At 43.5% G+C, this 142,576-nt stretch overlaps 4 protein-coding genes across 4 annotated transcripts; 2 read left to right on the forward strand and 2 right to left on the reverse strand.

The window, feature by feature from the left end:
• Positions 1 to 2,317: 2,317 nt before the first annotated feature.
• CHP1 (calcineurin like EF-hand protein 1) lies at positions 2,318 to 21,510 on the reverse strand. The gene is made up of 7 exons (XM_084263079.1): positions 21,247 to 21,510; positions 15,721 to 15,793; positions 8,746 to 8,826; positions 7,732 to 7,859; positions 6,770 to 6,831; positions 5,567 to 5,689; positions 2,318 to 4,277 (listed from the first exon to the last, which is right to left on the reverse strand). The coding sequence occupies exons 1-7, from the start codon at positions 21,311 to 21,313 to the stop codon at positions 4,224 to 4,226; spliced, it is 588 nt and encodes a 195-aa protein (XP_084119205.1). The 5' UTR covers positions 21,314 to 21,510; the 3' UTR covers positions 2,318 to 4,223.
• Positions 21,511 to 21,809: 299 nt separating this feature from the next.
• Positions 21,810 to 42,001, forward strand: EXD1 (exonuclease 3'-5' domain containing 1; the record flags this gene model as incomplete). The annotated part of the gene is given in 14 exon segments (XM_084263142.1): positions 21,810 to 21,948; positions 22,447 to 22,515; positions 24,012 to 24,063; positions 25,531 to 25,658; positions 26,772 to 26,836; positions 28,195 to 28,281; positions 29,374 to 29,478; positions 29,600 to 29,680; positions 31,742 to 31,885; positions 34,593 to 34,784; positions 41,529 to 41,662; positions 41,664 to 41,700; positions 41,702 to 41,781; positions 41,783 to 42,001. Coding segments are annotated over 14 exon segments (1,389 nt in total). The 3' UTR covers positions 41,859 to 42,001.
• Positions 42,002 to 44,518: 2,517 nt separating this feature from the next.
• INO80 (INO80 complex ATPase subunit) lies at positions 44,519 to 112,247 on the forward strand. Its single transcript, XM_084262825.1, has 36 exons — positions 44,519 to 44,797; positions 53,135 to 53,317; positions 54,144 to 54,310; positions 54,399 to 54,466; positions 56,613 to 56,774; positions 58,469 to 58,589; positions 59,878 to 60,092; positions 61,126 to 61,179; positions 62,721 to 62,924; positions 64,067 to 64,262; positions 64,451 to 64,518; positions 64,824 to 65,033; positions 65,595 to 65,675; positions 67,411 to 67,506; positions 70,876 to 70,935; positions 71,479 to 71,621; positions 72,701 to 72,785; positions 73,296 to 73,413; positions 74,389 to 74,474; positions 75,409 to 75,576; positions 76,037 to 76,170; positions 76,990 to 77,057; positions 78,480 to 78,573; positions 79,437 to 79,614; positions 85,023 to 85,163; positions 89,891 to 90,116; positions 95,739 to 95,866; positions 100,108 to 100,202; positions 104,482 to 104,554; positions 106,342 to 106,500; positions 107,561 to 107,663; positions 108,227 to 108,315; positions 109,035 to 109,190; positions 110,228 to 110,387; positions 111,172 to 111,390; positions 112,010 to 112,247. Exons 2-36 carry the CDS (start codon positions 53,175 to 53,177, stop codon positions 112,225 to 112,227), a joined length of 4,686 nt encoding a protein of 1,561 aa, XP_084118951.1. The 5' UTR covers positions 44,519 to 44,797; positions 53,135 to 53,174; the 3' UTR covers positions 112,228 to 112,247.
• A 16,361-nt stretch (positions 112,248 to 128,608) lies between these two features.
• Positions 128,609 to 131,078, reverse strand: CHAC1 (ChaC glutathione specific gamma-glutamylcyclotransferase 1). The gene is made up of 3 exons (XM_084263432.1): positions 130,750 to 131,078; positions 130,619 to 130,654; positions 128,609 to 130,408 (listed from the first exon to the last, which is right to left on the reverse strand). Exons 1-3 carry the CDS (start codon positions 131,008 to 131,010, stop codon positions 129,932 to 129,934), a joined length of 774 nt encoding a protein of 257 aa, XP_084119558.1. The 5' UTR covers positions 131,011 to 131,078; the 3' UTR covers positions 128,609 to 129,931.
• Positions 131,079 to 142,576: the final 11,498 nt, after the last annotated feature.

Genomic DNA, 142,576 nt, shown 5'->3' on the forward strand with positions numbered 1-142,576 from the left:
GCCGAGGCCGCAGGGCCGCGGCGGGCCCCAGCCTCCCCGCCTCTTCCTCTCACTCCGCCATCTTCCCCTCCTTACCTCGGCCACCCGGCGAGGGGCTAGCAGCGCCCGGCGACGCCAGGCCCGCCCACTCGGCCGCAAGCCTATTGGGCACAGCTCACATGCATCTGCCGTCCATTTTTGGCGCTGATTGGTCTTCAGCACCTTCCATCTAGCAGTCTGCTCTCCCGCCTCCTAGATTTTCGTTTCTGATTGGCCGCGGGGGGAGGGGAGGGCAGATGCCTGGGAAAGGATTGGCTCAAGCCGCGCGAGTGGGGCTGGCCTGGGGCGAATCCTCCGGTGACCTCCACAAGCAGTTAAAGGAGCCGCTCGCGGAGGTGGGTGCGGCAGCGCCGAGCGCCTGTCCCCGCCACGGGGGGGCGCCCGCCCGCAGGGTGAGGCACCGCGGGCTGAGGCCTCGGCGGGGCGGTGGGTGGCCCGTACCGGCCTGCACGCGCCTCGAGCTACGGGCGCGGCCGCAGCCCGTCCTGCCGCCGCCGCGCAGGCCGCGCCTGAGGCTCGCGTCCCAGGCTGCGCGGCCCCCGGTTACCCCCTTCTCCTTCCTGCCTCCGCATCCGGCGCTCAGCTCCCTCCGAAGAGCGCTCGACGCGACCGTCGCCTCGCCGGCCGCTCGGGGGGGTGCCCCCCCCACCCCGCCTGCAGCAGCCGGCGGGCCGCCTGTGCGAAACGGCGTCCGAAGCAGCCCAGCCGCCGGGTCGCGGCGGTTCCCGAGCGATGGGATGCGGCGCGGCCCGCCCCGAGTCGGCGCCTTCCCCGGCGCCGCCAGCTTTCGTTCCTCTGGCATTTTCGGCAGCGGCGGCGATCCCGCGGTGCGCGCTGGCGGGCGGGTGCGCCGAGTAGCGCGGAGAGGAGTACGTACCCATTCAGAAAAGCCTGGAGAAACACCCCCGCGTCCCCGTGATTCATCGCAGGCGACTACTACGAGCCGGTTCAGCTGAAAGCTCAATGCGCTCGGCGCAGGCTTTCCTTACTAGGCGGCTTCGTTGCAGATCGCCGGCTTCAGTGAAGCTCTTCTGCTGACAGAAATGCTGCACGAGTCTGGGTGTTTGGAACCAAAGCTGTGCTTTCAGAGAAACAAGAGCAGACTTTTGAAGTCGTTTTCCATTGTGAAGTTAGGGGAACTACCAATTTTTACTCCCGTGCTTTGCAGGTCAAAGCCCACATTCAGATTCCTTCCTTTTGCTCAGACTTGACGCCAAGCTAACAGGCCTGTTGCTATTCAAGTCAACTCATTTGCCAGCTTTCATAGTTAATTAGCCATCATACCACTTTCTACTTCATCTAATCTTCCTAATAAATAAATGCAGACTAAACATAACCATCGGTTTCTGTAGCCAACCACCCAGAAATTCTCAGTGTAACAAACTTCATCTAGAGCCCACAGATTTGGAGACAGACTGCTCCCTATTCACCAGTAGACTGGGAAATGGTTCATCTGTATGTAAATATTAATCTCTGATAAGGCTTTTTCAAAAGACAAGGAGGAAATATTATCTAGTTACGCTTTTGAGCTGATAATCTTATCCCTCTTCCAGACTTTAACCTTCACAGATGACCTTTGATCACAAGAAGATTTAAGGTAATTTCTACAAGCAGTTAGATATGCTAAAAATACTATTTTTGTGGAAACCTGCTTGTATGTGTACAGCTTAGTTTAAACTGAAATTGGTCATAACAAATTTTTCAGCTCTCAAAAATTGCTTTTTACCAGCTACAGCCTTTTAAGTTACCATGAAAAGTGGGTTTCAGAACACTGATTAAGGCACTCAGAGGCTTCTGTGTGATTTAGACTGCTAATATAGCAATGTTAAATTCAGAGGTTGGTTGGTTGGGGTTTTTCGTTTATTGCAGGAGGGTTAATTCCTCTTTGCTTCAGCTGTGGGTTTTCATTGCTGTGCACCTACTAGAGTACTTGTGTTCATCTTAAAGCATGGTACCAAAAATACCTGATGTCTAAAGTGGGGGCTTAAAAAACCATGACATCTCAAGCTAACTTTATCATGTGTTCTTGAATTAGAATGATGATAGCACCCAAGGGTGGGGGTGGGGCTAATTTGGAACTAGGAGGGCTGTAAAGCTCATGTTATGGTATCCACAGTGCACTATGAGTGTCCTCTTCCAGAGCTCGTATTTTGCCCCATTTTCCTCTGAATAAAGAAATGCTGATAGCCTGAAAACCAGCTCAGATCACAGCAAGGCCTGCTAGCAGCATTCTACTGGCATTTAAAGGAAGCCAGTTACCATACACGAATAGTTTAGTGTTTTCTTTTTACAGTGGAAGGTTTATTTATGGATCGATAAATACAATATCCAGTCTCACTGGGACAATAAGGCACAACTGTAGGTTACAACTATATAGCCAGAAAAGAACAACACCTACATTTTGAAGCAAATCACAAAGCCTACAGACACTTTTAACTTTCAATCTTTAAACATTGTTACATTCCTATTTTACATGACATGGTCTTAAAACCCTAGTGTTTCTTTCTCATACAGAGCAGAGGTTTTTAATTTATATTTCTTTCTGGAATCGTGCTGCACTCTGCAAAACAACAAAGTGAAACATTTCACTTTGCAATTCATTAATTTAAAAATAAAACAAAAAAAACAAAACAAAAATCACAACTCCTTCAGAGACTTGCATGTTATTCTTCAACACAAGTGACGATTAAAGGAACTGAGAAAAAAGGAAATGCACGTTTGGAAGTAGTTTGAGACTGGCAAGTATTTATAGAAATGTTAACACATGACATAGAGAAGCATTTATAACACTGACTCTTCATTGAAGAAGCTCCCAGGGTTTTTTTGGTTTTATTGGACGGACCTCCCGAACTGTAGGATGCTCCAGCTGAACTAGATGAGATCATTTGCCAGTCTAGCCACAGAAAATCACGTTACTATCAAACCTTCAGTCATTTTGATTTCTTGAATTTATCGGCATTTTACTAACAGTATTAATCATCTTACACTTGCAATGAGATTTGCATAGAAATATATTCTGAAATACTTTGGATAATCTGTACTTCCCCAAATTATATCCTTATGCCAGAGCTTTCATAAATACAGCTACCACCCTCAACACAAGTCTAACAGACCAGGATTCCCATACTAAAAAACATTAATAACTACTGATATCCAGGCCACTCTGAGGGGAAAAAAAAAAAAAGATCGGTACTATATTTCATGACACTATTACCTGGGGACAGCAACAGAACTGCTAATCCAGATTTTGGCATGACTAGTTTCCTTGCATTGTGTACACTGGTAAACAAGTTTACACTCTGAGAGGCAAAACCCACCCTGGATGAGATGAGGGATCCTACCCCAAAGCAACCTGGAGAGAGCACTTCATGGTCCACCGGCTGTCAACCCTGCAAGCTACTCAGTGGAAAACAAACAAGTTTCTCCACCTGCTACTGGAAGATTTTAAGTGACTTAGTGCAGAATTCCTGTTACTTTTGAGGACACCATAGCCCCTCTCCACCACAGATTCTCCTATTGTCCCTGTGATTTCCTCCCACAAAGAATAAAATCTATTCACAGTACTTAAAAGCACTCTGGGCTATCATGCATTCAGTGCTAGTTGTACAATGAAGCCATAGAAATTGAGAAATCCTCAAGTAAAAGGCAGATTTGGAAGCAGCCAAGAAACCCAATCTGCATGTGAAGAGCCAAATGGGGACAAAAAAAAGGAAAAAGGCAGCCATAATGTGCTGTTGCTACTGGAAGCAAGTGAATCGTTATCACTGCACCTAGTATTTGAGTAGATGCTTGTGTCCAAAGTGTTTCAGTGGGTGCTTCTGTGGTTGTTCCCATTTTTCCATTCTCAGTTTCATAGTTCAGAAGAATCAGTTTGTAGATAAACACCGGTACATCAGGAGAGACATTTTTGCTGAAATAGTAGTGCCTAAGGAGACTAGGGACAAAGGGTTAAAAAACAAAAAAAAAGGAAAGTATTTTTTAAAATGCTCCTTTCCACGTTGCATGGCAGCCATTTCCCTTTGTTCCTGATGCACAGGGAATGTTCACATTGGTAGAACAAATCAGGGAGGGGTCGGAGATGTATTGTATACAGATGTAGCAATGCTCTGGGGGAAGGTGCTAAGGAGAAAATGAAGTTCTATTCATTATACAGTAGGGGTAGAAAGGAGTCGGTTCTCCATCCATCAGTGAAGAAAGCGAATGCTCATTTTCTGCTCTACATCCACCTTCTCCAAAACCTGCAATAAAATTCAGAAACAGCTACTTAAGTTACTGTACATACATCTTTCCCATGAGGTTTCTTACTCTAGTATAGAGGAAGTGGGCAGGAACAGGAGATGTCTTCAGTTTGGCATGGCAGTCTTTCATCTATAGACTGCTATTTTTTCCATTCTGGACTAAGGTCCTTCCAAGGAAAGGAACTTCAGTTATTAAAGCTGGAAGAAGGCTGTCAACCAAAATGCAACTAATGTGGTTTCAGTCTGCCAAGAGCCCAGAAAGGCTTGGATTCCTAAAATTAGACTGCATGGGAATGTACAGTCAGGAAACAGAAGGGAGAAAAAAAGTTTAAGAAGGGGCACAAGAGAGCTAAAATCAAGACCACAGCATCAGCACTGGGGTAGCAACTTCAGTCACTGAATTGCTAATAGCCCTGAGGTACAAAGATATTAGTCTGCTCCAGGATGTTTCAGTCAGTAAGCTTTGGTGTTCCAAGATAAGAGTAATTTAAGTTTGAAGAGACCTCTGGAGGTCTTTTAGTCCAACTCCCTCAACTCCTGCTGAAGCCAGGCCAGCTAGATCAGGGCTTCATCCAGTTATGTTTTAAATATCTCCAAGGAGGGAGGTTCTACACCTTGAGCAGCTATGACCAGCAGCTGTGACCATCCTCTTGGTAAAAGATTTTCCTTACAGCTAACCCCATTTCCCCATGCTGAAACTTGTTTCTGTTCTCTCTTGCTTTGCCCACCTGCAAGATGAGTCTGGTTTCTCTCAATAATACCAATCCCACTTAAGTAGCTGAAATTGTTCTGCTATAGGTCAGTTTTCTCTACTGACTATATAATAGCTCCCTAGTATTACCTATTTCCAACTAATAAGATGTAATTCAAAGGACTGGAGCTAAAAACTTCAATACTGATGTTAGTTGTGTGGTTAATGGGTAAAAATCTCCAAAAACTGATCAGCACAATCAGAGCAGAATAATTACTCTCTTTAAGTGTACTAGTCAGGCTACCTGTATAGAAAGAAGTAGCTGCAAAAGAAAAAAAGCAAAAGTCCTGCAGTATATTCAGTGCTTTTACATAAGCCAGAGTATGAAGACCATATGGACTAATTACTAGTATCCTGGCAGTATTAAAAAAAAAAATCCTTCTGATGAAGAAAAGAAGAGCTAGCAGAAGGCTTGCTTTGCCCAAACACAGGCAGGCCAGCCTATTTGAATTACATCCTCTGTTTGCATTTAAGTCTGAATTACTTGCCTATTAGTAAGCAGTTTCATTTAGTCATTACAAATGTGGTTTTTACCAACCTTTACAAACTCTGCAAAGGAGATGGCACTATCTCCATCTTGATCAGCTTCCTGGATTGTCCTGTCAGCAATGCTGCCCAGTTGCTCATCCGAAATGTTTACACCAACCATCATCCGTAATACCTGTAACATACACAAGTCCCCAGATTTTATTATTATTTTTTTTAAATAAGAAAAAAAACCCACAAATACTGATATGGGGAAAGACGTTTTCTTAGTGCTGTTTCATCTATACTGTCAAAATGACACCATGTAAGAACATCCCTAGAGATTTTCTTTGGAAGTAATTTCTAGACAGACTTCTGTAAGTCCTTTGTACATCAAGGCTTTTAGGAAAGACAGCTTCCCTTTGTGGTCACCTTTGACGAAGAATCCAGCTTTTTCACTGGGCAGCAGGAAGCAGCAGAAGTATGAGAAAGCTTTTGGAACTAGGAATGACTAATTTTGTTTCATGGCTTTTATCTATTCCCCCCCCCCCCAAAAAAAAAAAAAACCAAAAACAACATAGCAACATTTGCTTGAATATTCACTCAGCTGCCTACAGGAATCTTGTTAAGGGTATGGTCAAATGGTAACTGCTATTACTCCACAGTTAGTAAAGCATTTTCTGTGCAGATAGAAGAGGGCAGTTTCAGTCAAAACCAAATCCTTGTCCTACATCAGGAACCACAAATTACCATGTCTGCTTCCCAGGATTAGTAGTATGTAATTACTCCTAGCTAAGCCTAGTTTCATATATATGCAGCACTCATGAACTTTGATTACCTTTGCTGCAATTTCAACAAGTTTTGCTCTACTGAGAGGATGCACAGAGGATCAGGAAGACAACCTAATCCTCCTCACAGCTTGTCCTGTGAAGTCTCATTAAAAGCACCTTTGCAAGTTACAGAAAGTAGTTCTTAAGGGCTTGGTGTATTTGTTGGATATTTAGGTACAATTACCAATAGGATCTGCTTAGCCTATCACTCTGGTTTAAATCTGAATCTAGCACTCCCAGTCTGATAGGACAACCTGGACTACCAGATGAGATTAATGTCTTAGACCATATCTAAAGCTTTAAGCCAGAGATAAGCAATTAGCCACCAAATTCCTTCAGTCATTCTTTTGAGATGACTGTTTTAACTCCTGTCTTCATTCTAAATGGGTGTGAAGTCACAGAGAATGTCATGATAGAGTCATTCAAAGAAGCTCTGTGCTATTTACCTGAAGAAGCTCATCCCTGGAAATCTTGTCATCTTTATCTAGATCATATAACCGAAAAGCAACTACAGGGAAGAAAAGAATGAGCAGTTGAATTCAAGTGCCATTGTTTTTCTTCATAACAAGACACTTACCTAATACAAAAGAGCAAGTATTCATACATCATTTCAAAAAGCATTAGCTTAGAATTTTAATTTGCCATAAAATTCATGTTCCATTCCATAAAGTGTTATTACTGCACACAGGAATAACATTATTGCCAAGAAATGAAAAATCTTACTTAAGTAGTCTGTATGAGTACTTTCAGAAGCACTCTGCTTGCAGAGGTATTTCTTCAAAACCCTGAGTCATAGAAGTATAATTACCACCAAGATACATTCAATCCTTTAACTTCTGAGCCAACCATTTTTAAATTACCATTTGCTCTGGCTGTATTCTGGAGGAGATATGACAGAAATTTTAAGAGCTCTGAGGACTGTTGCCAATTTTGATTAGCAAGCAAGAGCATTCTCCTCACATACTGTACTGTATGTCCAAATACTCAAGAAAGCACTCAGCTGCAGGTGAGTTAAAAACACTGTATTATATGAAAGACTGGAGAAGGAAGCAGAAAAACTCATTCAAACATGGGATGTGGTTTCTAAATGTGAAATAACTTTAGATGTAAACAATTTTTAAATACTCATGTTACAAGATATTTAGAAAAGCACATGCATTACTCAAGACTCAACCAATTCCACCAAATTCTAATACAAGAATGGGCCAGTTGTAAGCTTACCTGTTCAGAATGTCAACAAGTTCACTTAAAAAAAAATCCAAACAAACCAACAGATATTAGAGGATATTGTCCCACAGGGAATGACTCTACAGAAGACCCTAAACTACTTTAGTCCCTTCCCAAAAAAAACCAAAACCAAACCCAATGAAACAAGAATTGCTTCTATAGGAAGGTTAATATTTCTTACAGTGGAGCTTGTTACTTCGGCTGTTCAGTGGTTCTGGTCCATTCTGGTCTTTGCTCTTTTCATTATCTTCTATGGGTCTGAAGTGGGCTAGTGTCCTCATGAATCCACGGAAATTCACCTGGTCCTCTCTGCATAAGCATTTCAGCAGGTCAGTTTTAGCATAGCTTATACACAGATTCTTTTTTATTTCAGTAAAGAGTATGAATGTCTAAAGCATCAAGACTCTTCCACTCCCACCTCCCCAGCAGGGTTTGGCTGCCTATGCTCAAACCCAGCTCTAGTACAGTGCAGTTGCAACCTAGAGTCATGCAGCTGTGAAGTATGTTGTGTAACAAAACAAAACAAACACACCCACAAAAAACCACCAAAACACCACACACACGCACAAAAAAAAGCTGAGAGAAGTCTGGCTGAGGGCTTCCCTCCCCTTGCCTGCAAGCTCTTATTTAAGCTCAAGCCCTCACACTCAGCCCTTGCCTGAGCTGTCCTGCAGCTATGCATCTCCCTAATCCGGACCCCATACCCTGGACTGACCAAGCCAAGACTTGCTTCACCACAGTTAACTTGTTTGGCAACCACTGGACTTCTGGCTGATGTGAAAACAGTCACTGGGACTGCTCTGTTTTTCTTGTTCAGGGGCTACCCCCTTTGTTAGTGACCAGATCGCCCCTGCCAGTGTTCCTGTCACCCTTTGCTCGCTGCTCTCTGACAAACAGCAGAGCTCCAGAGGTTCTGTGGGAACCAGCTACGTAAGTGCTTTCCAGGACCCCTGCTTTCTAGTTAGGAAGCCCTGGCCTGGTATGAGCTGATAGCATGACTTCATTAGACATTTCTCAGTACAGAATGAAAACATGCTGAGGAAACAGCGTACACACAATTTCATGACAAGTTTGAGGTGTTCAGTTATTAGTAAATTCAAACTCTGTTCTTTAATTATCAGCATTTCACTCCTATCAGAACTTCTGACAAACCAAATTTTGTGCCTGCTGGTAAATTCAGTGCACTGGAACTCACCCTTCTGGAAAGAAGGCGTTGATAATTCTGTCTCCCAGTGGATTGATGGCAAGCTCTGGAATCCGCTGGAAGTCTTCACGGCTAAGCAAAGCGAGAACAGAAGAAGTCTGCATGAAGTTGAAGTTAGAGGAGAAAAAGTTGCTCAAGAAGAATTCATAGCAAAGCATCTGTTGGGTTCTATTTCTGCAGCAAGACACTTGGTGGTTTTTAAATGTAACTCTTTAAATCATGTTTTCTCTATGACTAATGGCACAAAGCAAGGGAAAAGAAAATGCCAAGCCTGTATTACATTTCAGACTAGCAGTGGTCATTCATCCTGTCAACAGCACTTCTCTGATACTAACACTGTCTGTGCTAGAAACCTTTGTGTAATAATACGGACTGGTTTGCAATTTAAAGAAAGGAAAGCTTCTGAATTGGCTTTTAGAAGAAAAATATAGCTTCAAAATAAAACCAATCTTTTTTTTTTTTAATTAATATTTTGGCACTGAATCATTTGAATTGGCATGATTTTTCCAGACTACCTCATTCCAGATTCTGAGACAATATCACACTCCTCCAAACATGTCACAGGTGATCTACATAAGGTTTTTTTTTTTGTTTATGCAACTTTATATAAAAATGCCACAGTTCAGATTATTTAAGTTTCAACCAAGCAGCACTCCTATTTTAAAGCTGTGAATTTCATAAATTGGGCTTGCACACCAGATCTGACTTTATCAGTACACTGGAAACACTCACTGCTTTTGCCAGCTACTCTCCTTCCTGCTCATCATTGTATGTACACGGTACAGTATAACCATACCTATAGCTGTTCCTGTTCTGGAAGACATCAGGAGCTGTACACATAGGGTTTATTCTATTATTTAATGATCATTTTTATTTTCTTTCAACCTAACATAATGTGACTGACAGCAAAGTGGGATAATTTTGGTGTGACCAAGGCAGACAGACCAGTCTTAGTGGATACTTCAGTAAACAGGTTTGCTTCTGGGGTTTTCTGGTTTGTTTTATATCCCTGTCTGCCCCCATCCCTGCCCTCAACTACAATTGGAATTAGTTAACCTTGCTTTACCTGAGAAAGGCGCAGAAACAAGCTGTTCAAGTTTTAAATGCATTCAAAAGCATTCCTTGCACTTTAGTCACACCACAGCACTGTTAAGAGCCCATGTTATATTAGTTACAACATGGTTAAACTGTTTGACCTTGTAAGAGTGACTTGACGAGATTTTAAGCTACCCCAGGAAACTTCTGCTCTGACCAGGTCTGAAATTTTAATAGGCTAAGTTAACAACTGTATAACATAACCAACGTGTCACCAGACCCTTCAGGACTGCTGCGTTTTGAGCTATAGCTGAAGGGTAGAGTAGGCATTAATGATTTCGGCAGGAGATGCAGTGATGTGGAAAACCTGTCCTAGTAACAATATTTTAACAACAGGACTTCAGTGTCAATGCTAACATTTACAAGATGAAAGCAGAAACTGCCTTCCATTTAGAGCAAAATCCTAATGATTCAGAATTTTTTTCCTTGTGTATCACTATTTCTTAGTATAGAGGCTCAATTTACACTTGTTATTTCAGCCTCCAGTTGCTCTGCTTTCAAACAGGAGATTAACAATTAACCACAAGTAACTCCCCAGGTTTCAAATCTATTTGTCCTGTCATTATCAGCATTGCAGTAGACCATTTTTGCTTATTAAGAGCACATTACTGAGCGAACATTATAATTGAAATAGCTCTAACAGCCATAAAAGTAAATGAATGCAAGAGGCAAGTTATTCTCTACTTTATAAGCTAAAGCTTCCTGCAGTCATTAGGGACCAACTTCACCTGGCTGAAGCTGGAGCTTATAGGAAATTTGATGCCCTCCCCTTGTTCTGTGTTCACGTGCCACAGAAACACGGTTCTTCTATTGTTCCAGAAACCTGGCTTCTATTAGAGTCTTGCTTAAACAAAACACAGAAAGCAACCTTTAACTGCATGTCATCATTATGCAGGCTGTCTATTTAGTCTATGTGCCAGCACATTCACACTTAGACATACTCTGCAGTAAGACATTTGTACATTTCAAGACAGTATTTCTAAGCATGAGTATACCCTCCAAGGCACAGAGCAGATGCCCAGTGCAAAGGTGGCTCTGCCTTATCCCAAAGAATGCAAGAAACCTACTGGAGCTATTTTTTTTTTCTTCCATTGTTTTTGGTTGTTCATAATTCTTTTACTTCTAGATAGCAGCAGAGCACTGTTCCCTCAACAGGTATGAAGAAAGCTTGAAGTAAAACAATTGAAAAAACACAAATCATATGCAAAACAGAAGTGGTGAAGGAAAAGCATCTAGAGCATGTAGGTAAGAAGTTTCTTGAAAAAGGGAAATAGTTAAAAAATAAGCTGCATCATGCAAGATGGTCGAAGAGATTTAACAGGTTACTACTGCAGAGATTTCACTGCTCCCTTCCCCTGCCAATGTTACTTTGTCATTTATAAAACCTTTTGGTGGTCTGATGTATCTCACTAACCCCACAAAAACCTCCTTACCTTCCTCCTCTCCATTCTCCCAATTACCTTTCTGTTGAATTAGCAGCTTGAAACAGTTAAAAATAACTTTAAAAAATCTGAACAGCTCTGTGGCTGACAAAGAAGCACTGTGAGCTTAGAGAAATGATAGGGAAGGGGGATAGTTGTGCCAGACATCTCATCTACCTTCATCCCTATACGCATTCTACACGAATTTAAATACTTGCTTAACTATCAGAGCAGTAATTGGTTTATAAACATTAGGCCAAGAAGTATGCTAGAAGCAAAGGTGATAATTAGATGAGATATGGGGTGGGAAGAAGCAGTATGAATAAAGCATAGCTGAGGATGGAAGTATAGATTATTCTAGTACCTTGTCATTTTCTGACCCAAACCCATATCCTGCCAGTCTTGTCTGTTTCATATAAATCATTTTCTCAAGCAAAGGTAAAGAATCCCACCCACAGAGAGCTGGCTTTTATGTTCTACTTTGACATTTTGCAATATCAGCTTGAACTGGTAAGAACAAGCCTTACACCTTTCCAGACTGAGATGATTCAATTCACTGACAAAGATCAAGGAATGGCCTATCTCCTTACCCTTCACTCAGGACCAGAGGTTTTCTGAAGTTCTCCAGGAGATACCATCTTATGAACAGCTTTCATAAGCATGAGATATACATAAACAGCTCAGTATGTCTGATCTCCTCATGTATCACCTTTCTGGGTATTTTCCCCACCTTCCTTCTTCCACACTCACCACGCTGCACCAATTGGTGTAGAGTAAAAAGTACTTTTGAGGTGCCTCACCTGTCATTTCTGCAGGGCAGAAGAAACTATTACAAGTGGGAGGCTCCACACAGAAGTGGCAGTTCAGACAAGCATTTTCCTTCTTATAGTTCTAGAACATGCCTGTCTAGAGCTACTTACTAGTGGGTAAACTTTGGAGCAGATGTATTCATGTGTGATGTACACTTCTGTACCAACCCAACAAGGAGACTCAATGAAGCAAACACATACTTATCCTGGTCCTATGTTTCAATTTCCTCATCTTGGAAACCAGAATGTGAAGAAGAAAACATGCAGACTGGTTTCTTCCTGGCTTATAGTTAGGATGTAGGCAGAGTAAGTTATGTTTCAGATGTCACAACTGCTATGGACCGCCAAGGGTATCAGCCTTTTGCTTTGGCAACTTGGCATTTCACAATATTGAAACCAAATGTGACAACAGAACTTCCAAAGGAACAGTTTTGTCTTGGCTTGCACCTTCTGAATGAAACCAGGTTGTGAAAGTCTGATGAAGTTTTCTCATTTTGTTTAAGAAAAGTGAAGTTAAAGAAAAATATAACATTTTTCTGGACTTTTAAAGGATAAGAGTTAATCAGTAACCATGACTGTAGTAATTCAAAGCATAAGTAAGAGAGGGGAAATAAAAGCTCAATCAAGGCATATGAAGTTTTTTTCTCCATCAATGCCCTTCTCACATAGCATTTATCTGAATGTAAAAAGTGCCTTGAAACTGTGCACAGATACACTGGATAGAAACATCTGTCTAGGAAAGATTTCAGCTTTTGATTACAGTTCCAGAATGACCCACCTGCCTTCTCTAACCACAAGGATTAATCATCATCGATCAGATCTTCTGTATAAAATGCTCTTTACCTTGCACATGTTTAATACATAGATAAGGCCAGCACAGCTTTGTCCCTCCTTCAGAAGAATGGTAGGTATTTAAAGATTTATTTCATGCTATAAAGAACTGCCTAACGCTTCTTTTCCTGATCACAGCAACATGACTCATTGCTGTCCTGTCTGACTTCTAAGTCAAAGGTGCAAGTCATCCTTACAGAAACAACTGCTCTTGCTCACAGTAAACAAACAGAAGACATGCCATCTAAACAATTAAGTGGCAATAAGCAAGTGATAACTTCATCTTGCTTGTCTCAAAGTAGCAAGTTCTCTTGGATCAGCATTTCAGAAACCAACATTAGCAGCTTCTGTGCTGCAGTTCTTACGCTTCCCTCACTATTTTCAGGAAATTGTTTTCCATGACTTAAACTTAATGGTTTCCATGTATTGTGGGTGCCAGGGCAGGTTTCAAAATTTGAATGCTACTCAAGATGCATTTGGGAGCAGGCTACACTTAGAGGCCAAGATGGCAAGTTAAGGGATCACAGTTGGCACAGCTGCTGGGATTTTTCAAACAAACATCACTTCCTGAGTACCACGTGATTAGGGACAATGAACATCTACCGCCTCCCGATACACAACACCATGAAACTAAGCATTGTGCAACAGACATTCATAGCATATTTAATTAATTACTCCTCCTACGCAAACTGAGTACTATCAATCACTTTTTGGACTCAATAGATGAATTCAAAGTTGGAGCAAAGAGGTCAGGAAGGAAGAACACATACTAAGTTCAAACTGTGCTGGACTCGTCTGGCAGACATCACATTTATTCATCAGTGAAGACTAAACCCACAGGCAAAAAAAAAACCAAAACAAAGAGGCTACTAGTGTTGTTCTTTTTTCACGTAATTTAGTTCCGAGACATAAGTAGTATTAACCTTACCTACAATATCATCAGCTGATATGGGTACTGGCTTTGGTGATAAGAGTGGATTTAAGAGGTTTCCCGCCCATCCCAAGCCAATTGTTTCCACACCCACAATCCATTTTGTCATCCCTTTAGCTATGCAAGTCCAGATCTTTACAGTACAGCCACACTGGAGTGAGCTCAAAAAAATCCACAAGCCAAAGAGGAGGAAGAGTATTTTTAACCAAAAATAATCACTCAGTAGTCCTGTTTACAGTACAACCCCACACCAAATTACTTAAATATTAACTGAGAAGTCAGCAATTTGTGGCATCAGAAGGAACTGCATCTTTCCTTCAGGAAAGGAAACTGCAGTACGCTGGCAGTACTGCCAAGGACAGCCTACCTTACAATGTGCTACCTTTGACTTGTATGCAGCAATTCTAGCTTTACAGTTAGGTTGGCCTATAGATAGTTCTCACTGTTACAGGTTCAAAGAGCATCCTACAATTGCATTTTGCAAGATTACAGACAAAATCACAGATGATCCCTGTATCTGTGCTTACTGGGTTTAACTGGGACACAGTTGCTATGAAACGTTAGCTCCATCCCAGCCAGGCCCTGCACACTATGCTACAAGGTGCCTGTCCTGCACTCTCATGCATTCACTCCAGCTTCCTTGTGCACTGGTTCTGGCAAACACAGCTATACAGCGAATGGGAAACAAAATCTACCTGAACACTGATCAGATTCCTTTTTGCGTTGTTCTACTTGGCAAGTTTTCAAAGCTGTATGTCAGCTGCCAAAGATGAGCCTTGAGTACCAACATCAACACAGATAAGCAAGACTTTCAGTGGCAGTATGGTCTTAGACCAACTATGCTGGTTGCAAAACTGTACAACTGGTGCAATCATGGACAGCTCTTATTTGTCATGTGTTTCCATAATATTATTGCACTCTGTGAGCAACATCAAAAGAGAAGTTTAATAAGCCATTTAATGCAATGAGAATTCAGCATTAGTTCAGTAAATAAAGAGCAAACCCATACCAATGTGCAATACAATAACCAGAGTGGGGAAGGCTAGAGAACAAAGACAGGAGGCACAGGCATATTTTAACAGGAAATCATCCCACTAGAATTTACCTTTCAGCTGAGAATACTCTTTCTGGCAGACAAGAGTCGAAAGTGAAAAATATTTTACAGATAAAATTTAAGCCTCATCTTTATTAAATTAAGCTGTAATAAACTGATTCGCTTCTGTGGTTTTCAAACTGTAGACAGAAGACAAGCACTTTAAAGGTTTTGGAATATCCTGTGCTACTACCTTTAACAAACAAAATGTGTATTTGTTTAGTCACAGGGACTTGGCTCCAGCTCTTTCTTTTAATTTTTTGAACATGCTAATAGAAACGGGTGTTCAACAAGAGGTGCAATCTTAAGAATAGTAAAGGGCCTGCAGATCTAAGTAGTGTTAAATGACACTGGGTACCCAAAACAATCAGCCCATGCTCCCTAAGATACAATGATCTTTTTGTTACAGAAGTCAGGATGAAGAAGACACTAGTAAAACCATTCTTGTAATAATTATTAGAAGCAACATATAAAGAAAGGTAAGAAATAATCTAAAAACATCGTTTAACATTTGTTGTAAGACCTTGAATACCAAATCTGAGCTTTATTGTATTAACTGCTACAACCCTTCAGCACTACAGTAAAGACAACTGGCATTCAGAGCACTTTGCCAATCAGATTTCTCCTGACCTTTCATAAAACTTGAATGTCCATGTGGACAGTAGGTAAGAACCTGTTATAATAGCCTCACTGATTCGCCATGAGAAAAACAGGGAGGCATCCAGGCGAGCCACCACTGCAGATAGGTGTCAGTGTAAGGGCAGCCAAATTAGTGGTGATACTCACCTCAGGGTGCCATTTTCTCCTTTGTCTAGGCTGGTGAAGCGACTGTACAAGCGGGTGATTTGACTGTGGGAGACTGAAGAAAAAGAAGAAACATGAATTAGCATGTCAGTATGTCAGTGATTCCTCATAGGAACAGACCTCATTACACTCAGCTATGCTTCTGCCAGAAGCCTTGCTAAAACAAACAAATTACACAAAACATTAGAAGCACATAGTCATCATAGTCATCAGCAGTGACTTCTTGGGCTGTAAACTGCATCTTAATATTCAAGAACACACAAATAAGGCTATTATTTAAAAAACTGTCTAACTCTGTCTTCTAGCTACTTATATTTTTGGTCTCTAACATTCTATTGTTATCCAATACAGTAAATCGTAGACTTGTGGAATGCTTTGGGTTGGAAGGGACCTCAAATATAATCTAGTTCCACCCTCCCTGCCATGGGGCAGGGGCACCTTCCACTAGATCAGGTTGCCCAAAGCCTCATCCAACCTTACTGTGAACACTTAAAAGAATGGGGCAAATAAAGTGTATGATTCACAGTTCCTCTGTATTTCCTTTAACTCCTTTATGGCTAGAAATAATCTGGACACAGCCTCCACTGATGACCCATACATCATTCATGACACTGCAAAGCTCTTCTGTATTATCTTTCCTTCTGGTTTACTTCTCTCTACTCCTGCTAGAGTTTTCCATCTAAAGATGGAAAGTATACTCAGTTTCTCTTCATCTGGAAAGTGGTCAAAAAGGCTTTACACCTGATTGTTTTTCTTCCTTTATAGGACTGCCTAAATCAGTTTGTTCATTCTGGGGTTCCAGGCCTTTAGGACATTGAATTGGAAATTAAAAAGCCTTTTTCTAACAAAGTTCTGGAAGCAGCTGGGACACAAATCAATCAGAAAGTTATTACAGACTTTTTAAATCTCCAGTTTGAAACAAATTCCATAGCCAGTATGAAGTTAAGCATCATAACGTCAACATTATCAAGGTATCAGACAACCCGAGATACCAGACATCTAGATCTTTAGATTAGCCTGTGATGGGAATGGGTTAAATCTGTCTAGAATAGCAATTCCTTTAACACTGAAAGAATGCCCTAGAGAACATCTTGGCTTTTCAGAGCCTCTTCAGATGAAGTTAATACCTTAAATAAGACTGAATTGAATTTTAGTGTTTACTCAGTAAAGGTGTGATTTTCTACAATGTTAAACCAGTACTTAGTGTCATTTTCACATTCAATTGTTTTAAGAACCTTCAATATGACATGTACGATGCTTCTATTACTTGTTAAAACTTATTTGGGAACAGGTTGCACAGCAGTTGTCTGATCTGGGACAACTGAGGCAATTTATTTTTTTCAGGTTTGTTCCTTCTCTGGGCTATTTGTTTAGGTTCAACTGTTCCCTCCTTTAGGATGACCTGCCAGAAACTTTTCTTTTTTTTCCCCTCCTTTCCTTGTCTCCTCGGCAACTTACTTTCTTTGCATAAGGTTGGGCAATTTGCTCAGTTCCACTGAAGGCAACTTCTCTACAGCCAGACTGGGCTGCTTGCTCAATTTCAAGTTGAGCAACACACACCCAGAAAGCAGCCACCAGTACTTCAATGACTTTAAATTTCTGTGCTTCTGATTTAGTGTTTTAGATATGATATACGATAACAAGAACTGATGATGAAAAAAAGAACAGCCTGGAGTTACATCTCTGATAAGAAGCCCTGGAAAGAAAATGGAGAATTGTACTCAGCTACCATTTCCAAACTCATGTCAGCAAATCCATTTTTGGAAGACCTCCATAACAGCTAGTACGTGAGGAATAATATGGAGCTATGGACAGGTGAAAAGGGTTTGTGACTGTCACACTAGTCAAAACGTGTGTACCACAGCTATATGAGAAAGGAAGGTGGTTCAGGTCCACCACTATATTCTTGGCTATCATTCCTCATGAAAACTCCATCACTACATGAGCTTTCTCAGGCAAAACAAAGATTTTGACATTCCTTGCTGACCCCAGGAGAGCCAGAAGCACGATCAGCAATTTTTGATGGCTTGTTAAAATCAAGGCTTAAAGCTTTAAGGGTCTTCAGCTTTCATGTTATGTTTAAGCTAGCTGAAACGTGATTTTAGCTACACTGCTATGCCACTAAGACCCTCCTACAAATTTAAGTCAAGACCTCTAGAATACGAGCTATACCCTCTATTTTGCTCCTGTTAAACCATGAGAAATTTTTTTGTAATCAGACACTCTGAAATTCTTGTCTAAAGCATCAGCATAAACTCATCTACATTTATTTAAATATTTGGAAAATATATAAATATCCATCAGAAAAATCCATCACCTGTTACCACTACTAAAATATTTTTTCCCCTGAGCTCTGATATGAGCATTAGTTTATTATTAAACCTTAGGTAGGCTGCTTCAAAGAATGGGAACAAAGGGTGTGAACCAAATAGTTTGACTACTGTTACATTCCAATGGTTTTCCAAAAGCTTGCAACAGAATGCAGACAAGCAACATCTTGGTCCTCTAATCTGGTTTTTATAGCTGTTACTGAAATACAAAAGCAGTTAGGACCACTTGAAGGCTTTTTTAAACTCAAATTTCAAAACACTTGTATGCAAAGCATACAATTTCTGTACAACACCGCGTATTATTTAGGACTGTCAACTTCAGGCTTAGCACCTGTTACTGAGAACCTGATGGAGATTTTCTGTCACTAAGTAGCGGTTTTAGTGGAGACGTTAGTCCCTAGTTCTTGGAAACATCACCTTTGCAGACATTTGTGAATGTATTACACTATGAAGCGCTTTTCACCACAATAAAAAGTACAGAAATTTAATTCACACAGATTTAATTCAAGATATTAACTGTCATGGTGAGGCTTTTGAAAGACTACGCTTCAAGTCCACTAAAAAAGTATCTTTTTGATCTGTTCAGCTAAAGAATATCAGCATATGGCTTATCACTCATGTTAGTACCACTAGCTATACAGTTTTGTGCTACATAAAATTGAACAGGAAAAAAGTTGCATCACCAATTTGAGTTCAACTTTGGAGTTAGTGTTCTGTTCAGTGCTTCATATTTATCCCAGATGAACTGAAGAAGTCATGTTTAACAGTAAGGAGGGGGGAAAAAAAATCCTTAGGAGCACTTGCCAGAACATCGGTAAAGATGGACATGTAGGACTGCCAAATTGTTTCATACCTAGTCCCTTTCTCAAACACTTTAGTAGGTGAAGTATCATCAACTCATTGCTAACAAACCACAGGATACTCAGTAACGCTAACTCGGTATTCTCCTAGTGAACTTTGCTCCAGTAAACCAGTGTCCCCCAGTTTAGGTTTTTTCCCCACCTGGTACCTTCCATAAATATTTGCACCTATACAAAGTATATAAGAGTGCTAAAAGTTTAGTGGAATTTTCCATCTAGCTAGAGAAGTGTAAAAGGCAGAAGGAAATCATATTCCTAGACTGTGGTTACAGGCAGGGGGAAAAAAAAAATTGATAAAGCCAACGAGACACACTGTGATGACTTACAAGCAAGTATGAGTCAGAGATAAGTAATGCCTGATCAGCAAAGCAGTATTACCTAGAAAAGTGAATAGCGAAAACACAGGAAAATGAGCCAAACTTCAGGCCACAAAGCTTAAACCCACTGATCACAATCTTAGGCTCCCCACTTTGAAGATAAAAGAAAAGATTTAGAGGCTAACAAGAGCCAAATGTTTTCATTGTTTAGAATGTACATATAGCCATCTTAACAGTATTTTATGTAACGATCGTGTGAGTAAAATTTTAGGAATACAACCCCACTGACAACATACCGAGTATCAGCACAAGGGAAAAAGCAAAACCTTTTAGAAGGTTTGGATGGCAGATTTGGAGTTTGTCTTTCAAAGCATCTTTATAAATAAGGTGGGTCTACCTTTGTGATTAAAGAGAAAAAACTAACAGTGAATTCTCACTTGATAAGCAGACACTGGCATTCCTGCTTGTTTACCATAGCCTTCCTGTAGAAGGTTCACTGACAGATGGAAAAAGGATCATGGAAAGTATGTTAACTCACTCAGCTGTCCATTACGCTAGCCAGTACTGTCTTAATTTTCTTCCACTCCTTCTCTGTAGCCACTCATTTCCCTGACACAAATAAACTATCACCTAACTTGAACATATGCTATAATTTTTATTGGAAAAAAAAAAACCCAGAGGGAAGTATTGTCATGTATCAAGGATGGATCAAGCAAGCACAAGGAGAGAAAAAATGTGATCTGTGAAGACCTTGTTCACCTGGGGGTGGGGAAAAGGAGAAAACAGCAAAGTAATGTTATGACCTCCTCCTTCTAAGAAGTTAGCATGGTACCCTGCATTTACTATCATTCCCTATTTGGTAGAATTCTCAGGTAGGCAACCATTCCATCAGCCACATTAACACTGAGGTTTACCTTTCCTAAGATAAATGTACTTTAGACTTATAGAGAAAAACTTCATTAAGTACTACAGGGTGAAGTAGCTATACACTACAGTCCAGCTTTAATAGTGCTCTCCCAACTGCTGGCTATTGCCAGAATTTTCACCTTTTTTGTATTTAACCATACCCAACTGTCACAAGTTATGTTACCTTCTTTATGTATAAACCACTCTGCATTCATTCTGAATACCATAAAGACAGCTTTACCCATAGATTATGACACAAATAACATTTGGGAAAATTTACTGTATAATAAGAGCTATTTTGGAGCTAAAACAGCTGCTGGGGAGAAAATCCAGCACCAGAAACAGAGGCAGTCAAGTCTCCAGAATCACCTGAGCACAGTACTGCGAATACCAAGAGCACCACTTCTCTCCCTTCCCACTCAGATCTCGCTGCCGGTCTGCAGCCGATCTTCACCTCCTTAAGCCACAGTAATGGCTCCCACGCGAGGGCTCCCCCGCAACCCCTGCCGAGCCAAGAGCCGAAGGGACTCGCAGACCCAGGAGGGATAAACGACGAGTTTCGCTTTCTAGTACCGAAGCAAACTCCAGCCCCCGCAACTGCCTCTGTTGCGTTCAGGCCGGCACAAGGAGTTGCCAGCAGCTGCTGTTACAGCCGGCGGCTGTTGCTCGCACCAAGCGAGCAACAACTCGGCCGAGTACCGTGGGAGACGCGGTGCCCGCGGGTTTCCTGCCAATTCCGGGCCCCGTCCCCGGGGCCGAACCAAAAGGCGCTTCATAGGTTTCTACAGGCCTGCGAGATGCGCCCGGCCCTAGTCACTGGGGACAGTGGGGTCCCGACCCGCGGCCGGCCGGCCAGACAGCCAGCTGAGACCGGGCATCGCCCAACCCGGAACGCTGCGACCGCGCTCGCCTCTCCCCCACCGGGCAGAGCAGGGCCAGCCGCCCCAGGCAGCGCTCGGCACGCAACCGCGAGGTGACAGACAGCGGCACAACCGGCCGAGGGGCCTCCCCGGCTCAAGGGACGGGGTGCTGCCCCGCTGCAGGCGCCCAGCCCCCGGCCGCACCTCCCGGCCCGTCTCGCCGTGCCGCACTTACAGCCCGTCTCCTTCTTGATCTCCTCGATCTCCTCGTCTCGCAGCAGTGTGGACGCCCGGGAACCCATCGCCGCCGCTGCGCCTGAGGGGGAGGGAGGGAAAGGCCACGCTCCGCACCGGGAGGAGGTACGCGGACTAACAGCGATGACGGCACCACAGCCACTGCGCGACGCGGGCCCGACCGCAACCACCCAGCTGGACTAAGGCGGAAGGCGAAGCCACACCGAGTCTTATAACGCCGCCCGCCGCGTACGACCGGGCTCGGCCCTCGCCTCCCGCCCCTCAGCCGCCCGGCGGCCGCCGACCGACACCTAGGCGCATGCGCGTAGCGAGCCCTGCCCAGGCGCATGCGTGATCCCTGGCGGCTGTTAAAACCGAGGCGGAGGCAGGCTGCTGCTTCTATCGGGCGGTGCGGGGCGGCCTCGCGGCGAGTCTCCCCGCTGTGATTGGCTGCGTGTTGAGAGCCCCGCCCCGCAGTGTAACCTGGACGTGCCGCCGCTTCAGTTCGTCCGCGCTGCCGGTGGCCCGCGGGGGGAGTCTTGTCCCGGGCGTTCTGTTGCCGCAATGAGCTGCCCGACGGCGCTCAGCAGCGAGTTCTTAAGCGCCCTTCTGGGTAGAACCGTCAAAGTCACCTTAAAACGCGGCGTCTTCCAGGGGGTGCTGCAGCACGTGAACCCCGGCCGGAGCCTCCTCCTGCGGACAGGTCGGGTCCCGCCGCCGCGGCGGGTAGGGCCGCGCCTCGCCTCAGCGCGTGTGTATGTGCGAGGGGAGCGGTGGGGGCGCAGGCCAGCCCAGCGCTCCGGGCGGGAGGGGGCTGGAGGACGGGGGCTGTGGCGGCCGCTGTGTTCCGAGCGGCGCGGGCAGCTTCCCGCTCCCAGCGCGCCCGCTGCGCCTCAGGAGCCGTAACGGGCGCTGGGGTGGATAAAGCGTGTGCGTAGAGCGAGGGTCAGCTGTGCCTCGCTGCGCTCACGGCCCGCCAGGCCGTGCGGGTGCAGTGGGGGCGCAGGCGGCGCAAGGCAGCGCTCTGCCGTAGAGCTCACAAGCCGTCACTTCAGGCAGCCCCTTCGTTGGCTCTCTTTCTGCTTAACTCGAGCTGCCCGGTGCTATCGTCGGTCTTTGCGCCGCAAGCGAAGAGCTTTTACCCCGAACAGTGGCGCTCAATGCGTGTCTGTCTTTTTTTCTCCTCTCTCCCTCGTTTCAGTGAAGAACTTGGAAACTGGCAGAAGCGTTCCAGGAGTGAACATGTTTTTTGGCTGTGAAATACTTAACGGTGAGGCTTTCCTTACGGTATCGTGGGGCATGGGGGCCGTGGCTGCCCTTGGTTCAGCATTTAAAACCCGTTATGGGTCGCTGCTAAACTCTTCAGTTGCACATCTTTCTTCTAAAACTACCGGGAATTAGAACGTTATGTAAATCACACAAATCTTGCTCCACAGTTATCTGTAGGTGGAGTGATAGTTCCCCACTTCGTAAAGGTCTTGGGGCTGTTCTGCATTAAAGCTTGTCAGCTACATAACAAATAAGGTCTAATTAAACCACTAAAGAAAGTAACAGCTCTGAAGGTAATCAGTTGAGATAAGCATGCCCCTGTGGTGAACAGTGACGAGCAACACGCAATTCAATATGAATTTTAGGTGAAGCTGTGTACTGGGTGAAATCACACAGATTATATACATTTCTTACTGCAAACGTGGCAAGCTAAATAACTGCTAACGGGTTACACACAGTGTTCACACCACACTGATTGGTTAGTAGTTACAACGAGTTCTTATAAGCATATATTATAGCTAAATATTGTTAGTTTACCTTTGATGCCTAAAAGCACCTGCACACCTACTGTTTTGACCACCTTATTATGGCTGGTTCTTAACATGTTCTGTTACTCCCAAGTACCTTCTCATAACTACTTCTTAGTTTAGAGTAGCCTGTACCCCTATCATCAAGGCTGCTGGGATTTGATTAAGATCCTCTCAGCAAGAGTAACTCTTTCTGTCTTATGGGAACAGAAGATATTGTCAGAGCCTCAATCTTGGGAGACGAGAGCTAGGCTGCTAGCAGGCCTGCTGTCTTCCCCAACATGCCCCCTGGTTATGTCTGGAAGGCAGGTTACGTTTGTTGTATTTGTTATGTGTGCAAGACTCTGCTAGAAGTTAAATTCCTTAAAGTTTTAGTTAACTTGTTTTTGTTTTTACTCACAAAGGCATCTCTGTTAAATGGTCTCCAACGAGTCACTAGTAATAAGAATGAAGAAAAACTTTCCTGGAATACTAACAGAAAGAAAAACTTTACTGGTATATTAACAGCACTGTGCATTTCTATTGGCATCTCCTTTGTTTTGGAGACAAGGAGCCCTTTGCTTCTTGCTCAGGGCGAAAATGGCTGGAAGGCAGCTATTTGATTTAACAACTGGTTAATTGACTCTATTCTGCCTTTATCCTTCCACCTGCTTTATTGTATATGAAATAGTTTGTAAAGTAATTAGTTGTAGCCCAACACTGACTTTAGTTTTGGTGGGGTGCTAAGCCACTAGTCTTATTTAAATGCTGGAGTTCTGAATTACGCTTTATCTAGGCTTCATACAGATTTGTACATCAGAGTGAATTTTAAATTATTTTATAGTTACAGTTCAATTTTGGTTTTTTTGTACTTGTGTCCACCTCATGTGGCAGTTAGTGTCAGTTATGGTTCTTCTTTTTTTCAGAGAGAACCAGGTGTCAAAAAGTCACTTGTCAGCACTGGAGTATAAATGCTTTGTTTCTATTGCAGTGGAATCGTTGGATAAACCAGATTCAGGGGAAGGAGCAGCAATAATCTCAGAGTATGTTGAAATGTTTCCTTCCTTTTGTGGTAGGAGGAGGGGTGGGATGTACTCAACTGGGGAGCCACCACTTGTATAATACTCAGACTCAGCTATGCCAAGTTTGTATTTCTCTCTTCTGAAGAGGTAAACTAGGTGGTGGGTGGAAGACTTCCACTGTGTAAAAGGTTCTTTCAAGCTACTGCCTACAATTCTCTCTTGACTTTTTCTTTTTTCTTCCTTTTTTTTTCTTTCCCACTAGTGTTCTGAGGTAGAGGAATTTGCTTGGTTTGTTTCCTTGACAGCTTGTGGCTTCAGGGAGGATTTCCCTTGAGCATTTCAATTCCAAGGCAGTTTACAGGGAAGATTAGGTTTACACAGATGTACTCAAAACATACATAAATATGACTTTGGGAAGCTGGTAAAAATATGTTTCAAACTCCTGCAGACCTGTGCTCCTAAATGTCTTTGTTGAGTCTTCTCACAAGACCAAATTTCAATAGTTCATTTCTTTTACCACTGAAGTGGTGTCTACTGAGTGGGCAAAATGCAGTTAAGAAGCACGTAGAACTGTGATTAGCAGCAGTTGTCTTGCTGCTGTCTTGTCATCTTTACCCCTGTTCACACGTACTTGAATACACTCACCTTGGTAGCAGTCCTGTGCTAATCCTGTAAATAGACAGTTTTAGACACAATATTCTTCAGCCATGTGTAAAGGCTCATCAGAAGGGGAGGTTATGCTTATTCTGTTGTGATGGATATGTACATAATTGGAGCTGTATGATCATAATGAGCTGCTTTTATATCAATGTAAGGAAATGTATACCAATAAGTTAGATTTCCCAGTGAAGTATTCTTGACCTTAGGCTGTCCTGGTGTAGAAATTAAGCATCTTATCTGTGACAGCTTTCAGTCAGGTGAATGTTGACTACCACTGTATTTTTAGTCCTGAGATGCTAACATTCTATATTATTTAATAGCTTCCCTTTGATTGCAGTAAAGTCATATACACCTAAACTGTGTCATGTATTGTTGAACTTGTAAAATCACTGTCTAATTACAGTAGCTAACTAATGGATGAGATATATTTGATGCGGTCTAAAGACTTACAGGTATTGAACTTGTGTGGTTCTTGGGCTCAGATCAGGTACTTTATTCTTTCTACTTTGAACTCTTTCTTCCCTTGAAACTATTGCTGACCTTTGCAGTGAACATCTGTTCAGGGTCTGCTTTCACCTTTTACTTTCAGAATACATGTGACATATCTGAAATAAAGGCCTTTTGTGCAAAATAAACCTCTTGGGTAGCTTCAAGATCGGTCTTCTTTAAGAACCATGCACACTGGATTAGGCAGGTGCTTCACATGCAGTTCATTGTCTGGATGCATGTAGATGGCATTGGATAAAATAATTTTCTTAAGGTGTCTATGCAGGTAGAATGTGTAACGCGTTGACTTCTGTGCAATGTGTGGTTGCTTCGCTTATGCAGGTGCACTTCAGCTGTTGAAGGGAACAAACAAGCAGACAGAGGACCAGCAGATTGTGGCCCGTGGAGCTCTTGCATTCCCCAAGAGAGGCAGCTCAGACCCCCAAATAACTTAAAATACTTCTTTTCAGGTAATGTGGATATTAGTCTTTGTCCAACAGCATTTTCCTGGGGACCCCAATGTCTTGGTTTGCCAATATCAGAACAGGATGTGTTGTGAAAAAACAATGGTCCTGTAGCTCTCATCAACTGTAGAAGTGCTTGAGCAGCACAGCTTATCTTTTTGAGAAATCAAAGTGCTTCAGCCAGTGAGTATTTCTCTCTGGTGTTTGTTTTAATCTTATACTTGTTCCTGAAATGTGTGTGGTATGATGGGTAATGCTAAGCTCAGTAACATATGTTGCTCTTTGGTCCTGTGCTGTCTGTTACTGCTTGCATTGATTTGGTTCTGTGGTTCTTGCTGTGTACACATACACAGGTACAGATCTGAAATGTGGTCAGCTCGTTCTGTTGTCATAGAGCTGTGACAAGAATGCAAGACCTGTACAGGCTGAAGGAAGGTTGGCTGCATTTATCTGGGCAGTGGAGGAGAAAATAAGCAAGGGTTGATGTGATCAGGGAGAGCCTTTAAAAGTTTGTTCTTATGATCTTTCAGTTGGCTGTTATTCTTGACTTTTAGATTTCCCTTGTGTTGTCATGGATGCATATTATTAGCATTTGTATCTTACCTAAAGAGAAGGGAGAGTTTTTGAAGGGCTTCTTTGCCTGTTCATTAAACACTGTTAAGCAGCTGTTAAAAAATTAAAATCTGGTTTAAATTCTCTTTGCTTTGATCACTTAGCTGTCTGTGTTTTGCAGTGTTACTGATTTCTTTGTTAGAGCTTTTTTCCTTCCCTGGAAAAGCCTAGGAATTAGGGTGCTTTTTTTAATGGGTGTACTTCTCTTTCAACTGAATTTTTTAACCTGAAACCTTTTTGTTTCCTTTATGCCTCATACAGGTAGAAAGTTAATGCTGTATCTTGCTTTTAAACAGCCATTTTTCTGTCAGAAAAATGGAATTTTGGGTCATGGTCTAGTCTGTGCACGTCTGAATGCACAGTTCAGTAACCTGGGTGTGTTCAGGAATTAGAGAGGGAAGAACTGAACAGCTAAACCAGTAAGAGTGATTGTACCACTAAACTGCATACCTTGTGCAAAGTTTATTCAAGTAAAGTAAGTGTCTATTGATTTTTTTTTTTTCTTAGAGACAAAAGAAGAGAACGTGGAATACACGGTTGTTGATTGTTTCCAGGAGAAGTTTGGCCCAGCAGTAAGTACTAATGAATCTCTTGGCATATATGACTTCTAAGCCTGTCCAGTTCTAATTGGCAGTAGATGTGTTAGGTGGCAGGACTGTGAGCTCTGTTTCATTTTATACTGCACATCACTTTTGCAGGAGGTAGTAAAATTTGAGTAATGGGTAGTAATTGGCTTTTCCAATTGGATACCATTCAAGTAGGAATGGTATCCCTGGTGGTATCAAATTGCACAGGGAGCGTGCAGAGCATGTGAATCTGCATCACTGTGTTGGTTACTGTTTTAGGACTCTTACCACCAGTTACTGAGGTGAAGAGTCAGTATTGCTATTTATGACCAGTGATTTTTGTTTGAGTGGAACATGAAGTTTGTTGGCATTTGGAGAAGGAATGGATTGTGTTGGTTTTGTAGGTATTTAAAACTCCAGACATGCCTGGACTGTTTTCTCTTAAACAGTGTTGGATAACATAAGGAGCCTTTCTAGGCTTTGTTTAAGAATTGTAGAAGGGCATGGGTTGGAAGGGACCCCCAAGGATCATAGAGCGCCAACCCCCACTTCAGAACGCTGAGCCAATGATAGACTATTGATCTAGTGAAGATGTCCCTGCTTACTGCAGGGGTGTTGGACTAGATGACCTTTAAAAGTCCCTTCCAACCTAACATGTTCTATGATTCTGTGATTACTATTAAATTTAATATGGTTGTTTAGGTCCTGAGTTAGACCAGCAGTATTATAGGTCCTCTGTGCTGGTTTTGTCTTGAAGTAACATCAGTTGGAATTTGGGCTCTTGTAGTAAATCTGTCGTACATACAGAGGAAAAAACTCTTCCAACAGGAAAGGATTTCCCTGTTTAGAGAGGAATCTAACTTACTTGAAAAAAAATACTGGCTTTTTCATTTCTGTTTATGCCTTTTACTCTTGTGTTGCATGTGTTTTATCTTAATTCTCTGCAACCTTTTTGTCTGTGAGAGTAGTAAATTTTTTTTATACCTTAGAAAATGAAAGCGTTTTTTATACCTTAGAAAATAAGTTTTCCATTTTATCTGAAGGGAATTGTGATCTTAGAAGTCCCTAAAACTAACTTAGGAGAATTTCTTGGAAGGAGATCAGGGGAGTCTATATTGTTTAGTTACCCAGAGTCCATGCTAAACCTATCACTGATGTTTCCACTTGCAGATTTTCTAGCAGTCTATCTGTAACTGGACTCATATTGTGTCTGTTTCTCTTGGATCACTATATATCTGAGATTCATTGTGGTTTTGATCTGAAGTTGCCTTTTTTAACATGGATCATGACCAGAAAAATCAGTTTACTATTTGTCCCCCTGCCTATAATTTTTGGGTGCTATTTATTTAGTGCCTTTTTTTTAGGTGCTGCACCTAAAACAGCAGTGTGCTGTCAGTGTAGCAGGAGGCGGTATTAATTTGTGTCGTCATGGAAAACTCTCATGGCTTGAGGTAAGAGGCATACTTGATCCTGTTTAGTGACATATTTTGAGAAATAACTGATAAGCATTTTAGTATTAGCCTGAGTTTGACTTATTCATATAACTCTTTTTATAAGGGACGTGTCTGATGTTCTTCAAGACAGATCAGGTATTTTATGAAAGATCTCTTATGGAAAGAATGATGCCATTATAAGGTGATATAATAATTACTAAACTTGTATGTAATATATACAAATGCATATAACAATATAACTTTTAATTGCTATCTTTAGGTATCTGTATACAAGTAAAGCTATTACACTAGCACAGCTGTTCATCTTGAAAAATTGCAGGAAAAGTATCACAATGCCAGCATAACTGAAGGAGTAAAATCTATCCAAAGGTGATACAGTAACTTAATTAGCTGTAATATTATGAACAGTTGAAAAGGAAGGAACAGGATGGAGAATAGCTTAATATTCTTGCTCAGAACGTCATATATTACTTTTAAATAGGTTTAAAAGTGAAAGTGTTTATCCAGTTTGGGATAAACAAGTGGGAGTTCTTGCTTCAGACTTAACTCATTTATGCAGAGCTAAGTTTCCACAGTATGTTTGCTTTGGTGTGGCTAAATTGCTTTAAAATAACAGCTCTTGTTAAACCATTATGAATTTGAACATAGGGAAAACCTAAATTTTATATCCTGCTTGGATTGCTAGGATGGAAAACCATGTCCTTTATTTTATTGTTAGTGGTCTTTGACAATGACAGGAATGTCACAGGCACAAGAGTTTTGTTGGAAGTGGTTCTTTAAAATTGTTACCATAAGAGGTGTAGGAGTATATTTTAAGTATTATGCTCTTGATAGCTCTCAACAATGCTGTATTTAACTGTGTGTGGTAGACTACAGGGTCATTCTCTAATTATTATGAGAGTCTCTGAGCATCTCTGGAAAAAACAAGACTTGTTTATGAATGGGCATTAAGGAAACTAAGCCTACTCTCTCTGACATAAGCCTGTACGAAGGAGTGTCTGGCTTGTGGGTGACAGTGTACTCTCTGCTACTCTCAGGTCCTTTCTTCCGTCCCTTGCTTATTTTTCTCTGCAACTGAATTTCTTCTAGATAGCAACAAAGAGCTGTATTTTTCTGTTTGATATCTTCCTTCTGGGACCTCAGGCTTTCAAAAATGGTTTACAGATGGTGCTGGAAGATAAGAGCATCTTGAAGGTAAGGGTACAGGGTGTGTGAGGACATCTGTGATAGCAGAGGTCATAGACACTTAGAATGATCTACCTGCACCAAAAAAGTTGCAGTTGGACACAAGTTTGACAGCTCTTTCTGACTTCAGGTCATGCATGATTGTCGCTGGATCTCAGACTGCCTCTTTCACCAGTACGGTGTTGTTCTCTGCAATGTCTTTGATACACAGGTACCCTTGAAATATTCTGGATGGGGGGGGAACAAACTCTTCAACAAGAGAAAATTCATCCTTGTTCAGGTCATTTTCTCAAGAGAATGTTTACTATAATTAGAATGTGAGAGTAGTTGAACTTTTTCTCCCAGGTAGTCCACTAGCAGCCCCACTAACCTTGGGGCTCAGGGTGTTCCTAGCCAAGGGAACAGTCCTAACAGTGCCTGACATCATTTTCAGGATCTTCCGTCCGTGTAAATGTAGTGGGTTTGATCTAGCTAGAAGAAACTGGCAGGCAAGGTCGATAGTGTTACTTAGCCTTGTGTAGACCTACTTTAAAAGGTAGTTCATATCTAATAATAGCAGCAAGTGTAATGGTGGGGTTTTTTTCAATATGTAACAACTGGTTTTGATCCAACTTGGCACAACCTGAGGCTACTGTAACTTCAGCAGGAGCCAGGTCAGCTTGTGCTTCTTTTGTTACTCTTTCTGGCCCTTCCATGAGTGTAGAAGTAGATTTAGGCTACAGGTATCCAGCACTGGGAAGCACCTGCTAATAAAAGCAGTGGTGGAAGTGACAGAACAGGACAGGTTACCATAAAAACCTGGTTTTGCTGGTGCTGGCCCTGGTAGTTATGGTAGTTAATGTTATGTGACTGACAGGAGAATTAGCACCTTTCTGGAGAGAGAAGAAAATAACGTAATGGCTGTGATCTTTCATAAGGGGCATGGATATGTTAAGCATAGTTATATATGACTTGTCCTTGCCTATATACTGACTTTTCATGTCATACATATGACTGCCTTTAGTACTCAAAGCCTTAATCTGGACTGTGTAGTAAGGTTTCTACAGCAGAGATTTATCTCAGTCCCCCATTGATGTTAGTTTGATCTTTTGCCCCTAAAAAATATGTTATTTTATTACTGATCAAGTATCAGGCAGCACTGCATGAAAATGCAGGCAAGGTGATTCCCACCGGTGCTCCCAACTGTACTGGCTAGAACATGTAACTGATATATTGGAAATATCTAACCAGAACTTTCCACCCTGATGTCTGAAGTACACAGTATTGCACTCCTTGTTCTGTTGTCTTGGTAGGAGCTGACATGCATGCTTTTTGTGCACTGATAGATCTCTAGGCTTAGATTCAATTACTCTGATTCCTTGGCCTGAATCCTATGTCTAAGGTAAGCAAGATATTGAAGTAGTCTGGCTTTGGCTACTTTTGTGGTCTACCTGATACTGTGGGGAATTAAGCTGTCTTGTCTTCTACTCTGTACTACTGGAACAAATAACAAGGAGGTACTTCTGAGCCATCTCTCATAGATGCTTTTTGGGGTGCATTTCTTAGTGTTGGTTCTCAGTGTTGCTGTGAAGCAGTTTCTCTGTGTTGGTTGTTAAAATTGGAACAGGCTGCGGGCACAAGTGAGACTCTGCTTGAAAAAACCCACAGCAATGGAATGAAGAGCTCTGGTTTAGATGGGATCCTGCCTGCGTAATTTGGAATGTGTTTAACCCTGGTTTTTGTCAGTGGCTGCAACTTTTTATTCCATGCAATAAGTAACTTAATTATATTAACATGTGTAGAGGATTGTAGTGAGAGGTTTCTGATGTTCACTTTGATCCCCACAGGTGTTCTTATACTACTTAACCATCACCTGTTGAACTACCTTTCACTGATAATGCTTGAGTGAGTCTGCCAGTTATTTCATGCTTTTGTCATGTTTTCTTTACATGGCAGAACTATTGGAGGTTTTGGATAAAAGGCAAAACCATAAGGATCCTAGGAAAGTTTACTCTTCTGTTACTGTTCCTAACTATCTGCAGCTTGGAGACCAGAGTACAGGGCTAGATGGAGCCTTAGACAAATACAATATAACTTTTAAAAAAGTAATTCTTAAAGCTTAACTTACCCTAGGAGTCAGATTGCTAGCTCTGCAACTCTGTGCAGTCAAAATGAGGATTGATTTGTTTGCAGTGTACTTTACTTCTAATGTGCATCCCCACTGTCACACCTCCATGCTCTTTGCCCTGGGCTAGCAGATGCTGGCCATGGCACATGGATCACTTCACCACAGGTGGCTGATGCTCTGCAGTTCTCCGTGGCAACAGGTGGCTTCCTTCCGCACCGCGTCTGCACCTTACAGGAGTGTTTGATGCAGCACTTGGAGATACCTTCCAAACGGGGTGATATCATGAAGCGTGGGCAGCAGATGGCATCAGTGAGTAATTGAGTGAGGCTCCTTCTGAAGACTCAATTGTGAGCTGTACTTTGCCCATATCAAGATATTTCTGTCATCTTTTTTTTTAAGAGCATGGCACTATGCAGTGGTCAAACTGCTGTAGCTACGGACCTTTTGTAACACTGACTTGGGAGACAGATGCAAGTTTTAGTTGGCATCAGTGCTTCTGCTGGTATTTCCTAATAGCTCATTTGAAATTGAGGTTTTGAAGAATCACAAAGATTGTATAATAGTGGATATATAGAACTTGGGGGAAAAAAGTGTTCCAGATAGGTTAATATATTTGACTAATTCTGAAACCTAGTTCAAACAGAACTTGTTGGTTAAAATTAATCTGGAGTCAAGTAGGGAAAGAGGAAGCTTTTATTGCCAAGACTATTACAATGAAAAAAATGAAAGCAGCTGTTTTTCTTGTGTTTGCAGTTCAGCAGCATTTGCCAAATCATCATTCTCTTTTGTCTAGTTTTGTTTATCTCGCAGATAGAGACAAGCAAAGGAAAGCTTAAGGGGCCAGAAGCTCCTAAGATTTTGGTAATTAGAATAGAATTGACTATTTTAGCTGGAAGGGACGTACAATGACCATCAAGTCCAACTTGCCTGACCAATTCAGGGATGAACAAAAGTAAAAGTATGTTGTTAACGACATTGTCCAAATGTCTCTTAAACACTGACAGGCTTGGGGCATTGACCATCTCTCCAGGAAGCCTATTCCAGTGTCTGACCACCCTCTCAGTACAGAAATTCTTTGTCATGTCCAGTTTAAGCCTCCCCTGGCACAGCTTTGAACCATTCCCCCACATCTTATCACTGGGTACCAGGGAGAAGAGCTCATGACCTCCTTCCTCACTTCCTCAGGAAGCTGTAGAGAGCAATGAGGTTGCCCCTTAGTCTCCCTTTCTCCAAACAAGACAAGCCCAAAGTCCTTGGCTGCTCCTCACAGGACACACCTTCGAGCCCTTGGACCAGCTTTGTTCCCTCTTCTGGATGTGTTCAAGGACCTTCACATCCTGTGCCCTGTGCACGGTGCTCAGGGTGAGGCTGCACCAACGCTGAACACAGCGGGATAATCACCTCTCTTGACCATCAGGTTACACTGTGCTTGTCGTACCCCGGGATGTGGTTTGTCCCCTTGGCTGCCCGGGCATGCTGCTGACTCCTACTGATCTGCTGAAGACCAGCACCCCCAGATCCCTTCCTGCAGGGCTGCTCCAGGCACTTCTCTCTCAGTTTATACTGGTGCCAGAGTTACTTTTTTTAGGTGCAGAATCTGGCATGTGGACTTGTTAAGTGTCATCCCGTTAATCAGAGCCCAGTGCTGCAAATCCCTCTGCAAGGCCTCCTGTCCCTCAAGAGAGTCAACAGCACCTCCCAGGTCTGTACCATAAGCAAAGGTGTTAATGGTGCATTTGGCTCCTGCATCCAGATTGTTGGTAAATACATGGAACAGAACTGACCAGAATGGCACTGGTGACAGTTTGCCATTCGTGAAGAACCTTCAGCCAGTTCTTCACCCAATGCACCATGAACCTGCTTATCCCACAGTTGGACAACTGGTCCAGAGGGATGCTATGAGGGACAGTATCAAAAGCCTTACTAAAATGCAGGAGAAATTACATCCACCACCTTCCTATCCACTAGCTGAGTGACCTTATCATAGAAGGATATAAAATTAGTTAAATAGTATATAAATATGCTAATGCTGCTTGTGCCATCTTTTTGCTGGGTTTTTAATCATCTGGCCTTGCTTTTTCTTGGGGGGAACATTTCTAAATAAGCTATTAAATATGGAAACTAGATACTTTGAGATGTTTCTATAAGCAGGATTTCTTCACTAAGAATATCCTCCCTAACAGAGTGGTTCTCCCTTCTTACTGGTCTTGTAACTTCCTGAGTAAATCTGAGTGGTTTTGCACTGCCTGTTTGTAGATTTAAACTTTGCTGAAAGCCTGGATTAGCTGTTATTTGATACTGCTATAATAGCTACTCAGTGAAACCTCTAATTTGAACACAGCTTTATTTTTATATAAGCTTTGTAATCCTAATGGTTTCTCTCAAAACTTCCATTTAGAGAATTCCGTATGGCAAATCTAAGCTGAATTGCAGCATGCCTTCTTTAGCTTGCCAGACCAAATCCTCCTATTGGTCTCAAGAGTAAAAGTGGAAAATGGCTGGTAATAGTAAGTATACCAGTACAAGCCACTCTGTAGTGACAGTTTTGCTCAGGGTATCATGGACATGCTGCTGAACTCAGCTGTAGTTTCATGTTCTTTTGGTTCCAGTTGCAATAATTGAAGACATTGCTATCCCCAGCTGTTTCCCCAGCTCCCTGGATGGGAGGACTTTCTCCCTTTAGATCTTTCAGCTCAGTTTCAGCATAGTTTCAGCTCAGAATCCAGCATAGTTTGGGATGAGTGCGAGAGAGCCTAGCTTTAAATGCTGAAATAGGTGCTTGTTAGTTTCAATCTATTTATGTTTCTGAAAAAGCAGTCTCTCCTCCCAAACTCCCTCTTCTCTAACATCCACAGGCTTGTCACAGATGGTCTTAGAACCTGCAAACATTCAGTAGCACTGAAAATAGAAGTTGACATGGGGACATATGTTGTAAACTGCAGAATAATGTGTTGAAAAGCTTTGTTACAATTTTTGCTGCTTAAATAACTGTATTCATTTGCATTGGGATACACAGGAGAATCCTGACATATGGTTCTTGAGACCCTTTCCAGCTGTTCTACTTAAAGCACTTGCTCTGGAGGCGATGTACCTTCTGCAGCTCCACTCATCTCTAATGGATAACTTGATGTCGGACCTAAGGGCTGTAGTACATGACTATTTAAATGCTTATCGGACAGGGTCTGAAGATCACCTTGGGAGCACAAAGGTAGGTATACCTTTACTTGTTTCTCTGGTTAGTTATTTGATCTAAGGCTTTGGATAAACCCTGGAGGACTTGGCTACCACAGCTTTCTTTTCTGCAACCATATATCCTACTTTATGCCACAGTTTTCTGTTTGGAACAGCAGAAGTGATGGTATCTGTGTCTACCTGGCTGCATTTCATGTGAGCTCATTAGCACAAATCCACCTTGAGTTTGATATCATGGATTGTGAACTGTAGCTGTGAAGGCATGGGCACAGGTACATGTGCCTTCTGTTCACCCTAATGAGACTGAGAGCCTCAGTAAGGGCTCTGTATGTGTGAGGGCATGAAGAGGGACAGGCAGTTGTGAAGTGTTGGTACCTGGAGCTGCCAGAATTGCTTCATTTTGGTAAGAGCACTTCGTCTCCAACTCCTGTTCTATTTCTCCTGTTTGTCATCTCTACTGGTGAGTTGTTCTGCATATACTGGCTGTTTCTGTGAAATGCAGTATCTTGTTGGCCAAATCTGATTTCTGTAAAATCTGATTTGAGTTACTTTGTATTCCTAATTTATCCTCACACATGTTATCTAAAAGAAAAAAAATAACACTTTTCATCTTTGGCTCCATAGAACCTGTAGTATTGCATACCCAGAGAGCTTGGAGTGGCTTTTGTGTGGTGGCCACTTCTGTAATCACCTGTTAATTTTTAAAGTTGAGGGAAATGAGATTTTTGGTTAAGGAGCTTGACTTCCTGCACTAAAAACTAAAGAAGCAGCGATATTGACTTGGTCTTTTTATGTCTTCTCAATGAAGTAATCTTTGAGCTTGCAATAACTGTGTAAGTGATTGCTGAAATTACGGTCAGGTGAGAAGTGAATGGTTAAACATCCTCATTTATCAGAAAGGCACTGAACTAATATGATTAAATTCTGTTATGGCTTCATTTTTGCAGTTGTAAATGTTATGAAATATTTATTAGGAAAAGAGAATGCAGGTCAATCTTTGTGGAAGAAAGTGTTGCTGTCTTTGCTCAAGCACAGACTCGAATCCTTTGGGAATTACTTAAAGGCTCAGAGCAGTAAATCCCATTATTGAGGATTTAGGAGGAGATTAGTGTAGATAACCACAAGAGGTCATAGTTGCTTCACAAATGGAAGATAAGAGGTCATATCTGGAAAGCTTTTTAGAGGAGAGCTGCCAAAAAACCAATGTTGTTCATAGAAAAAATGAGCTTGAGATGTGAATTTCCAGTGTGAAATGCATACAAAAGTAGGCATGACACAAGGGGAAAGAATAGTCTGAAGAGAAAAGATTACATATTCTGTTTGTATCAGGGTATTTGTAGCATTTTAAGTGCTACTCAGGTTGCTGAAGCCAATCCTTTTGTAAATCCATTTATTCCATAAGATTAGCTAAGGAATTAATTTGATCCTGAGCATTTCAAATGGCATTTGGAAGATCTGTTTAATATCACATCTGATAATCATAATTCTTCCAGTTGCTTTAGAAATTTTGTGTATGGGTAGTAAAGTAGCCATTTTCACCATTGTTTCATTGATAATAGTTTTTGTTTGTTTATCTTATGAGTTCACACAGATACAAGTTTCTTCTTGATTTAAAAGATGCCGAAAACACGTATTTAAACTTAAAGTTTGGTTAAAGTTAGTTTGTTACTTCACTAAGTGTCTTGGCTTTGGCTGGGATAGAGTTAAACTTTCTTACAAGCAGCTGGTATAGTCTTGTGTTTTGGATTCAGGATGAGAATAATGTTGAGAACACACTGATGGTTTTGTTGTTGCCAAGGAGTCAAGGACTTTCTAGCTTCTCATACTGGCCTGCTGGAGCCAGGGGTTAGCAGCAAGCAGCAGTAAGGGAAAACAGCCCCCCATAGCTGACCTAAACTGGCAAAAGGGATGTTCTGTACCATGTGACATCATGCTCTGTATATAACTGGGGCAGTTGGCCAGGAGGTGGCACAGCTCAAGAGCTAGCTGAGCATAGGTTCCAGGTGGTGACCAATTCTGCTGTGCATCACTTGGTTTGTATGTTGTTACTGTTGTTTTCTGTCCTATTAAACTGTCTTTACCTCAGAGTACAAGTTTTACCTTTTTAATTTTCAGTTCTCTTTCCCCATCGCACTGGGTGGTTTTAGCTGCCTGCTGGGTTACCACAAGACTAAACAAAAATTAAGGGAAGCCTTTTGGAAGGTAATGAGTTCAGCAGTCTGTTTTAACAAAGAAACCTTTGTACATCTTCTGGGTTTTCTGGCTAAGTCTGTATTAATTCCCTGAATCTCAGAATGAAGAGTCAAGATACTTATCTTCACCATCACTATTTATTCTAATGCTTTTCCATGGATATTTAGAAGTAACTTTTATCCACCACTAAGGTCTGTGTTATGCTTTCTGTGCACTTTTTGGAGCCACAGTTGAAAATTACCTGGAAAATACTTAGACCTCAAGAGTTGAAGTGATAACTCATCTCCAAGTGGAGACTAGTGATGAGTGGGGTTCATGAGGGCCTGTTAAACCAGCACTGTTTAATATCTTTGTCAGAGACATAGACAGTGGGTTCAAGTGCACCCTCAGCAAGTTTCCTGACAACACCAAGCTGTGTGGTCAATGTGCTGGAGGAAAGGGATGCCTGACAGGCTGGAGAGGTGGGCCCCTGCATGGAGTTCAGCAAGGCTGAGTGCAAGGTCCTGCACATGGGTCAGGGCAATCCCAAGCACAACTACAGGCTGGTGGAGAATGGATTGAGAGCAGCCCTGAGGAGAAGGATGTGGGAGTGCCGGTGGATGAGAAGCTCAACATGAGCCAGCAATGTGTGCTTGCAGCTGGGTTGAATCCAAACAGTGTGACCAGCAGGTCGAGGGAGGTGATTCAGCCCCTCTGAGCCTGTGGAAGAGAAGGCTCTGAGGAGACCTTATTGCAGCCATGTTCAGAATTTGCATGCCAATAGCTTTTGTGTGTAACAGCACATGTGACAAGATACACTTGGTGAAGAAGATGCTTTGGCTTTCCAAGCTGAGGTTACCTGTGAATTGAATAATGCTGAGGAATGACCCACTGTGGTGATCAATGACTACAGGGGCAACTACCCACACTGGGTCAAACCAAGCAGCTGAGCCACAGGGAGCAGGTCTGGACTGGGCCCTGGTTTTTCTCCTCTTGGAAACAGCAGCAGTAAAAAGTTAATATGCATAATCTCAAAGTGAAAGCCCAACTTGTTCACTTGTGCTTATGGCTCACTGCATCCACTGAGAGTTGAGGAAAGACATGTAAATAAGGCTGCTGAATCTAGTCATCACCACCCTTCCTTGGGCTCTCTCCCTGGTCTTTGCAGTCAGTTTTCCACATGAATCTCTTCTTCCTCAGTAAAAAGTGTCTGTATGCTCTAACAGGCCCCCATTGGTGGTGGAATACAGGAATCATTTGCTGGCTAAATGCACAGCTGTTACTAGGGTCAGATCAACCTTGTGGCCTTTAATATATTCAGGAGTGCTTGATTTCAGGTATATGTATGACTGCATGTATCTGTTTTATTTTTGCCTTGTTTCTTGAACAGTGACTATTGGGGGTTTGCTTTGTTCCAGCTTGTTTCAACAGAAGCTTCCACTTTCCCTTAAGACAAGTTTTCATAAATAATTTAATGGGAACAAAGTTCTAGGTTGCTGGAGGCCATGTATAAACTGGTAGAAATGGAGATTAATGACAGTTTATTGCTGCAGAAGCAATAAACTGGTAAGAGCAGAGCAAGCAGCAGTTATGTATTTTGTGCAAATAACATGCTTGGGTCTTTGGCTGTCATAATTCTCGTGAGCAATTGCATCAGACCCTGGTGACAGTGCTGCGCTCACCTGAGTTTTCAGGCATCTTCCCCTTGATCTTTCAGGAGTTTTGGAAATGGCAAAGAAACAGAGTCCTTGTGGGCAGCCAGTGGGCAGCTCTTCCAGCAAGACTGACATCTTGCATTTGGACAGCCAAACATTTTGTCATTTGGTAGTTGTTTCAGCAGTAACTGAAGACATACTGAGGAGCTGGCTGATGGGCTGGTATGCCAGGAGGAAGACATGCTGTCAGGGTGGCAAGGTGCAGTTCCATGGATTAGAGGTGCTTTCAGGAAAGGGTTGCAGAGATGATGGGTGTCATGCTTACTAGCAGCTGGTAGTGAAGTGTTGCTGGTGGTCCACAGCAGACAAAACCACTAATGCAATACCTGTGTTGATGTACTGGGAGAAGAGAAGAGGAAAAAACTAGAAAAGAAAAAAGGGGGGTGTGAAATAAAGAAAAGCACCTCATTGATCCTGACAATTTCGGAAATGTATGTTGACACTTCCTGTGGTTTCCTTTCTTAACACCTGCAAGTTGTAGTTGAGGCTGGAATAGTGGACACTCTCCCTTGTAAGCAACTGACCTTTTACCCACAAACCATATGCAAAGCAGTAACCTTTGATCCCCACCACTTTGCTATTAAAACCCTCAGCTTCCCTCTTCAGCATCTTTCTTAACCTGGCATTCTTCCTTACTGCTGAGGGGAGAGCTCAACACAAATTCCCCACCCTGAACATTGCTGCCATTTCCTGTCTGCCAGGAGTAAATTGCTCCTGTGCATGCAGACACCAGGTAGAGTGGGGTTCTCTGCAGCTCTGTTGCTAGGAAAGCACTAGTACAGGAGCAATGTGTGCCAAGCTTCTAACTCTGTGTGTGCTCGTATTGTGTGGTGTTATGTACTCGGAAATGCAGCTGCATTTTCAGGCTTAGGACTTAAATTCAAAGAAGCAGTTGCAGCCTGGGAACCCAGCAGTGTAAAGAAGCAAATCTTCTTCCAGAAGAAGTCCCACCACTGTCAGTGGTGATAGCACACAAGCAGAGCTGTGCACCCCTGTGCAGCAGAACTGATTTCCCAGCACACTTCAGGTGCAATACATAATGCCAGGTAACATGTTCATCACACACAATGGCATAAATTCTGTTGTCTAAATATAATTGCTTGCCTGAGCCAGAAGACTTCCTAAATTGGCAGGTGAGTTGGGATTGTACACAATGATACTAATCATTATGAACTTAGCCTGAATTTTGTGCAATGTAACCAGCTGGTTTAGGGTGTGGATGACCTCTCGTTACTTGGGTACTGTAGCCATTAGGAAGCTGGATGCACAGTCTTCTGGTTAAACAGAACTGAAGGTGGAGCCTTTTCATTAAGGGCTTGCACTGCTTTCTTCTGTAATTCTGTCCAAATTATTTAGCTTTCCTCTGGATCTGTGCAAACTTCTAGAAGTAAGGTTTGTAAGGCATGGCTTCTCTTTACAAGTACTGGGATTGCTCTTCCAGTGCATCACATCTGTATATCCACTCACTCTGTTCTTGGTTTTTCTTACTAGTAAGCTCTGACTTAGGAGCATTTTGCATCCTGCATCCTTCCTGGGACCTTCTTAAGACAACTGACCATCTCCCAATCCCTGGGTACCAATGAAGGTTTTAAGCAAGATGCTACGGTTACTAGTTCAGCTTTTCCATCTTCCACTGTTAAGGAATTCCAGGTGAAATCCACCTTACTGCTTGTATTTCTGGGTATTGGGGACAATCCATAACAGATTCTGGCTATCTAATGAATGCTTTTGATATGGGGCATCTCCACTTTTCTACATTCATCATAAAAAAAAAAAGAGAAATAATGTAGGTATTCTTTTGTATTCTGATTGTCACCTGGCCCTGCAGTGTGGCTGATGTTTTGTGCTCCTCTCATGTTTAAAGAGCTTATTTTATTAGTTCTATTTCTGTTCAGTATACATACAACTATTTTGATCTGTTCTTTCTGTAACTTCATCCTTACCATTTTCTTCATTTGGATGTGGCTTTGCTTTCCTGAAGGATGCTTACATCACAGTCTCCACCCCCCTACCCTGTAGTCCTGCCAGTTTCCTTTCACTCTTTCTCTGGTCTTTGCTGTTAGGTAATATTTATGCAACTCGTGTGCGGTCTTGAACTTGACTCTGTGCTACCTGCTAGGGTTGAAATTACTTGGCTGCCTCTTAATTACTTCTTATCAAGCTTCCTTATTGGTGTAATCCCCCTTTCTGTAGCTGAACTGTGGATTTTCTTTGTTGCTCCTACAAAGATGGTGAGCATTGCAGTCCCTGGTAAGTAGCAGAATGTAGAATTTTGAAGTGTCCTGTGTACTGCTCAGGACCAAATCAAGGAGTGTTACCTCTTTTCACATACTTCCTAAGCAGCTGTTTCATTGATTTGTTACATGCATTGGCTTTTTCCCCTCCAAGGATTCTTTTTTTTTTTTTACCCATAGGATAAATACCATGGTTTTAAATGAAAAGCCAAGAACACTGTCTTTGCAGTGGCTCCTAAAAGCAAACCTAAATTTGGTTATGCCTCTCTTGGAGAGAAGAACAAGAAGTTCATAGTGTGGAAGGTTTCTCAGGAGACCTCAAAATCCCATCTGTGAAGTGTCACTTGAATCCTGAGTATCTTCATAATAGAAGAGTAAATAATAAATGCAAGTCTAGTATTTTTCCCTTGGGGTTGCCTTTAAAAGAAAGTGGTTGTTGGGGGAACCTACAGGTTTTTCCCCAAGGTGTTGTTTGTGTAAGCAGGTAGTTGATACATTCCACAGATCTAATGAGAGAAGATTGTTCTATTCCATTGGCTAATTACAGAGGGTGCTCTTATCTGGTACTAACAAGTAGAGCATGTGTATGCATATGTGTTTATTTCATTTCTAGTCTGTTTCTTTTGCTTCCCTCAACAGCCCACTTGCATGGAGCTGCCGAAGGAGCTGCGTCAGCTGGTAGACATCCGGGAGCTGCGAAGGGAGAAAGCAATAAAAGACTACAGAATGAGTGAGGAGGGTCTCTTGATCAGGACAGTCACGGAATTCCAAGATAAATGATCCACAGAAGGATGGGAACCACAGAGATGATGGGGAATCAGTTTCCCACAGCTCAAGCGGAGCCTCACATCGCGTCCTTGTACAACCAGGATACACTTCGTCAAGAAAAGGTTAAATCAAAATTCCGTGCTAAATCTGTGGAAGCATCTTAAAACAAACTTAGGCTGGCTGTGTGAATCTAATTTCTGATACAGGTGATTTGGTAAGCATAGAACTGGGTATTTGAAGGCATCGTAGTGGGAAAAGGGGCTATTTTGCCCTGTGCAAAAGCACCAAACAAAAGCCTTTTTCTTTACTGTGACAGGTAAACCCACTGTTGAATGGAAATCGTTATGGCCTTTGTTTCAAAGGAAATCCCTTCTGTGTCTGTTCTCCTGTTTTTGAGATCTGTCTTTTGCAAGAGCTGGTTTTTTAGTTTTGAAACAGCAACTTGTTTTTCTTATGTTGTTATCAGACTAATGTCTTGAATTGTATTGGTTCTTTTGTTACCTGTTACAGGCATGTAAAACTCCTCCAATCCAGCTGTGTAAACAGGAGGGTTTATAAGATGCCTTGTTCATTGAGGTCACACCTAATGATCCTCTATGCTGACAAAACCAGCAGAGTGGGGTGGTAAAAAAAAAAAACCAAACTTTTCTGCCAAGTTGAAGTTATTTTAGGCTTAGAAAAACTTCCTCCTAATGTTGGACACCACTTGTTTATCATCACTGCTGTATCAAAGTTGTGTAGAGAAGGCTGTTACACCAGTGGGGCATATCTGTAGACAAGGGTGTGTAAAGAGGGGGGGGGAAACTGTTAAATGTATTTAAAATATGTATAGCATTCCTACGCAAGCAAAATAGGAAATAAAGGTAAAACCAGTTTATTTCCAGTGTAAAAAGTAAAGTTCTTCCAACAGATAGTGTGGTTCTATATGACATCACAAAATGAATGCAGGCTCTGCCTGAGTCTTCAAATGCTTCTTTGGTGCTTCACTATTTGACTTGCAAGCACAGGACCACTGAAAACTCTTTTTGTCTGAATCTATAGACATTTATGTGTTTAAATGCATTAAAAAAAATCCTGTGTATTTCTGGTATTCAGGTGCTTGAGTGTAAAGAAGGCTTTCCTCTCACTCAGACTGAGTATTGGTGAATGCTGACAAACAATGTGAAATAGGGAAGAATGGAAGAGGTAACAGTCATGGTCCCACCCAGGCTGGTTTCCAAGAGCTGTCTGGGATTCAAGCTCCAAATGGCCAAGGTGCAATGGATACATTTGTGTGTGTACCAATACCTGTTGGAGCTCGCTTTCTTTGGATGTAAACTGGTGTGATGAGGTGCTGAGGGTGTATCTGTGCACTTCTCTTGAATATTGTTAGGGGAAATGTGTGTTGTGTGTTTTTTCTCTCCACAGGGGTGCTAGACCAGCAGTATTTGACTAGGCCTCCTAGGAACTATAGCTAGGACTCGCTCACCTCTGGGAGTGGCAGGAAAGTCAGCAGGAAAAACTTCCAAGGTTTGCTCTTTGTCAGTACACTTTCTACATTTTTAAGCCCTTAACAGTATTCTGTAACTAAACTGTATAGTTCCTTCAGAAAAATAAAGCCAGGTTTGAAGTCTTACACCTTTGTGTTTGGAAATTGTTTCATTTGGCCTGCCAGGACAGGTGCTGGCAGTGGACTGGACTCCTTTGCAGCACTGGAGGTAGTGTCATTCCTCTGGAGCAAGGTTCTTCTAAGCAGTGATGTGTTACCATGTGTCAGTGAGATAGGATGTGGAACTCAGAGGCTCCTCTGAGCCAGGGACAGCTCAAGAGCTGTAGCTTTCCTCTTATTCTCTTTTGGAAATGGCATAAAGGGAATAGCCATTACTCTTTGGACAAGACCAACACTCTTTCCTTAGATGGGGAAAAGAACTTTCTTAAATGATCTGTAGGGCCTTGTGCTGTGGCTCAGTGCTGGCACTGGTAGTGACATGTGACAAGCCCATGTGTGCTTCCTGAGCAGTGTCATAGCTGCTTGAGGTTCAGTAGGGTAACTAGTTAAAGGCTACTCTTACAGGCAGTGGCAGTAGTTCTGCTTCCTCATAGCTGTGGTACCTACTGCCTGCTCGGATGCTGTAGGGCTTAGCCCTAACGCTGGGCAGTAAGTGACCTGAGCTAATGATGTCCTACTCAGCAGAGGGTGACACCCCTTCTCCCCCACCGGCGGCCCCACCGTGCCGGTGTCACAGAGCCTCCTTCCCCTGGGTTAACCCTGTTTCGGCCGGAGCTCTGGCGCTGCCCTCCCCCGGGCACGGCGGAGGGGGCGTGGGACCGCCGCCCTCCCGCGCTGCCTGACCACCAGCGCTCCCCTCGGGCGCGGGGCAGCCTGGCCGTGCTCCCGGCCGGGAAGGCTCCAAGGGCAGCTCCCCGCGGAGGGGGGAGGCCTGGCGGCGCTCGGCCCTGAGCTCGCCCGGTGCGACAGCTCCGGCTGCAGCCCCAACCGCTCATGCCCACCCCGCTCTTCCGGCGGCTCAAGGGCGAGAGCGCGTCACTTCCGGCACATATCCGCCTCCCGCCGCAGGCATCGCGAGAGCCCGCCCCGCCTCACGCGAGACTCGCTAGCTCACCCGGCCGCTTCGGCCGAGTCCCTTCGGCAGTTTCCGTCACCGCCAGGCTCTACCAATCGGCGGGTGGAGCGCATCGATGGGATTTGGCTCCCCGCGGGCCCCGTGTGGGGACAGCGCCCGCGGTGCGGGCGCGGGGTCTGTGCGGCGGCCGCGGCGACGCGAGCGGGGCGGCGGGGCCGAAGCGCGGGACCGGGGTTGCGGGGAAGTATGCGAGGTTCGATTGTTCAGGTCTGGCCATGGCGCCTCTCCTCCCCCCCGCCATGGCTCCCCGTGTCCCTGCTCCTCTCCTCTCAGTGAGCGAAAGTGGCCGCCGCCGCCGTCCCAGCGCCCGCAGCCGCCGCCTCCTCCTCAGCAGCAGCGCGGGCGCCATCTTGGCGAGGCAGGAGTCGAGAGCGCCCCGCGGCAGGAGACAGGCAACGCCAGCCCCGGCAACGCGGGGCGAGAGGCCGGGTGGAGCGAGCGGGGGACCGAGCCCAGGAGACACCCCCAGCCCCCCGTCGCCGCGGCCGCCGCGCCGAAGCCGGGCCCGTTACCCAGGTGAGCCACCGCGGCGACCGAGCAAGGACACGCCGGGCCGGGGCTACGAGAGGCGGTAGCGGGACCCCACCCGGTCAGGCCGTGGCTTCACCCCCCGGCTCGGCGGCGGCCGCAGCAGCAGCCGGGCCTCTTCTTAAAGGGACAGGCCCCTTCCCCGCCCTGCCCGCCGGATGCGCCCCGATATACCGGCGTAGGAGCCGCCCCTCCCCCGCGTGGAGCGGCCGCGGGGGGACCCCCGCCACGTGCCGGGGAGGCGAAGGGGGAGCGGGGCGGCTGCGGGCGGGGTAGGGGAGGGTGGCGGCACGCTCCCGGCCGCGCGCGTGCGGCGGCGGGCCCGGGCGGGGGTGGGGCGGGGGCGCCGCCGTGCACCTGCGGCCGCTCCTGCGCGTGGGGGGCGGCGGCGCGTGCGCCGGGGGGGGGCAGCGGGGGGGAGGAAGGTGAACGGACGCGGGGTTGTGGGGGGGCGCCGAGCGTGGTGAGGGCAGCAGCGAAGCCGGCCCGGGAGGTGGCGGGCGGGGGTGAGCCGGGAGCGCCGCGTCACGGGGAGCGCAGCCGGCGGCGGGAGGCCGCCGCTTCCCGCGGCTCGGTGGCACCGCATGGGTTTACGGGCAGTGCCCGCCCCGCCGCCGGGCGCAGAGGTGTCGGGGTGGGAGCTTCGGCCTGCCCGCGGCCGCCCCCGAAGGCGGAGGGCGGCCTCAGGGCGCTGCCGGGCCGGGCAGCCCCGCGTGCGTGCGGCAGGCATGATGCAACGCCGCCGGTTCGAGGCCGGAGACCTGCGGTCTGGTTCTGCCTGGCGTTGCCGGGCTCTTTGAGAGGCCTGGGCGGGGAGAGGGACCCGGCCGGAGAGTGACCGGCACCTGCGCGAAGCTGTCGCCTGCCGAGTCCGCGCCGTTGCCTGCGAAAGGTCGCCCGCCCGGCGAGCGGGAAGGCGCAGCCGGGGCCGTGTGCGCACCCGTGACCGTGCGCGCCAGGAAAGGCGGCTTCCGCGCCGTGCCAGAGGGGCCGGTCCCGTTCCGCTGCAGACGCGTGGCCCGGTGCGGTTTCTCCCGTGGGTACCGCGCGTCGCGCCCGCTTCTTGCTGCCCCGCCGCTGATCCGGAGCGGCCCGTGTCCCTCAGTGGCGCCGTGGGTCGTGGTAATCGGTTTCTTCAGCTTGTTCTCCTCCCCGCGTGAAGAAAATGGTGCAAGGCAAGTTCCTTTTTGATAGCAACACGCTTCACGCGCGTCCTGTTCTCGCTCAGCTCCGTGGAGTTGCGTGGCACACCTGATGTGCGCAGCCAGCGCTCCTCTCTTTGGTGTTTGAATTCGCACGGGCCAGATACTGTGTTTCTGTGGTGTCGTTCCTTTAATGTGCCTGTATAGCAGTGTGTCATGACATCCAGGGATTGGTAAGATGAGGAAGAAGGACAAGAAATAGGACTGTAGGTTGAGCCTCTTCCCAATTCCCATTCCCAGTAATTCACTTGTAATCCACCTCTCACACGTATATTGTTACAACTTCTTAAAGTACAGGCTTGCATTTCTTGACTGTTTAAGCAAGCAAGTTTTGTTCCTTTTGGGTATAACGTAGTAAACTATAAATTCTGTAGTAAGCATGCAGCTTGGCAAGATGAGATAGACGCTGGGGGATTCGTTTAGGCAGCAAGATGTAGTTCCCTTTGTGTGGCCTGGGGTGGAGGGAGTGAAAACCAAACAAAATCGAAACATCCACACAGTTTGTGTGTAGAGTGTGGAGGGAGAGGAGAGATGAAGCAGTGGTAGTAGGCAAGGGGAACAGTTGGCACTGTTAGGTAGCACGGAGATTACGGATGGGTCGTCAGAGGTCTCCATAAATGCCTTTAACTGCCCTTCTGGGACAAGACTTACTCTAATTGAACAATCACATAGGTTTGTTTTGCTGCCATTCATTTTTCTGCTAGTTCAAATAGGGAAGCAGAGCTGTCACATGCCAGCTTCTGTGGTCAATATATTTTGAAGTATTCTGGTCTTCACCTGATATGCTGCTGATAAAGTTTTTGTAGAGCTGCATGGCTTTTCTTTTTTTTTTTTTTTTAAGTGATCATAAACTAGCCCTATCTGTGACTTATTTCGCAATTAGAAAATTCAGAGCCCTGCTGGCTGCTCTTCCCTCTATTTAAAAGCAGTTAAAAGGTGGAACAGAGATGTGTGAAATGCCGCCTCGTTCCTTGGAAAACTCTATAAAACATTAGCACAACAGCAACACAGCAAAGTACTGTGTGCAGGACAGTATATAGTTTTAACTAGATTTCATTACTCAGAAAAGCACTTAAAATGGTTTCTTTTTAATTTCACACTGAGGAGGAGTGAACTCACACTTCAGTTGTATGTACATTTATTCATTCAGCTTGAGTTTAGTAGAGACTTGAGGACTTAGGGTTCATATGAAATACCCTCCCGTCTGCTTTTTTTAAAGCAATAATCTCTTATGTATCAAAGTTCTATTTAAAACACTGCCATAAAAAGACTACGTGGCGATTATGGTTTGCTTTAAGACCTGGCATATAGTGTAGTCTGGTTGTCAGTATAACTATGTATTTTATCAAAGCGAGCTAAAATGTGGGAGCGGAGAGAAGAGCATGTAATTCTCCCAACAAAATACCACTTTGAGCTTTTCTTTTATGTCACCACCATTGTATTGGAGATTATATACTTACAAAGAAATCTGACACAAACATACCGAACTGATACCGCTGTTCTAATACAAGTTTTCCATATAGATCTTGGCTTAATCTTGTCTGTGGATATATATGGTTGTGTTGGGTTATTCTGGAGATGTTGGTATGGGAAGCTTATACAGTCTTCTGCTATTCTGACAAGTTGTGTGTCGCAAATGTAAATTTCTTCAAGAAAGAAAAGTATCTGAGGTGTTTGTATGAGTTTGGAAAATCTGTCTTAATGAGTTGGTGTCCAAATGTGTTTCTCTGGGGTTTTTTTCCCGCACTTTGCTATGATTGTGAGGAAACTAAGATCACATAGAAGGTTGTATTCTTGCTTCCAGTTTTTTATCCTGCTTCATGGCTAAAGCCATAAAGTCAGATTTTCATCCATTTGAACGTTTTGTTGGTGTGCTTTTGTGGGCTCAAATAGCTGAACCAATGAGTGTGCTCACCTGCCAGCAGGTAACGTTTCATGTGCACACACTCACCTTAGCTTTACCTCCCGAATTTGCTGTGCATTTGTCATAGGCTAAGGAGGAGTACGGTGGGTTAGCTGCTGTCTTGTACCGTATCCCTCCACGGTAGCTTGGGTTTGTGTCTGTGCACTCAGCTAGGTGTGTAGTTGTTATCATTATCTGCTGTAATGTTTGATGTTAGTGTTAGGCATAAAGAGAAGAAAAAAACTTCTGGGCTTTACATTGAGATGTAGAAATGCCAGCAGCTGAAAGGGGGAAAATAAAAGAAAAAAGAGAAGTGAGAGACTCCTGGAGAGGAAAAAAACCCCTGCTGTTTCAAACAGCTGTACAACACAAATCCTTTCTAGCTTGCATCTAAGCACAAGTGCCAAACTGCACACTGGCCACTTATGGCTCTCCTGCTTTAAATTGATACTGGTAGCAAAAACTTGTTGGACTTCATTCAGATATAACCAGTGGCTATTTGTTTAAACTGGGAGAATCCACATTCAAAGCTGAGCTGCTTCACAAGAGTAGTGTTTTTTGCTGTTTGGGTGGCGTGGGTTGGTGGGTATAGAACTTAAAAACTTTGTTATAAAACCTAACTGTGCTCTCTGAGGATGTCCTTGGAGGATTCCCCTCCAGTGTTGGGTGATAACTGACTGGCTAGAGGTTGTAATGGGCAGACTTGAAAAAACAGTGGAGAAACCCCACACCTACACTAAAGTTGAGCTAAGCAGTGCGATTTAAAACAGAATAAGGAACGCTTCTTCAGAGCTGAACTTAGATCTTTCTTTTTTAAAAAACTATGAAGGTTATTTGTGTGAAATTGCTGGGGAGGAGGGTGTATAAAAAGATCCTGCTGGTGGTATTTTCTTTACTTGTGCCTTTAATAATTGAAAGGGCCACATAATGCAATTAAATGGTTTCGGTGTGAGCTTCTGATTAAGTGAGACTGTTAGAGGATTCAAAGTGCCAGGTAGGCAGCCCAGCAGCTATGTATTTCCAAATGCTCATTTTCTAAACTGCTATAACTCTAAGAGAAATGAAGGAACAAAACAAGTAAGTTTCAGTATCAAACTCAGTAGTTAACATAAAATTGGCGTATATCAGCAAGAAAGTCATGGTGGCTGTAGGATTGCTTTGCAGCATCTGGTCATTTTGCTACCTGTGCCATATTGGCCTAAAAAGTTACCATCAGTAATGAAAACATTTTGAAAAATCTGTGTTTCTGCCGTCTTCTTTAGACTGAGTAGGCAAAAGGATAGTTTTCTTTACAAAATGATGAAGAAAAGTGGAATGATTGTTGTCACCGTGGAAATGTACTGAATCAACGTCTTGTTGATATTCTGAGCACTGCTACCTAATGTAGTGGATCAGGCTGTTGCCCACCTCTGGCTTGTTCCCATCCTTTCTCCCTTCAGTGTTCATGCAGTTTTTACCATTTCTCAAAACCTAGAATGGGATCAGGAACTCTTTCACAGTGAGGGTGACAGAGCCCTGGGACAGGCTGCCCAGGAGGGTTGTGGAGTCTCCTTCTCTGGAGATACTCAAGACCCATCTGGACACCGACCTGTGCGACCTGTGCTTTGGCAGGAGGGTTGGACTCAGTGAATTAACAGAATAAAGAAGTACCCGTCAGTTAGCTTCCCCTATTATTTGATTAGCAGTGAAGCACTATGTGACTGTCAGCATATAAATAAATGGAGGGCTCCATTCAGTGGCTAAGCAATTTGTGTTGGGCATTGTTAATATGTTTAAGAATATTGTTAAGCTCTCCTCTGTGTGTATTTGTTTATTTGGTAGGCGGGGATACTGCCAGCTAACTATTTTGAGGAGGAGAGTAATTAACTGTGAATGTACTGGAGCCTCTTGGGGCAATTAAAATAGGAAGACAAGCAAAAGCTTCTTTCTCCATGGGTACATAGAGTACTTACACCATGTCAGCGTGAGGACTTTATTAAATGCAGAAATGTAAGGTTTCCTGGTCTGGGAAGTAGTATTAAAGACTGTAAGTGTCTGAAAGAAGTACAGATGAGATGAGTACCAAGTGTGCACACTCAGCGTGGTGTACACAGCAAGGGGATTAACGTGTTAAAATACAGAACGCAACCTCCTCTCTCCAGTTACTGCAGTCGCTGCAGGCAGAGGGTATTACCACTTGCTTTCCTCTTTGCCTGGGAGCTCTGTGCAGTAACAGTGAACCACTCCTGAGACAATATCTGAGGTTTCTAATTACTGGACACATCCATAGTATTTTCTTTTCACAGGGTCATTTACTACTTACGAGTTGTCCTTGTTTCAGCTGGGGCAAAACCAGGACACAAGTAAAGAAATAGTTTTCTGCTGGGTTGCCTCCTTAGCTGCATGAGTGTGGAGCCAGCTGAGAGCAGAGGAGAGGCACTGATCCCAACTGCTGGGTCCACTTGGACCAGAGGTTAGGCAAGTGTGTCTGGGCACCTAGGAAAGCGTCCAGTTACTCATTTCAGATCAGGAATATGATTGTGTTTGCTTTGCCTCTGGCTTGTTTGCTGTCTGCAATTAAAAACTTGACCTCAGATCTGTCTTCATTCTTCCCCTTTATTTTGCTGTTAAGCTAGTGTAGTTTTTGAGGGCAAGGCTCATTGGGGTGCAAAAGGAGGAGTATGTTTGGTTTGTGAGCTTCCTCGGAGGTGGCGAATCCACATGAAACTCTGTGCTTTGTTGCCCCTTGGGGTATGTTTCTTGTCTGCAGGACTTCAAGGAGGGTTGAGTTTTGGAAAGGAGGCTTTCTGCGAAGAGCAGACAGGTGAAAGATGCTGTGTGGTTTTGACTGAAATACTTAAGCGATGGTTGCACATGATGTTTTGACTGGGAAAGTAAAATAATGCAGTGTTAACATAACGTGCTTTTGTTGGTGGATGCATTTTGGAGTGATAAAAGGGATCACCATACCTTTTCTGGTATGGTAACAAGGGATTGACTTTTCCTCCTATAATGTATATCATTTTTATTGTTGATCTTCCACCTTCTTTATGTCCTTTCACCTTCTTGGTGTCCTTTACTATCACCTCCTGAATGGTTTCTTGAATCAAAGATGCAAGTTTCATGTTTCCACTCGTTTTTCTGACCTCTTTACTTTTCTCTATGGCCCTGTCTCTTGGAAGACAGTTTTTGATTTAAGGGTGGGCTTTTGTCAGATGGTTGTGAAGCAATATAACATATGGCAATGAAAGTTTCATGGAAAACATGAATCTTAATACCTTTGTCATAGGGAAAGATTTCAGGTGCTTTGTTCTGTCTGTTAACCTCTCCTAGAAATGGGTGTTTGGTAGCAGAGGTCAGTTGTTCCATTGCTGTCAGGTGGATGAAGATCTAGCATATAGGAAGCTGAACCTAGATGGCGTTAGTGTAAAACCAATGTGTAAATGAGGGTTGTTATCCTGTCTATCAATTTCTTGTATGCTGTTGTTTATTCTGTATGGATAAAGTTGTTACATCAAGGCAAGGTGTGTGTTAAGAAACAAAACAGTTTGTGGCTGTTCAACCACAGCAGTTCTGTAACTTTAAAAACTTTGTTCTGTAATTTTTGAGGATAAAAGACTTGGAAAAAAGTAAAATGCTGATTTTTATTCTATAAATAAAGAGACAATTTAAAGACCAGATACTCAATCTGTATTGTCACTTTTGTAAGCTTAAAACAATTTAGTTGCTAACAATTTAATAATTGAACAACCATAAAATGCTTTGCAGTAAATTACTGTGATGTTTGCTTCAGGTTTTGTAGTATTTTGAACAAGTGATCGAAATCAGAATAATACTTTGAAAGAACAATTAACTAAAGCAAAAGCCCAAGGCATTTATTTATTACTAAATATTATAGTATTTAGAGTATTGACACCACTTCTTTATACAGTAACAAGTGTGACTCTGGAAATATTTTAAAATTATCTTTCACATTATTATTATTATTATTATAACAATAATGGTATCTTCTGTAATTGAAGAAAAATAAAATTGCAGTTGACAGCAATAAAATGTTTTTATAAAGTCTGTATTATGCAAATGGCAGTCATGGTGTTTGGCTTTTTATGAATCTAAAATCCTGAGAACAAATTTTAAAAATGAATATCAGACAAGCTACTTTTTCTAGTTGACAAAACTTTACTCCGGAAAAGTGGGAGAGGGACTGTTCACCAGGGAGTGCAGTGATAGGGCAAGGGGCAGTGGCTTCAAGCTGAAAGGGCAGCTTTAGATTAGGTGTTAGGAGGAAATTCTTTACTCTGAGGGCAGTGAGGCCCTGGCACAGGCTGCCCAGAGAACCTGTGGCTGCCCCCTCCCTGGCAGGGTTCAAGACCAGGTTGGATGGGGCTGTGGGCAGTCTGGACTGGTGGAGGGTGTCCCTGCCCATGGCAGGGGGTTGGAACTGGGGGATCTTCCCTGTGTCCTTTCCAACACAAAGCATTCTATGATTGTATTTTCTAGGTCTGTAAATACAAAAAGTATGTAGTAAATTGCTGATGATGCGTTACTACTTCTGTAATAAAGGTAACAGTTGAATTTCAGAATGGAAGCTTTTTTGGTCAAGTATTTGTAGCTTGTTTTTCAGTAGGTAACAGCTCTGTTCCGGGTGCTCTAAGAGTAGTATTGCTTTAAAGTAAAGGAGAAGTCTTGCAAGTATTCTGTAAACTGCAGCTGTGAGCTCAACGGTAAATCCAACAGAAGAAAACTGTGTTCAGTAGTTCTTCCTTTTTTGGAGTAGGTTTATATACGTGGTACAACTTAAGGATGATAATTTAATTGCTCTCATTCAGCTTTCGTGCTACATGGCTGCCCTTTGTTCAGAGTTAAACATGTTATCTTTAATAGTGATGAAAGTTTACTTTGGATGTTCCAGGACTGGCTTCGTTGCACTTTGTGTTTCTGTGTCACCGCTTGGATTATCGTGCTCAGTCAGTGCAGAACTGTTCCTATCAAACGGCATCCCAACAAGCCATAAGCACAGAGCACTCAGAATCTAGGTTTTGGCTATGTGGTGGAAAGTTTAGTGAGAATTTTTGTGTGTTGAATATTGTAACTAATAACTGCCACCTTTTTGCCCAGCTCTCCCTCATTTGTTTGTTCTGTGAAGTATTAGCATTTGGTGTAGCGTGCAGTAGCTTTGCCTGCTCATTGAGTTTGTTCCTTTCAGAGGTTCTGATGGTCACTGTTGTTTCTTCTTAACAGCTGTGTGTTCAGAGGCACCCGTGCATGAGAAGTTTGTTCTATGGCCTCGGAGCTGGGTGCCAGGGAGGATGGCAGCTGCTCAGAGCTGGCAAAACCCCTTTATCTGCAGTATCTGGAGAAAGCTCTGCGACTGGATCAGTTTCTACGACAGACATCTGCCATCTTTAACAGGAATATATCTAGGTACCAGAACCTTTCCTATTTTCCATTAGGAATACCAAGGGAAGACATTTTTATTATATTGCTTCCAGGCAACACCATATTAACTTAGCTACTTGTTAATAATAAACTCTTCTTTAAAGATTTTGCACTGTGATTCTCTTAGCTCACACTGACAGTTCATCGTGTTGCCAGCCCAGGTACAAATCAGCACAATGTTTTAAAGCGCTTTCATAGCTGAGCAGCAAAAATTTCTTGGTCTGGAAAAAGTAGGGTGGAGAAGTTGATTTTTCAGGGACATGGCCGGTAGCTATAACTGAAATGCAGAGGCTGTTGTCAGATGTGGAATTTGTAAACTGTAGCAATGAGTAGCAAGTCATCCAGGTACGTTTCTGTCCCAAAGCAAGTGATGCTTAAATTCTTTAACATTTTAGAATTGTAGTTATAGAACTGGTAACTGTATGGGTAATGGGTGATAAGCATGTATTAAGATCCACGTAAGTAGTGGAAAAAAATACAGCTTTGTATTTTTCACATATGCACCCTCAGTGATGCTGAGGATGACAATACTGCGCTTTGGCTTTTCTTCATAATAGTTTCTTGCTGAGTTCACGCTTCTCGAATTAAAGACTGAAGGTGCCAGGTGATAGCATCACCAGGCTGGTCTGATGATTGACTGCTGCTGAGGGATTAACAGGAAATTACTAACAGCAGTATTTCTGATGTGTAAAGTTACATCTGAAGTGATCTCAATTCTCAGACCTTACACTACCTGTAAGAAAGTTGCACAGACATCTCCTCTTTTGAATATTTTCCTTTTGTTGCCACCATGTTACCTATCTTCTTGCAGTGATGAAAGTGAAGATGGATTGGATGACAATCCTTTGCTGCCTCAGTCTGGGGATCCCCTGATGCAAGTTAAGGAAGAGCCTCCAAACTCTTTGCTTGGAGAGTCTTCTGGAGCAGGGAATTCTGGGATGCTGAACACTCATTCCCTGAACGGAGTACTGCAGCCAGGTAGGCATGCAATAGGTTGAATCTGCTTTCTTTGGGTTGAGCTGGGAAAAGCATTATTTTTTAAGAACTTTATTTTTTCTCTAAACAGAACCAAAGTCTGAGAAAGGGAGCTTGTACAATTTTTCCAAGCTGAAGAAGAGCAGAAAGTGGCTGAAGGTAAGAATATTGGAAAGAAATCGACTTGTTATGAAATCTGTGGTTGGAGTCCCAGTCAACACCCTGTAGACAATGGTGATTCCATCTTGTCGACTGACATAGATCATGGTGTAGAAACATGTGAGCAAGCAGAGGGCAAAAAGAAAATTAGTTGAGCACTGTTCAGAGCGTTGTTGCAAATTATCACAAGTCCATTTTCCAAGTACAGTGAGTTTACAGTATGTGTACAGTAAGTTTGTTTTCATCTCCATGGTCAGTACTACTGAGACCTCAGAAAGCTGGACTAAGACATTTTAAGAGCTCCCCTGAATCATGGCATGCAGTTTAACTGATGCAAAATCTCACGCTGAAAGGGAGGCATAAGGTTGATAGAGGGATGTGGTAGTGTTTTGTGTTGCTGAAAAGACAGCTCCAGGTGCATTCATAGAATCATAGAGTGGTCTGGGTTGGAAGGGACCCCAAGGATCATAGAGCTCCAACCCCCCTGCCACAGGCAGGGCCACCAACCTCCAGGCCTGGATCTACACAAGGCTGCCCAGGGCCCCAACCAACCTGGCCTTGAACACCTCCAGGGATGGGGAATCCACTATCTCTCTGGGCAGCCTGTTCCAGCATCTCACCACTCTTTCTGTAAAAAACTTCCCCCTATATCTAATCTAAACCTTCCCTCCTTTAGCTTTAGTCCATTCCCCCTTGTCCTGCCATTATCTGCTCTTTTTAAAAGTTGAATCCCCTTCTGCTTATAAGCTCCTTTCAGGTACTGGAAGGCTGCAATGAGGTCCCCCGCAGCCTTTTCTTTTCCAGGCTGAACAAGCCCAGTTCCCTCAGCCTCTCTTTGTAGGGCAGGTGCTCCAGCCCTCTAATCATCTTTGTGGCCTCCTCTGAACCCTCTCCAACAGTTCCACATCCTTCTTGTATTGGGGGCCCCAGATCTGGACACAGTACTCCAGATGGGGCCTCACGAGGGCAGAGTAGAGAGGGACAATCACCTCCCTGTCCCTGCTGGCTACTCCTCTCCTGATGGAGCCCAGGATACCATTGGCCTTGCGAGCTGCAAGAGCACACTGCTGGCTCATGTCAAGCTTCTCATCCACCACAATCCCCAAGTCCTTCTCAGCAGAGCTACTCTCAAGAAGCTCTTCTCCCAGTCTGTATCTGTGTCTGGGATTCTATATTGGCTTTGCTGCATTTGTTTTACGTAACTGAACTAGTGTCCCTTGCTTAAAAGAAAGGAAGTTTGAAATTTTGTTTTTCTTACATTAAGAAAAAACATTTACCAAAGCAAAAGTTGCATTCTACAGAGACTTCTAATCTTGGACATGGAAAGAAAGAAGAGATTGTGAGGGTTGACAATGGATATTTTATTACACTTTGGGGTTACAGGCTCGGCAGATTTGAGGCTTTCATTTTTATTGTGTAGCAAAATGGACAGTAGACATTTCAATTCTGGTGAGTAGGAGCATTTTAGTTAAATTTCACAGTGAATATACATTCAGAAATGTGAAGGAATTTAGTACAGTGTCCAAATTAAAATGAGCTATTATGAAATCCATTAAACGGACATTTGTGGTTCAGCTGAAAATGTTTCTAAGAGGAACTCAGTACAAGGTCCAAATGAGGATGGAAGGAGAGAGCGGAATGGTGGCTTTATGCCATCTTTGTGTGTCCATTGCACTGTAGCCTTCCCTAGTTAGGAAAAACAGGTTGTCAGTGGGTCAGATGAGAGCCAAACCTGGTGTGAGTAATACAGCAAAAAGTAGTAGAATAGCAGGACAAGGCAGAGAGGCATCACAAAATGCTCCTACTGGTATTCTGGATTGTCTCAGTGCTGAAGAGTGTTCTGAGACCACAAACAGACAAATTGGATTCTGAAATGACTAAACTATCACTAGGCTAGCAGAAAACTACCTTTCCCAAATCAGAAAATGTGTATTGGAGTGACTGCTACACAAACCTGTGCCTCAAAAAGTCCCTTCACTGTCTGAGGTGTTTCAGATGGAAGACACTTTGTAAATGCAAATTGTTGCTGTTGGGCCAGGCCCGCAGCCCTTTACTCTAGGTAAAGGCTCAAGAGTGCTTTGCATAAGTGAACAATTCGGTATGGGGATGTGTGATTATTAAATTAGTTTCTGTTCATTCTTTTTAGAGTATCCTTCTGAGTGATGACTCCAGTGACACAGATTCACCGAGTGATGAGGACGGAGAGGAGGAAGAAGAATTTTCTCTTTCAAGGGAGGAACTTCACAATATGCTGCGGTTACACAAATATAAGAAACTGCATCAGAGTAAATATAGCAAAGACAAAGAGGTAAAAATCCATAACTTTTATGTTTCCTTAATTTTTACTGAAATGCATTATTTTAACCACGCTTACATTTTTCTGAAAAACGATAATATTTTGTGGACTGGAAAATATCCTGTTGTTTGGCAGGCTAGAACAATCTAACATCAGTTTCAGACAAAGGTTATTTAAATAATTAGGTGCAGACTGAAAAGCTGTTGATACCTTAGGCTGAGAATCTTCTGCTAATTTATGTAGTCATTATTGGCACATATAGCTTCCACAATGCTGTGTCCCAGTCACTAGAGCAAATACAGGGTGCTAGAATGCAAGATTTGGTTAACATACATGAAAACTGAGGTGCTGTGGGTTAAATTATAATACAGGTAGTAATGTTGATCAGCACTTAGTTTATATATTTAAACCTAAAGCACTATATTTGCTTCTCAAAAGGGAGCTTCTAGTTTTCTTCCTTATTGTTTTCTGTCATTCTTTGGGTTTTTACTTGATTTTATTTGGGGGGGAGAGGGGTTCTTTTCATATTATCTTTTTCCCCCTCTTATATGAAAAGAATCTGCCAAATTGCTGCATTTTTCATAGTACTAGGCTAAATTCTATGAGTTTTGATTCTAATAATGTATTTCTTAAAATTTTAAGGGATTTTGCAGAAATTGTTTTCATTGCCGATTTGAATCGTTCCAGAAAGTAGTCTCAGATGAAGGAAGTCATTCTATTCTGCTGTCAGAGGATGTGTTTGAAATAATAATTTGTGTTCCTGTTTCATATTCTTTTGCAATTTCTCCAGAAGAGTGGAGCAATATTTTCACACACAGGACTTTGTCCGCTTCGTTCCTTTGTTTACTTGTTAAGTTGTAAACCAAGATTGTGTTAGCTTCTTGAAATATTACATTAACTACACAAATATTCATACACCCAGTCCTTACACAGCTCATAACTTCTGCTGGATCTTACACAAATACTTAGAGGCCAGTAGGAAATAATTTCCAGTGAAAATAACCAGGGTATTGTCAGATCAGCAGTAAACAGTTGGGAGGGGGGGAAATGCATCTGTCAAAAAAAGTTTGTTTATGCTGATGTTCTTACTTTTGGAAAGTCCTTTATTAACTTTATAGTATGCTTAGGTTTTAAATAGTTTAATTTTTCTGCTTTTACGTAACCTGGATAGAGTTTTTTAATATTTTAGTTGAATAATGCTTGGAATGTACTGACTTTTTTGATAATTTGGGGGAAAATGCTGAAGCAGCTATATTTTTACTTGATAATCTCAATGTTCAAGACATTTGTCCATGTGGAAATCTTTTAAATGCTTATTTAAACCTGTTGTTTGGTATCTTTTGAAATGATACAGTAATGTATGTGTTTTGGGAGTGTGAGGAAAAACTGATAGGAGGTCAGTTGGCCCACTTCATGTGATGTGCCATCTTGCTGGCCAGCATGCATGTGGAAAAGATGGAACAGTATGTTTTGAAAGTGTAAGCTTCACTGCTCACCTTTCCCATCTTACTTAACTGGGTGGCTTTGGCTCCATGTGTAGAACTTGGACACCACCTCAGGAGTAACACTTTCACTTTGGACACTGCATGGTGCTTGATAATAGTGCTAAGCATGGAGGAGTGTGTGTTTTCTGGTCTGAATTTGTGTACCTGCTGTTATCTGCTATATCTGTTTTCCATCATTGTGCTCGTTTGCATCCATTTCAGCTGCAGCAATACCAGTACTACAGTGCAGGACTGCTGTCTACACATGATCCTTACTACGAGCAGCAGCGCCACCTGCTAGGACCCAAGAAAAAGAAGTTTAAAGAAGAGAAAAAATTAAAAGGTGATTTTAAATATGTTTTTAAATGACTGCTGTGATTACACTTCTTTCCTACATTATTTCCTTTGAATAAACATACATGTTTGAGACTTAGAGGTTTTACATAGAAATACCCGGTTCCATCAGAGGAAAAACCTTCAGAAAACGCTCTACCTTCTGGCTTCTCGAAAGCTGGGGGTGGGGGTGGGGGTGGGGGTGGGGAAGGAATGTGAGTTGGGAGTTCATGGCTTTAGATTTTCTTTGTGTACCTCTGAATCTAGATTGAGAGTTATGCTGGAAGGACCTTATAGCTTCATTCATTGCTTCAGAATCCATAAATGCAGTTGTGTATCGTGGTCCATTCACTCGGATTTCTTTTGAAAACACAATAGTTCCTTGAAGAGTTTAAGAACTTACCCAGTACCTCATGCAGTTGTTATTGAGTCTGTAATTCTAGTGAACAAGCAACGATACAGAGTGTTTTCTGGAAATTAGAGGGAACTCAGAATTGATGTCCAGTGTGAGTTAAAATAGAGTTACTTCTGTAACCTCTCAGCTGGCGTTTCTCATATGCATGTATGCCAGGAAGTAGAGTTTCCTTTCTTGATTGAGCTGGCAGCAGCTGTAAATCTGTAAGGAAGCAGGAAGAGAAGACTATGAACTGTCAGCGTAAGGTGAATTCTCCCTAGTGCAAGTACTTCAGTTTGAGTTGTCTTTTAAGAGGGCTATTTTGGGCTTCCTTCCTTCCTATCTTTCTGCAAGTTTCTTTAACTGTGGGTATTTTTTCTCCACTAATCTTGCAGCATCCATGATTTTGTATGCTCTCAAAGAATATTTTTAATATCTGATACCAGCATCAGTTTCCTTTGAAAGCTGGTGTCCGTAATACATGATAACAGTCTCTTCCAGCTACTGAGAAGTTTGGTTTGAGACTTACCCTACAAAGTGCTGATGTTGTTACCTTAAAACATCTTACCTTTGCGTGTCTTTAAGTAGAATTTTACCTAAAAGCAAGGAACATTGCACCAGGTCCCAGACATTTTAACTCTTCTAAAGTATGTTTCCTTGGATTGAAAAGTTGCATTTCACCACTCTATTTTTAAGCACAAAAATCTTTCCATTACAAAGTAATGAGGAAATCTCTACTATAAATGGGTGGTACCAGGACTGGGAATCATGGATAACTTTGTGGGTTTTTTGTTACTTTGACATGTAAATTGAGTGGGGTATTTTACTCAGGAAAGATACCAGACCAATTGTATCCCAGAAATAGAAGAAGAAATTGATGTTTCTGATTATTGTTGCCATGCAGGCAAGTTGAAAAAAGTAAAAAAAAAGAGGAGACGGGATGAAGAACTGTCTTCAGAGGAGTCACCACGACGCCACCATCACCAGACCAAAGTTTTTGCCAAGTTTTCTCATGACACACCACCACCTGGGTCCAAGAAAAAGCATATGACAATTGAGCAACTTAATGCACGTCGGCGGAAAGTGTGGCTTAGCATTGTTAAAAAGGAGCTGCCAAAGGTGAGCTTGACTAATGGCACTAGATCCATGATGGTGATACAACCAAGTGAAATAGAAAAAGAATATAGTGGGGAGTGAACACTTTGGACAAACAGCATGAAGTAAGACCTGATTTTTCTGGTAGTCATTGATGACCAGACCGATACTTTGTAATCCGTAAGCAGTGTAGTTTGAATGTCTTATCACCAATGATAACCTAAGTGGATCATGCAGTGCTTTGCCACTGCTCTCAATTGGCTGTCCAGCCCTTCTCGATGAATAGCACGGTGAACCCTCGCAGGTACCCCTGCTAATCTACAGGATAGCAACATAGAGCAAACCAATGTCTAGGTTTTCCATAAAGTTCAGGAAAGGAGTGTTTCAGTCATTGTAGCTTGTGTATTTTTTGAAAAACATCAGAAACAGTCTAGGAAAACGTTTGTATCATTCAGAGGAGGAGCTTCAGGCATGTTTGAAAAGGAAACCAGGTTCACTGTCGCTAGTTTTCTGAGATGTGATCAGAGCAGGGACCTTACACCCTGCGTTTTGGAGCTCACAGTTAACAGACTTTGAATTCTAGGAAGTTGAATGAGTGGTGGCTATTGCAGCATCCCTGCTGAATCTATATGCCAGGCATGTAAGCATGACAGATCTTATTTTTTTCGAAAGACTGATTCTGATCACGTGAAGAGCATCAGATCTACATTCATTCATAACATCTTTGGGAATTGGTGGACATGTCTGTTGTTTACTTCAGTGATAACAGTGGAATAGGAGAACCCTGCTTTGCAGCAGCAGCAGTAGTTAAAGACATGATCTTGAAAAAAGAGGTGTTTTTACGTGGTTCCCTCAGGAGTTGGAATACATTTATGTATATCTGCCTGTTAAGGGTGAAAAGTTGTTTCCATCAAAATAAAAAATACTCTGTACCCAGTTACACAACAGCGTGCGTGGCTGAGGATGGTGTGGTGTGTCTGAAGACTGGATAGCAATCATCTGAAATACTGCAAAGCTATTGCCCTTTAACTGATTTTTGAATGGTGTTCTTTTATAGGCATACAAACAAAAAGCCTCGGCCCGCAACCTTTTCCTAACCAACAGCAAAAAGGTAAGTGGTGTTTAGTTTTATACCGTTACTTGTAGTGGGTGTAGTAAGCAGACTGTAGCCTCTTTGTTTCTTCTGTTTCTTCTCATACCAACTTTGCTAGCAGGGCAGTATAGGAGAAAGCACTGTATAGAAGTAACCTCTCGTTTAGTATAAGCCATTTCCACTTTAGATGTGTCATCTTGGCACGTTTCATAAGCAACAGATGAAACACACAACATGACTTTCTTCCAGGAGGTATCTTAGGCTTTCATAAGATTTAGTTTGTACTGTGTTAATTTACAGATCTTTGATACAATAAATGAAAGACTGGGTTTTGAACTGGACATCTAGAATTTGCTGGTTTAAGTATCTTTGCTTAAATCAAAAGGCATCTTGCAATATTAAATGTGTTAATTTACATAAATATATATATATATAGGAGTTGAGATTAAAAATGGAACAATTTTCTGTTTAAGTGCTTGCAGAAGGAATTTATCTCCTCATGGCAGTAATTTTTTCTGCCCAGAAGGCTTTACTTCTGGAACACTTGGTAATGGCTTTCTGAGCATTTTCAAGTGTTGCGCTCAAGTGTCTGATTCGTTTATATGGCTAATGAAAAGGTGGTCAGAGATAGGGCTGAGAACAGTCAGAGACAAGATGATGTAGGAAATCTTCGTCTCCGTATATGCGTCTTTGAGAAAGGGAGCGTTTCTGTGAGGGGTGCAGGAAGCAGGACCTGCACGTGTACACTGAGAAACTTCGCTGTAGGTAGGTTCTCTCCTATAGTCCTCCTTACCTAGGAGAGAGCGGCTTTCCTTGTGAAATCCAGGCACGTGGCCTGTGATTGTTGTGTCTGCGGGTATCACAAATTGCATCGTGGCAATGAGTGATGCAGCAGACTTAGAGGTTTTGGAATTGCACTGTTTTTTCTTTGGATTTGTTTCGTGAATCATATGAAATCTGTGTGTTAGAATTGTTGATGTGCAAATTTTAGTGGAGAGGGGAAAAAACCTGTCACAAACATCAAACCCTGCAATCTTGACTGCTACGACAATGGCATTATTTATACTAAAATGAAGAATAACATTGTATTATGCTTCTTCATGAGATGGTAGGAAAATTGTAGGATACTTCCCCGCTTATCAGCATATTAACATGTGAATAGGATTGTATTCCACCAATACTGCTATTATAGCAGCCTTATTGAAACAGGGAGAAAGCGTGGGTGCCACAGGAAAGTGTCTCAAATACATGAGTCAGAGTTGCAGGCAGGCCTCGAAGTCTGGTCTCCTGAGTCCCTTTCAAGGACCTACCCAGCATCCTTTAAGCACCATGACATGTTGAAACTGTCTTAAGGTTTTGTCTTCACCACCACCTCAGGAGGTTTTTGGAAGTTCACATTCTCTTACGCCTTTTCCAAAGCGTTATTGCTGAGTAAAGTAATATGGTGTTACTGTATCTGGAGGATCGGACTTGGTTGTAATTAAAATTTGTGTTTATTGCTGGCTTTCTTGAAAATCTACCCATCTTGCCACTGTTTCCAAAATTACATTTTGTTCTAGCTTGCCCATCAGTGCATGAGGGAGGTACGTCGAGCTGCTATCCAGGCCCAGAAAAACTGTAAGGAAACTCTGCCACGAGCACGCCGACTTACCAAGGAGATGCTTCTCTACTGGAAAAAGTATGAGAAGGTGGAAAAGGAACATCGCAAACGAGCTGAGAAGGAGGCTCTGGAGCAACGCAAGCTGGATGAAGAGATGAGAGAGGTACACCAAAACCACAGATTTCTGATAATCCATTGAGAGGACACAGACATGACTGGATAATTTGAGTTTCTAAATCCAGGCAATGAAATTCAGTTAGTTGTTCTGATTCACCAGTATTACACGTGTTTCTACTGCCATCTTAAAATTCTTCACATAATCCTTCTAAAAAAAGCTTTCAAATTCTGTAAATTCTTTACAAGTGAATGAAATGGAGGAAGGGGTAAGACAAGCAAGAGTGTCTCACAGACATACATACCTCAGTCTTACTAAGGGCCAGGCTTTTGTGATGGTTTATACATCATTTGAGGCCAGAAGGCAGTTACCTTTTCATTCACACAGCATTTTTTTCCTCTTTTATTTCCTGCTATAAACTGATGTCGTGATTTACATATGAGGCCCAGAATTTTTCTGTGACTGATTTTGTTGGCGCACTGATGGCTTCATGGTCTCCCTTACGGAGTAATAAGGGTTGAATTTAAGGAAAATCTATCTTGCCAAAGCTCTCCAGTGGATTTATGGTTGTTACCATACATGTGTGGTGATAAGCTACAGTTGAATCTTTAGAATACCTTATGTTTAGTTTTATGCTGAAATTATGCTTTTATTTATTGTGTTCCTCGCATTCTGGCAAATACATAAGTATTTTGTGAAGGTTTCAGCTGACTTAGATTAATAGACAACTTCTAACTATGGTATTTTTTTTAACTGGAACCTAAGAGTGAACAGAGTTTCTGCAACATCTTGTTGAATCCCAGACCGTGGTACCTCGTACCTAGTGATACATTTCACGTGTTCTACTATAATTTTCTTTACTAGTAAGAAACAGAATGTTGGAGTTAGGTTGTTGTGAGAGGTTTTTTAACCATTCTCTTCTTTTTACCATAGACCTCTAAAATCTTGTTTGTTTTTGTCAATCTTTCAATTTTTCAGTTTAAAAAAAAAATTAATTTTTTTTAATGAAAGCATGGTGTTCTTTGCAATGATTACTGAATTTAAAAGAACTTCTAATTTACAAATTTTATATTTAAACATAGGTGTTTTTATGTGCAACCAGTGTTTTTATGTACTAGCATTATGAGATCACAAAATGCTAATCTAGATTAATTGTTGATAAATTACCGGACTAAATGCTCTTCTCTTAGGCTAAGAGGCAGCAGCGAAAACTTAACTTCCTGATCACACAAACAGAATTATATGCCCATTTTATGAGTCGTAAAAGAGATATTGGACATGATGGAATACAGGAGGAAATCCTACGCAAACTGGAAGACAGCTCTACCCAAAGGCAGATTGATATCGGCGGCGGAGTAGTGGTCAACATCACCCAAGAAGATTATGGTAAGCAATTCATCTGCAATCCTTCCTGTGCACTGCTTTGAAATTTATTCAACCCTGCACCTTATCGTGCAAACTTAATTTTCAAGCACAAAATCTTTCTGTTCTGTGTAAAAAGCACTGGAATTTACCTGTGTGTTAATTTGGGTGGTTACTGCTGCAGAGCTCTAACACAGAGATGTTGTTTTCAGATAGTAACTATTACAAGGCCCAAGCTCTGAAGAATGCTGAGGATGCTTACCAAATTCATCAGGCCCGGGTATGTATTTTTTTTTGGATCCATGAAGTAGAAGAGAAAGCAGAGTAATTAGTAAAGGCAACAGGATGAGAATCTTTCATAGTAGCCAAGTCATGTTGAATCCTGGCTGCCAGGTTTTCCTTTAAGTCTGTTGCATTTTTTGTGCTAACTAGCTTGAAAGCCAGAATATTAAGCTTTGGGCAGTAGCAACAGGCTTGTTTTCTGTTAGGTTCTAGCAGCCATCCTGTGTAAAGCCTTTTACTATACAACTTGCTCATAAACGAATATGCTCATCGTCTTGTGCGTGCTTTCTTCTTCCTATTTAGACCAGGTCATTTGATGAAGATGCAAAGGAGAGTCGGGCAGCTGCTTTACGGGCTGCTAACAAGTCTGGTACTGGCTTTGGAGAGAGCTACAGTTTAGCAAACCCATCTATCCGGGCAGGAGAAGATATTCCACAGCCTACTATTTTCAATGGAAAACTGAAAGGTTACCAACTGAAAGGCATGAATTGGCTGGCCAACCTATATGAGCAGGTATCTTAGTACATCTTGCAAATTTTTTAAACTTCTAGGATTATTTAAGTCGTTAAAGTAAACTTGATTAAAAAAAATAATGGTTTTAAAAAGGGACTGCATATACTAAATATCTAATGTCTTTAGAAGAAGAAAGTATGATATAAGCCATCAATCAGTTTTCTTGATTATTTAGGAAATAACAACTTTGGGATGTTAAGTTCAAGATTCTTTATGCAGACATTTATAACACTGTTTATCACGTACATTATAGACTGAGGAACCTTGTGCTGCTCGGAGCTGCGCGCTGTTTCAGGCTTTGTTCAGCTGGCAGGCTGCAGGCAGCCTTGTCCCAGCCTGCCCAGGTGGCGGTGTGATCGCCAAGTGTAGACAGGCTGAGAAATGAATGAAAGTGCAGTCAAGATAAATAATCTCACAGCAGAAAGATGTAAGAGGACAACAAGGTGTTTCAGAATTGATAACACAGGGGCTGCTTCCCCTCAAGTCAGTGACAACCGTCCTTAGGCCTGCGTGGATTAAACGGTCATAAACTGGGAGGTGTTAATTTCTGGATCTTTGCAGGGCATCAATGGAATCCTGGCAGATGAAATGGGTCTGGGTAAAACAGTACAAAGTATTGCTCTCCTTGCACATCTGGCTGAGGTAGGTGGATTATAGCTTATTCCTGGTCAGTATGCTTGATAGAAGATGCATGCTTTTCACGCATTTGAAATGAATTCTAGATTGTAAAGCTTAAATGTCCTAAAAGGGGGGTTTAGCTATGGCATTTTCCTTTTGTTTTAAAACTACACCTTTGAAAGGGGGTTGTGTGTAGATACCTGTCGTGGTTTTACCCCAGCTGAGAGCCAAGATCCATGCAGCTGCCTGCTCTTTAAAGGAAAAGAGCAGGGGAAGGAGGGGGGGTGAGGGAAAGGGAGGGAAAAGGAAGGGGCAAATAACAACCCCAAAAGCCCGTGGGTTGGGATGAGGATAGTTTACTAAGATAACAGAAAGATACAATATAACAATGCTAACAGGACTTTAGAGCAAAAAATATTTGAAACTGTTGGTACACAATGCAGTTTCTCACCGAACCCACAACTCAGGCCGTGCCACCCAGAGCCATCCTGGAACCCGACCATCCCCCAAAAACTGCGCGTCCTGGAGCTGCCCCGCTCCTCCTCCCATCAGCCCCCCGTTATACTGAGCATGGCATGGAATACTCTCTTTGGCCCGTTTGGGTCACCTGTCGTGGGTTCGCCCCTCCTTTCTCATGAATAGAGAAATATGAAGAGCTGAGAAAGTCCTTGACCACTTGACACAACTAAAAAACATCAGGGTGTTACCAGCGCTGCTTTCATTTTAACTCCCAAACACAGCATTCCATCCGCTGCTACAAAAGAAGTTAACTCCATCCTGACCAAAACCAGGACAATACCTCTGTATGTAAAAAAAAAAAAGGAAATTTTAATTTATTCACAAAATAATATCTTGCACTTAACATGAAAGCCTGATAAGAGAGAACAAGTTGTAGGCTTCATGGTTCGATGACTTTTACAAATCAGAGACTTGTAGAAATGAAGGTCAAATTCTGACCTTCATGGCAATCAACATGGATTTCCATATCTGGGTTTTTTCCAGGAAGCATAGTTATTCTGTGCTAGAGCAAACAAAGAAAAAAAGGAAGAGGCAACAGGAGTTTACTACTTTATGCAGAAATTGATATCTTTATTTAAAAAAAAAAGAAAAATAAAGTCTTGACTGGCATCCAGTTACTTGCCTTAAATAGGAGATATCAACCAAGTCGTACTAAGAGCAGAACTAGCTGCAGTAATTACCAAATTTACATGCGCGTTTCGTTATCAGCTAGAGTAGTGGAAGAGTGTACAGAGCCAGAGGCTTTTGAGCTTGCCTGTGTGGAAGGGATAAGAGAGAGGCTTGTCTTCCTGCTGCACTGCAACTTGAGATTTTTTGGAAGCTTACACCCAGGGCTTTTACTTTTTCTGGCTGCCTCTTCTGCAGGTCAGATTGTAACTAGCAAGACAGAAAGGGCCCAACTTGGTTAGGCACCAGAGGATGTTCTAAAGTGATGTGATGAAGCAAAACTTGCCAGTGCCCAAAAAATTACAGGGACCCTTAGTAATGTAAAGGTGACAGCTTTCAGAAACAACAGAGCGAGCCAGATTGAAACGGTGGTGGTTGTTCTGGTTTGCTATTATGGGATATATCTTAGTTAGACATTAGATCTGTATCACCTGCTGTGTTTTGTTATGTTGCGTTATAACTCCCTCTCTCATACAGCCAATCTCATTTAGTACTTGTAAAGCTGTATCAAATGTCTCTGTGTTTCTCCCCCTCAATTAACTTCTGTGTGTCTTTTTTTATGTGTATATTCCAGAGAGAGAACATCTGGGGACCTTTTTTAATCATTTCACCTGCCTCTACTCTTAACAACTGGCACCAGGAGTTTGCCAGATTTGTACCTAAATTTAAGGTAATAAGCACGCACAAAGAAGTTATTTGTTTTCTCAAAAGAACTTTGTTTTCTCCTGAGTTCCCTGCCACATCTGGAAGCCTAATTACCTTGGAATTTGAAACTGTACTGGGCCTGATTCTGAGGGTTTGGGGTTTTTTCTCCTCCATCATCCTGGGTTTCTCTGGAGCATTCATTTATCTAGGGCTTAAAATTTCTTTACTTGAATCTCATTATTTTCATTTTGCATCAGCTTGAAGTCACATTTTTAGTGAGGAATTGAAGCAGAGCAGGAAGTGGATGTTCAGTTCTAATGTGTAGGCCTGGCAGCAGTTACAAGAGTCATTTTTTGCTCTTATGGACTGTCTTTGGGGGTGAGAGTGGTGTGTGTTTTCAGTCAGTCATTTTGAGTAAGATAAAGATAGTGAACAAAACAACTCTAGGCTAGAGGGAGAGAGAATGCACGTATTTATACAGACAGATAGAAGAACCACAGATGGTAATCAAGACGAGAAGTGAGTTGAAACACGAATAGATAAGAACAAAAAGATAAGAAGAAAAATATATGGACTTGGACAGGCTGGAGAGCTGGGCAGGGAGAAACCAGATGAGGTTCAATAAAAGCAAGTGTAGTGTCTTGCATCTGGGAAGGGACAACTGTTCGTTTCAGTACATGCTGGGGGATGACCTGCTGGAGAAGAGCTCTGTGGAGAAGGACCTGGGGGTCCTGGTAGATGACAGGTTGACCATGAGCCATCAGTGTGCCCTGGTGGCTAAGAGGGCCAATGGGATCCTGGGGTGTATCAGGAGGAGTGTGGCCAGCAGGTCAAAGGAGGTGATCCTCCCCCTCTACTCTGCCCTGGTCAGGCCCCACCTGGACTACTGTGTCCACTTCTGGGCTCCCTGGTGTAAAAAAGACAGGGATCTCCTGGAGAGAGTCCAGAAAAGGGCTACAAAGATGATAAAGGGCCTGGAACATCTCCCTTACGAGGAGAGGCTGAATAAGCTGGAGCTGCTCAGTCTTGAGAAGAGAAGACTAAGGGGGGATCTAATTAATGTCTATAAGTATCTTAAGCGTGGAATGCAGGGGGAATTGGCCAGCCCCTTTTCAGTGGTCTGTGGGGACAGGACTAGGGGCAATGGCTGCAAGTTGGAGCACAGGAAGTTCCGCACCAACATGCGGAAGAACTTTTACACAGTGAGGGTGACAGAGCCCTGGGACAGGCTGCCCAGGGAGGTGGTGGAGTCTCCTTCTCTGGAGATATTCCAGACTCGTCTGGACGCCCATCTGTGCAATATGAGCTAGGGAGCTGCTTTGGCAGGGGGGTTGGATCCGATGATCTCTTGAGGTCCCTTCCAACCCCCACAATTCTGTGATTCTGTGACTTCTCCAGGTATGTAAAAACATAGTAAGGGAATAAACAGGGAATAATCAGTTACTGATAAACAAGTTGATTACCTGTTCTGCAGCAGAAAACTTTAGAGTGTTGCAAAGGAGGGTTTGAAAAGAACATGTACTGCTGAAACAGTGCTAAAATTTTAGAATTACTGATAGAGAGAAGTGTCAGAAGCTTGCAGTTACATCTGCAAAGAATATTGGATTATAGTTTAAATATTTGAGTTAATATAGTAAACTTTAATATTGAAGGGCCTTGATCATTTAATGTTTTTTAAATATCTGATTTTCTTTTTTACAGAGAACATCTTAAGAACATTAAAAGACCCGTAGTTATAAGTAACCAGTATATCAGTAACATTCAGGTTAATTGTTTGAATCTTCTGGCAATTTAGTAAGGCAGAAGAAAAGTTTTGGAAGTATTACTGTAAGAAATACTTGATTTCTTGGCCTGGGGTAGGGCAGTGTTAAAGGACTTGCCTTTCACCAGATAGCTTGCACCGTAGATCCCTGATGAGACTGTGTGTTGGTTATGGTGGTGTATGGTTTGAGGGATCTGTATGAGGAGAAGTCGTGCTAGAACATAGTTGAATAGTGGCTTATGTTTTGGGATAACTTGGGATTACTGGGACTTCAAAGAAAATGATGAAGAATAAGAAATGCTTCAGTTAGTGAGGAGTTATTTTTTAAAAAAAAAAAAACTTAAAATAGACCATTTATGTATTTTTATAGTCCATAACAATAGGAGCTCTGAGTAATAACCCTGGAGTAGAAGACAGTAGGGTGGTTGGCCATTCTGCCTACCTACTCTCCCACTTCCTTCAGTCGGTTCATTGTATAGAATAGCCAACGGTTTCTGCTGCCTTTTTATGAATGAAATAACAGAAAACATTACAAAAATGCAGTCTGGATGCTTGTGAAAAGATATTTGTATTTTTAAAGGTAAAATTAAGTCTGTTTCTGTCATGTAGCTGTTCCTTGAGTTTATTATGTAATAATGTTTACTTCATCCATGGAACTGTGTTTCTTTAAAAATAAGTTTTCCTAACTTAGAATTGTCACATATTTATGACTGTGATCAGTCTTTTTCAGCCAGTTCTGTTCCTACTTCTAATCGTGCAGAAGTGTGTAATTATGCTTGTAGTAAAATCGGAGTAGTAATTTCTTCAGGTCCATGGCAGAATATGTAAACTAAAAGACAAATCACTTTGCTACTCTGATGGTTTGGGTTTTTTTACTGGCAGCTTTATTTCCGAACAGTTGGAAGAAAATTCAGCTGAAGGCGCTTAAATTTGGAGCTTGTCCGTTGAAGGGTGGAGATGTTTCACAACCTCAAAAACCCGTGTTCTTCACTTTGTCCTACCTGAGTGTAGTCCTTTGACCAGACAGAAGATGGCACTACAATATTATTAACCAGTAACTAGTTCTGGGGAACTGCAAAGGTCTGTTCTGAGCAATAGGACTCATGACATTCTGAGCTGTAAATGGCTTAACAGCTTTCTCTGGCACTACTGCTTACTTTTATACGTGAAAACATCTGGTCTGGATATATTTAACTTTTATCTCAGATTTTTGGGGATGGTTCTCAAATGCAAAGCCAACAAGACAGCCAGGAATGTTAAAACAGGAGAAGGAGCTCACTGGTCCTCCAGGGTTAACCATGGCAGTTGAGGGCAGACCTCTTTCTTTTTTTTACCATGAACAAGGTAGCATTCTTAATTTTTAGAAAAACCTGACTAGAAGATGTAACATGCTACTGGGCATTTTAAGATCCTTACCTTGGTCTAGCCTTTGTACTAGGCATAACTTGCTCGAATGCTCTGTGCCTAAGCATTTTAAAGTGCTTTCTGATTGTTCTCTGTGTTAAGAAAGATAATGTCCCTTTTTGTTGTTTTGGACAAAGTAAACATTTTCTCTCATGTTGTAGGATGACATCCTAGAGCAGGTGTATCTTCATTTGAAAATAATGTCTTTCTGCTTTTGTACTGTTCCAGGTGCTACCTTACTGGGGAAATCCCCATGATAGAAAGGTGATAAGGAAGTTCTGGAGTCAGGTAATGTCGGCATGCCTGTGTGCTTTGACCATCTTTGTTATTTGCAAGGAGTAAATCAGAAGCTGTTGCTACGCCCCACCAATCTAAATGATGTGTTTCTTCATCCACGCTGTAGTATTTTCATTAAGATAATGAGGTAGAAGTCTTCCATTGCGCTGGAGGACAATACAGTACAGGACAATTTAGGGCAGAATGGAGTTCAGATGAAGCAACTAGAGCTGTGTAAATAAAGTGGGAAGTTTGTGTCAAGCACTGTTTATTCTGCACAAGTCTAGTACCGCTGCAGGCCTGTCAGATTGCTTCTGATGTAACACCCGCATTTTGTAGGGTTCAATGTCTGGGTCTTGTCTGTTATGTTAAAAAGCATCTGAAACTGTTCAGGGATTACTGGGCTTAAGTCCAGATCCAACAGTCGAAAAACTATGCTGCGATTAATTTTAAAAAGCAATGAAAAGAATTATGAAACAGAAGTCAGAGTATGCACAAGTGAACTCTGCACAATGTACTGACATTCTACATTTGTTTCTGATTTTGTGGTTACAGAAGACATTGTATACACAGGATGCTCCTTTCCACGTGGTGATTACCAGTTACCAGCTGGTAGTACAGGATGTGAAGTATTTCCAGCGAGTGAAGTGGCAATATATGGTGCTGGATGAAGCACAAGCACTCAAGAGTAGCTCCAGGTAATAAATTAACTAGAAACAAAAATCTTACCCCTCTGTTATCAGCCTTTTGAAATAATATCAAGAAAACATCAAGATTATGCGAATTGATAGAAGCTGACAACTTAAGACCCTTTAAGTGTCCAGTTAAATGTGTCTAGTTAAGTGTATAACTGTGACGCTGGATTGATTTACTAGTTTTTTGCATTTAGACTTCCCTTCTCCAAGTATGTAAAATGCAATTTAAAAGTAATTGTGGAACAGAAACTTCCATGGAATACAGAACAGTTGAACAAAACTGTACAATGTTACTCACCTTCATTGCTGACTGCTGGCAGAATTCTGCCCATGAACAGCCTGTAGTCTTTGGTGTATATTGCTTATATTGGCTCCATCAAACACATTCTTTTGATTCCTCCTTCAGTGGCACTTCCAGTCACAAATGAAGGTCAGAACCCCATGAATACTGTTGGCTGCAATAAGTCTAGTCTTTGTCATAAGACTCTGTGCCAGAAAGTTTTCTGGTTGTTTTCAAGTAATATATTTATCTGTCTTTACCTCTGTAAGTGCTTTCCCATAACCTTTGTCCACTTACCACTGTTCACAGTATGTTAAAGACTGCTTTAGATGCAGACTCCTTCTGACCCATGTCTGTGTCTCTTGGGCGTTCTTGGAAACTCCCCTCCAAGTGTATAGCGCAGCACTCCTGCCCCCTGGCCTGTACACTGGGTGCTGTACAGCCTGAAAGCTAGATGCTGTTCTGATTCGTAATGAGAGCTTCTTTGGGCAAGTTAATTATTCTGCTGTGAGATTTTTGTTAGTATCCAAGTGGCTGAATTAAAAATGACTAACAAGATACTCAGAAAAAGAAAATAAATTATACACGTTTCTTTGTAATTTTTTTAAGGCTACTTCTTCCTGCAATTGTCTTTTGAGAGACTGGAGAGTAGCTGTGATAGTTTTACCCAGTGACCTCCAAAAATCATTTGGGAAGGTGACTGGAAGCAATTTGCCTTAAAATACCTACATTTCATATCCTTCTACAAGAAACACCCCATTTTAATGATTTTTTTTGTTTGTTTTTAAATCTTTCTCATCAGTGTTCGTTGGAAGATCCTACTACAGTTCCAGTGTCGAAATAGATTGTTGTTGACTGGGACACCAATCCAGAACACAATGGCTGAGGTATTTGGGAGCTCACAAGAGTGGACTTTTCCTTAAAACAAGAATATATGCTAAATATATACGAACAGTTAAGAAACTTGCTGTATTTGTTTAGTGGTGGGATCACACTTGTAGCCAAGCCAGTGGCAAACAAATGTGGACTCAGCTCTGGGAGGGGAAAATTTGGATGTGCGCCACGCATTCAAATAAAAATAAAACTGAAAATACCTGGTTAGTAATACCCAGATTACAGTATGAAATATAATTCTCATGGGTTTTTTTTTTTCTGTTGGCTGAAATCCTTCTGCTGTGTTTCTTGCTGCTTTCTAATGGTATTGTGTTAAGGTGATATATTTGCCATTTGTCGGGAGGAGGGAGAAGGGTGCGACTGGGTTTTTGTTTTAATTTTGCCATATCTCATGATCTAGTAAAGTGATTTTGCTCATAAAGAGCTGCAAGAGTTTAGGATCCCCAGTTACCTTGTCTATGGTAGGGTGATGTTTACTGATCTGTTTTCTCCTCTCCTTTTAGCTGTGGGCCCTGCTCCATTTTATCATGCCAACACTGTTTGATTCCCATGAAGAATTCAATGAGTGGTTTTCTAAGGACATAGAGAGCCATGCAGAGAACAAGTCTGCCATCGATGAGAGTGAGTGCAGCGTGTAACTCAGCACAAGAATCTATTTCCTCTTTCAACTACTAATGGATAAACTTTATCTCTCATTTTTTATATGAGAATTGTCTTCTAGAGCAGAGGTGCACAATGTGACTGGAATGTTGTGGTTTGTCCATAGTTGATGTCAGAGTTTGTGTTTCTGACTGTAATGCAGCATATGTAATGAATAGAAAAAGAAGCCATGAAAATATTGCTTTGCTGCTCCTCTCCAGTTCTCCTCCTTCCCAAACAGAGGAAAAAACAAATTTTAAATGTTTGGAAGTTTCTACAAAGCAAATCATCTCAGTCTGTTAAGCTCTAAACATAAAAATTATGACCCGAAGTACCAAAGACCTCTTGAGATCCAGAAGAAAAGCATAGCGATGCTTAAAAAAAATCTAAAATCTTCACAGTAAATCTTAGTGGGTATTATGTGGAAAAATCTAGGGAAAAATAGCTGATTTGTAATTGGAGTAGGACACAGCACAGTTAGAATCTGTCACGCAAAAGTCAGGGCTGTAAGAGTTCTCAAATACCTAGAACTTTGCTTTTGCAGGGTGTAAACACTGCAGTTGTCTGTCAGCACAGTATACTTCGGTATTGTGATGCTATAATTTTGGGGGGGATGAGAGTTAAAACAGTAATGATCTCTTTGCATGAACTAGCAATGTCTCATCTGAAGCTTCCTCAGTAATAGTGAGTGATAAATTTAAGCCCATTGTGTTCAGCCCAGAGGAATATAGGACACACAAACCACTTTAAGTTCATTCTTTGAAGCAAATCTTTAGATTCCTAAGTTACACGGTGTAGCTTGGCAATCATTTAAAATCAACAACTGCCATTTCCATTCTGCAAGAACTCCTGGAGGAAATGGCTGTGCAGTAAGGGACTTAATTTGTCGTAGACCATCACATAGTTTTCTTCTTGGGTGAAATAATTGTTCGTTCTTCCTCATTCCCTCTGTTTCAGATCAGCTGTCTCGCTTGCATATGATCCTGAAGCCTTTCATGCTGAGAAGAATCAAGAAGGATGTGGAAAACGAGCTGTCAGATAAGGTGAGAAAAAGTGTTTAACTGGAAATGAGTTTGCCAAAACCAGATTAGAGAACACAGCTATGACAATAAAAGTTGACAAACTCACTTGTCAGTCTGCATCCATGAAATCTGATTGTAGAACTTTCTCAGATCCTCAGTTTATGGCACTACATCACAACAATCTCTTTCAATGTGAATGTAGCTGAAGAACCCCTAATTATAATAAACTTCTGGTGAAGACACTTTGCTGAAACACCTTTAAGTCTGATTAAGTTGACAGAAATGTTGCAAATTGTGACGTGAAAGGGCAGTTACTGGTTGGTAAACATCTCCAGTTGCCTTTGTGAAGGATTTGGCATGGATTTAGGATTCTTTAGGCTTTGAAATGGATAGTGGCAACATCACACTGCCCTCTCTTGTTAGTCTCTTAATTTCACGTGAATATTAACAGTACTGGATGATTTTGTAGTCAACATGTCTCCAGGTTTTGGGACCACTGGCTAAGAGATATCTGCTTTGTTCTGATGGGCTTACTAATTTCAAAAGTAGAACTTCCCGCCGACACTGATGAGCTCCTGACATGTGTTTAAGGTGGCTCAAAACGGGTAGCATTTTACAGTAGGATAGTAGAATTGAGGTCAGATTTTGAGCTAATCGTTTGCACATGTGATGTTTTCAGAGCTGCTTAGGAATCTGTTGGCTTAGTTGTGTTTACAGACTTTCAAGGGTCTGTCTCCTATCTCTTTACTTAAGCCTCTCAAAACACACCTACTTATCTGTTAAGTCCTTCCCATGTTGGACCCTGAAATACAGATATGAATGTGACTGCATATATATGTATTTTTGGAAAAAGTGATGTTTCCCTGAAGGTATGTTTCTCTGCTTTGTGTGAACTGATGTGCTCATCCTTCATTTCAGAGGCAGAAAATGGTAAATCTTCCTTACTATTTTGCAGATTGAAATTCTTATGTACTGCCAGCAGACAAGTCGACAGAAGCTGTTGTACCAAGCTCTGAAAAACAAAATCTCTATTGATGACCTCCTGCAGTCCTCCATGGGCACTACTCAGCAAGCACAGAGCACCACCAGTAGTCTCATGAATCTAGTCATGCAGTTCAGGAAGGTAAGGCTATTTTAAATAGCAATTTTTTAAAAAAAGCTGTAATCATTCATTAGCACAGAAGTAAAATACAGCATCTAGAAAGTACATTATTAAAAAACAAAATAAGTCTGGCATCTATTTGCATGCAGTTAAGTTGTGTTTCTGATGCAGTGACAGAAGATGTTGGGTGATGTTGGGTCAGAAGAACTCTATCCAAATGGTGTTGTGCATCTGCTAACTGGTTGGGTTCCACGTTGGCTGTTGAAGGAGCTCATTCACTTGGGAAGGAGAGGCAATAGTAGCTGTTGTGAATAGGAGCAGATATGAGGCAGTATTCAAATTTGAGTACTAAAATAGCTGTGACATACTAACCAGTATTAAAGTTTTAGTGATCAATAATCGTAGTTTATTTGTGGTGCAAGTGCTGCATCGCACGAATTTAGTTCATCCCAGTGTTTGACACATGTTGCCTTTCTTACAGGTGTGCAATCACCCAGAGCTGTTTGAGCGACAAGAAACTTGGTCTCCATTTCACATCTCCCTAAAGCCATACCAGATTTCAAAGTTCATCTACCGTCATGGACAGATCAGGGTCTTTAACCACTCACGGGACAGGCAAGCTTACTCCTCTTCCTCTCTAGTTTAACATATTTAGTGCTGTTACTTAGACTTATTTTAGTTTTGTAAGTGCTTCTAAACTCCCATATCCGATATACTTAAATGATACTGGCCAAGCAATGCATTCCTCATTTTCTTTCATTCATTCAGCTGTTAAGCATCTGATATCTGATGCTGTCTCTTGGTGAAATCCTGATCATCAGATACCCCTTTGATTGAATAAGAAAGTCAGGAGAAGGAATTTAGAGTAGTTGCTGATGGTGTGTAATAGAATTAAGCTTTAAAAGAATTCTTGTGAAAAAAAACCCCAGACCCTAAACTTGGTTTCCCTTCAGTGAGTTTTCATGTGTAAGGAAGCTATCAGTATCTGTCTGTGGTGACATGGTATATCGTGAGCATCTACCAGTGCCTTTACAGCTTTTAGTACTTGCTTTGGAGGAGCAGAAGCTGCCCAAGAGTAGTTTGCTTATTTCTCCAACAGTGGCAATTCTTGATGAACTTTGTTTGCTTTCAGTTATAAGAAATGCTGAGGGCAGGGATGAAAAAGGCATGTTTAAAGACGAGACTAACTGTTCAACAGCACAAAATGCAATTCCACAATGATGGTGTGTTTCAGTGTTAGATGAACAATAGTGCACATGGAATGATGATGCTTCTCTCTTACTGCCCTGCAACTCCAGATACCCCGAGTGCTGAAATACTTAGAGTGAGGAACTGAATGGTTACACTGTCTTTTCTGCTGATTGTGTGATTGAACTTCATACATATTAACACCTTCTTAATGATTTTGTTTGGTTTTGTTGCTTTCCTTTTCAGGTGGTTGCGGGTTTTACTTTCGCCATTTGCACCAGACCACATCCAGCAGTCTCTCTTCCATAGGAAGGGTAGGTTTGCAGTCCTGGAAAGCAAATTGGATTGTGCACTTGCATGTGATGTTGTAATATGCCTTATTCAGGGGGAAGAACTGTGAGGCCAAGTCAATTAGTCCTATGAAGTAATCCAGTAGAACTTGTTGGTATTTTGTTAGCTTTAGTACTGGTATGTGTACTTCATTTGCTCAAAGAGAAAAGCATGATGGAAGAATAATCTGTGGACAACGTGTTATTTAGTCACTGCTTAATCTGACTGTAGTCTCTTCTTCCATTCCTTCTGCCTTGTTTTAACTTAACTTCCAAGGGATAATGTTGGCTTTCTGGTCTAGCATTAATTTTTCCCAGTCATTTCAGTATATTCTGTATTGTATGTTTCTCCTTTTACTTAAAAGTAGATGAGATGCAAGTGGCCCAGGATCTAATCAATATGCAAAAAAGCCCACATGAGCTGCTTATGTTGACAAATACAATTTATTAGTATATAAGATCAGTGAGTTTATTTTTTTTTTCTGCTAGTGAGAGTAACCTAGATTGCTTAGCTGATGGGAAATATTTTGGGAGGGGAAAAAATCCAAGAGAGTTTCTGGCTGCGTTACTATGCTGAAATCTGTTAGCATGGACCTGTTCAGCAATTTTCAAGTAAAAAGAACCAGGTGCAGCTACAGAAGTCTGCACTGTTCTCTAACTCCCTAACTTGCATGCACCTTGCTGATTATTCTGGTCTCTTTTTTTTTTTTTCTTTTTTTTTTAATTCATGATAGGTTTTTTTTTTTTTCCTTGGGGACTCTTTTTGGCATAGCATAAAAGGAAAATAATTTTGGGAATAGAATTTTTGTGTAGAAGTTAAAAATAAAAGAACATGAGTGGTGTTGGGGAACACAGTGCACATGGGCAAGGCTTTCTTCACTAACAGTGCAACATGTCTCTCCTCCCCACACTTCACTGCAGCATATCCATCATCCTCACCATATCTGTTGCATCCTCATCTCATGTTCCCCTACCAATTCCTCAATCTCCTTCCAACGTGCTTAACTGCCTGGCTGGTTGAGAAGGAGCATATTTGGCAGGCGTCCTGCAGTATACAGGTTCTGGTCAGCTGCATTCACAAACCTGCATGCTGCTTACTAATTGTTAGTAAGTGAAGTCAACATCCTTGCTGGCTGCAGGATTTTCTGGCCTAGAACATAGGTCTCTTTCTTGGTATCTTGCTCGGACTAGAAAATGAACTGGAACTTGGAGCCAGGCAGCAGCCATTATGATTAAAAGGTCACTATTTGTAAAAGATCTAAGTTAAATTAGGATCTCCTGTACATTCACCTAGGTTTGTTGTACATCAGATAGCCCGAGTCTTGAATTGCTGAAGTAAGCTTATTGTTTGGAGTGGTGAGTGTCTGTGAAATGTGTGGCCCTGACTCCAGTGTTTCTGTGCCGTAGGCATCAATGAAGAAAGCTGTTTCTCTTTCCTCCGGTTCATTGATGTCTCTCCAGCGGAAATGGCAAACCTCATGAATCAGGGACATTTAGCCAGGTGAGGACAGCTTGTCATTAAAGTACAGCTGACATTAGATGTAAACCTGTGTTTTCTGTGCTTCCTAATAGTACCATTTGTCTGTTGTTATCTAATATTACAGCAACTTCCAGAGTGTTCCTCCAGGTATAGGATACCATTATGCAAGGCAATATTTATGCCTTTGTTGAAACAAAACATCTGTTACAAAGATTTCATGTTGTAAATACGCAAGACGGTCAAAGGGCAACGGAAGAGTTTGCTTAGGATCACTGCAGGTTGTTGGCGTTATCAGGCACAATTATCTTGGAAAGGGAGGTGGTCTGTTTAAGCTGTAGTGTACTCTGCAACGGACAGTACTCTGCAGTTAGTGACTGTAAGAAGTGTGAGAGTCAAAGCAGGTCTTTATCGATAAAGGTATTTTGCTTGGGGCTCTGTGTAATATTCTTTTATTGTTATGGTGATTTTGGACTACTGTTTCTTGTCTGTGTTTCAGTAACATGACAGATTTCAATCTGAATGATCTTTATGATAAGTTCTACGTTCACTATGCAGGGTGTTAGGCATAATTTATTTATGGAGTAATATACGGAGGAGGCAGAGTGAATTTTTCAGTAGTGGTGGCTAACTCAGGCTTGACGCTTTTAAACCAAGTGCTTCAAAGGGTATTCTGATTTAATCATTTAGGTTCAGGTAAGCTGCCTTAGAAAAAATGAAAATAAAACATAATATAATTGAAAGGTGCCAAGCAGAAATTACTTCCTTTAAGTCAGGACACTGTAAACCTGAAAGAAACATTTGTGTCAAATAGTTATGTTGTAAATATACTCAAACCTTGCTTCCACAAAGCAGTTAATAAACACACCTACTGTGTTCTGTTGCAGATGGTTAGCTCTTTTCCTGTCTCTGAAAGCATCCTACAGGCTCCATCACACACGCTCCTGGATGGACACAGAAGGGGAGAAACATCAGGGGTCACATTGCCTGAGGAACAGGGATTTCTTGCTTGATGTAAACCTCCCACTCTCTTTCCCTAACTTGCACAGCTGCACTTTGCTGCAGGTAAGCAAAATTTCTGTGGTGTGGAGACAGCAGCAAATCCTTATGAATATGAAATTAGAAAACCCTTTCTGTCCTTAGGAAACAAACTTGGAATGATTTCATCATCTGCTTTACCAGATACAGCTAGTACAGTTCAGAGTGACAAATAGAAGAATAGTTTGATTGCCATCTTCCTCCCATGTGGTGATAAGTTTCAAAACTTGCTATAGAAAACAGATCAGTTGAATTCAAAGTCATAAAAATATTATGGAGAACTAGATTAATGATTTTTCAGGGTTGGATTCTACATGTAAGTTTAAGAGCTCTGCCATGTCTTCCTACATGTAAGGTGCTCGTTTTATGACTCAAACCAATTCTCTTCTCCAGTTTGATATGCAGTTGCAGCAACTGGGGAAAGCAGAGACTTTAGCCTGGCCATGTTTCAGAGTTGGTGGACAAGCATTGTCAGTGGTGTCTTTCTACTCTGAAACTTGCCTGCCTCTGCTGCTGTCTGTTAGACTCCAGATGGGTTCATCTTACTGTGTAATGCAAGGTCATTTTCTCTAATCTCTTGCCTGGGGTGTGTGTGAAAGTTTTGTCTTTTTATGACCAAATTGCAGTTGATTTCCTGACTTAGGTTAAGCTCCATTGATTTGTTTCTCTGGGAAAGAAGTTGACAAAAGCGCGAGGATAGAGTCAGGAAGGCATCGCAGGGCAGTTAGCAGATACACAGTGCAAAACTTTTTTTCTGAAAGAGTGAGATCGTGCCAAACGTCTCTAGGGAATATTGCCTCTGCTCATGAGTGTGGAAGGGGAAAGGAGATAGCCAGAATTCAATTGAATAGCATGTAGAGGAAGTTGAAATTGAAGACGCATAAGCAGTAGGAAACCAACCTTGGGCTTGGTGTCATGTTTTGCAGCGTTAACAGCAAAGCCAACAAAATGAGTCCTCCTAGTTATCAAACAAAGAGCCAGCCAACTGAGCGTGTGTGCCAGTTAACCCTGGCTGTGCTGGTGTTCTGCTGGCATTCTGCATTTCCATATCTAGCTTGCTCCAGTGCCTCCGCTGTATGGATTTGCTTTCAGGTTTTTGTTTTAAGATGGCACTCAGCCCTTTGTGTACTGACTACATAACGCTTGATTTCTGAAACGACACTGTGGCTCTGGTTAAGGAAGGCTTGGGTGATGTCATAAATGTTGATGCTTAAGAGTAAAGGAGTGGAAAATGGTATCAGAAGTTGTGTGCACTTACAGAAGGTGCCATTCATTTTTTACATGTGTATAAAGACAATCAAGACTTTTACATAGCCTTTGGGTTAGTGTGTATAAATATTAAAATTAAAGTCGTTATATTTTCTTAAAGAGCAGAAGATGCGTTAGCTTTGTACATACTAAATATGAGATGTGGATTACATGCACATAGGTTTCAATACTAACAGTGAAATGTAAAGCATTTGGTTAGACTACAGACCCACCTGTACCACAACCTGGCAAGATAAAAACATGTAATTTGATCTCTCCCAAATAATTTCTGTTCTTTGAGGAGGTTGTTGGTTGTGTCTCGGGAGGACCCAGTGCTGTGACTGTGTGCAACTAGTACCTTTTACATAGAAAACAGCAAGCTGAGGAGCAGAGTTCTTCAGTGTGTGCAATACAGCGCATTTGTGATAACCACAGTAAAATCTAAAGGAAGATTAGCCCTACAGTTACAACAGATCCTTTAGAACTGTTTTCTAACCTGCATATTAGGCAGATTACCACCTAAAGTCACTTTAAAATAAGCTCTGTTTGCAGAATTTTGTTTGCACAGCTTGCATACAGAATGTCTTTTGAAAAACCCAAACCACCACCACCCCCCAGCCCCAAAACCTTAAAGGCCAAAAGGAGAGTTGAAAAACAAAGTGCTCTTTACACACCTGCCTTAGCAGCATGCATCGTTGTGAGTGAAAATTAACTCTTCTTTTTGTTTTATCTTAGCCCAAATTTGAGAAACTTCCAATGTAAAATTCCCTCAGGCTTCCTCTCGGGCTTCGTCAGATAGTAACGTGTAGGAAGTGAGGAGGGGGAGAATCAGAGGAAAAAGGAAGCGGTATAAATCTGAAAAGGCTTTTCTTAACTGCTCAGATCAGCATTTCCGATATAAGAGGCAAACTATGAAAATAAGTCAGTAGACCAAAAAAAAACCCCACATTAATTTTAATGCATCTTTCTGAAATGGAGCTAAGTATAGTGTGAGTTTCTTCACGTAATCACAGTGCAATGTGAGATCTCGATTACCCTTCCTCAGCACTTCCACAACACGTGTATTGATTTGTATACACTGATTTAAATGAATAAAAATCTGATCTATTCAGATAAGCCCTTCTGTCCTTTGCTTTCTGAATTATTTTTCTCTTAAAAAAGAGATAATGAGCTTAAGGTGCTGGTAGCATTCACCCATATTTATGTGCAGCTCCATTTGCAATAATAGGAAAGCCTCTTTCCATGCTTACTTTGGATTGCATGGCTGCGGTCGATGTGTGTACATGCTTATTTTTTTCAACAATCCTCCTCTGGTTCTCAACTAAGGAGCTGTGGCTGTGTTTAGTTCTGTAACCCTACCCAGTCTTTGTGTGTGTGTTTGTGACTGATGGGGAGCAGGCTTCTGTCCCTGTTCTATCTGGTGTCTGCTCTGGTCATGAAAACTTAATGGCTGTGTACATTGGGGAATTCAGAGAATGATGTTTGTTATGTGACCTGATAATTTGTACATGTGAAGAATGGTTGTAAAAAACAGATGTCATATACAAGAACTACTTCTATGTGGATACAAAAAGTGTATTTTTCTCTTATGTTGGATACCCTCTTGGAAGTTTTCCTTGATGTTTCTTCATGACTATTTCTAATTGGGCTAAAGCCCTCTCTGATGCCTCATTGATATTGGCCTCCACAGGGGAATTGAGTGACGAACTTGCATAGGTTTGAAGTTACAGTTTTTAGCCCCTCTCTAGCCGTTTCTTGTACTCCCACTTTCCAGGAAATAAAGTTAGAGCCCCTCTGAGAATGAGGCCACGGCCAGTATGCCAGCATGTGCTGTCCTAAGACTTACTGGAAACCGCTTGTGACTGCATGCAGTGCTGATTGTCCAGCATAAAATCAGCTGTACCCTCTGTGTCTGGACCTGGAATGGGGAAGGCAGGGGCTTTGAGCTAAAACTGTTGTTCTGAGCCTGTCTAGTAGCCTGCAGTGCTGAGAGAAGTCACTTGTCCTCTCTGACCCTTGCTGTCTTTTTGTCACTCCCAGCTGCTAAGGCCTGCCTCCCCTGATGGGGCTTGGGCTGTCACATCCCTGCATTTTCATAGTTGAATTTGTTCTCTGGTTAGCTGTATAGCTCAGTATGCTTGTGGAGGAGTGTGAGAGGTGATGAAACCAGCACAGGAAGCTGTACAGCTGTGTTGGGAAAAGGGATACCCCCCTTTCAGCAGCAGTACTACTCTTTGTTGCCAGTTTCTGGTCCTCAGATGTGTGAGCCAATATTTGCATCCGTGGTCCACAGCCACATACTCCCAGTCTTGTATTGCTCACTGCTGCTTCAGCACACAGCCCCTTTTACCTGGTGCTGAAACAGATCACAAAGCTAATATGGAGTGGAAGGGCAAGGGTTTGTTTTCATTTTGATCAGCATCTTAATGAATCCAGACAGCTAGGCCAGCAAGAAGGGGCTCTTTGGGGACAGGAGTGAACATGTGAAGCAGTTGTTGCTTAAGCTAGCACAACAGATAAAGAATTGCTAGCTAAGAGCCTGGTTTTGGGATCACTTCACATCGTCCAGTGTGGCCTCAGCTTTGACCTGTGCTTTTTAGCCCTGCTGAGTGTCAGTGAAAGGCTGTTGTCAGCTCTTTCTGATCTCGCCTTTTATATAGAGGAGCAGATGTTCAGTCAGAGTACAAGCTCTATTTGCCAGCTCCAGGCCACTGGAGTCACACTGAAAGCAGCTGAAAGACCCGCTTGCGTCCTTGGATTGACTGACTGTATTTCTTAGGCAGTGCAAGCACATATGTAGAGCAAGATTGTTGGTTTGTTTGTTGCTTTTTCTCCTTGTCAGCAGGTTCCAAATTATGTTCCAGCCATCTGCATCTTGCCCACTGCATCTACATCTGGAAATAGAAAGGGCCCAGCTTGCATGATTCCTAACAGACCGTTGCTGTGGATGCTTTCTAGCACTTCTTGACATATATAGGAGTGTGTACAATGTGTATGATATGATACACGAGGTGTCTGCTTCCATCCTCTACCCTGATGGAACTTTTGACATTGGGAATTTAGAAAATTCAATGTTAGGTAAAATGAGAGGAGCATGCAATGAATTTTGGTATGTTAGGAACTGGGGCAGGACAGTACCAAAGTTTTAGATTTTTTTTTTTTCTTTGCTTTTTACTGAAGTGAACTGCTAGAATTCTTAGGGCACGTTTGGCAGTCCTATAGCAGTGAGAGATACACCTCTCACTGGGGTTTTTAATGGGTTTTTTTCTTTTGTTGCTTGTTTCCTATAGGATGCAGAATAATGCTCTGCAGTTATACATATTATAAATAGCAATATATAAGAATATATAAGAATTAATATAGAAGATTAAGAATAAAAAGTCACAAAAAAGGCATAGTCTCTAAGCACTTTCATTTCATTGCTCCATGCAGATATTTACAGTATAAAAAAAAGAAATATAATAACAGATGCAAACAAAGAAAATTGAGTTTTCCATTCTCCTTAACTCTGTGCAGAAAAATGTACAAAGAGCTTAAACCACAGTGGCATCTCAGTGCCCCCACTTTTGAGCCAGTCTGGTTTTCTTTATCAAGAGGACATTGATAGACTTGTGGCAAACTTCAGGTTTTACAGTTTTACACATCTGGGTGTGTTCATGTGTGTGAGTAACCATGCTTGAAAGTCCTCAGGATAAAATTCAGACGCATTTTGCACAGACAAGGAAGAAAAGGTGGGAAAAGATGGAAGTCCAAAGACAGCAGTTCAGTCTCATTTAGAGTGTTAGTTTTTTTTTCTTCTACCAAGCCTCATTTTATCCATGCTTCAGAGTACAAAATGGCTTGAGTGAGGGTAAGACCTACTAGAATATTCCTATACTTCCTTCATTGTAAAAGGCTATGGTCAAAAGGTACAGAGAAGAGAAAAACTTGTTTCTGGTTCCAACTGAGCGAAAAGGCACGTTACGATATGAGTTACTCTGGTTTCAGCCGTTTCAGGATTTGAATGGTCATATAATTACACAAAGATGCTGTACACTGTTACTGTGGAAGGTGTGTGGAGTTTACTTTTTCAAGGAGAAATGCTTGGTGAATGTCCTTTTGTCTGTCTGTCTCTTGGGTGGTTGCAAGATTTAAGAGGAGATTTTCTTTATAGGCGTAGTAACGTCTTAATTTGATTTTGTTTTCAGAACCTTGTGTTCAGTAGCCACTGTAGAGCAGTGACTGGCTATTCAGATCACGTCATACACCGAAGGAGATCAGCTACCTCATGTGTACGGTGCTGCCAGGTGACTGAGCTGCCGGCCTTCCTGTGCATAGCCAGTCCACGGGTAAGTAAGTCCAAGTTAAGTTGTAAATGATGTATTTCCTATTGTGTTTTAGATCTTAGAATTGCGTCTTAGGAACTGGGTAAAACTGTTGTGAGGATATCCTTTTGCTACTGTATTCAATAGTGGGTTTTTTCACAGGGGAAGTGACTGTAACATGTCCTGAAGGGAAAAGGAAAGTGGTAAGATGCACCAGCAGGAGTTATTCTGAGATACATAGATTTCACTTTCTCTCCTAATACCAAAATCAGTAAAGTTACAGAAGAGATTGTCAAGTAGATTATTCCACAGCAATCTGAGGGAGAGATGTAGGTATGATATAAACAGAATGAGGTGATTGGCCAAGTCTGACAGAGGGGGTCTGAGGAACAATGCCTTTTTGAAAAGGATGTTAATTTTCTCATTGCCTCCTTTTATGTTCCAATAAAACAAACACCAAGTTGCAATATATATGAATTACTTGAGTTGATTGGATATTAAGTACTACTGCACAGGATTGTCCATCAACTGTTAAATAAATTTTGAAATTACTTGAGCTGAAGATTCCTGTGGTGACACAAGAGGCCTTCACAAGTCTATGGCTGTTGTTTTCATTTTGTGTCGTTGGATCTTGACAAAGCTGGACAACACGTACTTCTGTGAGCAGGCTGTCCAGTTGCTACGTTCTTCAGTTTCTGATGGTGTTACTGCTGTAGGCTTGATCAGGTGGGGCCATGAGAGCAAATGTATGTTGGCATCTGGAGAAGGGAGGAGGCCAAGTAAAACTCAGCCTAACCCTTATGCGCTGCTCCTCACGTCTGCCTGCAGCTGTAGGGACCAGGAATCCAACTGAGCTTCTCAAAATCACGTCACCTCCCAGTCGCAACATATTACCTGGTTCAAGAACAAGCAGTTATTCTGAGAGTAAATTGTGAAAACAACTTCCTCTTCAGATCCTTTGATTTTTCACCTTTTGTGCTTAAATTTGCATTGTGGGTGAATATATTGAATACTTGCTATATGTTGGGAAGGAAGGAGGGGAGCTATGTAGGAAGGGGAAGGGAAAGACAAGGAGAGATTATATCTGGCATTTATTCCAGTGAATAAACGTTACTTGTTTTGGCTTGGCTGGTGTATCAAAATGATTAAGTGGAGGCCTGGCTTTTTGTTTCTAGGAATACAAAGACTTAATTTTATGCTTGTTAGAAACTTTTGGCAGGAGTGTGGAAGACCTGAAACAGCAGAAGGAGCACATATGTTCTCTCTTCTGTTGTTGTTTGACCTGTGAAGAATTTTGGAAAGTTAATGGAGCGAATTATAGAAATAGGAGCGTATGTTTACATAGCAGCTGAGGTGGGTTAGTGGTGGTGTGGGGCTTTGGTGTTGCAGTTTTCTTTCTGTGCAGGCAGTTCTCCTGACTACCAGGTAGCCCTCAATCACACACACAAAAAAAAAGTAACTTGGAGGATGGATCTTGTATTCTTGAATTCATTAAGAATCTGATTAATTTGCTTTAGAGTAATATTGTTGTAGTTAAGCAGTTAAGTAGACCCCAGTGTGTCAGGGATACTGTGATCAGAAGTGGGTTTGGGCACCTCTGTGTCCAAACAGTTAAATTTGCATTGCATGGAGAGAAATGCAGGAAGCATTTTACAATTATCCTAATTAAACTAAATTACTCAATTTAAAGTGGCAGTGCATTTCTGTATCTCAGTCACTATATTCTTGATGTATTTCTGACCCAGGTCTGTTACGTTCAGTCAGTTGACGTAGGAGAATTTAGTACTAAGGGCTACCCCAACTTTTCACGAGTAAAACCACGAAAACACAGGGAAAAGTAATTTTAAAACTGCCCTGTGACAAAAAGGAGAGAGAAGGAAAGTGAGCAAGCTTTAAATGTAAGATTTCTTTTGACCTGTTTCAGGAATGTCACTTGTTTCTTGTAAAGCCACGTAAAAGAGGCAGAGCTCTGCCCTAGAAGCGTGTGTATGCATTTTAAGAAGTGCGTACCTAACAGTAAAGACAACCCGATGTCCTTCGATGGCAGTGACTGTTACACAGGTGTACTTCCCACATGGGAAGTTTAGTTCTTGTCAATGTGGCAATTGCACTGAGGCACACACAGAGTTTGTGTCAAGCTCGTCTCCTACAGGCTCTTCCTTTTAGACAAGGTATTACTGAATTTTATGATGTGACTTTATTTTTCTTTTAAAATCCTAGTGTGTGAATCTCCATCTTGATGTCAGTAGCTAAGCAGTTTATGTGTCAAAAATGAGTGCTCTGTTTTGTGTGTAGTGGCTGACAGTCCTGGGTGTCCTGGAAAGAAATAGGACAGGTTGTCTATGCCTGAAGGAGTACTTACTCCACTCCTTGCAGTGTGGAAATACCAACTGAAACGTAATGGTTAGTAATGTCTTTTAAAAGAGACAACCAAAGCCCATAGCAGTGTTGGGGTGTAGATCAGTGTGAGGGCAACAAGACTGGAGTTGTGAGAGGTTTTGCCTCTCCCACAGGAGGCAGTCCTGTGCTTTCACTGCAGATGGCAGTATGAGATAGCATCAACTCTTTCCCTAGTAAGGTAGTGGGAATGTATACAAAGCGCTGCTTGACACAGCCCTTACCTATTTCTAGTATTTCATGTGACTCTGTGCATAAACCTATACACCAGTCTGGTTTTAAAATAGCTCTTGGCATCTTGCAAAACAATAGTTTTACCATTATTGAGAAGATTTTGTATGCTTTTTATTATGATGTGTACTGTAATGGTGCTTATGAGAGGTTAAGCGATTGATTGGCCCTTGCAAGGTCAGTCTCGGTGAGATTCATTTCTTCCGATGAGAAGAACTGTTAAGCAGGAACAGACCACAGGCTTCCACCACCAAGATCTTGCGTGGTACCTTTCACTTTGAGTTAGCTGGTAATAGTTCAGAGAGAGCCGCCAGTATCTGAGATACCAGTCTGTCTGTCCTGAGATACTTGTTTCTCCCTCTTACAGTTCTAAAGAACAGTATTTAAACTCTTGACATCTAAACTATTTTATTACTTGTCATTTATTTACATTTTCAGTTGCATGATATAATGTTGTGTATGTTGTTGTCAGTATGTAGCAGTTAATTATGTCACACCGGAGTAAGCTGCAACAAAAAAAAAATCCATCCACCTTCGAACACATAAAAGCTCTTTGGCTGCAATATAAAGATAGCTCTTTCACTGTGTTTAATGTTTCAGTTGTCCCATTATCAAAGCAATTCCCAGCTGTTCTGGGTTCTCCAGAAACTCAGCTGCTTACTGTTCACCTTCAAACCCTACGGATGGACTCCCGAGCTGTTTTTAAAATGTGAAAACTTCCACAAGTTTGTTTTTCATTTTGTTCCTTTTGGTTTGTTATGTTGCTTTTCATACCTAATGTGGTCACTTGGTATGCTGCTAGGATTCGTGGCAATGTTTGTCACTTACATGACATTACACTGATGATCTTTTTTTTTCAACTGTACTTCTCAAATAAAAGCAACAACTTCTGAAGTAATGATATATTTCCTTCCTACATTGGTGAAGTAACCTATAAAGCATTGTATGCTGTCATAAGCCCACACTGTAAGGTTAATTGTTTAATATTAAGCTTTAGTTCCAATTTTATGTGAGTTTGATACATTAAGTCTCTAGAAAGCATGTGAGGGTTTCTAGTAGCTTTCTTGTGTAAATGTGGTTTTAAATCACTTTTTGGAAGCACCCACAGTGTTGGCCCAAACCAGACTTTTATTCCAAAAAGATGGGAAGAAGTTGGTAATCTGCATTATATTGGAAAGATTCTTTTGGTAGATAGGGAATTGTTGTGTGTTTATATTTGTGTGAAAGTGTTGTAATTGTTGAAAGTATCTGAAGAAAAAAAACCAGCAGAGTAGGCTGCCCTGGTATGTGCCATGGCTCAGTACCACGTTTGGGTTTTATTACTTTGGTACCTTGAAGGTCTCCGTTACCGTGGTAAGTAAGAGATCGGAGAAAGCTGTAGGTGGTACAAAGAGCAGCTGTGTCTCCTGGAATGGACTCTTCACTTAAGGACCTTAGTTTGGGTAACATGGGCCTTCCTCAATTAAAGGGATGGAGCTGTTCCAGAATAGCTCACACAGCATGAAATCGGAGTTCTGCGTTTGCAACACTGGTCTGTCCAGCCGGGTTGTATGTACTGAAGTAGGCAACAGGGCAAGGGATTCATGGAATGGCCACAAGGGAAAGATCATCCTGTGCTTGCTGTGCTGTTCCTGTGGCCCACTTCTGTTCAAATCAGCTGTCAAGCCCAGGAAGTGTGCTCTTCCAAACCAGGGCTGTTTTCCTGTTCATTTCTAATTATCATACGAATTTCTGTTAGGGACAACATGTAAATCTCAACTCCATGAGGTAAATACTTGGTTGTGGAAAAAATAATTTTAAAAGGAAATTAGGCAAAGTGAGAGTGCAAGCTTGATATTACTCTTTTACCCTTAGCTTTGCTGTCAGCTGTGTAGCAGTTTGCACTAGACATCATCTATCCAAAGGCAAGCAGTTTGTGCCTGGTCATTCATAGGACTTTCTTTGTGTTGTGGGGAGTTGTTGCATCTTTGCTTGTTTTATGCTGGTCTAAGATTGTTTGCCATTAGTACAGGCCAGCAATGATTTGACTTTTAAAATTTAATCCCATGGTAAGGTACCTGAACTGGGGATTTGAGGATGAGAGGAAATCTGAAGGACACTGTTGATGATTATTGTGTTTGTAGGTAACAGCTGTGCCGCTGGAGTTCCACTGCAATGACCGAAGTGCAGAATACGAGCGCAGGGCACTAAAGGAAGGAGGAAGCCTTGAAGCAAAGCAGTGTGTGCTCCATGGAGCCCCAGAGCTAGCAGCTGAGTGGTTGAAGCAATGCTCCAAGTTCTTCCCAGAGTACCCAGGAGGGCTGTTAGGGATCAGGCCTCAGAATGGCTGGTCTTTCATCAGGATACCAGGTAAGTTTGAAGGTTGCCATGAAACAGAAATTACATAAATAATGACATCTGCTCTTTGTTGGTGATTATGCTTGGTTACAGACTGGGTTTTTTTTTTTTGGCGGGGGGGGGGTGGTGCAGGGGGTGGGGATGGTGGTTGTGTGTTTGTTTTTCCTGCCAAGTGAAAGTCAACCCTAGTGTCTTAAAGTACACCATGATTTTATATCCTTTATCTGTAGAAAAGCTGTCAGTGTATGCTGAACAAGTCTGATGAACAATTTCTAATGCTCACAAACTTAGTGCTTACTCAAGTACAACCTGCTCTCAGTCAAATTGGTTTTGAGATAGGACATAAGATTATGTGAGAAGTAACAGTTGTACCTTGTCTCCCAGTGTGTTGGAAGACATTCGTATCTACCTAAGAGATCTTCTGTTGGTCTTCATAGTGAAAGGATAAATATTACTTGCGGCAGTCTACCATGAGAAAGATGGGTCTGGGGACCAAGTTCAGAGGAAACAGGCCTGGAAAACAAGACATGAGGGATTTACTGACTTTCAGGTGGAACAAAGAAACCTCACTCATATTTCTTGGTAAAGTGGGAAAAAGATACCAGCGTACTAGTAAACCAAACGCACTTGATTTTTTTTTCCTAGAATTAGACTAAAGTAATTCAAGATTTGCTAGAATTTGATCACCAATACTGCAGACACTTTCATGGGCCAGACGTGCTCTAGTTGTAGGAAGATGGTCTGAGCAGTAAGCAGAGTTCTGCAGAAAGTACTGGAGATCTGAGAGATAGCCAAGAGGAAAAACAGCTTACACTGCCAGATGCTAAGTTATTCCCAGACCCTTTTGGGTCAAGGATGTTTGGCAGGGGAAGTTAGTACAGTAAAAGGAAAATAGCCTTTTGCTTGCTGTGGTCCGGTTCAAGAAGGTACCTCATAAGTATTTGGAGTCATTTGAAGCACGTGCACGTTGGTACCTATGTCATGGAGAAACCCTTTTCCATGAGCTCAAGCTACATTAGTATTCAGTGACAGTTGATGATTTTATAGTTTCTTCAGAAATCCACTGAATTGTTTATCAGTTACACAGACACAGAAAATTAATTGCTGTAATGGAATGAAGGGAAGTGATGAAGGGATGCATTAAGGTAGCAGACATGGAAAGAGAAATTAAGAAAAGCAGTGGATGTAGAATAGAGGGCTACATTCTCCTGCAAACACTTGGTTTTAAGCTGATGACTTTGTCATCAGCAAAGATTCGGAGAGGAATAAAGGTGGTGTACAAGAAGCTTACAGGATTGAGTAAATAGGTGCACATTAGGGGAATTGTTGCTAAAGCACAACAAAGAGTTTGGTTGAGAAGGTGGTTGAGATGAGTGTGTTATATAAAGCTGTCTTAATTCAGGAGGTGTTGGAGCTAGAAGCAGATTAAACCAAATAAAAATAGTTTTGTACAGCTGTGTTTTAATTAGGTGAAAAGTAGCATTTGAACCTAAGCCGATTCTCAGAGGGGAGGACACTGACCACAGCAGGACAGTTGTGTTTATACGTGCAAGAGCAGGCACAGTGCATTGCAGAAAGTGGCTGATGTGCTCGATTTACCAGGGTGTAGGCTAGCAAGTGTCAGATGGAATGGTAGGTGACAAGAAGAAAAGGGGATACCTCTTTCTCCTAACCCTGATCTATCCTCTCCCAGACTCGGTGTTCCCAGTACCCTGGCAGCAGGCTCAGCTGCGATCACTGTGGGAATCTCTTGAGGCTTTTCCTGTTCTTTGAAAGAAAAATGGTCCTGGATTAAATGGCAGGAAGCGTCTGAGTCCTTTTAGCATCGATAAAAAGCACCGGCCTCACTGGCTGTTTACTGTGAGAGCCAGCTAGCTCCTCACTGACCCCATTGTGCCGTGCAGACTGTCGGGAGGGGAATCGGGGGTGTCAACTGGAACCCAGACTTTATCTCTCTTTCCTCTACTTTTTGCATGTCCAGAGGCACTTTTTCTCATTCTCCAGAGAACCATGAGCCTAGCTACAGTCATTGGCCAGAGCTCCTGACTGGGGGTTATTTTGAGTTATAATCATTTCTAACTATTCTTCCCAGGATCCCATCGTATCCACTTGTAGATAATTTATGTCCATATCCCTGCGTGGCTAGAGGCAGAGACTTCTTTTACTTGTTCTTTTTTCTTTTTATTTTCCCAGACTGAAAGCCATACAGTTATGATGTTACAGTTGCTTTGTTTTTGGTGTGGTTCTCTTGTTTATTTTATATACTGCTGAAGAAGCCCAAAATTGCATGCTAGGGAGTTCTTTGACATGTAGTCTAGGCCCTCTGTCTCCTGCCTTAGAATGTTACAAATTCCTTCTGATGCTATAATTATTATTATTTTTTTAAATATCTAAAGACATCGTCAATGGAAGTTTTCACCGACCATTAAAAATGGAGAATGTAGAATTGCAAATTTTGGAAAAAAAACATTTAAAGATGAAGTGGGCTACCCTTTTCTTCCCCCTGGTAAAAAGGTATGAGAAGTAGAGGCAACAGAAACTAGTAGTGGAAGACCTTTTTTTTTTTTTTCTTTTCTTTCTTTGCCTTTTTTGAGTAGTAGTGGCGTTTTCTGAAGAAAGCATGATGAATAAAGCAGTAAATTTTCTGTTACTGCGTTCCAGAATTTGTCCTTTGAGGCACTAGGTGGCAGGCTGTAGGCATGCAAAAACATTTCATCTTGGACAACACAATGGTATCAAGAGAGTCCATTTAAATATGCCAGATTCAAGTCAAATGATTTTCTCTTCCAGAGATTATAAATCTTTTTGTTTGTTCTGGGTTGCTTTCCTAAAAAAAAACCCACAGCGCTTTCTCACCAGCACAGTCTGCTCTGATGCCAAGGTATTGGACAAATTATGAACTGTTAACAAGTTGCTAACTGTTCAGACTGTAGGACTGCCTGCAAATAAGTTCTTTACTTGTAATTTGCATTTTATTGCTATTTAAAAATAGTAACTTACACAATGGAGAAGTAAAGAGCCAACAGCAGAGGACACGCATCATTTCCAGTTACCAAAACTCAATCCTACCTCCTCAATGTCTGTGTGAGAACACAGTAGCGTTTTGCTTTTGGAAACGTGCTGATATGTTAATCTGAGCCAGTCAAGACTTGACTTTTGAACAGACCCCGTTTGTTCTCTCCGTTTCCGTCCAGTCAGATGGCTTCTGGTTAATCACCACATTAGTTCGTCGCGTGCATCTAGACTTTCCATGTTGCTTCACTCAGTTCATTCTGAAATAGCAAGCTGGCCAGTTAGAATAAAAGCAGCATGTCGTGGCTGTATGTGTGTGGAGGAAAGGATAACATTTTGAGTCGAGTAAACATTGATACTGTGCAGCTTTTGACTTCCTTGGTTTTAAAGTACATCCGTATCTGTAAGTCATTTACATTTTTACTTAATGACCTAAGTTTAAAGTTTGGTTTTCCGTAGAAGAATGCATGAAACTAACTATTTGTACACAATTGAGACAGAGTTCTGTACAAGATGAGTGTGTCGTCATACATTATGAGGCACCTAGAAGAAATGCCAGCCTGAGCTGTGCCCTGGAGCTTTCCTTACAGTATCTCTTTGGCTTGACTGTAGTGGACTGATTCTGTAAGGTAATGATTCCGTGCTAATGGATCAAACAATGATGTGGCACTTGCTTCAGGCAAAGCAAGATCACCATCAAAAGGGAGAGCAACACTGACTGTGTGGATAGGCAGACAAGCAAGCAAGAGCAGAGCTCTCTTGTCTTGAATTCTTAGGTCTTGCCAGGAGCGTGACTCTAAACTTAGGAGAGAGCGTTCACAGCGTTGCCTTACGGTCCAAATGGAATAGCTAATAATTATAAGTGATGTTGACAAGTCACAATTCTTTGTATTTCAGAAAGCAGGACTGTTGGCTGCATTTTCTGAGGTCCTAATATAGAACCTACTAGTTCCAGCATCAAGTCCATTGTTTGTTTAAGCCAAAGGATATTTTTTTTAAAAAGATCTTGAGTGAAATACTAAAGCGATGAAGAATTCACCACGTTTCTGGATAAAAGTGTTGCTCACTGGTCTTTCTTCACTATTGGAAGGATTAGAGGGAAGCATGTGTTGTTTTTACAGTTTAAACAAGCCACTGGATACTGTGCCTTTCTCTGCTAGTATAAAGTTCTCTTCTGTTGTTAAAAACCTTCATCCAAAAGAGCCTTGAAAAATTGAAATGGGTCATATTTCTGAACTCCCTTACTGCAGGAAAAGTTTTTATAACACACTGAAATCTTGGATATTTTTCCTGTACGCTTCCTGGTTTTTAAACCCCTTCTGAAAGGTGTATTAAACCTGGGTGTGTTATTTCAAGTGATCTTTTGAATTAAGTACAGCACAACTACTACATTCCTGCTTTTCTCAGCAAAAACCCCTGGTTGCACGTGCAAGAGTTAAACTTAGCCTTCTGTGCTGCATCACTGCGCTTGGGTGCTCATAGGCTGAGTTGCCTGCTGTGCTTGCAAGATCTTTTTAGGAGTGCTGTTCTGTGACCTGTACTCCTCCATTCCACTAGTATGAACTCAGTTTTAGCTCTATTAAAATGCATCGTGGTCAGATAAATGGATTAGCTTTTTTATATACTTCTTTTAAAAGTCGTAATACTGTGCAAGACAATTAACTGCCTTACAGAAAGCTAGGTTTTCTTCAGCCCATCATTTAATTCATTCTGCAGAAGGAGAAGGGTGCTGCAGTGTTACCTACTAGAGTAAGGAATGGTACCTACTAGACACACTGAAAATATTTGGGCTCTGTACTAGCCTGCACCATCTGCAGTTGTCAACCTTCCGTTTTGGCTGTAAACCTAAATTCAGACATCCGAAAGAATAAAGAATCATCAGTGGCCTTTCCAACAGATAATTTTTTTGGAAGAAAATTTTTCTTCATCCTCTTTCAACAGTAATGTATTGTTTACTGAAGTTTATGTACAGAATGTACAAACAGGAAGATCTCCTTCCTGAAAAATACTTCATGAGCAGTGCTGGAATAGAGAGGACATGAAGTATGAAATCTGAAGTGACTTAAAAGATTGCCATCTGGAAACATTTCTTAAACAAAAAAAAACCCAAACAAAGCAAAGGGCAGGGAAAGAGAAAAATTAAGACAGAGCCGTGAAGAGGCTGTTATTTTACAGTGATCTAGAGAACTGTTCTTCACTTTCCATCTTGGTGAGGGCTTTGATCTTGAAACTAGATCTGTGGAGGCTAAGTCTAAAGCTCAGCAGCAGGTCTAAAAGACAACATTTTAACATGTGGAGAAAAAATGTCAACTGTGAAGTCATGTTGTTGTTGATCGGGTCAGCTTGCATCCTTAGATGAGGGAAATGGCTGTCCAGAAAAGGACTGAGTCCATGCTCATGAGGACATCGGCCTGTGGTGACATTTTGCCAAGTGGGCAAGCAAAGCAAAAGTTACTCTCAGCAGTGTGATTGTGTTAGCCAGAAGGGGTGTTGTCGTTTTTTCCATCACAACTCTACTTTTAGGGATTAGCTCTGACATGGTGTTAAAACTTGGAAGTTAACTTGCTGCATGGAGCTGTTCTGGCTTTATTATTTACTTGCTCTCTTTCCATTTCTTTTTAGACAAGGAGAGTCTGATCACTGACAGTGGAAAACTTCACGCTCTTGATCTTCTGTTGACCCGGCTGAAATCTCAAGGGCACAGAGTTCTCATCTACTCCCAGATGACACGGATGATTGATTTACTGGAGGTAAGAGAGCTGTACCCTACAGAAGACTAATTCTGAAGATGCATCAACAATGTTTTTTGAGAAAATAATATAATTTGGATGCAACACACCTAATGTGAAATTATTATACCGAAGGATACCCGATAGATGCATTAATATGAGAACGTAAGAGGTGCTATACAAAATTAAACCTGAGGTCCGGTCTAGAGTCATGCTTCCACCGGTGTACAACAGCAGATGGCATGGGGAAAATGTAATTTTTTCTAGACAAAGTGACATTTCACAATTCCTCTCTCAGTGTCCAGCAGTTTGCACCTGAAGAGCTTTCAGAGCCAGATGTGTCTTCTGTATATGCAGCCATCCTGAATGGATTCTGCTGCCATGAAATTGTTTGGTTGCATCTCGAGTCTTTGTAAATTTTTTGTTGCTTGCACTGCCCTGTGGCAGGGGGTTAGTGTGGCTTAACTGTCCTCTCTTGCTGGTTTTGAACCAATGCCTTCTGTTTTCATTTGATGCCCGTGTGCCCTTTCATTGAAAGGAAGAGGGATTGTGAATACAGAGGTGAGAAAATACTTGCATTTGCCGGTATAACTTGCCAGTATAGCAATACTTCAGTATTGCTAAAACATTGAGATCCTGTGACGCTGTGGGCCATTAGTCCTGAGTGTACATGGGCTCCCGCAGCAGTGTTTGACATGGGATACTGTCTTCTCCACAGTAAATCACAAAAAAAAGTGAGGAGCCTACATCATGAGTCCTGTATGAGCAGGAAGGAGTGCATTTTAAGGTCAGCAGTTAACAGTTCAGTAACAAATCACAAGCTGAGTTTTGTTTTTGCTGCTGTAAGGGAAGGCAGAAGTTGCGTCGTTGCAGTTCTGTACCTTGGCCCTTTGCCCAGCGTTGCTTCCTATGTCTCTCTTTTTGCATACGCTGGACACAGTGCAGGTTTGTTGACACCTTGTGTTACACCATGAAACTCATAAAGCTGAGAGTGCAGTGTGTGTCTCTTTTCTGTTAGCATTCCTTTTTAAAGGCTTGGGAGCATGCCGTTTTGCTGTTCCACCTCCTAACTGCTCAGCTTTACTTGTTGGGTTTTACTACCCAAAGCAGCCAGCTGCCAAGCCTTCTGATTCTCCTTTTCTGCACCTGTGGAACAGAAGCTGGACTTAAACAAGCTAAAAATCAAGTGAAGACTCAGTTTGCAAGAAAATACAAAGTTGTGTAGCAGTAAATACTTCTCTTTCTTTTACTGACCAGAGATAACAAAATCTATCCCTTCTTCCTGCTTGAATATGAAAAGAACGTAAGATGTCCTGTTTCTTTTAATAGAACTTTGACTCTGTCAGCGTAACTGCTACGATACCATGCTGACCTAATCGATGCAGGGCAGAGACCACAAAGCACATTGTTTACAAAGTAATAAAACCATGTTTGTTTGATTTAGCTTCAGCTGAAGAACTGCTGCTTAATTCAGCTGTTGTAAAATGGCAGATGGAAATGCAGAGAGGAACATTATTTTCTTTCAACAGAAAGGGATAAAGTGTGATTGCAGTACTCTCATTTCATGCAGATGTGCATTTCAAAATTTTTAAGATTGTCACATTTGTTTTTTCTCAATGTGATTGCTTTCTCCTGTACAGTACAGCAGTTGGCCGTAATTTCAGTGGGAATAACATTGGAGTTGGGTGATATGGGGACACATTATTCTGCATGAAGTAAAATGCCTTAGTTATATTCTATCAAAAGTTAAACCACAAGAGTCCTCAGTTTGGACTGTGAAATAACACGAAGGGAAAACGTATTATGGTTTTTGGGAAAGTGTCCCTGTCAGAGCTGGGGCCGCTGACTTTACCAGCCCCGCGTTCGTACCGTGCTGGAGTCCCTGCACGCTGCTCTTCTCCTGTAGAGGTGCCCTGTTGCCAGGGCCGTTTTCATTGTTTTTTCCTAGATTGATACCTCTGGTGGCATGGTGACCCCTTACACTAAACAAGATTGGTAGGTAGCTTTTACAAGCAGGACTAGTATCAGTACCTCCGTGAGATTAAAGCCTTCCTGTGAGGCTTCCCCCACCCCACCACTCCTTGTGGGAACTAGAGAAAGGAGCAGTCATCAAGTACCTTCCACAATTACAGTAGAGACCAGGTATAACACTACTTAAATCGTTTCTTTGGCATCAGAGTGCTCTCTTTTTTTTTCTTTTTTTTTTTTTTTTTTTTTTTTGTTAAGGCAAAAGCCCACCATTTCTGCTAGTGATCAAAGCACTAAACTGCTGACAAGTGTAATACAAGTTGCACTTTTTTATTTTTAATTGAAAGACTGTACATTGTTGTTATTACTAATATTATTATTGGAAAACACTGGATAAAACCAGTTCACAAACAAGGGTGATTCCTATAAATGCTGTTAAATTACTGCAAAGTATCCTTGATAAAAAGGAAAGTGGATGGGGCAGAACCAAACCTGTTAGGCAGCATTGAATAGATGATTAGCTAAGCGCTAATGTGCTAGGCTAGTTTGGGGAGGGGGGGTGGGGTGTGGAGGGAACAACCCATGACTGCCAGTAGTGCATCATATAGAATAGCTTGTTCTGTAATTTATGCCTTAGTGGAAATGTCTACGGCCTGGGATAAGGTCAAAGGCACTTGATGGAATGAAAGAAGCTGTTTTCTCTTTGTGCTGAGGTTTGTTTAGAAGTCAGTAATGAAGAGATGCTTAATAGTGAGATGAGGGAAGACTAAGTAAAGATCTTGAAAGATCAAACCATCATAAAGGCAAATAAAGGCAGTAGCAGAGAAATGGAAGGAAAAGAGCTTGTGATAATAGGAAAACAATTGATCAAATCTGGAGAAAGGACATGTAGTGCCTAATTGATGACTGTACCGCTCTGGTTTTAGTTGGTGACAGAAACCTCTCAGAAATTAAATAAATCAGTTGTAAATCTGGGCTTGAATGTCTGTGGTGAAGTAGCTGTTCTCTTGTTTAAACTTCTGTTGTTGTACTCCAGAAATCATACTAGCCAGGAGCTCTGTTTCTGTGGCAGTGGACCAAGTGTGACTTTGGCCATTTCCACATTGTTAATTTTATTTCCCTGTTTTTCTCCTTCATCTGCCATGCTTTGAGCAGTACAGCAGTCTCTTTTCCCAAGTTCCTTACAGTATGGCAGCTCTGGCACCTTCTCTGCAGTAGTGAAGCAGAACAAAAAAGGAGCAGGAGCCCTGAAGGAGGAACTGAGCAGGGGACTGTCGGAAGGTTTATTATAATGCAAGTGCTGCCATGTCTTCTCACAGCACATCAGTTCTGTATCTGCTAAACACTGCAGCTTGGAGCAAGATGAATCCAATAGTTCTTGCTGCTAAAGCACCATCTGTTTCCTTTTTGCCTTCGTTTGCGGTCGCAGCATCTCCAAAAGACACATGCACCACCACAAGGGTTAAATCTAACGGATGTAACCAGTATGAGTTGCACCTCCTCAGCCAAGGATCACACAGTTAACATATCTGAGTGTATCCTTCCAAAGAAACTCAAGAAGGATGTTCCTATAGCCTGAAGAGGTTTCTGTGCCATTCATGTTTTATCAGTAGCTGCACAGGTGTCAGAAAACGCTTCGTACACAAAAGATGAGTCTCACTGGAAAAAGCCTTTGCCTGCAGCTTTCCTGGTGATGCCCTTTGAGCTGTGTCCCAGGCAGTGGTTTGGCATGTTGCTTGGCACGAGCTGTGTGCCGACACACTGGGTTTACATTCAAAGCGCAGTGAGATTCACAGGCTCCTTAGTAGCCAGGTGAAGCATCAGTGTACAGTACCAGGTTTTTAAAAGTGTTAGCCTGGTGGTTTAAAGTTGCCGGGAAAGCAGGTACAGCTGGCTTGTTAGGAAAGATTCACTTACACAGCAAGAGCCCAGGAATGTAGTAAAAATTCAGACTTTGTGAAAACAAACTTCCTATTTCCAGAAAAAGCCACGTACTGTAACATTGCCTGCCATGCAGCAAATGTGTCCCCAGCTCTGAACTGACATCATTACTTACCTCTTACATGAAACACAAAAAACGACATACAGAATAGCTTCAATTTCCAAATCTCTGTTGTTATAAAGTATTGCTTACGTAAGATTGCTCATAGCATATTTGATGATGATGTTTAGGGATTTTTTTTTTTTAATATATAAGTAGAAATTCCTGGATTTATTGGGGTTTTTTTTCTGAGAAAATCAAGATTGAATGGTTTCAAGACCAACTATATTTTCCTGGTGTGTGTTCTTTGCAGGAATACATGGTTTATAGGAAACATACCTACATGAGATTGGATGGTTCCTCCAAGATTTCTGAACGAAGGGACATGGTAGCAGATTTTCAGAACAGGTAATGTATTTTACAAGGTACTTCTGTGCTAAATTGTCTATACATAGAGAGTTGGTATAAAATGTAATGGAAATAAATGAAAGTTGCACTTAATCTGTCTTCCCTGATACCAAATGGATATCATTTACCTGAAACGGTTTCAACATGGTTTTCTGACTAGGAGTTGCTGGTGTTGAGACTGAACCCAGTTGTATTCGTGAATTTGTCATCTGTGAAACAGTACTGAAAGCAACTTTAATGTGTCCACCTATTGTCCTTCCTATTCCAGATACACTGTTGCTTATAAGGAAGCACAGTAGAAAGGCAGCAAATGGTTGTGGGTTATTATGTGCTCTTACAGCTGAAACTGTGAAGATGAGATTGAAACTCTTGCATATGCTAGAGCTTTGTAAGTGACCTAGTTTTCTGCAAAACAAGCCATTTAAGCCTGTTTTAAGAAACCTTAAACTAATACAGAAGTGATAAAATGGGTATTTTATTAGATAGTAAGATATGTGAACCCTTCATTTAGTAAAACAAAATGGATTATTGCTGGTTTTATGAGCACGTGAGGAAAGAAAAGTATGTAATCATATTTTAAGTTAAAAATCAGTATAACTTTGTCTCCACTGGGGTGCGTATTTTTAATTATTAAATTAAAATAGTTATTAATTAACCACAAGGTGATAGGTTGTCACTCCAGTATGATAGTGCACAATAAGGTTACCCTTCCTGGATGTTGATGTGAATTTGTAAGAAGGTCACTTTTTCAGAGAAGTTAGGATCATGGAACGTTTATTGTGGGCTGAAAGCAGCATTCTAGACTAGAGAGCAGCCCTTGGGATAGCAGTCCCAAGCTTCAGAAGATAGGAGGGGAAGCCATGTATAGTCTTTCAGGCCACTGCTTCATAAGGCTGAAGGACTACATTGCAGTGATGAATGTTCTAGCAAGCTCCTCAGAGCAATAAAACTTGAGAAGAACATGTGCTGAATACCGGGAGAGAACCATGCAGCACCTTTCTCCTTGTTTCCACATGTCAGAAACGGGTTCCTTGCAGGGCATGATGTCCTTCTGACCCTTCTTCCTGTAAGGTCCTTGAGCCAAAAGAAATGAAGAAATTTGGGGTTTATTAATGAATGTAATTTGAGTTCATTAATCAGTAGAATGACTGAAGAAAAATTATTTCAGCAGGAAATCCCATTGAGATACTGGTCAGCCAGTCTAAACAAGTCTGTTAAAATGTTAGTTAAGTTCCTCTTCTATGTGATTTACTTATGGGAAAATTTACGGGGAGGGGGGGGGAAAGCCTAACTGAGACTAAACTACCCTGCAGGATATCCTAGCAGGGTGCTGAAAATCTATAGCTATGGAATGATAACTTGTTCCTGGAGGCTGTGGCATTGTGTACTTTCCTTCCTTCTCATACTGCATTTCCAGAAGCATTTCACAGCTGGATGTTCAGGTGACTCCCTACATGTACGTTCCACTGTTGTGGGAGTGAAAAGGTGTCCTGGCCAAGGATTACCTACCTTGCAAACAGGCACCTGCTGACTCCTTTGGCTTTGTACCTGCAAGATAAAGTTTGGAGACTGACAGCCTTGCTTCAGTTCCTCCCAGCTGCCCATAGCTCAGGGTGAATTTTGGTACTCTTAGATTTTGGACTGCCAGAAGCCTTTCTAATTTTAGAGTTCTTGACACATTTTTTTATGTGTGTTTGTTGTGGTTTAGCCAAACTCAGGATGGTGTTAATTTGTAGTTTTCATATTGGTAATTCCTTGGGGGAGGGCAGGGTGAAATCTTACCCTGCACCAGAATGGGTTCTTTGAGAGTCTGGTTTCCATGATAGATACTTGGGAATGTATTGAAGTTTGAGTCCTAAGGAGATGGTTCCACTTGCCCTTCAAGAATATGGATTCCAAAGCCCTTAGTTTTTTACATTTGTTGAGTTGAACTAGCATATGTGTAATAGCATGTAATACTCCCACACTTCCTCCAGGAAGGGCAAGAAAGACCTTTTAGATTTAATGAGGGGACTCTGAAGGACAGGCTGCCTACACATAATCAAGAAGGAAATGTTCCATGTATCTCATTCAACAAGAGTTTCTGGTGCTTTACTAATTTTGCACACCCCAAAAGGATGTGGGGTTGTACAGTGCCCTCTCTTAAACAGAAGACCTTGCTCTGCCACTTTCCAAAGCATGTCAATCTCTTTAGGTTGTCATGTCAACCTTACTGGTACTGTGCTTTGTATGCACAAACCTGTTCACATGGTGTTAAACACTTCTAAATACTGCTGACCCCACATTGTGGCACTAGTGAGGCTCACAGCCTGATTTCCCTGTTACCACTGGAGTTTTCATCAGTACTTGGTCATGCTACATGTGGACCTGTCTCCTCCTTCTGTGGGTGCTATGTTAGAAGTGCCATTGAATGTCAGCAACTGCCGCCCGTTTTGCCTGACTCCTCAGGCTGCAGCTAGGGCTTGGTGCACGTACCTGATTGGTGTGCCCCACCTTCTGCAGTTATGTAAGGGATTGTTGGGCTTAGAGGGTTATTCTAAGTTAGCTATTGAGGTGATTTATGTCTCTCTTAGTGTGGTGGTTTCACCCGGCTGAGGGCCAAGATCCACGCAGCTGCCTGCTCCTTAAAGGAAAAGAGCAGGTTAAAGGGAAGGGGAAGGGGGGTGAGAAGTAAGGGAAGGGAAAAGGAAGAGAAAGGGGCAAATAACCCCAAGATCAAGAAATTAAGAGGCCCGTGGGTTGGGATAAGGATAGTTTACTAAGATAACAGAAAGATACAATGTAACAATACTAACAGGACTTCAAAGCAAAATATATGAAGCTGTTGATACACAATGCAGTTTCTCACCAAACCACACAACTCAGGCCGTGCCACCCAGAGCCGTCCCAGAACCCGACCGTCCCCCACGAACCGCGCGTCCCGGAGACGCCCCAGGCCTTCCTCCCGACAGCCCCCGATATCCTGGGCAGGACGTAACTGGCGTGGAATACTCTCTTTGGTCAGTTCGGTCACCTGTCCTGGCTTCGCCCCTCCTTTCTCATGAAGAGCTGAGAAAGTCCTTGACTGTCTGACAGCAACTAGAAACATCAGGGTGTTATCAGCAGTACTCCCATTTTACTCTCAAACACAGCATTCATCCGCTGTTACAAATGAAATTAACTCCATCCTGATCAAAACCAGGACACTTAGCAGCCAGCATCCCTACATCTGGTGGACTAGGATGACTGCATTAGGGTGTGTGGATCTCCTAAGGAGGTGTTCAGAGGTGGCTTTCCTGAAGCCTGATGTGAAATGTAGATCCATATTCCAGTAGGGCCTTTGTCTAGAGGGCCACGTCCACTGGTTTGTCATTGATTTTCAAGTCATCTGAGGAATCCCAAGAAGTGTAATAATACAGTTAGTGCAACCTGAAACTGCTTCAAGGTGGGAAGGACAGCATGTGTGCAGTAATGATGGAGCTCACTGGCAGACAGCTTACTTCAAAGGATTTATATTAGAGTGAAATGAATTGCTCTTGTGCAGTATCTGATCATTAGTGCTCTCTACAAGTCATCCTTAAAACATTTTATGGTCAATCACAACTGAATTGTTACATGACTGTCTGGAGATGAATCAATTTATCCTCGTTTTACAGATTAGAAAAGTAGACATAAAAGATTAGAATTTTGAATTAGCAACACAATTAGGGCTAGAGCTGAGAAGTTCTTAGACCAAAGGACTTAACATTTTGTGCCAGCAGACCCTTGTCCTTTTCTAATGTACCCCTATATTTGCCATTTTGCTTTTATATTAAGACTATTCTCTCCCCGCCCTCCCCCCCAGTTGTTTGTTCCGTTCAAAGCACCAAATTTAGAACAAAACTTACATCAACACAGTTTCAGCGTTTATTTGTCTTTCTTTGTCAATTGAGCATTGTTAAGGCAAGGTATTTTTTAAACATTGATCAGTTCTGTGAAAAAAGAAACTGTTATTCATCCATGTGAAATCTTAATTTCAAATGTGGGCAAGATAAACAAACACTGGTTTGTTTTGATAGAGATTAATAAGCTGCTACTGCAGACTAAATGTTTGTGTGTTCCAGTGGTCCTGATTTGTAGATTAACTTCTCTCATTCATATGTGTGGGGTTTTTTCTTGAACATAAACTGCAAAAAATGTTCTGACGAATTCAAGTACTAGAAATGGCCCTGGTCACTTTATATGGGTCAAAAAGAATTACTTCTGTGGTGGTTATTCCTTGTTCATCATGCACAAATAGTTCATTATCTTTCCTCTACAGGAATGACATTTTTGTGTTCCTGTTAAGCACAAGAGCTGGAGGCTTGGGCATTAACCTCACAGCTGCTGATACGGTAGGTGAAGTTTGGTAAAGTAATGCAGAATAAAAAATTACTGTACTGACATTTGGTTTTCAGTATAAATATCTTTGCTTTTCCTGCCTCATGTGCCTCCAACCACTGTTTTTCCCAAGCTGCTCATCTCCTGCCTCCCAGCCTCACAATTTACATAGGAATATTGGTCTTCCTGTGTGAAAGTTGCCATTCTTAGCCATGCTGATCAATATTTTCAGTACTGCCGTTCACATAATGAGATTGCATAACCATACTTTACTTTGCTTATATGTACAATGTAGTGTTACCTTGGTGGTAAAGTTGTGGAATATTTGACGCGTGGTATGCAGTTTTTGGTTGCAGTTGGAACTGTCTGGAACTATCTGCACCGGGGCAGGTTCAGATCAGACATTAGGAAAACGTTCTTCACCAAAAGGGTTATCGGGCACTGGAACAGGCTGCCCAGGGAGGGGGTTGAGTCACCGACCCTGGATGTATTTAAAAGATGGGTAGATGAGGTGCTCAGGGATATGGCTTAGTAGAGGATGAGTATGGTTGGACTTATCTCAAAGGGTTTTCCAACCCAGCAATACTGTGATTCTGCCCGTGTACTTCAGCACCAGCATCTAGAAAAGAGCTGGGTGACCAAAGTGGTCAATAGATGGAAGTAATACTTCCATATGGTGAAAGTATTTGTGTGTTTCATGTGTGACTGTTGCCTCTCACAGTTCACCTGCCAAGGAATCAATAGAATAGGTATGTGTTACCCCTGTTTCTGTGCACAGAATGACGCAGTGCCTCTAAAAGTACAAAGTCATTTGTAGCTGAATATCAGCTAGTCAGGAAGTATAAATTGCTTCTTCCCTACTGCCCTGAGGTGCAAAGGCATCCTGATGTAGGTGAATTGCAGAGATGTGCCCTCTAGAGCAGCTGCCACCAATCACTAGGGAAGGAATACTGACCTTATCTCTTCAGTAGCTGCTGTTCTTGTACCTTGTGTGTGTGCGCAGATTTGACCCCTAGACAGACCCTAATCCTTAGCCACACAAAACCAAAGATTTCTGAATCAAAACCAAGATGTAGTTGTCTCTTATTTTTAATCACCCCCATCATATCTTGCTGGCACTTCAAACAGATCTGAAGAAAGAAGCACTTGTAGGATGTTCAGGGTTGAAAATGGAAACACAGGCAGGCTCCTTACTCGAGCATTTTTAGTTCTGTGGTTTTGTCACTTTGTGAATACTTTGCTTGTAAATGCACACTGTGCATGAAGTACTACTGGAATGGTAGGGCAATGGGAATGCAAAGTGGTGTGTCAGTTTTTTTGTAGTAAAAGCACTAGAAGTGTTAGACTAGACTTGACTTTGTCTAGGCTGGAAAGAGAGAAAACGTTTGGAGTATTAATTTTTGTGTGAAATTCTGACGTGACAAGCTTTTTCTTAAGTAACATTAAAATGGGTTGGTGATGTGGTTAGCCTCTAGTTACGTGACAGGGATTTTCTGTGGTGAGAAACAGGAATTTTGTGCCTTCAAAGCAGATTTGTTGAAGAAGATAACTAAAGACATTCTGTGGAAGCTGACACATTCAGAGTGATTGTTAGTTTGAATTCATCTGAAGTGCAGTGGGAAAGACTTCATGGAACTGGGCAAAGCTAGGGTTAATACAGCCTGCAGTGGGGTGGTAGTACTGTGGGGTTTATAGCAGAACTCCTAGTTTCATCAGTGTATTGGATACTTGTTTGTTTAATCACCAGGAGCTCACAGTGTTTGGTTTTATTTATCCCTCCTGTTGGGGTGCTCTTTTGCAGGTAATTTTCTATGACAGTGATTGGAACCCAACAGTAGACCAGCAAGCCATGGACCGGGCACACAGGCTGGGTCAAACGAAACAAGTCACAGTGTACCGGCTGATATGCAAAGGCACCATTGAGGAGCGCATCTTACAAAGGGCTAAGGAAAAAAGTGAGGTAGGAATAAAGAAATGGCCTGGAACAAGAAGTTACAGAAATGGTATCAGAAAACACATATATCAGTTGAGTAAGCAAACAGAAAAAGTATCTGCAAAGAGACAGAAGAGAAGCCAAAATGTCTGTGTTCAAATAAATCCATGTCCCTAACTCAGCAGCATTACAACTGCATTATATTAATGAGGAAGAAACGAATTATTTACTCTGTGACTTCATTAAAAGTATTTCTTATAATGCAATGAAACTCTTTGGGCTTCTTGAAGATTAGAGCATCTGTCTTTTGCTGTGTCAGGGCTACTGATTCCTCTCATGTTACGTTGTTATACAACAGCTGATAACTTTTTTTTAAAAGAAGTCTGGTTGGTAGTCAAGTGGAAATTATTTGAGGTATGAGAGTTGCCAGAAGAGTTGAGTGTCCAGCAGCATCAAGCAGTAAATGTATTAGAAACTTTAAACCTCTTGATGCTTTGTTGGCAAATTCACTTTCTTTGATAGCAGTAGGTATCCTATAAACAACACTCAGATGGCTTTTGTCCTCAGGGTTTCTTTTAGCTTCTGTTGTAATTAGATGCTGATCATGGTGCTGCAGCAACTGAAGCATCTCCAGCTGAATGCTTTCAAGTTTCTCTTGTTGAAATTAACCCATTTGCCTTAGGATACTGCACTAGAGTCACCCAATATCAACCTAAAAATAAAGTGCAGTCTTTTTTTTTTTTTTTTTTTTTTTTTTTTTTTTTTTTTTTTTTGCTAGTAATCCAAATCATCAAAATTGGTTTATGCTAAAGTTGGTTCTCTTTTTTTTTTTTTTTTAATACAGCTGCAGTAATAAAAGTCCAGTGAATTGCTTAAACTGAGACATCTACTGATTTTTATGTTCTTAGTAAATCCTTCCTGAAATTTGGCTACTAACTTTGGTATGGTAGAGAAGTTGAGTCAATTCTGACTTACACAGATGCGCTGGCACCTTTTCTTGGCTGGCTTTCAGTGAAAAGGGTAGTGAGAATGGTTTGTCTGCTTTGAGTAATTTTTCCTTTTCTCTCTATTGTTTGTTTCCTCCTAGATCCAACGAATGGTGATTTCAGGTGGCAATTTCAAGCCTGACACCTTGAAGCCAAAAGAGGTGGTCAGCCTTCTGCTGGATGATGAGGAACTAGAAAAGAAATGTACGTGAAATTCGTGTTGCAGCATTTTCCCCATCTTCCACTTCATTAGCTTATGAAATCCATGTTTTTATCTCTACCAACACATGTATTGCTGATAACAACTTCTGTTTCCTGGCTCTTTTTCTATTGCCAACTCTTGTTAGTACAAGTTTGTTTCATATCGCTGCTGAGCTGAAAGGTGACGTTGTGCGAGAAACATGATGATGTGATAAAGTTGTTGTTGGCACTCATTCAGGATCGTTAAATTGTTCCTGAATGACAAAGCTTTGACAAGAATTACATTGGTCACAACAAGAAAAGTACTAGTAAAAATGCTGTGTTTCATGATACTTTTGAAGCTGGATTGGAGGTAGACGCTTTTATCTTGTCTGAAAGAAGAATTTCACTCTAAGGCTTTCTAGTAATCGGATAGGAAGAGCTTGGGTGCAGCAGCATGCTCAGCGTGTTTTAATACAGCTGACTTTTCTTTGCAGTTCTGTTAGAACGAGAATTTCTTGCAAGATTCACAGAAGGGTATGAAATGTCTTTCCAGCAGTCACAGCTTTGTATTTCTTTCCTGACAGTGCGTCAGCGTCAAGAAGAGAAGCGACAGCAAGAAGAAACAAATCGAGTGAAGGAACGGAAGCGTAAAAGGGAGAAGTATGCTGAAAAGGTACCTGGGTGCAAAGAGGCTGCCCGTGCCTGCTGTGGAGCCCATGAGCTCACTGTTAGGCCATGGGGAGACATTTTAAGCAACGACAATCTAATGAGGAAAGCCATCTTCCCCTCACCATTGAACATCAATCTGTGGCACTTCTGTACATGGGAGGGTGATATTACAAAATATGTAATGCTTAATTATCTGTATTTTAATATCATTAGCAACTTGTCGAATAGGAAGTACTGCACACCCTAACAACCCTGTAGATACCAGTCTACTAGTAGTCTACAGTGTAGTCACTGTCTACAGACAACACAGATAGAACCCATATGACTATGTGGCTTCTGTGGAACAAGGGAAGATGATGTCTAAAAAAGATTATTCAAACTAGTTCATGAATATTCTGCATTAGCTGGAATTCTCTGTAATGGTAAAGAATTCCAGGCTTGCTCCAAACTGTAATGGAAATCAAAGTAACTCTGTAAGAGTAATTGTCCCTCATTCCAGCTATTTTAGAAAGAAAAACAAAAACCAAGCACTACCTAAATGTAAAAGAGGAGCTTTTAAGGGGTCTGTTACTGTATCCTTCAGAAACTTGTTTGGGAAAAGTCTGGACATGGCGTTCCTTGAATTCTATTACCACCTTAGATGTTGATATTTTTGGGTTGCTCATTCCCTTTCTTCTGTTTTACTGTCTTTTTTCATTCCTCGTACTGTTTTATTTATTTCAGAAGAAGAAGGAAGATGAATTGGATGGGAAGAGAAAGAAAGAGGGCATGAACCTTGTGATCCCGTTTGTTCCCTCGGCTGATAACTCCAACCTGTCTGCTGATGGGGACGACTCCTTCATTAGTGTAGACTCTGCCATGCCCAGCCCTTTCAGTGAGGTGAGACCCACTGCTGCTTTAAACCGCGTACTATGTCAAGTGTGGCCTTACATCCCGCGGGACCCTTGTTTCAGTTATCTCAGCTAGTGTAGAACTTTAAGTAATGGGGAAGTGAGATGTCTTGAAGGTGTACCATGGAATGACAATAATATATTGAAAACATAAGAGCTGCTAACAAGTTATTTGACATGTCATTATTCCCCTATTCATTTGCTCTCTGCTTCCCTTTTCTTACAGTGAGTTCATGCCCTGACTCTCTTTGAGCCCCTGAAACTTCTCCATTCCTGCCTGTGGTCCCACTTACTTTCTTCTTACTTTCTTCTTCCTTTTCCTGCCTTTGTCATTCTCTCATTTATAATTGTGTGCCGCCTTCCATACCAGTGCCTACTTTCTGCTCCCAAACCAAACAACTCCCTCAGATAGCTCCCTGATGTTCAGTTTCTTTGTAAGTTGCATCTCCTTCTCTGCTTCCTTCCTTGCTTCTGATTGTGAAATGGTGTGGGTTTTTTTCCACTGGAATGCAAATTGTAAGTTCTTAGTGGCAGGCATCTTATTTTCCTTCAGTTTTTCATAAAGAATAGCAAACTGATTTTAGCAACAGATATAGTTTGTTTTCTACCATGTTGATTAAGATTTCTTTGTTGCATTATTCTCTTTGTGACAAAGATTCTTATTAGCATGTTAAGAATTCTATTGTTTTCTCTCTTGCTGTTGAAGATGTGCAGTTAAACTTACTTGGTTTTAAATCTTTGCTGAGACCACTATTCTCCTGCTGCTTGAATTAAAATCTCCTTTTAGGAATTGAAATTAAGTAGCTTCTGGAGATCTTTGCTGCTCAGCACGTAAATAGAGGGTGTGGTGTGTTTAGGCAGATCATGGATTGTGCTGCTAGTCTCACCTAGAGAAAATGAGAGAGAACAGAACCAAGTACCAATTGATTACTTGTGACTGTGTGCCTTTTAAAGATGTTCCTCTGATTGTACCCTTCCCTTTGCTAACCCAAGAAGCTAATGGCTTTTTTTCTCCATCATGTTTAGATATCCATTAGCAGTGAATTACATATGGGCTCTATTCCTCCCGACGAGAGCAGCAGTGATATGCTTGTGATTGTGGATGATCCAGCTTCTTCTGCACCTCAATCAAGGGCAACAAACTCTCCTGCTTCCATTACTGGCTCAGTTTCAGATACCATGAATGGTCAGTACTCTTTCCTTGGCTTTCTGCTGATGTTTATGAAACATTGACTTAGGTTAAGTGATGCATCTTCTGCACTTTAACCAGAGTGTATGCATGGTTGGTGAGATGTGGGGAAAAAATGGCCTCTTCCTTGAGAAGTGCCTCACGATTTGGTAGCAGATCTGTTTATAGTCTGCCATTCACCACACTTTCCTTTTTTTCTGTGTTACTTACTCTTTAAAAGTTTAGTCCTTTGTTCCCATGTTACAGGGGACTCTCCTTCCGCTGTGTGCATGTCACCAACTTAGAAACACCCCAGAACCATTAATATCTAAGCTTTTCCGTGAATTGGCTGTTGGACTAATGATGAGTTGGTTATTTCCAGCGGGTGATTGGAGCAGTTGTAATTTTTAAATGGTGGCAAATGGCTTTAACTAATGTAGTTTTCTACACTGAAATAAGTAGACCCATAGTTCTTGGCAAGAGGTGGCAAATGGAAGAAACTTCATATCCGTTGTCAAGTAAGAAAATGCTTCATCCTGAAGTAGAACCTAGAATCCACCACCTATTTGTGGGTTGGAATCATAGTAATAAGTAGTTGGAGTTAATAAGATGATGTTAAGGAAGAGTGAAGTTTTGTATACATAATTTCTTTCCCTGGGATCATTGCTTGCTGGCGGTGTCTCTGTTAATGCAGTTAATAGGGATGGTACTAATGTAAATAGTGGTTACTTATGATAATGTGTTCCCCTGAGTCACCTGGAATACTATAGCAGTTATTGTTCTAACCTTCTTTTTTGTTAAGGTGTTTCAATGCAAGACGCATCTCTCACAGGGAGAGGCCAGTCTGGTCGAAGCCGGGGTCGTCCGAAAGGTTCGGGCAGTGGATCAAAAGGTGGCACTGGGAAAGGCAGAAGCCGGAAGTCAATAGCGGGAAGTGCGGCTGCAATGGCAGGTGCCAAGGCAGGGGCTGCGGCGGCCTCTGCAGCGGCATACGCGGCGTACGGGTACAGTGTCTCTAAAGGTATGTGGGGACGGGGAAGCAGCACACTACCCAGAGCAGAACCAACCACATGATTTTGGGTGATTGTTGTTTACAGTCTGTCAAAAAATAGATGAAAAACGATGCCGTGTTGGTATTGCTTGTCCGTTATCTTCTGAGATCCAGGCAATACCCGACTGACATGGTAACGGTGTGAGAGTATAGCCAGTTGAACAGTGGCTGACCTTGAGAAGGCTAGTCCTGCAGAAGTTTCATCTGCCCCATACCAAAGATTTTCCTCTTGTTGTTTATTTTGGTACCCAGACAAATCAGATAGTGTTGTTTATCCCATGGGTGTGACTGTGGCTTTCTTGCGTTGCTGTCACATTGAAGTTACAGCATCGGGTTCCAAAATCTGCGCTACTGGTGGTGATGGAACTTCGGCTTTACACCAGCTGAAGGTGGCCCAAGGTGTTGTGTCTTAAGGTGTTGTGTCAACTGCAAGATGTTGTGTCTTAAGGACATCACTCTTCATTAAACTCTCATAAGTCATGAATACTGGGTCGTTGTAGGACTGATTGTTAGTATATTGCTGCTTGTTGAAGAGCCCCAAGTGTAATAACGTGCTCACATGGAATTTGATTCTCTTTTCCGTTGCTAGGCATGTCTGCAAGTAGCCCTCTACAAACAGCAATTCTTCGGCCTTCTGGACTTGCAGATTTTGGACCTTCAAGCACCTCTTCTCCCTTGAGCTCCCCTTTGAGCAAAGGAAACAGTGTTTGTGGGACCCACAAAAGCTTAAACTTGACCAGCAGTCTCATATCAGAAACTCCAATTCGGAAGCAAAGCAAAGGTGCCCACACCTCAGGTGGTCGGTAGTAATTTTGAACCCCCAAAGCTTGTCTGAACTGCATTGGCTTTCAGAGTAGACCACCCTGCCAGTTGAAGGCATGCAAACAAATGCCTCCTAGCTGTCCGGCATGCGTGTGAAAAGAAAATCAAAGCACAACAGGAGTGGGTGGTTTATGTGAGCACTTTGATTACGTGTATTCCAAAAAACTATCTTAGCAGACGCTGCAAGAAGGAGGGAAGGGAGGCTGGGGTAACTGGGGGGGAGAGTCAGCTTGTGTTTTACAGACACAGAGATTCCCAAGAAAGCATCCGGCTACTTGAGTAGTATCCCGCAGCTGTGCGTGTTTGAAGTCACACCAATATACTTTCTCTCTTACAGCCTGAGGTGGAACCCAGCATTAGTTTTATTCTATGAAGTCAATATCTGAACCCCAGGGGTATCCTGTAGAGTCAGAAGACATTTCTGTACTGGTGGCTGGTCAGTGTATTTGAGGGGTGTAACCAGGGGCTACACTGAAGATCCTGTGTAATTCTTGGATTCAAGTATCTTGGATTCTTCTAGTGTGGTGCCTCTAGGTTCTCTGAAGGTTTGAAATGCAAAGGAAGGTGTCTCAGTGATTTCCAGGGAATGGGCTCTCTTCAGAACCATCGGTCAGGAACAGGTTCAGAGCCACAGAGCACAGGGAGCACTGACAGGCCAGATGAGAGCAGCAGCAGCACTGCCTCTGCTTCATGCAGTGGAAGAAATCACGAGCCAGTGGTTTGGTTAGCATTTCAGAGTTCTCAGCACAAACACTGTGTTCAGAGAGATTTCTGTCACTTTTGAGGTGTGCAGAACTCTTAAAAGCTTAGAAACAAAGTAAGGTTCTGTCCAGATCTCAAGAAAGAGGGAAAGCTGAAGTGCCAAGCAAGTTTGCTGCTGCTTCTCTCACTGCGTCATAGTGGAGTGTGGTTCTGCAGCTTGCAGTGCTGCGAGGGGAGCAACGACAAACAGTCCCGAGAGTGAGAGAACTGTGCCGTTCCCCCTTCAGCAAATCCTGGGAAGAAAAATTGTCTTGTATCCCAGCCATCCATTGACTGTCCCTCCAGTGCGTTTTCCCTTCATCGTTGTGGTCATCACACATACCGGCGTGGTTGTTTGCTGCGGTGTGTGGGGACGAGTGGCCGTGTCCCATGAGGCCTACAGAAAGTGGTGCTGCCAGTGCCCATCTGTGTTCTCATTCTCTGGTTGCTCCTTCCCTGTTCTCCATGCACAACCTCCCCCTTCCCTGTAGCCCCTTGCTTTGCTGTAAGCGTTGTCTGCATTGCACTGAGATTTAGGTGTGGGGCAGTTCTTCTGTCCAACACATTGAATTAAAAGGCTGTTCTGCCGGGGCACTTTGAACACTTGAGAGAGAAGTGAGCTGAGTTGCAGGTCTGGGCTGTGACAGCAGAAGGTGACTTTTTTGTTGTTATTATTATTGTTATTATTATAATTTTTTTCCAACCCCAAATCCTTTGCCTGGCGTCCTTCAGTGTGGAGCGAGTGCTTCCTGTTGGCTCTGCCTCTAATTTGCACACCTGAAAATAGCAGAACTGAGCTTAGTTAGATTGATTTTTAAAAAGATTTGCAGGGGATAATTGAGGGGGAGGTGGTGTTTAATTAACTCACAAAGACTTCCCCCTCTCCCCTCCTATTCACATGTATATATGATATTTAGAGGGAATCAGACAAATGCCAAGCCTTTTTTTCTCTTTGAATGTGCTGTCTATTTTTATAACTGAACTTGTACATATGTATAAAGAGAGACACATCTTTCTTTTACTAACTGGAGAAGAAAATCTTAAATAAAATGGAGTGAGATAATTTTATGTAAACTGGCGTCTTTGTGGTTTTTCTGAATATAGCTGTATGAGGGAAGGAGGAGAAACATGGAGGTCGTGCATCTGAAAGTGCATCTAAAGACACGTGCTGCTTGGTATAATGGTCTAGGGTGTCTGTGCTCTTCTGAGTGTCACCTTCATAACCGTCTTCAGCATCTGTACTCAGTGACTTATCTGGTAATTACTTTGGAGTAGCTATGCAGCAGGTCACAAGAAAAAAGAAGCAAGCATAGTAATGCATAATTACATAGTTCCCAAGTTGCAGTGGTTGAATCCAGTGCAGCTGATCGTTCTGGGACATCGTTCCCTACAGTTCTTCCTTTTTTTATTCCTTTTCTTTCAGCTTGCACTGGAAAAAAGAAATTACTCTGTGTGTGCAGCCTTGATTTTTCAACCAGTTGTGTCCATTTGGTGTGATCCAGAGTGGAGAGAGAAAAATAATCTGCAACTTGAAAAGGTTGCAGACATGTAATACGTATGTAATGCGTACTGCTGCGTTGGTATACTTTTGGAAGGTTAAATTCTGTTTTGAAAAATGGTAATGTAACAACATGTCATCCTCAGAGGCAGCACAGAATGACATCGTAAGCTGTGGTAGCCTGTCTGTTTGCATCAGGGTAGCGTTCAGGGAGGTGTAGCACAGCAGTAAACAGACTGCTGGATCGTATCCAGCTCTGTTTCTGTGAGAAGTGTTTTATGTATCACACATCATAGAAAAATTGAGATTCCGTGATGTCAGTCAAGGAAGTGGGAAGAGTTCAGGTGATGACAGCTCTCATTTCTTGATTTGAGGAAGAAGGTCGTGCTGGAAAGACTGATATTTTTTTTTTTTTTAGGGAAGGGAGTTGGTGATCAGTGTTGGGGAATGCTTCTTGTGAGTAGAAGGGATGCGCCCACTGAAACTCCAGTCCTTGAAGTTTCAGTCTCAGCATCTTTTCGCTGCGTGTCGTGCGCTTGTCCTACGGATCGGTGGCAGAGACAGGCACTTCTCTTTGAAGAGCCAGAGTGTTGAATAAAGCGAGTTTGGGATTGAAGCTGGAACAGTGAAATAGATGCCAGTGGGTTTGGGGGGATGTTGGGAACACTATTGTGTCTTCCTCATGCTATTTAAGGATACCATTTATATTCTTTTATTCTTCAGTTACTACAGAGCTGTTTGCTGATGAACGCTACTGTTAACTTCCCCTGTGACCCACCTTTAAATGTCTTTAAGACTAAGAAGTGCTGTTCTGTCCCATCTTCACGCATGTTTGCAGTTTAGCCTACAAGGGTTGCCCTACTTCAGCAGGGTCCCCAGAACCTCCATTCTTCCCACTGTTATGCATGGCCAACAAAATCTACCCAAGCACTGACCGAATTTAAGTCCTAATGACCAAAACTGCAACTTGTTCCTCTGGAAGAAAGCAAGAGTGATGGAAACTGCTAGCTTCACTCAAAAAATACTGCAGGGTAGTGGGAGACAGAAGAAAGGGATTTCCTTCTGGACCCCATAATGCTGAATGTAACCCTTAAGCATGTGGCCAGGACATACCAGCCAGGCCACTGATGGAATGCAATGTGATGAGCACCAGCATGGTTTGCTCCACATCTCCTCTCTGGATGTGGTGAATTGTCAGCACCCAAGAGGGTGGCGAAACCAAGCAAAAAAGCTGGGAGGGAGGTGGTGGGGGGAGCCACAGAAACCAAATGACACATCAAAGAAGCAAGAGAACTTGCTCACCACAGAAAGATTATGAAAGCCAATGTATAGGATTATTTGGTTATAAGAATAGAGCACTCTGGTATCCTTTCAGCTCCTCTCCAACATTGTGCATATCAGATAGCGAGGGGCTTGCATCGCACCCTCCTCAGAAACGCTTCTGTTGAGCTGCGCAGTCCCTGTGCTGTCCATAACAGCCCCTTACTGCTTCATAAAAGTTACTTGGTTCCTTGGCTGCACAGTGTCATCAGAATTCTTCAAACTTCTGTTTTCAATTGTTTTGTGATCAATTGAAGTCCACTTGACTAATCTCCCTTTGATTTCAATTAGCTCGCAAGCCCGTTTCTCTTTCCATCACGGGTCAGGCTTGTTTTCCTCATCAGCCACTAGATCTCTTCCTGCTCTGCAGAGAGTTAAAGGGATTAGTTACCAGAGGAGGGTTTTCACCTAGAACTGCTTGAATTCTTCACTTCAGGGTAGCTATACTGCACTGTCCACTTGTAGTGTTACTTCGTGCCTTCTCCCCTTTCCATTGCATGCTGTCCCCACCACAGTGTATCTGCTCCTTACTGTCTTGTGGTCCGTTTGTGGAAAGCCGCCTGTCTGCCATGGGGCTGTATCTTGCTTTATTCCCATATTCCCAAAGTATTTCCTTCAGCAGCATTTCCCAGCGGGGAGGCACACAGATCTCAGCGGGAAAAGCTCCGTGCAAAAGGAATAGGGCTCTGTGCTGCTTCAATGGTAGCTCGGGAACAGCTGAGTTGCAGTTGGGAGGAGGAAAAGCACAGCTGATAAAATCGCTTGGGGGCAGGATGTGGATCAACTGTGATTTGGGAAATGCTGCCCTGTGACCACTGCACTGCCAGTCCTGATCTGCTCTCCAGGGAGCCAACCTGCTTTTACTCTGCCCTGGTCAGGCCCCACCTGCAGTATTGTGTCCAATTCTGGGACAGGGATCTCCTGGAGAGAGTCCAGAGGAGGGCTGCAAAGATGATTAAGGGCCTGGAGCATCCCCCCTACAAGGAAAGGCTAAGGGAACTTGGGCTGGAGAAGAGAAGACTGAGAGAAGATCTGATCAATGTTTATAAATATCTGAAGTGTGGGACACAGTGGGAAATGGCCAGCCTCTGCTCAGTGGTCTGTGGGGACAGGACAAGGGGCAGTGGCCTCAAGTTGGAGTACAGCAAGATCCACACCAATATGCGACAGAACTTTTTCATGGTGAGGATGACAGAGCACTGGGACAGGCTGCCCAGGGGGCTGTCGTGTCTCCTTCTCTGGAGCTATTCAAGACCCATCTGGACGCCTCCCTGTGCAACCTGTCCTAGGGAACCAGCCTTGGTAGGGAGGTTTGGACTCGATGGTCTCTGGAGGTCCCTTCCAACCCCTACAATTCTGTGAGTCTGCTCCCAGAGACACTTACAGGCCCCTCAGCTTCTCACTCTGTCTTTCAGTTGGCTATTCAGTCTGAAACACCCAGTGTAACTCTGAGGGAGCCTCACAGATGTGTCTTGTGCTCCCCTTTCTGCTCAAGAAGTGATGGCGATGTGCTCCGTGCGGTCCCTTGGAAATTTCTGCTCGAATGGCCAGAAACCAATTTGTAGCTCTCTCCCAACAGGGTTGCTGCTTGCATGCGAGGCACATCCCAGAGAAATGAACTAAAGGTGCTCCTACATGTATGTGCTCGCTCAACTGTGAAGGATTTGCTTTGATTTGCAGCCCACACCAGTTGTGTAGCAGGGAAGGGGCGATTCATCCTTTCTCTTGTGAGCAGCGTTGTTAGGATGACACAGGTGGTGCAGCTCTGTGGCTCAACCAGCAGGTCTGTATTGTGAACGAGTCTGTTGTGTAGCACTTGGATTAGTGTTTCCTCCCTGAAAAGCCTACAACAAATGCGTTATGGGACAGAGAAGCACACGGTAACATGAGTTGGGTTTCTCCCAGCTTCACCCTGCTCTTAGCTCCTGCCTCTTCCCTCAGGAAAGTGAAGTTACTCCAAAGCTAAAGGGCCTTCCAGGTATTTGGCACCAAACTCCACTTACGTGCTGTTCTTCTAAGGGTATATGAAGGAATGTGTCTGCATCCCAGGCATGAGGAAGTGCTTCAGCGCTCAGGTATGGAACGATGACTCCTTCCTTCCTTGGCTGATGAGCATTGCTGATAGTATGAGGTAGGGGAGGAAAACATCGAAACACCACTTTCGTGCCTTCTGGAGTTTCCCTGTCTCTTCCTTCTTCGACAGTATTGCTGGTCGTGTTAAGTGCGACGTACTTAGCAGGAGCCAAGTGTGATATGAGCTTCCAAACATCCAGGGGTGCCAGTATCTATTCCATCATCTCTGTGACATCTATTTGCAAGCACCTGTTTTTTTCCCTCCCTACTCCTTGGCCTGACCCAACTCTTCTCAAGACCCATGTGGTCTTCAGGGCTTTCAGTCAGCAGGAGAATTGTTTCTGGTTTATTAAAGGTGTTCATTTTCAAACACGTGACCGTCACAGCCCTGCAGCTCAGTGTTATGGGAACTGAATGAAGGTAAAGCTAAGCACATGTGGGTTGTGGGCACTGCTAACCCTGAATAAACCTTCACCAACGCTTTCAAAGCCAAGAAAGGCTGCTGTTGTTTCTCAGAGATTAGAACCTATTTGGAAATTTACGGCTGGTTTGGACTTTCATGCAAAACAGATGTGTAGGATCAATTATTCAAATTTTCTTGTGACAAGAAGCCAGTGGCCACCTTCTCGAGATGTGTTTAACAAATGCTGTCTTAACTAGGAAAAGCGATTCCTGTGTATCTCACCTCTCATCTGTTCTTGTAGTTCCCCTGCTGTGTCCCTACATCTTCCCATCTGGGCCTTCCTCTTAGGAGGAAAGATCACAGGTGGAGCCCTCTCTCTGTAACATGATAAGTTGTCCTGTGTCTTTCAGGTTTCTTTGCAGTTCTGGTGGTGTAATTCCCCCTGACATTACAGCGGAGCTCAGATGTAGAAATTCTTTGTCTTCAGGCTAGCGAGTAGATTTCAGAACATAGACCTGCTGTGCAGACAAGGGGTTCGATGCTCCCGAATGACTCCCCTCCTCAGTAGGCTCTGCGGAGAAGGAACACACCCGTTAATTGGGAACAACTATTCTCCAAGTCACACCATTCTTGAGTAACTTTTCTCCATAGATGAGCCTAAGCTTGTATCAAAGCTGCCCTAAAACCCATCAGACTTCCTTGCAGAGGTGTCTTCAATGCGGTCACCTTGCATAGCTCTTAACCTGCCCACAGCCTGTCCTCAATGGCAGCACCCAGAGCACCAGTCCCTGTTGCGCTCAGCCTATAGAAGGCTGAGGGAGGCTTTTAAGAACAGAAGAGTCAGCAAATTTCACGTGTAGTGGGATGTTGCTGCTTTTTTTTTTTTATTTGTTAAGCTCCATTAAGCTTTTGGCATGTGACTGCAATTAGCTACGTGCTGATCAGCGTGCTGCTGCCCAGGAAATGCGATGGCACACCACCTGGACACACCCTGCAGTGACGCTTCATGGCCTGTGACAAAGCTTGTGGGTTTTCCTTTGCAAGCAGAGGAACCAGAAGGGATGTTCAAACTACCTGAAGTTTTAGAGGATCTTTAAAACTAACATTCAAACCCCCCTTTTCTTCGTCACTCCATGCACCTGGCAGGTGCTGATGTGAGGGATCTTCTGTGCCTTGTTTCTTCTAGTTGCTCCCTCTCCTGTAGGGGTGACATGAATGCTTCTGCATTCCTGCCAACCTCTCTCTTCTTGACACTCAGACCAGTTTTTCTTTGGTTTAATCTCATTTACAGCCATAGCCCTACGATATTTCTTTGAAGTGGGTCTTGAAATAGCTCTACATAGCTGTACCTTTCAATCTCTGCATTTCAAGTGCTCCTGAAACAGTAATTCATCTTTGGGATGTCTGTCTGTCCAGGTGACAAAATAACTTTTAATAGTGAGGTGATTATGCCCCTTGTACTCAACATTGGTGAGGCCATACCCTGTGTGCTGTGTGCAGTTCTGGGCTCCTCACCATAAGAAGGACATTGAGGTCCTGGAGCAAGTCAGAGAAGGGCAACCAGGCTGGGGAAGGGGCTGGAGGGCAAATCCTATGAGGAACGGCTGAGGGAGCTGGGAGAGTTTAGCCTGGAGAAGAGGCGGCTGGGGGAGACCTTATCACCACCTACAATTACCTGACAGGAGGGCGTAGAGAGGTGGGAGATGGTCTCTTCAGCCAGGTGACAGGAGATAGGACAAGGGGAAGTGGCACGAAGCTGTGCCGGGGCAGGTTCAGATTAGATGTTTGGAGAAAGTTCTTCACTGAAAGAGTTGTCAGGGCCTGGAACAGGCTGCTCAGGGAGGGGGTTGAGTCACCAACCCTGGATGTGTTTAAAAGACGGGTAGATGAGGTGCTCAGGGATATGGTTTAGCATAGGACAGGAATGGTTGGACTCAATGATCTTAAAGGTCTTTTCCAACCTTGGGATTCTGTGATTCTCTGTCGTGCTCAGAGTTGGGAGGAAGTTACTGTCTCTAACGCTTAGCCAGAATTGTACTGTGATACTCATTTATCTGGCTGGCCCGAAGAATTAATGGCTGCCCCGGTTTTCAGTACTTCATCCCTCAGCTGAGTTCCTACTGACTGACTGAAAACGTACAGACATTGTGATGCCACATCTGTAATGCACAAGTATGTTTTGAAACACGGTGTCGATTTGGGGCTGGGAGTCGGGACGATTTCTTTTCCGGGCTGCCGTAACCCCAAGTGATTTGCACGTGTTGGACACACGCCATCAGCAGCTTTGCAGAAGGCAGCTCGCTGCCTCGGCTCTGATAACTCGCTATTAGCATCTGCAATCAGAGGGATATATTGTATAATGAACGTAATTCGGTTACGCTGCGGCTCGCTGTCCTTAGCTATGTATCATCACGTCTGTCTGGAATCGGGTCACTAAATGTCGAGAGCAAGAGCTGGTTTGGGTGTAGAGCATTCGCAGGCAGATTAGAGAAGCCCAGCTCTTCCTTGCAGCGATATAATTGATAGCAAATGAGAAAAGTAATGTTGTTTAAATTCTTAATTTAAACCAGACCTCGTGTCTGAGATGTTACAGGAATAAACGCATGTGAGAAGTCTGGGGTGGCCAGGAGCCCTGAGCCTGTTAGCTAAAAGCTTGAGGGACTGCAGCAAGTGTGAGTCATGTGTAGAAAGCGAAACAAGGTTTAACAACACTGAGAGCAAATTACTGAACTTGCAGCCACACAGCTCCTCAGTGGGGAGTGGCAGACATATAAGGGTGTCCATGAAGATTTCAGCTGACTCTTGCGTATTTGCATCAGGACCTCATGCCGACTCCGTGAGCGTGCGTTACCTTCTTGGCGACGTGGTATCTGAATACATAACACACAGCTCCGAGCGCTCTGAGAAACACCCTCCCTCAGCGTTTCGTGCCGTGAAAGCCACTGTACACCTTTGCAATCACATTCGCTGTGCCTTGGTTCCCCACCCACACAATGGAAATGATCCCAGGGAGGTCTTGGGAAGAGGAGTGCTATGGTGATTTGTAAAGGTTGCAGGAGCAATCTGCCAGAGAAAAGGCAAAATGAGGAACGGTCCCCCTGTGTTTGGAGCAAGGTGTGCATGGAGAAATAATAGGAACATACGGGAGAAAAAAGGATTGAATTGAACTGCTACTCGGTTTTAGCATCCTTCCTCTGGGAATCCTCCGGGAACAACAGCGGGCATTTATTCTCAGTGAGGCTAGTCCCATGGTTACTTTTTTACCCTTGGTTCTGAACTCATCTGCCCTCAAATTATAGGATTGATTTCCAGGAATAGAGTCAATATATGTGTAGTCTGCTGCCAGAACTGGCAGCAAGAGACCTGGTTTCATCTGGCTCCCGCCTAACAGATCCAGAGGTAATCGAGTCTCCTGACAGCTGCTGTCAAAGGAAAGATGAAAAGCAGCATCTATCACAGCCAGGGGGAGATGGGTGTTCCTGCTTTTTTCCCTCTCTAAACATGGGGTTGTGTGTCCATGGAGAGGAACCTGTTGAAGAACAGCACACTCCTATAAAGCAGGCCAAAAGAATGAACGTATATGTACAATCTAAAATTAATTTACGTATCATCTAACATTCTGCTGGCTGCTTGAAATGCAGGTTTACTGAAAGCAAGGAGAAAACAAAAATAAATGAGCGATTTCAGCCCCCGATGTCTGTCGAAGCATCCCGAGGACAAAGCTGCTGACCCCAGTTGTCTGTAATAGTATCTCCCGCCCCTGCGCACCTCCAGCTGATCAGCAACGTGTCAGCCACAATCCTGGGAGGTCACTTGCGGCGCTGGCGGTGTTGGTGACACGTGAAAGCACAGGCAACACCACCGCCCTGGTGCGAGGTACCCACGGGGTGAGCAGAGGTAACGTAAACACATCCATAGGCAACCCCCTGCATTCCCTCGCAGTGCCTGCTCCCTCCCTCAGCATCACGCGCTCCATTGGTGCCGACTTGCAGTTTGGAAGGGCTTGGTGTGTCCGTCTAGACAAGGGCTGGGGGGAGGATAAAAGGCTGCTGGTTGGGTTTGTTTTCTAAATGTTTTCAAATGTCACACACGCTTTGTGTGGACAGGGTTCAGTAGCGGCAAGCTGGCTGTGGTTGCCCCCAAGGCACTGTGTTTGCGGATGAGGTTAGGATTGCTGTAAGAGGGCTGGATGTGAGTCTGCAACATGACTTCAGTGTAGTCTGTGCTGTTGGGTGTCACCCAGTCCGTGGCTCCAGCTCAGGGCAAAGCAGACTGCTGAGGCTGTAAGCCCAGCATCCAGCCCTCCCTCTCTAGCCTCCTGCGAACAGGGAGATGCAGCACCGTGTGAACAAGCACATCATGTATGCACACACGCTCATGAGCCCCACGATCCGCGGAAACCCGCAGCTGCAAGTACGAGCAACAGCTTTGTGCAGAGTGAGGGGTGGTGGGGTGATGCGCTGGAGGCCACTCTGCATGCTTCCGGCTACTTGCATGGCACAGTTGACCGGTATGTCCCCAGGCAGCCCAGACATGCATTGATTGTGTTTCTGAAGGACAGATTTGCTAACCATCCAGGTTGGATGAAACCTCTCCAAAGTCATCCCTGTCTTCCCATGGGCAAAGCACTTACGGATTTCCAGGTGCCACAATATCTGCTTGCAGGCTGTCGTGGTTTTTCATACCCCAGCCAGCAGCTCAGCCCCCCGCAGCTGCTCGCTCGCTCCCTCCCAGTGGGAAGGGGGAGGGAATCGGAAGAGTGAAACTGAGAAAACTCTTAGGTTGAGCTAAGGACAGTTTACCGGGTAAAGTAAAAGCTGTGTGTGCAAGCAAAGCTCAGCAAGAAAACATTCCCCACTTCCCATGGGCAGGCAAGTGTTCAGCCATCTCCAGGGAAGCAGGGCTCCATCACTCAGGAAGACAAACTGAATGACATCCCCTCCTTCCTCCCTCCTCCCCCAGCCTCTTATTTGCTGAGCACGATGTCATATGGTACGGGATATCCCTTTGGGCAGTTGGGGTCAGCTGTCCCTGTTCTGTCTGTGTCCCCTCCCAGCTACTGCTGCACCCCCAGCCTAGGTGCTGGTGGGGTGGGGTGAGGAGCAGAATAGGCCTCAGCCCTGCGTAAGCTGCTAAGCAACAACAAACACACCTGTGGCATCAACACTGTACCCAGCACAGATCCAAAACACAGCCCCATACCCCGTACTCACTACCATGGAGAAAATTAACTCTGTCCCAGCTGACACTGGGACACGGACAAAGCGGAGCTCTGGGCCTCACTCCTGCTGCATGAGCCAGTGGGGCTCCAGCAGTTGGGATAACAGCTTCCTTTTCCCTTCGGTGAGAGGGGCTTCACGCGCCAGGAGCTATCAGGTGGCTCTTCGGTCATCAGGCTCAGGCCAAGCTGATCCCTGGTGGTTTTAATTGAAGCTTCATGGAAATGAGTCCCGTTAAAGCACTGAGGTTGAGGGAGGCAAAAAAGCGGCGTAAACAGGAGGATGTTAAGAGAGAAGTCTTTGTTCTCGTGTCCCCAGAGCAGCGCAGCGTGGTCCTGGGAACGGTGCAGTGTCCCCAGCTAGGAAAACAGCACCTCTCTGTCTTTGAACTTCCCTGACCTTTTACGTTATTTCAGTCTCATTCTCTGGAGTTCAAGGTACTGGCTGTGCTTCAGGAATTTGCAAGCATAAACACTCACCCGTGTGGCTGGCACTGCGATGAGATGAAAGGGGAGTTGGGAAAGAAGAAAACACATCCAAAAGCCAACGCAAAGAAGTCTACGGGGTTTGTAAATACAGCGGGTAAAGCTTCCCCAGCACTGCCCAGAATGCCCGCTTCCTCCCGCCCTCCCCTCCCTCCCGGCCCAAGGCTCTGTCCAAGTCGCTCATAACTTTAATACAGCACATAAATTAGGGAGGTTTTCACTTAAACCAAGGCAACTAGTTACCCCAGGAAATCCAAAAGCCTACTGAGTAGCTGCTGGTTTGCCACAAGTGTAGTTCCTCCACAGCGTGACTATAAATCTAGGGGGCTGGTTTTTATCCCTGGGGAATAAATCCAGGGATCCATGCTGTGCTGTGCTGTGCTAGGCTGTGTGCCGGTGGCACATCGCTGCCACCTCATGTGCTGGGACCACGCTTTGTTAGGTCACATCTGTCTGGAGTTGTGAAAAGCCCTTTGGATTTGTAGCTACTGAAGCAGGCGCCATGTTGCGAAAGATGGCAGTGACGAAGTGAGACGGGAGAGGAAAAATCTCCTATGCAAATGTCGTTCCTCCTTTTTCCACTCTGCCCTTGGGATGAGGTGAGTGAGCTGAATGTGAGTGATTTGAACCTGATTTAAAGCTTCATAAAGGGCTCACAGGCCTAGGTTGACTGCCCAGGTTTTGGGACATGTCGTCAGCACTACAGTTCTGGCACTGAACTGTCTGGAATGTATGGCACTGATGTGTCCAAGTGCACAGGTGACCACATCCACGTGTTTTGTGCTGGATTCCCCCCTTTACTCTGCCCTGGTCAGGCCCCACCTGGATTATTGTGTCCAGTTCTGGGCTCCCTAGTATAAAGAAGACAGGGATCTCCTGGAGAGAGTCCAGCGGAGGGCTGCAAAGATGATTAAAGGCTTGGAGGATCTCCCCTACAAGGAAAGGCTGAGAGAACTGGGGCTGTTCAGCCTGGAGAAGAGAAGACTGAGAGGGGATCTGGTCCGTGTTCATACATATCTGAAGTGTGGGACACAGGGGGAAATGGCCAGCCTCTGCTCAGTAGTCTGGGGGGACAGGACAAGGGGCAATGGCCTCAAGTTGAAGCACAGCAAGATCCGCACCAATATGTGGCAGAACTTTTTCATGGTGAGGGTGACAGCACTGGGACAGGCTGCCCAAGGGGCTGTGGAGTCTCCTTCTCTGGAGCTATTCAAGACCCATCTGCACACCTCCCTGTGCAACCTGTCCTAGGGAACCTGCTTTGGCAGAGGGACTGGACTCCATGGTCTCTGGAGGGCCCTTCCAGCCCCTACAATTCTGTGAGTCTGTGATACGTCATTCAAAGTCAAGCTCCCATGTGCAGCTGCACACCCAGCTTCTTCCTTTCCCCCTGTTCCTGCCATCCACTCTTTTGATGGCAGAAGTAGAAGAACAGGCTGTGACCAAGCCAGACCTCATTTGCGGGCACATCCACTCCGCAGAGAGCGTGTGCAGAGAGCTGCCCATTGCGCAGCCTTTGCAGGCCCCGTAACAGAGGGGTACCGGCTGCTCTCCCACTTGCACCAGCCAGCCAGCCCATGTATGGCTGCCAAGGCTGTCCAGGAGCAGCGATAAGCAGCCGTTGTGGGGTTTTTTATTTAATCTTTTGCTTTTCCTCTGCCTGTGCAACATCTGTAGGTAATTAAATCCACATTTCAGCCCGTCTCTTGAGCAGCCAGCAGACACGGGGAATAACACACGTGCTACAGACAACCAGCTGCAGCTCCTGTAACAGCTGCTGAATCCAGCATGTGCCATTCCCTGGGACTTGCACACCACCTGCAAGCCTCTCCCTGCTGTGCACAGCACAGACCCCGGGACTCTCTCGATGCTGTGGGTATGCAGGTGGAGCTGTGCCTCTCCCCTTCAGCTCCTCCTGGGACTGAGAGCCCACACCAGCTCCTGAACAGCCTTCTAGCTCTGTGCTGGCCCTACTTTCTGGATGCTCAAACATACTTCCTCCTCAAGTAGACTCAAGGCATTGGCTGCTTTTCCAGTCAGGCAAGGAGCGCTGGCCAGTCTCTACCCCTCTCCGTGACCACCATCTCCTACCAGCTCCCTCTCTCACTAAGCTGTGTGCGAATGTTGCCATCAACCACAAAGAAGAGTTTGGTCTCACTAATTTTCTGGGTCAGCATCTGATCTAGAACAGTGTGCCAAGCACAGGTGAGCTCACACTTGGGTGATGCTATATTTAAACTCTGTTTTTACTAAAGCTGGAATCACCTTGGCAGAGATTCACCTGTGTGAAGTCCCCTCACCCCACCCTGATACTGAGATGATACTGTAGCACCTAAGAGCCAGAGACTTTTCCTTCTGGTTTTGTCTTCCCTGCATCCTTCTACCATTGTTAGGTTGTCCTTTGTCCTGTCCTGTTAAGGACTGTGTGCCCTCAGGAGTGTTTCGTACATATGAAGGCCAGGGCTGGATTACCTGTTATCATCACCTTTATTTAGCTGGCTGTGCCCCTGCAAAGCCGCTGGGTAGGTCCTATCCTAATGTACTCAAGGAAACAGTGACTCAGGCCCATGTTCCAGGGCCACATGGGAACTGCTGGGCAGGAAAACGGAAGAGGTTGAAGAAGGGACTGAAATCACGTGAATTGTGCTGGTTTTAGACTTGGAAGTGATTGATAGCACCTGTGGACATGTTTCTATTGCAGCCGTTTTCTAATGTGAGGTGACCTGGTAAGCACAAGCTTGTCACTGGGAAGTCAGAGAGGAGAAAACTGCACATGCAGAGGAAGCTGCTAGATAGGGAAGCATCTCCAGAAACGAGGCGGTGTTCTCACCCCCTGACACAGGAAGCACTCTGCCCCAGGCCAGCCCAGAGCTGCCGGCAGCCAGAGCCACCCCAGAGCCAGCAAGTCATGGCACAGGGAGGGGAGGCCTGAGGCCTGCAGCGAGACATGAGCGAGGTGGGACACCATCCTTGTGTCTCACCCCTGGCCTGGCGCTCCCAAGTGCCACGCTTGCCCGACTGCCTCCAAGCAGCAATTATTTTGGGAGCTGGACTTGATGATCTCTTGAGGTCCCTTCCAACCCCTACAATTCTGTGATCTTCCTCACGCTTGGTTCATCGGAGGCCGCCACCACCATAGTCCCCCATCTTTGAGCAGCAGTACAAACATAAGCTGGGTATACAGTAAACATTGCAGGGTGCCGTCTCTTCTCGTTCAGGTGGCCAGAGTTCAAATCTGGGATGCTAACCTCTTTAAATTTATAAACTGACCAAAACCTGACCCCTTCCCAGACCTTCAGGACACAATAAAAGCCTCAGGTCAAAGAAGTTACTTGATACCTGGTTGTCTGTCTCGGTGAGTTGAAGGTGCAGCAACAGGAACAGCTTCAAGCTGCCACATTCACTAGTCCTGGTGCTTTTTTTGGAGGCACACTGCAAAGAACTCAGTGAGAAGACAACAGTGGTGCAGTGAAGCAGCACATCCATGCTTAGAACCAGTCTTTCAAGGGAAAGAGAAGGAGGGAGCTGAAGGAACATTCCTAGCACCAATGAGTTGTTCACAAGCACTCACTGCTTGCTTTTGCCAGCACTGTGACAGGCCAGGCCAACCAGGCTGAAAAAAGCCAGGGGCTGTCCCCAGGGAGATGGCAAGGCAGGTACCTGCCATTAATTCCTGACAACAGCATCTTTGTGCCTTCAAAAACTTTGAAGTTGTCTCTGTTTATTCTGAAGATGTTTGTTACCTCCTGCAGCCCTGTACCAGTAAAGGAGTGTTCCCCTGTAGCTGAGTTGATTCCCTTAGTTCAATTTTCTAGCTGGGGGATGCAGCCCCCACGGGGAGATCCAGCTGCTCAGCCAGAGCAACAGCCCCCACACCAGGGAAATCATAGCTTTCTCTAGTCTATTATCCCTAATGCATGCACCTGCCTTTAATTAGTGGTAAATTCAGCTGTTTCAATTAGTTTTCACTCCATCACTCAAGTCCTGAGGCAGGTAATAGCGGCAGGTACAGTGACAGTACAGCACCGAGGCAGCTGGTAACGAGGGATGGGAAGGGCAGCCAGGCATCACCCAGCACATTGCACACAAGGCAGAAGAGAAACACACACACCCCCCATCCCTCCCCCCCCCCCCGGGGCCGCAGATCTGCCTGAGGCAGCAGTTCCTTGTCCTTCCGCTATGACTTCTTGGAAACAGTGATGCCAAATTACTCAGAACAAAAAATCCTTCCATCTGCCAAGGGAGAATTAAGTTTCTGTGCATGCCCTGTACGGTCAAGGAGGGCTGGCTTGCGTCTGTTACAAGCAGTAGCACTCCAGAATCAACAAGAGCTGGAAGTTGGGAAGAAAAGTCACTGAATCCCCTTTTCTCAAAAGGGAGGAGTTGAGGGGTGGCTTCCAGGAGATCAGCAAACTGTTCAGCAGTGAGGTATTGGTTAAAAAAAATTGAAGCAACAAAAAAAAAAAATCCAACACATAACCAAAAATCCCTCTAGAAGTAGAGCAGCATTACCAGCTAGGGCTTTGTTAAAAAAAAAAAGAAAACAAAACAACGAAAACACTGTTAAAAAGAAAGATCAGTTTGAACTTTAGTAATGAAAGAAGACCAATACCAAAGTACAGACGACTAACTTTGTCAGTTTGTTTTATTACTGGGCACAGCACAGTACCATTTCATATACATACAAGCCACAGTAATACAAACAGTCCCTATCTTTTTTTCTTTTATTATAAAAAACCCCACATGATATTTGGGAGGAGTCAAATGTCCCCAGGGGTCAGCTCTCAAGAGCCATTTTGCTGCAGTCACAGCATTTATTTTCTTACTGAATACTACGTGTTGTCATGCTGTTAATATGTGAATCTGGAAAGCCTGAGCTTGCAGCAGTGCCTCTGCTTAACACGATCAAGGCAGGCTTTTCAGCAGCCCAGAGGCTTGCAAGTATGCTCATGGTCTTTGCAGTCAAATAGAAATGTACCAGACAGACACCCTGGTATGGAACTAAAACCCTCAAATGCTTCTAGAGAAGCCCACGTTATCCTGGAGCGATGGAGGTTTAGCCAGTGCAGGGCTAGTTAACACACCGCTGCATCCAGACAGCTTTCCTGCAAGGCAGCACACACTTCCCACACAGGCAGGGCCAGTTCTTACAAGACTCAGTGAAGTCTGTAGCAGCACAAGGTCACAGTGAAGCTTGGCCAGAAGTTTCTGTCACTGAAGCAGGCTGAGCTCCTCATAAAAACGATTTAAAACTACAAGGCACAAACGCGAGGTTGGGTGTGGGCTACGAACCACTGTGGCATGTGACAGTGAGGGGAAATACAGCACATCAATACAGTACAACGTCTTGGAAAGTAAGTGCCTTACTGCGATCCTTCACGACATACGGAAGGAGGAGCCACAGTAGCCTAGAGAGGCTGGTTCACTTAGTATTGCACAGAAGTCCTGAAATTTAGTGTCAGGTACTGGAGGTGGGACATGGCAGGGGGAAAAAATAAAAAAAAAAAGGTCTTATTTGGCAGAACCTGCCCATGTCTCCACCACCACACAAACAGCTTTTTGCCAATCTGAGGTAGACTTACACATATACTGCTTAACACCAGTCAAGTCCTGCTCAACTAGTCATAAAACAAAAAAAAAAGCAAAAGAAAAAGAGTGCATGGCATAGGCGAGCCTCTTCCCTCTCCCAAGAGGGCAAGTGCCTCAGGTCTGCCCCCAGAAGCAAGTCTCACAGAGCAGAGTTCCAGCAGAGACCCTGACTCCCACCTGGAAAGCAGTGATGGCTGTCATGGTGCTATAGGTTAGGAGTGTAACGGGTACTAACTGTAAGTCCTATAACAAGCGTTGTTTACTCCACTTCCTCCCTCCCCTACCACTTGTTAATTCTCCCTTTATTTGCTCACTGCAGTCTCTTTTATCAGAGGTAAGATTGTCCCCATAGCTTTCTCCCTTACATCCCTTCTACTGGGACTCCACAAGAAGTTTTTTCTATTTCAACTTCTGAGGACTTCTGAGGGACACTCGCAGTTTCTTCTAGAGACTCCTCTGTGTAGTATAGGCATGGGAGGATGGAAATGAGAGCCTCTTCAATGGAGAAGAGATGCTTGTCCTCCGCTTGAGGACAGAAGAAGCGCATAAAGTCTGCCAGCCTCAGCAAGTACTCAATGTTATGACCAGCACAACCACTTGAGACGATGATTTGAGCTGCAATGTCTTCTTCTGATGCCGGGCCAAGGTAAGAAGGGTTCTGAGGTGTTGCAATGTAAACAAGAGCCAGGATGGGTTCCTCTTCATCTTTCTCCTGAGGGTGGAACTTCACCAACTTGGTGTCGTAGCCTCCCAGGACAGCTTCTCGCATGTTAAGATACTGGAGTGATGCAGCAATTTGTTCCCCACGGACTTCGTAGGCTACACCCCACGTGCACGCCTGAAAGAGGAAGGGGAAGGCGGTTATGGGATGCCACAGCTACTGCAGCAGGGCAAGCCTTGCTTCAAAGTAAGCCCGGCTTGCTCCGGCGTCCCCGCACAGCCAGCGGCAGAGCCGCGGGTACCCGCCCCGATCCCGGGAGGGCAGAAGAGCCCTCGGCTGCCAACACCGGTTCGCGGCTGCTGCTCCCCTCCCGACCCCGGTACTCACCCCGCAGTCCTCCAGCAGCGTCACCACCCGGCCGGGCTGTGGGGGAGAGGCAAGGGGAGAGCCGTCAGGAGCCGAGTCCCCGCCAGCGGCCGCCCCGCAGCCCTCCCCCCCGCAGCCGCCCGGGCCCTTACCATCCTCTCGCTGCCGCGGTGGAAAGTGTCCCCCTGCCAGAAGCGGCGGCTGTAGCCGCGGATGAAGCCCACCTTCCGCGACGTGAACTCGAAGCCCGGCCTCCACACCAGCGAGCCGTACCCGAAGATCCACACCGGCGGCGTCAGTTTCAGCTCCGCGCCTTCCGCCTCCCCCGGGGATGAGAGGGCGGGAGACAACGGCGGCAGCGGCGGCTCCGACCAGCCCGGGCGTTCCTCGGGGCGCTGCGGATCGCGCTTCATGGCGGCGGTTACGGGATGCGGCACCGGGTGCCCGTCAGGCGCTTTAAAGGCCGGCCGGGCCGCCCGCCCCGCCCTCCTCGGCGCGGGTGATGCAACGGAGGCGGGATGTTTCGCCGCGCCGCGCGTGGGGCAAAGCGGGCCGCGGGTTGCGTCAGGCGGGCCGGGCCGGGCCGGGTCGGGCCGGGGGGAGTCCGCGCTGGGTGTAGGGAAGGGGGTCGGCCCCTTCTGCTAGTGCCCAGTGAAACCTATCGGGGGAGCCGGGCGAGATTCCCGCCTGGTCACCTCGGGGGATCACCCGCCGTCAGACCTCACGCACGGGGATGGGTGGCCAGGTGTCCCCAGCCAGGCAGCCCGGCCGGAGCCCGAACTCCTGGGGCGGGTGGGGCAGGTCATAAGGGAGAAACCGGGATGGAATGAGCGGGCCAGCCCTCCTCCGGAGCCTGCCCCGCACGCCCTGGGTTTGGCTTCATCCGAGAACGTGAGCTGCTGCGTTTGGAAAGCCACGTTAATATTAAACCAGGTGAAGCAGCAGCTCCTGATGTCAACGGGGCTGAAGCGTCAGGCTTCGTACAGGTGGAACAAAGTAATCAAATCCAGACAAACATGAGGAAATGGTTCTGAGCTCGGCTGGTTGAGCGTTTTTCTTTGCGCTAAATCTAGGTCAGAGTGTGTTCTTGTAACACGTAGTATTTGTTGCATAGGTGGGTCCAAGAGCTGTCTGTGTACCAGGCAGAGACCCAGCTGTACTCCAGCTTTAAGCAGGTGGTGACAGCTGAAGACCCCAGCTGAAGAGGTGGGCTCAAGTGGCAGAGTTGTTCATTTTGGTAGCAAGAAAGGGCCAGGGAGGCAGGGAGGGAGGAAGAATGAGAAGCAAAGTTATTAAGATGTTTTTACGGAAGTGTGTCATTATTGTTCTTGTCCTCTGTATCTAATCACTCCACACGCTCTATTTACAGTCCTTTATTTTCCTGTTCGGTCCCATCCAACCAGCATGCACCTTTCCATTGAACTCCACAGGGCGTTGCAGCTACCAAAGCACACAGATGGTGGATGCTTGCTCCCTGTACCTTGTCACACTCACTGCAGGTGACATCAATAGCTTGCATGGCACTCCTGTCTGTCCTGCCATGGCTTACGGACCATGCCCTTCTCTCCTGCCTTACATGACCAACTGACTCCCAGACTTGTCACCTTGGATGACCCCGCACAAGGTCAGCCTTAACAAAGCCCAAAGCTCCTTAGTTATCCAGTTATCCTCTCCACTTGCGCTTTTCCTGTTCACCTTCTCTGTCTTACTCAGGCTCAAAGGTATGGGGTCGGTGCTGCGCGCTCCCAGCCCTTCACGCCGCACACCCGTGCTGTTACAGGCTTGCAGCCTCTCACTCCTTCCCCACCACTCCCTGTCCACAGGCAGAATATAAATCCATCCCGTTTCTACAGCTGCTGTACTTGGAGGCCTTAGTCACAGACAAGTGGGTGCTCGAGAAAGTGTTCTTAGCAGCTGCCTTTGTCAAAGCTGGGCTTGGCAAAACAAGAAATAAATCTCTAGTCTTAATATTTTTAGTCTTGCAGTTCCTGGCTCCTAAGACAGTCCTGCCTTAGCCGTGCAGTTTGTCAGTGTTAAAATAATGTGTCTTTTCAATCAAATGGAACCAGTTTCATCTGGGAATTAAATCAGTCTGCTGTGTCCCATTGCAGCAAGCATATATTCTTCGTATTTAGTTCTGTAGCTCTTTAGGTCTTTTTTTGAGGGTTTTTTTTTCCCCTGCTAAAATCAAGGCAATTTGATTAAACCCCAATTTGTTGCTTATAAAAGCATCACAACATTTGGGTATAGCAGCATCATCCTTATCAAGCGAGGGCAGAAACAGTGACAGACAAATCAGAGTCTAAAATGATATGCTGAAAAAGTTTTTGCTAGGCTCTGGTCTTAAGGATACCAGTAAAAAACCAAAATTTAATCTAACCGTTTTCTTCAGCTCTCCCCGGGATGTGAATTCCCTCCACCTGAGAAATGCACTGGATTATGCACGTCTCACAAATCAAGCACTAAATATCTTACCTGCTAGTAGGAGCTAAGGAAAGTAGGATCAAGAAACTAAAAAAAAAAGCCACTGAGAAGCAACTGTGTTCTTGCTGACAGAGGGGAGAGAAAAATTGCTCCTTTCCATTGCAGTGCTGCCTGAATTGTATGTTTGTCTTTGCCAAAAGGCTCTGCTACATAGCTGGGCCAGATTAGCAACAGAGAGCCAATGCCTAAAGCAAAGGCTTTAGGGGCCCAGCTTCAGATCCCATACCAGTTAAACACTACACATTGCTGGTGCCTTCAGTGCTGTTACACCCAGACCAATTAGGTGTGAGGTTAGAAGCTCCCTTTTGAAGCCAAGTCCCTGATTTTCTTGAGTAAAGCCATTGGGATATTGCTCCGTCTCTGGGAGCGCAGCCTGAGGGAGCACTGTTATTGAAGTTGTGGCATTATACAGCAAGAGGTTAAGAATTTTTCCTTGGTTTCAAGCTTTCATTAATCCATTTCCTGTAACTGGCTGTACCTGCATTGCACTTGGGTTAAATAAACCAAAGGATGTCAGGCTCACTGGGTTAAAGGGCTGAGCAGAGGAGGGATCTTGCAAGTGGTAGGGATGCGGCTACACGAGTAAAGCAGGTGGGTACTAAGGAAAGGATTTAGTGCTGGTCAGCATTATTGGAGCTTGTGTTGGTAAGGCAGGAGAGCAGCCTGCCAAACTAAACCACAGGAATGCTCAAATAGGTGTGAGGGAGGATGTGGAGCGGCAGTAGAGTTAACTGTTAAGCAACATGGTGTAGGTTCAGGAGTACAACAAAAGGAGGTGAAAAACCCACAGGACTTCATCAGTTCAAAAGTGACTGAGGGGAGAAGAATGGAAGGTAATGACCATACTCTGTTACTTAAAGATAAAACCAAAACAAACAACAGTAGGATTTTTATTTTGTCCTGGAAACCTCTAGGAAGGAGAGAAAGGCAATCACAGCTTTATTTGTTACATCCTGAAACTACTTTTTCAAGGTTCTGGGAAAAGGAGGAGCTAGTTTCTCTTTAGCACTGTATGCTCTGCAGCCCCAGAGTGAGCATCCGTGTTCTGTCCCATCCCTCCCCCCCAACCCCGTGGCAGCGCTGTGTGACTGAGGATGCCAGAGCTGCCTGTTTTTCAGGATAGTGGTGAATCACCGCAGAGCCGGAGGAGCCAACAACAGGGCTGGCATGACACGTCGCAGTGGATTCAGACTGTCATTAGCTGCACCTTGCGTTTCAGGCGCTCGGTTGCTTCAATGAACTGAGGGCACACGTTCAGAAAACACCACCTGGGGATGAGGAGGGGATTGCCAGTTCATTTCCAGGCACAGCCACACCTTCCTCCAGCAGCTCAGCGTTGCTACAGCGAGCAGACAGGAGAATCTAAAAAAATAAATCTGCTCCTTTTCCCCACAGCTTCAGTAAAGGTTACAGCTCCTGCAGCTGGAGGTGAGGTTCAGACAATGCCACAGACATTTTAAAGCAGAGGGCTTTACTCGCTTCTGTTTGCTGAATCCAGTTCTTAGGGCATTTACAAATCTCCTCCAGATGGGAACACTTACCATATAAATACGCAGCCATCCTTGCTTCGAACATGGAAACACAGCAGCGGTGTTGTCACAGCCTCCCTATTAAAGCCTGGGGAACAGGAATGGTGTATGGAACAGTAGGAAGGGGTGTATTTGGATTTGTTGGCTACATCCAAAGGGAATGCACTTTTAAGTCACAGACTTAAATACAGTCCCAGGCGAAGAGGTGGAAAACCAGCCAGGGGCACAGTACTCTGAGGAGAGCAGCCCCATGCTCTAGTGGGTGCAGCACTGTACGGACACCAGGCTGAGAAACAAGGAAACTCAGCATACAAAGCACTATTCAGGTGCAAATCAAGCAAGGCAGGGAAACCAGTCTCCACATTTAGGTAGCCTGCGTGTGGACACTAATAATGGGATTAATAATTTGGGGAATTCTTCTGCAGGACAGAGCTTAAGCCGATGCTGATGCCAACCCACTCCACATTCAGTCTGTTCAGCCCTGTGGCTGCAACAGCTCTGAGGGTGGTCAGTCGTGTTGCTAGCTTTTGCAGTGTGTCCAACTCATACCCCAAAGAGCACTGAACGCCCATGGGTGGGAATGGCAGACTTGAGCCATGGCAAAATTTCATTACGTGAGGGGGAACAAAATAATAGTCCTCAGACCCAAAAAGCATCTTACCACGCCATCAATCCCCAGTGACCCGACTGAGAAGTCCTCTGAAGAAAACCCAGCATTATCACCTTGGCTTTTGAGTCCTGCACACCACAGTGATAAGCTACACTGTGCTTTTTGCTTACTTCTCCTTCCGTTCTCACTGTGGGAGCTGCTGGCTTCAGTTCCTCTGGTCACCCCACCCCTCTGTCACATTCTGTGTTGCTGACTGGTACCACGGTCTCCCTCACACTGACTGGTCTGTAAAAAAAATTCTCCACAAAGAATCAGAACTCCAGTTTCAGGCTGGATTTTATCTTGGTTAAAGGCAGACATAGCAGACACTGAGGAGACGGTGTAGAAGGTTCTATCAGGAGCTTAAGGAATTTTGTCTTTTCTTTCTTTAGGGTAGTAAAGAAACTTAAACACTTCCTACTAGCCCAGCTTAAGGAATGAGCAAAGTGGAAACTGAATGTAAAAGCTGAGTGCAGACCTGCTGGAACCCCCTTTTGCTTGAGCCCATAGCATGCCAAGCCTAAGAGCTCATCCTTCAATGCAGTGCTCTTCTCTCCCTGTGGCCTTGCTCTGCTGCCCAGACACTACGCTGGCACCTAGAAAGGCATTTGAGGAGTCGTGCAGATGTCCACGTCAGCAGCTTTAAGGTGAGATGCAGACAGAGGAGGCCTGGGTTCACATGGCTTGGGCTGAGACCCTCAGCCTTGACTATAAAGGTCAGCACTTTATCTCGGCTGGTTTGGTGTCGTCATTTACTTTCACTTCCAGAGGTGATTTAGTTTCACTTCCAGTATAAGTAGAAAGAAAAAAAAAAGGGGGGGTTATAGCCAACATTTTAATGAAGCAGGTGTAAGGAAAACCAGTGTGGGTTGATATAAGCAGGTAGACTGGAAAGTCCAAAGACAAAAATGTGGAAGACCTGCAGAATTTTAAGTCAAGGGTAGGAAGCAATCTACAGCTTGCATCCTAAGCAGGGAAGGAAAAGTGTTCAGGGAAGTAACCAGCTGATTTCAAGGTGGGTTTAAGAAATAATAGGGAGCTCATACAGGATGGAAAAGGAATAACACAACAGCGAAATGCCTGCTCTGGCACTTTGCTGTGGAATGAAGCGAAAGCGGCAGAACTTGGGGGTAATTTACACAATGCAAAGAGAAACTTTCTAGTCAAACAAAAAGAGATTAAAGAAAGAAGTGAGGTAACAGGCAGCAGTACAGCTGGCAAGACTAAAGGTAGATGAGATGCAAACCAATAAAAGGCAGGACAGTGATTGTTATGAGGCTTTTCAAATATTACCCGAAGCAAATATTATCTGAAGCAAAAGCACAGTTCTAAGAACTCCTGGTGCTCGTGTCAGGGGAGGTGAAAGGACAGACACAAACCAAGAGTTTATTAGCAAGAAATGTAAATATATCTAAGCAGGACAGGTACCACATGACTGGAAAATAGCAAGCAGCGCCTGTATTTGAGACTTGAAAAATAAAATGCAGTGTAGCAAACTGAAGACCTGTTTGCCTGACCTCAATAACACAAAAATCTTTCTATTATGTGCTCTGACAGAAAGAATCACTTGGTGCAAATACAGTTGAAATACACAACAGGCTTAGCAAGACACTTCACAGCAGGCTAACTTGTGTCAAGGGAGGTGAAAGAACAGGCACAAAGCAGGAGTTTATTAGCAAAAAATGTAAATATATCTAAATCAACCTTTGATAATTGACTTTTGCAGAGGAGAGAATGTGCAGATGAAGCCTGTCTTGGCTTCGGCGAAGTGTTTAATAAGGTAATGCCTGACAAGTTATTAGGTGAGATGCGGACAGGAACTGTTAAAGGGGAGATGACTGCTCTGGATAAGGCAGGAAAATTGGGGAGCATTAGCTGGCTACTGTTATTTTGAGACATGCCAGTGTGGTTCTGGGCTGCACGGAGGGAACACCTGCCAAATCAACAAGAGGTAATCCTGTTGCATAATATCCAGCTGAAGCTGCTACTGAAAGGCTGTTCACAGTTCAAAAGAAAGATGAAAGCATGGGCAGAACAGGGAAGAGCCATTAGGCTGAGCGAGGGGATGAAGAGCCCTCCCTCCCAGAGGATGCTGGACTTGCTTAGTCCAGCCACATGTAAACAGGGAAATAGGACTGGTTTACATCACAGGGACTGAGGGAAAGAGGAAGAAAAGGGAGCTGTTATTCGAACTGGATTGGCACAAAAGCATATGAGCATTAACTGGACATGAGTGGTGTAGCCTGGAGATTGAAGAGATATATCCTAAACCTGCAGAGCAGCAAGCTTTAAAAGTGGCTTCTCCCCCCACCTCTGGTGAAAAACCAGTAACAGAAAAATAACTACTCCGCAGATTCAACTGCAACAGAAACCATGCAGTGTCATTACACCTATTACCTACAGTGCCTTTCCATCCAATGGTCTTGTTTGAAGAGCTGGAAGCTTCCATTCCAGGAGCATCACAGGAGATAGCCAGAGCCTAGCCTCAGTCAGATGGAGCCAAGCTCCAGGATTCCCACAGATCTGTCGTGTTGGAAAGGCTTCATCACTTTGCAGTGCTAAGGTTTTGTCCTGACTTGCTTGCAGCTGTTCTGGCTGACATTATCACAGCATCTTCACAACAAGCATTGCTTCTCTGTGGCCAAAATGTTACAGATTCATCTCTAAACCTGAGACACAGCTAGGTAGAGGATGACTATGAAACCCCAGACAGGCACAAACCCAGAGTTCTGAAATATCTGGTTGATGTACTAACAACAAAGCAAGAGCTACAGAACAAATGCAAACCCTGAAGGACCATCTTATCCCCTGACTACTAAGAAACCCCAGACAAGGTGGCATTACAGCATCATCTGGATTTTTGAAGGGCAGGAGGAGGTTGAAATTCACGTTCTACTTGTCAACAGAGAAGTGAGGTGCAAGGTCTGTGACCAAACTTTAAGAAAGGACCAGAACTTGCTGGCATGCTTTTTGCACACAGGAAGCAAACAGGCTCCCAAGTATTCCCATGGCACAAGAGGCTTCTCTTTGGGAACAAAGCCCATAGACCACATAGTACAAGAAATGTGAGAAGAGCCCATAAAGAGACAATCAGGGTGAAGTCTGGAATGAGACTAAGCAGCACAAAGAGGAATAAGATCCTTCCTAGAGGAGGTAGAGCCCAGCATGCCCTACTATAGGATGCCCAACAGCTCTGTCCTTCCTTACCTCAGTCAGAGGAAAGGATTTGCACATGCAGCAGTCACTAGTCATCTTCATCTGAGAGGAAGCCCACCTGCTGCCCACTCATCCAAATGCTTAAAAGGGCAAAAAGGAAGGGTAGTAGTAGTGCTACTGTTTAGACTTTTGACTGCTCTGGGACAGGAGGATGTGTGTTGACCCAGTCAAAGCAATAAACCAGCTACTCACTGTGCGAGACTCATGGATCAGCATGGAAAGAGAGTTAAGTATCTATCGTGATAAGAAGCTGCTCCCTGATTGGATCCTTTCTCCTTTGCAGTTTCTGATGTGCAAGTGTGCCTCATTTACATTGTGTTTCACCCTGTTTAACTTCGGAGTGTTGGTGCTAGCAACCAAGCTAGCTAATATGATGCTTGATGCAGAGGAAGACAAAGTGCTTAATGCTGTTGTATCAGCAAATGCAAGTTGCTTATTTCTAATTTCTGTTGTGACAAAAACAACCCTAAAATGGTCCTGAAGTTGTGGCTTACACCAAGCAGGTTATTGTTAGTGACAAATACTAAAAGGCTTTGCTTTAAACTGGGCAAAAATTTGAGTTCTGGTATAAAAATTATGTCACTGCCTGAAAGGAATTTGTAGTCCTGGGGAGAATTACTATAATAACCAGCTGAAAATATTTGTCTTTATATTTTAGTACCTCTGGCACTTATGTTGAGAACTGTTTGAGGCTTGAAAAATAGCCATAGATGTGTTTTGTGCGTGAGCTGATGTGTTTGGTTTTATGGTATTCTCAGGACAGAAACTGGCTCAACAGTAATGCCAACCCCCCCCCCCACACACACACACACACACTTGTGATCTCCTAAATCACATCCACTTAGGATCTGGGCCCTTAGTTCTCATCTGTCTCAAAATAAACCTCTGCTTTCTTCTCCCTTTAGTTCAGTGGCCTAGGTCTGCAGTTTTCCTTGCTGCTTTTTTTCCTCTGTGTTTTGTGATTAGCCCAGCAGATTTGAAGATCTGTCCTTACTAGTTGCAGGTGCTCTTCCCAAAGACAAGGAGGAGGACGTGCCAATGATCACCACCTTCCTTAAACCACAATGCTATTTATTTAGAACAAAATGTTATGGAAAAAAACCCACTTAATAAGCCAAGAAATTACTCGCACACCTGCTAAGCGTTGCCTGTCTTCCTTGTGGTGCCCTGGCAAATATGATTAGCAAGTTCTGCCAGCTCTTTAATTCAGAGAGAGCATCTGTGTGTCAGATCAGGCTGTCTCTCTGCCCCAGAAGACAAAACTGAGTGCCAGGATAACAGGCACAGGGACTTTTGTGAATATGCAGGTTCCACAGCAACACTCTCGTTCAGCCTAGAGCACAAATGTGTAAGTACTGTGAGCTGCCCAGCGCTCCGTCCAGACCATCCTTTCCATGCTGTGCGCCAGCAGTTGGTTCTTGAGCATTTCTCCAAAGTTGGATATGCTCCTGCCTGTGTCCTGGGTCCCAGTCATGCTGCCATGCGAAGTCAGGTGTCTGCCACCTTCTTGCATGTGGGGACATCAGGAACTTGCACGGCTGGAGAGCTGAGAATACTCAAAAGTAATCAGCAGTTGGACTTTCTTTATGGCCAGCAATGGGTGTTTTCCTCCCATGCTCAACCATGTGCAAGATTGAACCAGAAAAAGCATCTGCCTGGATAGAGCTGTTGTGCTTGTTGGCTGTGACCCATGCTGGGTGGTCCTGGTGCATTCCACACTTTATAACTTCCATGGCAGTTCACTGTAGCAGCATTTGAAAGCTTGTTGTTATCGCTTCCATCATGGGGATATCATGGCTCTCAAATACTTAAAAACTATTAAAGATGATGAAGATAAAATTATTTCATTGTTAAACCTCTTCTAGTTCATTTAGGAGATACAGTGCTTCCAAGGCCTCTGGAATGGGAGGTCAGAAAGTACAGCTGTAGCCCATGTGGGAACAGAATTTTTCTAGTGAGATAAAATGGACTCTCTTTTTAAGTAAGGATTCTTGTGGTCTGTTACCAGACTGGTGATGGCTCTGGTTGTGGTCTCTCTGAAGTCTCTTTGGCTTTAAAAACAGCCATACATATGTCTTGCTGCTCTGTTTATGGGGAGGGAAAGTTTCCTTTCTGCCCAGTATGAAAAGCTTTGGCTATGTAGCAGTAGGATTATGATGTCCTGCACAAAGATGGAAACAGAAGGCTTGTGAGAGCATCCAAGTAGTAGGCAGTGGTAGCAACAAGAAGGCAGGTAGGAGGAACACCAATGGCCAGGCTTCAGTCAGTTGACTGTCAGCCAAGGACTGATTGGCAGGGTGAGTCAGAGCAGTAGCATAAATTGGGGTGAATTCCCTGTGGCTGCACTGTGTGCGGGGGTGTGTTTTGGGGAAGCTGACTCCAGGCACGTATGAAGACCAGGAGCTGCTGGGCTGCTCCACCTCTACTGCTTGTGACTCACGGCACTGTCAGTGCAACGAGCCTTGGACTGTGTGGCTCTACCAGCTGGGCTTGCTGTGGTTTCTGCCCTAGCTCTGCGTCATCTACTTGTGCGCGTAACCCAGAGGCACTGACTTCACCTTCCTTCTTCTGGCAAAATCCAGAAGTCGCTACCCAGAGGTGGTGGCCTTTGCTTGTATTCCCAGAGCACAGGAAGGCATGGCTGCGTTGTGTTCTTAGCAAGTAGGGCTCCAGCATCCCTGAGCAGCCAGCCTGCTAGCCAGTTACAGCTGCCCTGCTCCCAGTGTAAAGGTGAGGAGGACGCTGGTGAGGAAGAGTCACTGGGCAGCTTTTCTAGGCACAGGGAAAATGTTCTCTCTGTACCTCGTACGAGCTGCCTGTGGGAAGTGTTGACGGCGCAGTTCTGTGGTCAGTGCTCCTAACTGGGAGGCACCAGGAAAGTGACTCATGTGGAACTGCCTCCTCTTCTGCACAGGGAACCTGGTGACTCAAGGAATGGGCGCTGGGACACGCAAGAGCTGTGAGACTGAGTGCGAAATGATACAGGCTGGCAGTGCCCAAGCTCGTGGCTGGTTAAGATCACTAGTGTTTGAGCTCCACTTATGAGTTCCTCAGCTAGCAGTGACCTGCAGGCACCAGATGGAGTTCTGCTCCATCAAGAGCTGTCATATTTTGCCAGTGTTTTAATTCCTGTGGCCAAAAGCAGCGTCCAGTGTTGACGCAACAAGGTATTTACTGTCAGCCTCTTCTCATGTCTGTTTGGGTAACTCCTCCTCTGACCAATCAATATTCCCTATGACATCGTTTCTCTCCATTGGCTCTGGTCCTGCTATTGATCCTCTGGCACTAACTTTTCCCAGTTCTTCCATTGCATCTCTCCAGTTCCTAACCTAACCTCTCATGTTCCTAACCTTGACCTGTCTCAGACCCTACTACATGCTGAGCTTTTTGGATCAGACCTAAAAGCAGAAGCTAAACTTAGCCATGCTGAATTCAGTAGCTTCATTTATTTATATCAAGGCCGGAGTTTTCCTTGTCGCTCTTCCCCCTCTAATGTCACCTCTCAGCAGTTCTTTGGTAGTTAGAGGCTCCACGGTATCTTCCCACTGCCAAATATCCTGCCTAGTTATGCCTGTTTGTGTGTGGTGACAGTGACATTGTCACCAGATCAGAATGTAAAGTGCAGTTTATCTGCCTTGGCTGGATCGGAGGGTAGTATGGGTGCAGGAATACAGATGTCTGGGTCTGCTGGGCTCTCAAAAAACAGTGGGACTTTTCTGAGGGGTGGTGGAGAGAAGTGAGGTTGATGTGGTTTATGTGCTTTTTAAAAGTGATCTAGTTAAAGTCTGAATTCCACCTGCATCCCTGTACCTCACTTGTAGTACTCATCCCCAGAGCCACCCAGGCAGTCATAGCAACACTGGGTGAAGCGTGATGCAGCGTGGATGCATCTGGACCCAGATTTTAGAAGTCCCCCAGCGTGAGCTCTGGCAGTGGCTGTGCAGTGCTGACCACAGGCTATCTTCTCCTGAGGCAGGCTAAAGCTGCAGGCACCCTGGTCGCATGGACACTGGAGGCTGGTGACTGGTGTGTCAGTGGAATATCGAAGTCATAACCTGAGTGATTGGTACATGAGGTAATGATTGGATTGGAATGCTGTAC

Source organism: Gallinula chloropus, assembly GCF_964237585.1.
Source record: "Gallinula chloropus genome assembly, chromosome: 4".
Lineage (NCBI taxonomy): Eukaryota > Metazoa > Chordata > Aves > Gruiformes > Rallidae > Gallinula > Gallinula chloropus.

Excerpts from the sequence above, each read along its gene's own strand:
- CHP1 (XM_084263079.1), bottom strand. The coding sequence starts at position 21,313 with ATGGGTTCCCGGGCGTCCACACTGCTGCGAGACGAGGAGATCGAGGAG. Across the intron at positions 7,860-8,745 it reads AACGCCTTCTTTCCAGAAGG|AGAGGACCAGGTGAATTTCC; the intron begins GTGAGTTCCAGT and ends ATGCTTATGCAG. Across the intron at positions 4,278-5,566 it reads CCTTTGCAGAGTTTGTAAAG|GTTTTGGAGAAGGTGGATGT; the intron begins GTTGGTAAAAAC and ends ATTTTATTGCAG.
- INO80 (XM_084262825.1), top strand. The coding sequence starts at position 53,175 with ATGGCCTCGGAGCTGGGTGCCAGGGAGGATGGCAGCTGCTCAGAGCTG. Across the intron at positions 67,507-70,875 it reads GATTTGTACCTAAATTTAAG|GTGCTACCTTACTGGGGAAA; the intron begins GTAATAAGCACG and ends GTACTGTTCCAG. Across the intron at positions 70,936-71,478 it reads TAAGGAAGTTCTGGAGTCAG|AAGACATTGTATACACAGGA; the intron begins GTAATGTCGGCA and ends TTGTGGTTACAG.
- CHAC1 (XM_084263432.1), bottom strand. The coding sequence starts at position 131,010 with ATGAAGCGCGATCCGCAGCGCCCCGAGGAACGCCCGGGCTGGTCGGAG. Across the intron at positions 130,655-130,749 it reads ACCGCGGCAGCGAGAGGATG|CCCGGCCGGGTGGTGACGCT; the intron begins GTAAGGGCCCGG and ends TCTCCCCCACAG. Across the intron at positions 130,409-130,618 it reads CGCTGCTGGAGGACTGCGGG|GCGTGCACGTGGGGTGTAGC; the intron begins GTGAGTACCGGG and ends TTCCTCTTTCAG.